General features: G+C 48.9%; 1 protein-coding gene across 1 annotated transcript; it reads right to left on the bottom strand.

Moving 5' to 3' along the window:
• Positions 1 to 29,111: 29,111 nt before the first annotated feature.
• LOC141050031 (erythropoietin-like) lies at positions 29,112 to 104,221 on the bottom strand. Its single transcript, XM_073546866.1, has 5 exons — positions 103,932 to 104,221; positions 63,218 to 63,339; positions 61,940 to 62,014; positions 45,618 to 45,782; positions 29,112 to 29,463 (listed from the first exon to the last, which is right to left on the bottom strand). Exons 1-5 carry the CDS (start codon positions 103,942 to 103,944, stop codon positions 29,320 to 29,322), a joined length of 519 nt encoding a protein of 172 aa, XP_073402967.1. The 5' UTR covers positions 103,945 to 104,221; the 3' UTR covers positions 29,112 to 29,319.
• Positions 104,222 to 144,179: the final 39,958 nt, after the last annotated feature.

Genomic DNA, 144,179 nt, shown 5'->3' with positions numbered 1-144,179 from the left:
CCATACATCGATTGCCCACTGCCACGATTCACCTGAACTGGGGAGTCAGGGATGGCCTTGTTGAGGTCGGCTTGATGGAGGATTTGCCTGCAGACGTTTTGCTGGGAAATGACTTGGGGCCCATGTTGTCTGCATTCTCGGTGGCCCCTCTGGCTGAGACATATCCTGTGACCACCCGGAGACAAGCTCGAGCTGCGGAGGCGGAATCACACTCAGAGGAGGCCCAGGTAAGACATCCCAGCCCTACACGTATTCCCTTAGCCAGACACATTTCTTGTGCCATCCCAGATGAATTTAAGAGGGCGTTACTTGAGGATCCTTCATTAGAGGGATTTCGTGGGAAGGCACAGGAGGGGAGAGGGGTACTGGAAGGGGAACAGTTTGTATGGAAGCAGGGACTCCTCTACCGGATCACAGAGCAGCACCACACAGGGACGAGGCCCACAATAAAACGACAGCTGGTAGTTCCCAAGAAGTATAGGCAGGAGCTACTGCAAATCTCTCATGACATACCCTTAGCTGGGCACTTCGGCGTCAGATGCACCAGGCATCGTCACACACAAAAACTTCTTTTGACCGGGGGTAACCTATGATGTTCGTCAGTACTGCCAGACCTGTGACAGTTGCCAGTGCATTGGCAAGAAGGGGGATCGATGCAAGGCCAAATTACGCCCCCTCCCCATTGTGGAGGAACCATTTAGCCGAGTAGCGGTCTATCTGATAGGGCCGTTAGCCAAAACCAGTCCGTCAGGGAAAAAGTATATATTGACAGTGGTAGATTATGCCACACAGTATCCAGAGGCGGTTGCGTTACCTAACATACTGGCAGAGACGGTGGCGGCCGCCCTGCTCCAGGTGTTCTCACGGGTTGGATTTCCCCGGGAGATTATCTCAGACCAGGGTACCCAGTTTACAGCAGAGGTGACCAACCAACTGTGGAAGCTGTACGGCGTAAAGTCCATTAGAAGCGCCCCGTACCACCCGCAAACCAATGGGTTGTGTGAACGCTTTAACGGGACATTAAAACAGCTCACTGGGACTTTTACCAGGACATACAGGGACTGGGAGAAATTCTTGCCACACCTCCTGTTTGCCTATCGGGAGGTGCCCCAAGAATCCACGGGGTTCTCCCCGTTCGAGCTGGTATATGGGAGACAGGTAAGGGGACCCCTAGACTTAGTGCTGGAACACTGGGAAGGGGAGGGCCTCATAGAAGGGGTACCTATTGTACCCTATGTGCTGGAATTCCGGGACCGCCTACAGGAGCTGACTCAGGCTGTACGTGAGAACATGCAGGCGACCCAGCGGCGCCAGCGCATATGGTACGATTGGAGTGCCAGAGAGCGCACTTTGGAAATAGGACAGAAGGTCCTGGTGTTAGAGCCCACTAAGCAGAATAAGTTTCAAGCTGCATGGCAGGGGCCCTACCAGGTAGTGGGGAAAATAGCCAACACAACCTATAATGTCGCCGATTGTGACGACCCCAGGGTTATCCGCATGTTCCACGTGAATATGCAGAAGCCCTACCGGGAGCGCCCTGAAGAGGTAGTGGCCATCTGTGCAACTGAAGCAGAGGATTTAGTCGGACTTCCCTTGCCGAATGTCTTAGGGGAAAGGACTCAGTCTAAAACATGAGACCAGGTACACTTGGGTGAAGACCTAGGCCCCCGGGAGAGACAGCAGGCGGAGGAGTTGTTGAGGCAGCGACAGAGGATGTTTTCGGGGAGACTAGGGTACACTCGCCTGGCACAACACAAGGTTGAGACCCAGGATCAGACCCCATCCGACAAAACCCCTTCCGCGTCCCTGAGTCTGTATGAGAGGGGATGCGACAAGAGATACAAGAGATGCTGCGTTTAGGGGTCATTGAAGAGTCAGATAGTCCCTGGGCATCCCCCGTAGTGTTACTGCCCAAGAAGGATGGGACTACACGGTTTTGTGTAGACTATCGTAGGCTAAATAAGAAAACAGTGACGGATGCATACCCCATGCCGCGTGTGGATGAGTTGTTAGACCGGCTGGCGGGGGCAAAGTATTTGACCACCATCGATCTATGCAAAGGCTACTGGCAGATTCCCCTTAGTCCTGACGTTATTCCCAAGTCGGCATTTGTCACCCCGTTCGGCTTATTCCAGTTTCGAGTTATGCCATTCGGGATGAAGAATGCCCCGGCGACCTTCCAAAGGCTGGCTGACCGGCTTCTGGATGGTCTCCAGGACTATGCTTGTGCCTACCTGGACGACATCACCATCTACAGTGCGACATGGGAAGAGCATCTAAATCACCTAGAGACAGTATTGGACAGGATCCACCAGGCCGGAATCACCCTGAACCCAAACAAGTGTCAAGTGGGCAAAGCAGAGGTTCAGTATTTAGGGCATTGGGTGGGAAGTGGGAAACAGCAACCAGAACCAGCCAAGATTGAGGCCATAGCCAAGTGGCCCATCCCACGCACTAAAACCCAGGTCATGGCGTTTCTAGGGACAGCGGGGTATTACAGGAAATTCGTTCCCAATTACAGCAGCGTAGCCAAGACCCTCACTGATCTTACCCGTAAGAACCAACCCCGCCAGGTAACCTGGACCTCAGAGTGTGAGGAAGCCTTCCGCCAACTAAAGGACGCCCTCACCAATACCCCTGTATTGGCCGCACCCGATCCAACTAAACATTTCCTTGTTCACACAGACGCTTCTATGTTTGGATTGGGGGCAGTACTGAGCCAAGTCGGGCCGGACGGCCAAGAACACCCGGTAGCTTACCTGAGTCGGAAACTACTGCCTCATGAAGTAAGCTATGCGGCCATCGAGAAGGAATGCCTGGCGGTAGTATGGGCACTCAAGAAGTTGCAACCATATTTGTATGGACGACAGTTTTCCCTCCTAACGGACCATAATCCCCTAGTCTGACTTAATCAGGTCTCCAGAGACAACGCCAGATTGCTGCGGTGGAGTTTAGCCCTACAACCTCTGGACTTTGCCATCCACCACAGACCCGGCAAACAAAACGGTAACGCCGAAGGACTAAGTCGACAAACGGAACTTGTATCAACCCCATAAACTTTGGTCATTCCCAAACCGATCCGTTGAGGATCAGACTGTGTATGCCGATCGCGTCGCTGAAAAGGGGAGCCGTGTTACGTGTTACAGAACCACTCAGCACCCAAAATATGTTGTGCAGTTATATGTATGTATAATAGGTTCCATGTGAGATGCATGTCCCTAATGCATCAGTTCACAGGCTGTGCCCCTGGGCAGAGGGGACACGATATTCTCCTTTTGTCCGCCCTCCCCCCACCTTTGTAATTCCCACAGTAAACATCGGCAGGCTCCGGCCACCTGCGGCTTTTGTAATGCATGTCTGGCCTGCCGCTTTTCTATTGACCTGCCCTCTGTATCTGTGTGATATATTCTGCGTCCTGTGAGTAAAGTGTTGCCAGACTGGAAATACATGGAGAAGCAGTGATCTTTTATATGCACCCATGTAACCAAGGAATTCCAGCCAGCGTCATTCATTCAGACTCCAGCCAACGCAGAGCGGACCTCCGAAAACACGGGGTGGTACTTAAAGAGGTACCCCAGCTTGGTAGACCCCGTTACAGTGGGATAATAGGGGTAGTAGTCCGGTGGCTCTGGCTGACGGGATGATGTGGGATATTACGGGTAGTAGTCTGGTGGCTCTGGCTGACGGGATGATGTGGGATATTAGTGGTAGTAGTGCGGTGGCTCTGGCTGACGGGATGATGTGGGATATTAGGGGTAGTAGTCCGGTGGCTCTGGCTGACGGGATGATGTGGGATATTAGGGGTAGTAGTCTGGTGGCTCTGGATGACGGAATGATGTGGGATATTAGGGGTAGTAGTCCGGTGGCTCTGGCTGAAGGATGATGTGGGATATTAGGGGTAGTAGTCCGGTGGCTCTGGCTGACGGGATGATGTGGGATATTAGGGGTAGTAGTCCGGTAGCTCTGGCTGTCGGGACGATGTGGGATATTAGGGGTAGTAGTCCGGTGGCTCTGGCTGACGGGATGATGTGGGATATTAGGGGTAGTAGTCCGGTGGCTCTGGCTGAAGGATGATGTGGGATATTAGGGGTAGTAGTCCGGTGGCTCTGGCTGACGGGATGATGTGGGATATTAGGGGTAGTAGTCCGGTGGCTCTGGCTGACGGGATGATGTGGGATATTAGGGGTAGTAGTCCGGTGGCTCTGGCTGACGGGATGATGTGGGATATTAGTGGTAGTAGTCCGGTGGCTCTGGCTGACGGGATGATGTGGGATATTATAGTGAATGTGGCTATGCGGCATGGGCGGGGTTATACACTCAGCTTTATATATATATATAGATATAATCATTCTAATTTGTTATAACTAACCGTAGTTAGTTACTACGCCCGGGCAGCGCTGGGCTCTTCAGTTGGTACACTTATAAAGTCTGAGCTGACACAAGGGATACTGATGGAGGACAACGATGGCGTACTAGTGATACTGAATGCTGACCTCCTCCTCTCAGTGTGTTCCTTGAAATACTGGGGATTATTCAGAGGTGCTTACGCCACCCCCAGGCCTTCTCACGCACATTGTCCTCAGCACAGGACCTTGTGCCTCTCGTCCCTGTCCCATAGAGTATGGCCAGTGATATTAATACTGATCTGTTAGTTTTGGCCTGCAGCCAGGCTATGGAAAAGGACAGCAGGTCAGACCCTGGCGCGGTGAGAAGCCAGGTCTTGGCAAACACCTCTCACACTCTGCACGTCTCTGGGAACCCGGACAAGCTCAAAGTGCTTAGACCTCTGACTGCTGCAACCTCTGACTCCCGGAGCAAACAAGACTCCCAGGCTCCACAGCACAAGAACAAACATCACCAGGCCAGTACAGCTGGGCCTTAGTGTGCTCAGTCCAGATAGAGCGAAAACCCAGCACAGGCAAAATATTTGCAGAACTCTGGGTCCTGATGAATTAGTCTCGGACATTTACTATGCAAGACAAACAAAAAATGATAGAAAAGTTTTAGCAGTTAATTCACATTCACACATATGTAAACCCTCCTGGATTACTCAAGAGATTACCCAGATGACTCTGTCACCAAGCTACGACTTGTCTACTTTGGACACATCATACAAAGTGGGTGATCACTGGAGAAGGACATCATGGTCGGTGGAATAGAAAGAACAAGGTGAAGAAGAAAATCAGCAACCCGATGGCTCGATACGATCAAGATAACGGTCCAGAGTACCCTGGTGACCTAGGCTTTCACAAGATCGAACGTCCTACAGAGCATTCATCCATCAAGTCGCCATGACTCGAGACTGAGCTGAAGGCTGTTAGATAATAATAATAGTCACCCAGATATCTGGAAGGGTAAGGAAGTCTATTCAGACGGTGGTCAGTCACTTAAGGCCAGAGGCTTCTTCCTGTGGGCACTGTTACCTCGTTGTAAACTATTGATGCCTGTAAATATGTCGCAGATCAGCTGATGAACCAGAACAACACCTGGTTATCTCCTGATTTGATGATTCACGAGACATTAAAGGTAATAATACAAACACAAGAATTCATACAGGATAAAAACACATGCTGGGCAAAATTATGCTGTAAATAACTGCTGGAGAACCCTAGGTAAGTGATGGTGCAGCGGCTACTACAATTTACAGGGCTGCCGTGTTCCACAATAAAGACGGCCTATATCCGTATAACACCGAAGGAGATAACAGCTGATCGGTGAGGATGTAAAGTGTCAACCCTTCCACCGATGTGATATGGATAGGTCATTAAAGTCCTGGACAACCCCTTTCATGGGCACAGGGAGATGGAGAAAAATAAAGAAATAAGATAGATACCTCTACGACTGGGCTGTCCCCCATCATTCTCAAGGGTCATGACTCATCATCTTAAGGAGATGGAGATGAGTGCTTCATCTGCCACTGATCAGCTGCAGTGTTCACGTGACCATCCTGATCTATTTCTTACGTGACCACTGTAACGGGGTCTACCAAGCTGGAGTACCTCTTTCAGTACCACCCTGTGTTATCGAAGGTCCGCTCTGCGTTGGCTGGAGTCTGAATGAATGACGCTGGCTGGAATTCCTTGGTTACATGGGCGCATATAAAAGATCACTGCTTCTCCACATATTTCCAGTCTGACAACACTTTACTCACAGGACACAGAATATATCACACAGATACAGAGGGCAGGCCAATAGAAAAGTGGCAGGCCAGACATGCATTACAAAAGTCGCAGGTGGCTGGAGCCTGCCGATGTTTACTGTGGGAATTACAAAGGTGGGGGGAGGGTGGACAAAAGGAGAATATCGTGTCCCCTCTGCCCAGGGGCGCAGCCTGTGGGCTGATGCATTAGGGACATGCATCTCACATAGAACCTATTATACATACATATAACTGCACCACATATTCTGGGTGCTGAGTGGTTCTGTAGCACGGCTCCCCCTTTTCAGCGATGCGATCGGCATACACAGTCTGATCCTCAACGGATCGATTTGGGGATGACCGAAGTTTATGGGGTTGGTACAAGTTCCGTTTGTCGACTTTGTCCATCTGCGTTACCGTTTTGTTTGCCGGGTCTGTGGTGGATGGTGAAGTCCAGAGGTAGTAGGGCTAAACTCCACCGCAGCAATCTGGCGTTGTCTCCGGAGACCCGATTAAGCCCGACTAGGGGATTATGGTCCGTTAGGAGGGAAAACTGTCTTCCATACAAATATGGTTGCAACTTCTTGAGTGTCCATACTACCGCCAGGCACTCCTTCTCGATGGCCGCATAGCTTACTTCACAGGGCAGTAGTTTCCGACTCAGGTAAGCTACCGGGTGTTCTTGGCCGTCCGGCCCGACTTGGCTCAGTACTGCCCCCAATCCAAACATAGAAGCGTCTGTGTGAACAAGGAAACGTTTAGTTGGATCGGGTGCGGCCAATACAGGGGTATTGGTGAGGGCATCCTTTAGTTGGCGGAAGGCTTCCTCACACTCTGAGGTCCAGGTTACCTGGCGGGGTTGGTTCTTACTGGTCAAATTAGTGAGGGGCTTGGCTATGCTGCTGTAATTGGGAACGAATTTCCTGTAATACCCCGCTGTCCCTAGAAACGCCATGACCTGGGTTTTAGTGCGTGGGATGGGCCATTTGGCTATGGCCTCAATCTTGGCTGGTTCTGGTCGCTGTTTCCCACTTCCCACCCAATGCCCTAAATACTGAACCTCTGCTTTGCCCACGTGACACTTGTTTGGGTTCAGGGTGATTCCGGCCTGGTGGATCCTGTCCAATACTGTCTCTAGGTGATTTAGATGCTCTTCCCATGTCGCACTGTAGATGGCGATGTCGTCCAGGTAGGCACAAGCATAGTCCTGGAGACTATCCAGAAGCCAGTAAGCCAGCCTTTGTCACTGAATGGAAACATTGATTCCTGAGGATGAACTGACGAGCAAGCAAATCACGAATAAAACACAGCAATATCAATGCAACCGCTCCATGCTGGAAAAAGTCTCTATCTCGTAGAGGCATGGATTCCGCTCTACTTCCATGTGTCCTATAGTCTTTAGTAAGCGGCCATATCCTCACAAGGGACGTCATTGATCGGTGATCACACAGGAGCTACTGGCAACGTCTCCGGACTTGTCTCCATCGAGCACATCAGGTACGTCATTGGTCAATGGTCGGTTATTACACAGTAACTGTCAACAACATTTCCAGACTTGCCTCCATCGAGCTCATCGGGGACATCATTGGTCGGTGAATACATAGGAGCTGCTGGCAGCTGATATGGACTTGATTCGATCAAGCATATCAGGGATGTCACTGGTCAGTGATCACACAGGAGCTGCCAGCAGCGTCTCCGGACTTGTCTCCGTTGAGCACGTCGGGGACGTCATTGGTCAGTGATTAAACAGGAACGACCAGCAAGCACATCTTGATGAGTAAATATGCTATTTAGGATGCTGTGTGCACCTTGAGTGTGGCCAAGAGGCTCAGTGGTGTTCCAAACATCTGCTTCCCCCACTGGTGATTGAGAGCGAATGATACAAAAATAGGGTACCTTCTGGCTTGTCCCCGCTGTAGCAGCACCTCAGGGGCCTTCCTTCTGGCTGTACCCCCCTGTAGCAGCACCTCAGGGGCCCTCCTTCTGTCTGCCCTCCACTGAAGCACAGCACCTTAGGGGCTCATCTTCTGACTGACCCCTCTATAGCAGCACCTCAGGGGCCCTCCTTCTGTCTGCCCTCCACTGAAGCACAGCACCTTAGGGGCTCATCTTCTGACTGACCCCTCTATAGCAGCACCTCAGGGGCCCTCCTGCTGGCTGTCTCCCTCTGTAGCAGCATCTTAGGGGCTCTCCTGGCTTGCCCCCACTGTAGCAGCACCTCAGGGGCTCTCCTTCTGGCTGTCCCCGCTGGAGCAGCACCTTAGGGGCTTTCCTTTTGGCTGACCCCTCTGTAGCATCACCTCAAGGGCTCTCCTTCTGGCTGACCTCAGCGGTAGCAGCACCTTAGGGGCTCTCCTTCGGTTCTTCTGGATGGCCCCTCTTTAGCAGCACTTCAGGAGAGCGCCTTATGGATGGCCCACCCTACAGCAGCATCTCAGGGGCTCTCCTTCTGGCTGCCCCCTGCTATAGCAGCACTTAGGGGCTCTCCTTCTGGCTGACCTCTCTGTAGTATCACCTCAGGGACTCTCCTTCTGGCTGGCCCCTGCTGTACTAGCACCTCAGTGGCTCTCCTTCTAGCTCTCCCCCGCTGTAGCAGCACCTCAGGGGCTCTCCTTCTGGCTGACCTCTCTGTAGTATCACCTGAGTGGCTCACCTTCAGTCTGGCCCCGCTGTATTAACACCTCAGGGACTCTCCTTCTGGCTGGCCCCTGCTGTACTAGCACCTGAGTGGCTCTCCTTCTAGCTCTCCCCCGCTGTAGCAGCACCTCAGGGGCTCTCCTTCTGGCTTGCCCCTGCTTTTGCAGCCCCTCAGGGGTTCTGTGAATGTTATATGGAACAAATACCCAAAAATATAGTCTTTAATTTTCACGGCCAAATCTCAAAGTGCTCACTACACCATGAGATCACTTCCTTTAGGGTTGTACTTTCTAAAATGGGGTCACTTTAGGGATTTTTGACATAACTCCTCCAATAAATGTCACTCTTTCCTTTCTGAGACCTTGTGCAAAAACAGTGATTTTCGGCTACATTTAGGGTTTTCTGTACTCGGGGGAATAATTGGGTAACCAGTTATGTGCAGCTTTATAAACTATTAATTGTTTTTGAATCATTACTAATATATTGAATTCTCTGCGTTCAGTTCCCACAATGAGTTTTTGTCTTTTTGCTATTTAGTGTCTTAGAACTGAAGAGACCGGTGGATGAATCCTCTACGTTTCGCGCCTTCTGTGCTTTTCTTTACGTTGCATAATCTGAATGCGCTGTGTGTATGAAGCCTGCAACCTGTGGATTTCTCTTGCAGGAACGCTGAGCTTCAGTCTGGATTGTCCCCAGGGAATCAAATCTTCATGTGAAAAAATGCACGAGCCTTAGAAGTGATTCTGATGCCGAATGCAGTAAAGACGCTTGTAATTCAGACATGACCTTATCAATAACGTCAAAGCCGAACACCAGGAGTTCAAAGCAGATGATTAAAAACCTGACATCATAAAAAGAGACAAAAACTGCAGCGTCAAAAGCTCGAAAAATAGGAATGTAAAAAATATACCAAATTGGAGAGTCTTTGGTGTTGACGATTCTACGCCCTTAGGCTCGGGCAGCTGTTTGTGGATCTGGGCCCAGTCACAGACCACAATGCTTGGACTTGCCTCCCATTCTGCCATCCAGAGCATGACGGCTTCATACATGACATTTTTATTTTTTTGCTGCTTTCTCTTTGTGGTTTTTTTTACACCTTTTATTACTTGCCAAGTTTTGGTGTCCACCTCCAATAAGCATACAAGGATATATAACAGAGCACATAGTGATGCACCTGCATCATTATAGGCATTGTCAGCGCAGGTGCACAAATCCAGTTTTACCGGAAAATTCAGACGTCAGCGCCGACGGGGACACTGAACATAGGAAAAAGCGCAGTGTGAGACAGCCCAGAAGAATGAGACAGTAGTGCTAAACCTTACCAATGGGTTACAAAAGACACCATCAGACCACTGGGATACATCGAGGCATTCCCAAGTTATTGACAAGCTGGGTTTTAAATGCCAGATTTGACATGCCAGGTTTGACATACCAGCGTGCAGACAATTTTCGCGTCCACTGCGCCCTTTTTCCCAATACGCAGTGCAATGAGCGACACTACACTCTACTCAAGTATTTTGTGCCCCTGCATCTTTCTGTACAACGGGGTAGCCGTCACTCGGGAGCGCTGCTGTGCAGGAATCATGTCCGTACGGGTGCGGAGGTGAAGGTTCCTAATCTCACTGGTTGGAGATCAGCATGGATGACACATCTGCACACAGACTCTCAGGGCCATTGTGCGCTGTCGGCCGTGTCACTAGACAAGATAATTAGCCTGGGCCGTTAATGATCAGAATCGGCCTTTGAACGTCCGACTCAGTCTCCAGGCAGGAAACGCTTGGCTACGACAATGGGAAACCGCCTGGCACAGGTCGGCGTCATCAGGCTTCGTGATCTCCATCGGAGCCGGATTATATCGAGCTGAGTAATGGCTCCGTCTGATTCCTTCATGTCTCACATAAACACTATTATTGTTATTATCGGAGAAGCCAGAGATCAGATTTCATCTTTCGCAGCAGCCGCCTGTTTACAGCCCCCTGATTAAAGCGTTGAAGAGCAGGAAGGAGTTAAAGGAAAGCCATGAATAAAGCCAGATAAGAGGGGTAACATTGTAGAGTAAGGGGCCGTGTACACCGCGGCCCGGGGTCTCACAGCAATCGTGCCCTCTACACAGGCTGGAAACACAAAACGCTCATGGCGATAAGTGATCGATTGTGCTGCAGAAAAAAATTATCGTTCTCGGCAGCACATCACCTGGAGCCGGGCGGCAGGAAGGAGCCAACTAGTTAAAACCAGGTGGCTCCTTCCGGCCCCATATATTGTAGGCTTTTAGTCCAGGAGAGGTGATTTATCAGGACAGGGACCCAACTATAAGGTGCACATTGACAGTGCAGTTGGGCTCGTATACATTGGCCAATCTATGGGCTAAGTACCATTTTTTACTGTAAGTTTTCCTGTAGCAGATTTTGCATTTCCAATTTCTCTAAATTTCACACGTACATAATATATCACTTAACCAATGTTCTATGGCAGCAACGCAGTTCACATTTTCCGGATGTGCAGCTTTATATTTTCTTCCACTTCTGGGACAGGGCCTGGTCGGTGGCCCACGGACCCAGAGTAATAAAAAATCAGAAGTGACCGCTGCATGACTTGAGGCTCAGACTGCGGCCTGATTTCAAAGGGGTGAGGGGGAAGACAGATGCCCATGAGCCGCAGGTGCAAAATCTGCGCTTTCAGCAGGGGACCGGGTGGAAGATAATGCGAAGGGACAGAAGGCAGTCTCAGCCAACCAATCTATCACCTCCTCAAGTTATTCTGACCTCACCATTCATCCAGCGGGACTCGGCCGTACAAAATTACACAGAAGGTCTCGTCGCCTACGTGCAACAGAGGAATGTGTTTCATTTGGGTGCATAGCAGACACAGATCAGCCATGTCCTCTCTCTCCCTGCAGCACCTACACCACCAGCAGCAGCTCCTCCTCCTCATACATCCCTTCCACCTACACCGCCACCAGCAGCTCCTCCTCCTCATACATCTCTTCCACCTACACCGCCACCAGCAGCTCCTCCTCCTCATACATCTCTTCCACCTACACCGCCACCAGCAGCTCCTCCTCCTCATACATCTCTTCCACCTACACCGCCACCAGCAGCTCCTCCTTCTCATACATCTCTTCCACCTACACCACCACAAGCAGCTCCTCCTCCTCATACATCGCTTCCACCTACACCGCCACCAGCAGCTCCTCCTCCTCATACATCTCTTCCACCTACACCACCACCAGCAGCTCCTCCTCCTCATACATCTCTTCCACCTACACCGCCACCAGCAGCTCCTCCTCCTTATACATCTCTTCCACCTACACCGCCACCAGCAGCTCCTCCTCCTCATACATCTCTTCCACCTACACCGCCACCAGCAGCTCCTCCTCCTCATACATCTCTTCCACCTACACCGCCACCAGCAGCTCCTCCTCCACATACATCTCTTCCACCTACACCACCACAAGCAGCTTCTCCTCCTCATACATCGCTTCCACCTACACCGCCACCAGCAGCTCCTCCTCCTCATACATCTCTTCCACCTACACCACCACCAGAAGCTCCTCCTCCTCATACATCTCTTCCACCTACACCACCACCAGCAGCTCCTCCTCCTCATACATCTCTTCCACCTACACCGCCACCAGCATCTCCTCCTCCTCATACATCTCTTCCACCTACACTGCCACCAGCAGCTCCTCCTCCTCATACATCTCTTCCACCTACACCGCCACCAGCAGCTCCTCCTCCTCATACATCTCTTCCACCTACACCGCCACCAGCAGCTCCTCCTCCTCATACATCTTTTCCACCTACACCGCCACCAGCAGCTCCTCCTCCTCATACATCTCTTCCACCTACACCGCCACCAGCAGCTCCTCCTCCTCATACATCTCTTCCACCTACACCACCACCAGCAGCTCTTCCTCCTCATACATCTCTTCCACCTACACCACCACCAGCAGCTCCTCCTCCTCATACATCTCTTCCACCTACACCGCCACCAGCAGCTCCTCCTCCTCATACATCTCTTCCACCTACACCGCCACCAGCAGCTCCTCCTCATACATCATTTCCACCTACACCGCCACCAGCAGCTCCTCCTCCTCATACATCTCTTCCACCTACACCGCCACCAGCAGCTCCTCCTCCTCATACATCTCTTCCACCTACATCGCCACCAGCAGCTCCTCCTCCTTATACATCTCTTCCACCTACACCGCCACCAGCAGCTCCTCCTCCTCATACATCTCTTCCACCTACATCGCCACCAGCAGCTCCTCCTCCTCATACATCTCTTCCACCTACACCGCCACCTCCAACTCTTCCTCCTCGTATGCCTCTTCCACCTTCACCGCCACCTGCTCCTCGTACGCCTCTTCCACCAAAGCATATATGGATATAAGCGGGCACCATCCAAAGAAATAAATAAGCTGGGATCGCCTAGTGCATAACAATATAAGTTAAACGAGAAAAGTATATGCAAAAGACCAGGAATCTCCAAAGAATATACTACATTTTATTGAACAAAGCACAATTCTGTAAAAACACTTAAAAACAGTCCAGCACATGGACTACACGAAAAAGATCCACAATACAGGGTATAATACTCATAGACGGACTGACCCTAAGATTATACATACATAACAATCATGGTGACTGGCATAATCCCAAAGAATGGATAATATGTACCAATCAAAAACGGTCCTACACAATATACGAGAGTGCGCATGCTGTCAGCACAATAGCTGGGATTTTTTACCACATACAAGGAAATGCCTACACATGATAATGCACGTCTGTGTACGAGGTGTACGGAGGGGAGCCGCGTGTGTACGAGGTGTACGGAGCAGAGCCGTGTGTGTACGAGGTGTATGGAGCGGAGCCGTGTGTGTACTAGGTGTACGGAGCGGAGCCATGTGTGTACGAGGTGTACGTAGCGGAGTCGCGTGTGTACGAGGTGTACGGAGCAGAGCCGTGTGTGTACGAGGTGTACGGAGTGGAGCAGTGTGTGTACGAGGTGAACGAAGCGGAGCCGCGTGTGTACGAGGTGTATGGAGCGGAGCCGTGTGTACGAGGTATACGGAGGGGAGCCGTGTGTGTGCTAGGTGAACAGAGCAGAGCCGTGTGTGTACGAGGTGTACGGAGTGGAGCAGTGTATGTACGAGGTGAACGAAGCGGAGCCGCGTGTGTATGAGGTGTATGGAGCGAAGCCGTGTGTGTACGACGTGTACACAGAGCAGCCGTGTGTGTACGAGGTGTACACAGAGGAGCTGCGTGTGTACGAGGTGTACGGAGGGGAGCCATGTGTGTACGAGATATACGGAGGGGAGCCGTGTGTGTACGAGGTGTATGGAGCGGAGCCGTGTGTGTACGAGGTGTAAGTAGCGGAGTCGCGTGTGTACGAGGTATACGGAGGGGAGCCGTGTGTGTACGAGGTGTATGGAGCGGAGCCGTGTGTGTACGACGTGTACACAGAGCAGCCGTGTGTGTACGAGGTGTACACAGAGGAGCTGCGTGTGTACGAGGTGTACGGAGGGGAGCCATGTGTGTACGAGATATACGGAGGGGAGCCGTGTGTGTACGAGGTGTATGGAGCGGAGCCGTGTGTGTACGAGGTGTAAGTAGCGGAGTCGCGTGTGTAGGAGGTGTACGGAGGGGAGCCGTGTGTGTACGAGGTGTATGGAGCGGAGCCGTGTGTGTACTAGGTGTACGGAGCGGAGCCGCGTGTGTACGAGGTATACGGAGGGGAGCCGTGTGTGTACGAGGTGTATGGAGCGGAGCCGTGTGTGTACGAGGTGTACGGAGGGGAGCCATGTGTATACGAGGTATACGGAGGGGAGCCATGTGTGTACGAGGTATACGGAGGGGAGCCGTGTGTGTGCTAGGTGAACAGAGCAGAGCCGTGTGTGTACGAGGTGTACGTAGCGGAGTCGCGTGTGTACGAGGTGTACGGAGGGGAGCCATGTGTATACGAGGTATACGGAGGGGAGCCATGTGTGTACGAGGTATACGGAGGGGAGCCGTGTGTGTGCTAGGTGAACAGAGCAGAGCCGTGTGTGTACGAGGTGTACGGAGCGGAGCCGCGTGTGTACGAGGTGTACGGAGCGGAGCCGCGTGTGTACGAGGTGTACGGAGCGGAGCCGTGTGTGTACGAGGTGTATGGAGCGGAGCCGCGTGTGTATGAGGTGTACGGAGGGGAGCCGCGTGTGTACGAGGTGTACGGAGCGGAGCCACGTGTGTACGAGGTGTACGGAGGGGAGCCGCGTGTGTACGAGGTGTACGGAGCGGAGCCGTGTGTGTACGAGGTGTACGGAGCGGAGCCGTGTGTGTACGGGGCATATGGAGTGGAGCCACGTGTGTACGGGGCATACGGAGCAGAGTTGCGTGTGTACGGAGCGGAGCCGTGCGTGTATGAGGTGTACGGAGTGGAGTCGTGTGTGTACTTGGTGTACAGAGTGGAGCCGCGTATGTATGGGGTATACGGAGCAGTGTGTGTACGGAGTGGAGCCATATGTGTACTGGATGTACAGAGCGGAGCCAAGTGTGTACGAGGCATACAAAGTGGGCTTTTCCCACAGACACAGGAGTACACGGCAGAGCCCCGAGGAGCACTTTAAAACTCACACATGACGTTCCACCAGAAGTGATGTGCTGGAAGCTGACCGGAAATAAGGTATTTTCATGAGGAGATTGTGACGGAACCAGGAATGCTTCAGATCCATCACCATGTCCTCCTCCGACAGCAGGATCGCCTTGGAATCAGGGATGCCGGCCATGTGAGAGGATCATGATATGTCCTGCAACGGGAGGCTCAGGTGGGCATTACAATGAGAGCTGAGCTGCTATGGTATCTTTATAGAATCTTTCTTTCTTTCTCTCTCTCTGTTTCTTTCTCTGTTCTTTCTTTCTCTCTGTTTCTTTCTCATTCTCTGTTCTGTCTTTCCCTCTCTTTTTCTTTCTCTATCTGTTCTTTCTTTCTCTCTCTAATCTTTCATTTTTTTCCTTCTCTCTCTCTGTTCTTTCTTTCCCCTCTTTCTTTCTTTTCCCTCTTTTTTTCTTTCCCCTCTTTCTTTCTTTCCCCTCTTTCTTTCTTTCTTCTTTCCTCTCTTTGTTTCTTTCTTTCTTTCTCTCTGTCCTTTCTTTTTTTCTTTACCTCTTTCTTTCTCTCTCTCTGTTCTGTCTCTGTCTCTCTGTTCTTTCTTTCCCCTCTTTCTTTCTCTCTCTCTGTTCTTTCTTTCCCCTCTTTCTTTCTTTCTTTCTTTCTTTCTTTCTCTCTGTTCTTTCTTTCTTTCATTTTTTTCTCTTTCTCTTTCTTTCTTTCTCTCTCTGTTTTTTCTTTCCCCTCTTTCTTTCTCTCTATCGCTCTGTTCTTTCTTTCACCTCTTTCTTTTTCTCTCTGTTCTTTCTTTCTTTCTTTCTTTTTTCTTTTTCTTTCTCTCTCTCTCTATTCTTTCTTTCCCGTCTTTCTTTACTTCGTTCTCCCTCTGTTTTTTTTCTGTCCCCTCTTTCTTTCTCTCTCTGTTCTTTCTTTCCCCTCTTTCTTTCTCTCTCTTTGTTCTTTCTTTTTTCTTACCCCTCTTTCTTTCTCTCTATTCTTTCTTTCCCCTTTTTTCTGTCTCTTTCTGTTATTTCTTTCTATCTGTTCTCTCTCTGTTCTTTCTTTCCCCTCTTTCCTTCTCTTTCTGCTCTTTCTTTCTCTCTCTCTGTTCTTTTTTTGTCCCCTCTTTCTTTCTCTCTGTGTTCTTTCTTTCTCCTTCTTTCTTTTTCTCTGTTCTTTCTTTATTTCCCCTCTTTATTTTTCTCTGTTCTTTCTTTTTTCCCCTTTTTTTCTCTCTCTCTGTTCTTTCTTTTGCTCTCTTCTTTCTTTCCCCTCTTTCTTTCTCTCTCCCTGTTCTTTCTTTCACTCTCTGTTCTTTATTTCCCCTCGTTTTTTCTCTCTCTGTTCTTTCTTCTCTCAGTTCTTTCTCTCTGTTCTTTCTTTCTCTATCGCAATTCTTTCTTTCTCTTTCTCTCTCTCTCTATTTTCTTTTTTCTCTCTCTTTCTGTTTTCTTTCTTTCTTTTCCGTAGTACCAGTCAGTGTGCCCATAGTACCAGCCACTGTGCCCATAATGCCAGCCACTCTGCCCCCAGTACCAGTCAGTGTGATCAGCAGTGCTAAATGGGTGCAGTTAGGCATGGATATGGGTGTGACTAGTTGCAAAATGTGTGTGGCCTTTGTCCCTCTTTCCCTTCTTCAAAAGTTGGGAGGTATGACTCATCAGATGGCAGACTGCACCCATCAGAAAGTAGTCACCAGCACCCATCAGAAGGCAGGCTGCACCCATCAGAAGAGAGGCTGCGCCCATCAGAAGGCAGTCACCTGACCTGCACCCATCAGAAGGCAGTCACCTGCACCCATCAGAAGGCAGGCTTCACCCATCAGAAGGAAGTCATCTGCACCCATCAGAAGGCAGGCTGTACTGATCAGAAGGGAGGATGCACCCATCAGAAGGTAGTCACCAGCACCCATCAGAAGGCAGGCTTCACCCATCAGAAGACAGGCTGCGCCCATCAGAAGGCAGTCACCTGACCTGCACCCATCAGAAGGCAGTCACCTGCACCCATCACAAGGCAGGCTTCACCCATCAGAAGGACATCGTCTGCACCCATCAGAAGGCAGGCTGTACTGATCAGAAGGGAGGATGCACCCATCAGAAGGTAGTCACCAGTACCCATCAGAAGGCAGGCTGCACCCATCAGAAGACAGGCTGCACCCATCAGAAAACAGGCTGCGCCCATCAGAAGGCAGTCAACTTACCTGCACCCATCAGAAGGCAGTCACCTGCACCCATCAGAAGGCAGGCTTCACCCATCAGTAGGAAGTCATCTGCACCCATCAGAAGGCAGGCTGTACTGATCAGAAGGGAGGATGCACCCATCAGAACTGAGTCAACTCCACCAATCAGAAGGAAGGCAGGATGCATTCATCAGAAAGCAGTCATCTGCACCCATCAGAAGGCAGTCAAAGGCACCCATCAGAAGAAAGTCGCCTCCACCCATCAGATGGCAGAATGCACCCATCAGAAGGCAGGCTGCACCCATCAGAAGGCAAGCTGCACCAATCAGAAGGCAGTGGCCTGCACCCATCAGAAGACAGTCATCTGCAGCCATCAGAAGGCAGGCTGCACCCATCAGAAGGCAAGCTGCACCAATCAGAAGGCAGGCTGCACCCATCAGAAGGCAGACTGCACCAATCAGAAGGCAGGCTGCACCCATCAGAAGGCAGGCTGCAGCCATCAGAAGGTAGTCATCTGCACCCATCATAAGGCAGGCTTCACCCATCAGAAGGCACACTGCACCCATCATAAGACAGGCTGAACCCATCAGATGTCCCCTGAAGTCCTCCAGACTCTTTTACACCGTGGGTTTGTTTCATTATTACACCTTTTTTTAGTTTCTTTTTGGTGTTTTTTTCATTTGTGCCCAATTATTTTAATTTGGTTCCTCTATGTAAAGTCCATGTTATGTGTTCTCCTGTTTTTATTTTAGCTGTGCATTTGTGTTTTCTAGATGTTTTTGACGGATTCCTCAATTATGACTTAAAAAGTCGCAACATTTTAGTGCCAATGTTTTCCCGCCGCACCGTGGGGTGAGATTAGTAACGCTGCGTCTGGGCACAAATTTAGAGCCGTTTTGGCAGAATATGTGACTTTAAAATTTTGAACAAGTTTTTTCAGGCTTATATAGCAGCAAAATGTCCCTGAGAAGACGTAGTTCCCTATGGCTGAGCAATATAACAACCATACTGTACATTTTTGTGTTTAGTTTTTATTAAAGGATTTTTTTACATAAAGGAGGATAAAAAAGAAGGAGAAAGGAAGACAAACTGAAACTGAAGCATGAAGCAAAGACAAAATCTGTAATACAACAAGTCGCCCAAACTGGAAACAAAACAGGAAGGAGGGAAAGGAAAGAGAAGGAGAAGAAAAACAGGAATAAAGAGGAAAAAATAGAATAGAAGAGGAAAAGGATAGAAAGGGAAGGAAGAAGGGACAAAATTGGGGAGTAATGATCGTCTGAAGTTGTTCACCGAAAAAACTGATTAAAAGAAGATAAAAATACAACAAAAATAACTATTATTATTCTAACAACCACAGACTATACAGGAAGGTTTCCTGACCTGGAGGATGAATAACGTCGCGACATGTCATCTAGCAAGGCATCTATGAGGAGAATTATTCCTTATGGGAAAGGCTGATCCGAGCAGATTATGAGAAGACCATTCAGTAACATCGTCAGTAGTTGATGATTTCCATTTTGCTCCGATGAGGAGTCTGACGACAGCAAAAATATGCAAAGGCTAATATCTAAACGTAGAAGGAAAATTCTCCAGAGAGAAAGAAGGGAAATGGTTATCGAAGAACCCAAGAGATTGTTCAAGAAAGTGTTTATTCCGGCCCACACTCTGGCCGAGGACCCTACAACACGCCAGGATCGTCTGGGTGCGTGTTCTTCAGTCTGATGCGGGTGAGGTGCCACCGGGATGAGATTTTAAAGTCATTCTCCTGGATGTCGGCATTTATGTTGGATTGGTATGACGACTCGATGGCAGGAATAGAAAAGATCATCTTTAATTCCATTTCCCATCTTATCTTGGGTTTAGATTTGGTAAACTCTGAATCAGAATGAAATATCATTTGGACGTTTTTAGTTTTCCAGAAAAATATCTGAGGTGGCGTTATCTAACGAGGAAATTATCGCTCTCCGAAGAGACAAGATGATAGGGACTTTGGGGGAATGGATCGGAGAATAGAATGGATTTTCGGAGAACCATCATTTTATAGATGGCAGGAGGATTTATCCGATTTTCCTACGTCAGAATGAACATCTTGTAAGAAGTTGGAGAAGTTCATTTCCAAAATCTGATCTAGTGGTTTGGCAAATACGTAATTATGGCGTGCTCCCGCGATTATGGAAATTCACCTTTTATTAGACGTTGTAGACTATGGTCCAAAAAGAAGCTTAAAATATTCAATTTGTTGTTACTAGTTGGCCCGTGCGAAATTTTCGCACATTGATCGTCGGGTGCGCAGGCAATTACAGAAAAAAAACAAGCAGGTAAAATGTAAATGTATTTCATGAGCTGATGAACACAGACAGGTATTTATATATGTAGATTGGTAATACAATAAATTGGTTTGATAAGCAGAGGCCAAAAAATGTCTTCCAATTGAGGTGCTACCTGCAGGTCATTGTGTCTTTCAGCTGGTTTATGAAAATGAATGTTTAAACTGTATTTAGGGATACAATCGTGAATGTGTGGTTTGTTTGGCTCTTTTCTTGCGGAAGGGGGCAAGTTTACCTTTCAAATGGTGTATCGTGTGTGTGTGGGATGAAGTGATCAGCGAAAAAGCAGTGCATGTGTGGGGAGGAGGACTCCCAGACAGTGACTGGGCCGGTACCCAGGGGACCGCCATCAGGGTTCCTGAGGGAACAATACTGGGAGAACAGTAAAGGGAGAGACATGACCAAAGTTGTCAGGGAAACAGGGGCGGGGCGAGGATAAAAGGAGCAGGGGGCGCGCTGAGTTGGCAGTTGGGAGCGAGTGTGACAGGAGGCAGGAAGCCAGGTGACTGGAGGGGACACCGACAGGAGCCTGAGAGGAGGAGACTGCGCACTCACTGACAAGTGAGATGTGAGAGACTTGTACTGGAGGCCGCTTCCCGCCCACTTTCTCAGAGAACCACGCCCGCCATCCCCCGCCCTTGTGGAAGAGATCCTGTACCTCAGGTCGCGGCTGTGACGACACATAAAACGGCCACAGAGGCCTGGACACTTCCCCCCGGCCTTCTCCCACCGCGGCGACCCCGTCATCACCGGCCTCAGGGGACGCCACTTTGCCTTAGGCGACATTAGAGGCGCATGTCCTGGTTACGGAGGGACCCTTAGCGGAGGACAGCCACCGGCCATTTGGGGGAACTGCATCATTACCCCGCCCCACCAGCATCGTTTCTTCAGGGCCTGTTGCGCCCCACCGGCATCATTTCTTCAGGGCCTGTTGCGCCCCACTGGCATCGCTTTCTTCAGGGCCTGTTGCGCCCCGCCGGCATCACTTCTTCAGGGCCTGTTGCGCCCCACCGGCATCATTTCTTCAGGGCCTGTTGCGCCCCACCGGCATCGTTTCTTCAGGGCCTGTTGCGCCCCACCGGCATCGTTTCTTCAGGGACTGTAGCGCCCCACCGGCATCGTTTCTTCAGAGCCTGTTACGCCCCACCATCATCGTTTCTTCAGGGCCTGTCGAGCCTAAACCTTCCCGGAATATCGAGGCGTCAAGGCTGCCGCATCAACGATCTCTAAGCGGCCGCATCTGCGATCCCGAGTAACGCATGGAGGGATAAGTGGACTATAGCAATAAGTACCATAGTTTGGCCATATTCCGGCCTTCGACACCTGGACTAGCTGGGTTACTCCCAGTTACTTAGAAAAGTATTGTTTATTTTATTGAGTCCCTGCGAGGACAGAACTGTGTTACCCCTTTTTGCCTGTTCAGCATAGCCCTAATGGCTCTAATTTATAAAAGTTTATTATACAAATCATACCCTGTCTCGTGTCTCGTCACTGCATCCTGAGGACCTGCTTGACCCTACACATGTTTACAAATGTGTTGTCACGATCCATTTTTGGATCTGTGTCAGAGTCTGGGCTCTCTTATATAAACCTTTTTCCTTTCTGGCCCTCGGGGGTTAATATGGGTTTTTGCCCAAGGTGGCCGCTGGTGTTACTACAAGTTTAGTGAGTCTGCTGCTGGGTTCCCCCCCCGGTGGCCGCTGGTGTTACTACATGTTAACCAGTCAGCAGGTGTGTCCACTCCCTCCTTCCTATAAAGGGTCATCAGGTGCTGCACTCACTGTTGGTAATATTATTAATTTAGAGACCAACTAAGCTGGACTCAGGAGCAGGCTGTGCTGCAGTGGAGCTCCAGCTATCCCCTTGTTCTGGTGCCTTACTTAGCAGCAGAGAGAAGCTAAGTCTTGCTTTTTAGTTTATTTTACCCTTAGGTGTCTGTCGTATCTTTCCTTGTATGTTATTTGGTGTAGTACACGTTTTCCCTGTCTCACCTCTTGGGGAGGGGGTTGGGGGTTTAGTTCAGGGCTAAACAGGAGATAGGGACAGGTCACGGACTTGGGCCTCACTAAAATCAAGTGTACCCCCAAGTTAAGGAGAGTCAGGGCATCCCCTTAGCCTGAGGGGCAGTTCAGGGGCCCAGGTTCCATGTCTCCTGTTTTCCCCCAACTGCCCCGTGACATGTGTTTGCATATGTGAATCAGCATTTGTGCGTTGAGACAAAGTAATCACCGAAAATCAGTGCATGTTTACAAATGTGTTTGCATATGTGACTCACCTGCAGTGAAGTGTGCAATCCTCCAATGTGCCTGAAATAGGCTGGTCAAGCACTTGGGCAAGCTGAAAAGACCCCAAGGCAAATGTTTGGATTTGTTTGTGATGTCTGTAAGCAGCTTTGTGGTAGTGTGCTTTGGGGTAGTGTGCTGCCACCTGCAGGTCATTTTTCCTTACTGCAGGTTTAGGGAAATTAATGTTTAAACTGTATTTTTTTAATCAAATCGTGGATGTGTGGTTTGTTTGGCTAATCAACGAAAAGGAGTCAGGATAGTGATTACCTATAACTCTAACAGTAGTGGATGAACAAATAGCAGAAGAAGCTCAAATAATCCGACCTTTTAAAGTGGCGAACGTGAAATTCCAGTTCAATCTGTCAAAAGCTTTTTCTGCCTTGAGAGATGGAAGGATAGAAGGCATTTCATTCTTCTCTACAAGTGACGGCAGGTTTAGTAACCTTCTCGCACCGTCTGAGGTTTGTCTATTCTTTACGGAGCCAGTTTCATCAGAAAGAATCAAAAGACGGATTATGATTTTCAGTCTTTGAGATAATAATGTAGTGAAAATGTAAATGTTGACGTTTCCGACGAACAGAATGAGTATTAGGCTTTGGATTATCTGTTGTTTCTGCTCTTCCTGATTTTCTTGACAATTTCTTGAATTGTTTTCCTTTTTTCATCTTCTGATAAAGGGCATTGAATTGAATCAGATGGCCTCTAATGATGGCTTTATGGGCGTTCCACAGGGTAAAAGGAGAATTTTCCTGAAAATATAATTTAATATTCTCTTGCATTTTCATTTTATACTTTCAGTGATTTACAATAAATGAGATGGATTTCCACTCGCTAAAGTTATTACTGAAAAATGTACCGGGGCAGGGTCCGACCAAGTCATGTTTTCCATCCGAATGTTGGAGACTTGTTGAATTGAGGACAAATTAGTAAGGACCAAGTCTATTCTCGAATAAGTTTTGTGGCTTTTCGAGTAAACAGTGACTTCCTTGGATGAAGACGTCAAAAGTTGTTTTCATGTAACTAATTTTTTTAAAGTTAACATGAGACCCCAAGAAGAAGCCGAGGTTTCGATGCTTTTATCTGGGATGATATTGGAGTCGCCCTTGATGATTAGTCCACCTTTTTGCTATTTCTATACTTTTTGACCCTTATAAATAGTAGTCAGTGTATACAGTGTTGTGTCCATTTCACGGATCAGAATATGAAAACGACCTCTTGGGTCGGTGACTTCTGTCATTAACAAAAAGGATTCGGAATCTCGGATGGCAGGAAAGTCTCCAGCCTCTTTATTTTGTGACGATGATGAAAAGTGTACGGGAAGTTCTTATGTTTGAGTTTTGGGGGATTATTCTGTGCGAATCTTGTTTCCTGTAAGGCAATTACATGAGCGCTAGATTTCTTGGCTTCTGACCAAGCGGAAAACCTTATAAAGGGACTAATAAGCCCCTTAGCATTCATTGATAGAATATTTAAAGCCAAAGGAAATAAACAACAAGTCAATAAGAAGAATAGACAGTAATGTCTCCAGTAAAATAATAAAGAAAGTAATAAAAGTCGACCACAAAAAGGCAACATTATCCTACACGAGAATAAGCCTAGAAAGAAAAAGGAACAATAAAATCACAGATCAAATTCACTATTAAATGGTTAAATGGATATCTCCGGAATTAATTGGCAAAATTTCACTGAATGATCCAATTAGATGGGTATATAATAAAGTGCTCCTTCAGCCCTCCTGCTTCCAACACTCAATATGGCTGATTGGCTTGATGTAATAATGGCAGTGAGCTGGCCACCCTCCCTGCATAGGACGGATCCCTGAGCCCTAAGCGTTTCATCATGAATGGTGACTGCCATGGATCATCCGGGGCCAGCAGTCTCCTCGGGTGCTTACTGTATATTTCAAATAGTTATATAGTAATTAGCTCCGATCGTCTTTGGTCAAACATGCTGGCATGGTTGCAGGCCGCGTTCGGTGGCCAAACCATCATGTATTTATAGGGAGGATTGTCCAGCCCATTCCTCCCCTCAGTACAGAGCCAATCACTCGGCAGAGGTGCAGTCTCTATATTTAAACTCTAACCTATCTCCATATGCTGTTTGACAGGGGCTCGTCCTCTTGGACCAATGAGCGTCGAGGTGTGTCCTAAATTCACCTCCCATCGTCTATAACTGCGTGTATCAAGTATCCACCTATGGCGGCATGTCTTACCCTCCCGATGTGGAGACTGACACTGCCCTCCATGAAAACTCCTCACCCTCCTCCAATCAATGTGACCTTCTATGGCTTCGTGGGCCCAATCTCTTCTTAAGGCAGAACTGCCTTAAAAAAAAGAAAAAGGAGGGAAGAAAGGGGGATTTCAGGTGATATTTCTCTGAAGAAGAAAGATTACTTGGGTAATCCATGTCAATCCAGGTCAAATCTTACGTGTCTACCGGCCTAAATGGTTGACATTTCCACAGCAAGCAGCCTGGAAATGTGCCCATTTAGCATTTGGGCCTGTGCATGGGTGGCTGGGAGATTTCTTTTTTGTTCCAAGGTCTGAGGAAGGGACAGCTGAACGCTGTGCTGGGACAAGGATATGGAAGTGGGTCGCCCTCCCAGGGCTGTGGGGTACTGGGTACCGGGCCGGTATCAGCGGGATGTGTCACAGCAGCGGGGACCCGGTCCGTGGCCCTGGGCGCCCAAGTAATGGGGGAATGTAATGGTTTGAATGAATAGTTTGTGACGCCACCTGTGGTGTTCGGCAAGGGAGGTGTTAAGCCGACGCTGCATGCAGATCCGCTGGGATGGTATGGTGCAGCAAAGATGTAAAAGCTCCCCACAGGTGAAGCTATAGTCCCAGGGCAGTGTAGATGTGGTTGGCATGGGGATGTAGCGGTGCCGGAATGGTAGGAAGCAGGCAAAGACACAGCGGGGTGCAATTTCTGTACCTTTACTTGATAAATGCAGTTCAGGGTCCTGATTACAGATGGTACTGGAGCAGGCTAGCCTGGAAGCAACTCAGGGATTCTCTCTCAGCAGATGGGCTGTGCAGTCTCCTTCCTAGCGCTTATTTGAGTGAAGTACTCCTAGTACTGAGTTACACTGAAGTTCCTCTCAATTCTCTTCTATTCTCACTCCTCGTATGGCAGACAGCTGTAGCCGCTATTCCTCTCTTGGCTTACTCTGTGCTGTTGTGCCTCCGAGTCTTAGATGGGGTAGTGCATTTACAGTCTCCTACTCCTCTGGTGTCTGTTGCAGGATCATTAGCATCCATACAACTGTGGAGACCAGGCTCCAGTTCATGCGCTCTCACTGGAGATGAGCCTTTCCTCTCTGCTCAATCTCCGCACTTCTTCCACACGTCTGCATACTTCACCCTCCTCACACCAACTGACCACTCCTTCCTCTTGGCCCTCAGAGAGCACTCCTCCCATTAATTCCAGGTTCAGAGTCCCCCCTGCTGGCCTGGAGTGGAACTGTGTTGCATGTATTGGTTAACTGCGAGAGAGACCCTTCATTGCCTCCAAGCCAGGCGTTCCCTCCCTGGAGGAAGGCAAAGCCACTGTGGCGGCCATACTCCTGGGGGCGCCACAGAAGTGCCTGATGATGCAAAGTCAGAATGTGAAACAAGAGGTGTTGGGCAGGAGGCATCTGCACCAGTGTCATGGGCAGGGGATAGTGAAACACCCAGCACAGAGGAAGATGCAGTGGTGTCACCCGATGGCACCAATCGTGGACCTAGTTATTTGGCCCACCGAGTCCGGTGCTTAGATGACACGTGCCTGATCATGCTGGAAAAGATGTATAAAAAGACAAAGACAAGCGCACAAAATGGCGGCCATAAGTCAATCAAATATTATATATTCTATTCAAAATGCTGGAGTAAAGTGGAAGAGGCACAGCCACAGATGGCTGCTAACATATTATTAGTCTCTTGCCCAAGTAGATGTAACCAACATATGTGTGCACAATTGTAGAAGTGCCTCTTACCTAGGAGTGCCTCTTCTGGACAAAGCAATACATCTAATATGCTAAATGCGCGTCGGGGTATTTCATCCAGCCCTTTTGACAGCCTTTCCCCACAACCTAGGTAAGAGGCACTTCTCCAATTGTGCCCAAACATGTTGGTTAGATCCACTTGGTCAAGAGACTAACAATATGTTAGCAGCCAAGTGGTTGTGCCTCTTCCACTTTACTACAGTATTTTGAATATGATATTTGATTGACTTATGGCCATGATTTTGTTTGCTTGTCTTTGACTCTTTTTATACAGCTTTTGCAGCTGTTACAGCTGTTTTAACATGTGATTCTACTGTTAAAAACTTTTTCATGTAAATTTGCTACTCCGTATTCTCCTGTTTTTACAAATCAAGAAATGTGGTAAGGAGCTCTTCAGAGTGCCCTAATGTGGGATAACTAGTCTCCTGAGACCCAACATGGTGGGAGAAAGGAGGACGAGGGTGAGAATAAAGTGTTCCAGACTCTAGGCTGGTGAGACTGGACCATATGGAAGACTGGGTGGTGCTGCTAAACCTGCTGGAGGCAGCTGTCATGGTGTCATGGTCCAGGTCGGGGTTTGTTTCTGGTCATTTTCTCCCCCGGTCTGGTCATGCGGGGGTTAACTTTCCCTGCCTTGTTTTGGGATCTGTTTGGCTATTTCAGTCTGCTGCTACCTGCAGGCAGTGTCAGTTATAGTTCCTGCCTCCGGCTTGAGCGGCTGACCCCGTTATAACCTGATTTAGCCTCTGCCTGTTTACCTAGGTCCTTTTCCTGCCATCCCCTATGACTTTGCTCGTCTTAGTGCTTGCTTTCCGTGTTGTGACTCCTTGGTATTTGACCCGGCTTGTCCTCTGACCTGTTTGTCTGTCTTCCATCTCTGGTGTTCCTGCTCCCGTTTGGCTCTGACCTTTCTGGCTTGTGTTGACCACGTTTATTGCTCTGTCCTCTGGTACTGCATTTCCTGTTGGTTTCTGACCCGGCCTGTCTGACTACTCTTCTGCCATCTAGTGGCCCCTGTGCTGCGGCACTGTGTTGCTCCACGGTTAGTGCAACCTTTCTACCCCACCAGCACCCCCTGGTGGAGGTTGCGCATCATACCATCTAAGCAGCATTACAGCAGCATCTGCTATCCAACCGACCACCTGTTTGCACCACTCTGGCTTCAGAAGTTGTGTACTGTGCCTCCCTGCAACGTGGGACTAGAACCTATGTGTCATGGATGGGCGTGTTTCTTGTGCTCCAGCTTTAGAGATCACAGAAATGTTCACAGACCACATAACACTCTATGTCTGAGAAATGGAGGCCTACAAACATTTTAAAATCTTTTCTTTAGTTTTAAAGATCACAGAAATATATACTCCACGCTATAGAATAGTGTGTGGGTGAGAAATGTAGGAAAATGTTTCAACAATTTTTGGTAGTGTTATATAACACAAACAAGGACCTCAAAGCACGTAATACTTGATAAATCAAAATATATTCAATTTTTTTCAACTCCCACAAAATAAGCTGCTGCTGTATATTTGCCAATGGCCTTCATAGGCCTAATCCCTGTCTACAGACTGCACAGCCCTAATCCCTGCCTACAGACTGGATTCTGTCCCTGTCCCTGCTCCTGCAACTCTTTCTCCCTACACTAAATGCATATTGTATGTGATACAGACGATTAGCCCTTGGAAGGTCTGTTAGTATGGTGGCTCAGCTTCAGCATCAGTATCTACTCTACAGGCCTCTGATTCATTATTCTGTGCACACACAGAACTGGACAAGCACTCTCTCACTCCAATACGAAGGGTCACAGAGCTGTGTAATGGGGTCAGTGTGCCGAACCGTGTGCCTTCTCTTCTTTTATAACCTTTGATGATGTCACATGGCCTGCCAACCACAGTAATGCCACAACCAAGATGGCTATGGCATTACAGTAACACAGGCAATCACCACATACTTATTGGCTGTGTAACAGGCCGGCACCAAATATTCCATACATTTTCCATACAGTATGGTGGTAGGTATAAGGCACTCTTGAAGAAAAGGATTGGGTGCTCAAGAAGCGCTCCCCCAATGCACATGAAGAAGAGAAGAGATACTTGGCACTCCAAATAGCGTAACAAATCTTTATTCAGGCAACTCAGAGTGAGTCAATGACGTTTCAACCCTATGACATGGGCCTTCATCAGACACGGATTGCAATGAAAGCACCAGGAGGTATAGGGTAAGTTATCCACATTCCAGCCTGGTGCTGGGTGCTCTCGCCAATCCATGAAGCGGATAACTTACTCTTGTAATCTGTGTCTGATGAAGGCCCATATCATAGGGCCGAAAAGTCATGGACTCACTCTGGATTTGTGGTGCTATTCGCAGTGCTAGTATCTCTAATCTTCTTCAAGCCTTTTCTGTACAGTCAACATGTGTGTAGACATTAGGATGAGAGCCGCAGATAATGTTACGCAGATAATGAGACCTTTGAGTCACTCTTCTAAGCAGTTTTCAGGACGCTTTGATCTGAGAATTCTCGACCGGTCACCAGAATGGGTCATGCGTCAGGATAATAGGAAGACTTGCTGCCTGAACTTCTACAGACGTTGTACAGATATTGTCTTGAGCACAATGGCCATTTTTAGCAGTAGTCCTGCCGGTTACTCCACATTTTCTCCCCGCCTCCTGGGAAGTTGTACGCCAGTGATAAAAGATGGCCGATTACAGATGCTTATGACAGGAAAGATCTGTCACAAAGGGAAGTAGCTTGGCGAAGCATGGCGTCATCACTCTGGTCCTCTTTGGAGCCAGAGAATGGCTGGGAATTCTCTACCACCACGACATATTGTCTGTCTCTCAGTTTCCTTGATATTTTGCTTTAAACTACATAAACAAGATGAATGAGAAAGCACAAAGCGAACGTATCCTGTGGTCATCACCGTGACTGGTGTCCTGCCAGGCACCAACATCAAGAACACCAACCGAGCACAAGAAAATAGATTTATTTAAGCCAAAGATAAATATGTCCGACTATTTACAATTTAACTTAATATCAAATATAAACTCTCTTCATCACATTGACCTTTTTCCACTGTAGAATAAACAAACGCTACAAACACATAAGTCGTCCATCAAACACTTGCATCCATCAGTAGTCCCTGTTTTGTGGAGTGGAGCGAAGGTGACCTCTGTCCAGGGCCTCATCTGTGCTGAAGGCTTCTGCACAGAGACACCATCAGAAATTTGTATTTTCCTACTAAAAAGTTTTTGTAAACAGTGTAGAATTGTTTTAAAGTCGATACGTCGAGAGTCCGAACTCCAAGTTCTGGATTGTGTGCTTCACCCTAAAGGAAAATAAAAGGAGACTTATTAATGGAGCATAAATCATCGAATTATACTAGAAAGGGAGATTTCAGCCAAACCAGGATTGTGATTACAGGCTAATTCACACAACTATTGAGCAACCATATCTTACAGACTGTATTTGGCCTCAATTCACAGCTCACATTGATGGAGATTGGAGAATTTGGTAATCTTGAGCTTTATTGTAGGCAGTAAACCCAGACACAAAAGATACAAGTGCATGGAGATACATTGTACGTAGCAGTGTATTTCTATGTCCCTGTTTTCTAGAGGTGAGCAAAAAGTCAGATTGGTTTGTTCCTATAAAACGAATAAAAATAATAAATAACAACTACAATGATGATGCGTGCATGGTGGCCGCGACGGCCCTCAGTGCAGACAAGCAAGATAGCATGCGCACATAGGGGCTTTATTCAAAAGTTTTTTCTGCTCACCATGTTTCACTGCACATGCTGCAGCTCCTTATCAGTTTCCTCTTTATCTCAAGGATCTGGGTAACTCTCAAAATAAATGTTTCTCTGTGCCTGTGTTATGTATTGTGAGGCAGTGACCGGAGTCATATGTGAGGGTCCCTCTGTGTCCCCCAGGAAGCGCTCAGAAGCGTATTAGATCTGCTGGAGTGCCTTGTGGTCACAGCAGCATGTCTGTGAGTCACAAGGCAGACTAAAAGTAAGTTTGAACCTGGTCAAGTTATTTGATCAAGGAGCTTGTTCAGGAAAACCCGGTATGGGCTTTTATTTTTGAAACTGACTGCAGGAAGGTAGTGGGGTCCGGTCCATTTCCTCCAGCCCAGATCTTATAAGTGGCCTATGGCCACAGATAGGAGTGAAGGAAAAAGAAACCCTGCAGGAAGAGTTTGGGTGGGTCAGTTTTGGTTTTGCAAGCAGACAGAGCAGGTGGTCTGCAGAGCACTCCCTGTGTGAGGCAACACAGGGCCAAACGGAGTCAAAACGTCTGGCACCCCCTGCATACATGGCAGTGCGGTCACTCACGGCAACTAACCCAGGACTGTCTCTTTGTTTTCCCGGCTGCGATCCGGAGGATTCAGTGTAGAGTTGTTCATATAGTATGCTACTGTGTATATAGTGTGGAATGTACACTATATACACTGGCACATCTCTACACTTTATAGTATACTAGCTGAAGAGCCCGGCATTGCCCGGGCATAGTAACTAAATGTGGTCAGTTATAACAAACTATAATGATTATATTGCACATAAATTATGGCTGTGTGCCATCTCCTCCTGTATATAGTATATACCAGTGTGCCATCTCCTCCTGTATATAGTATATACCTGTGTCATCTCCTCCTGTATATAGTATATACCTGTATGCCATCTCCCCTGTATATAGTATATACCTGTATGCCATCTCCCCTGTATATAGTATAATAATATAATAATAATAAATTTTATTTTTATAGCGCCGACATATTCCGTAGCACTTTACATTTCAGAGGGGATTTGTACAGACAATAGACATTACAGCATAACAATAATCACATACAGTAGATTATAACAAATAACAAGAGGAGTGAGGGCCCTGCTCGCAAGCTTACAATCTGTGAGGAAAGAGGTAGACACGAAAGGTGGGTGGTAACAGTTGCCCTGATTGTATGGACCAGCCATAATGTTAAGTGTGTAACAGTACAGACACAGAGGGCTAATGGATGCATAAAGCATGTGGGAACATGATGCTGGGAACCTGGTTATGGTAAAACTTTTGGCTCTGCCACACAGGGATAGGTTAGGTTAATGTGTTGAGGCGATAGGCCAGTCTGAATAAATGCGTTTTCAGGACACGCTTAAAATTGTGGGGATTGGGGACTAATCGTATTGACCTGGGAAGTGCATTCCAAAGAATTGGCGCGGCACGTGTAAAGTCTTGGAGACGGGAGTGGGAGGTTCTGACTATTGAGGATACTAACCTCAGGTCATCAGCAGAACGGAGGGCGCGGGTAGGGTGGTATACTGAAACAAGGGAGGAGATGTAGGGTGGTGCTGAGCCATGGAGGGCTTTGTGGGTGAGGGTAATAAGTTTATACTGAATTCTGGAGTGGATGGGTAGCCAGTGTAATGACTGGCACAAGGTAGAGGCATCGGTGTAACGATTGGTGAGGAATATGATCCTGGCTGCAGCATTCAAGACAGATTGGAGAGGGGAGAGTTTGGTAAGAGGGAGACCGATTAGAAGAGAGTTACAATAGTCGAGACGAGAATGAATAAGAGAAACAGTAAGAGTTTTTGCAGAGTCAAAAGTAAGAAAAGGTCGAATTCTAGAAATGTTTTTGAGGTGCAGATGACAAGAGCGAGCCAGTGATCGAATGTGGGGGGCAAAGGAAAGCTCGGAATCAAGTATGACCCCAAGACAGCGGGCATGTTGCTGGGGAGTAATAGTGGAACCACACACAGAAATAGCAATGTCGGGTGTAGGTACATTAGTAGCGGGAGGAAACACCAGGAGTTCAGTCTTTGACAGGTTCAGTTTCAGATATAGTGAGGACATGATATTAGACACAGCGTTTAGACAATCGCCAGTGTTTTCTAGAAAGGCTGGCGTGATGTCAGGAGAAGAAGCGTATAATTGGGTGTCATCAGCATAGAGATGGTACTGGAAACCAAATCTACTGATTGTTTGACCAATAGGGGCAGTGTACAAGGAGAAGAGGAGGGGGCCTAGAACCGATCCTTGAGGAACCCCAACAGTAAGGGGAAGGTGAGAGGAGGAGGAACCGGCAAAAGAAACAGTAAAGGAGCGGTCGGAGAGATAGGAGGAGAACCAGGAGAGAATGGTGTCCTTGAAGCCAATGGAATGGAGCATAGTGAGGAGGAGCTGATGATCCACAGTGTCGAATGCTGCAGAGAGATCCAAGAGAATTAGCATGGAGTAATGACCATTTGATTTAGCTGTTAGCAGATCATTAGAGACTTTAGTGAGGGCAGTTTCAGTGGAGTGTAAAGAGCGGAAACCGGATTGGAGAGGGTCGAGAACAGAGTTTTCTGAGAGATAGCGGATAAGACGGGAGTGGACCAGGCGTTCCAGGAGTTTAGAGATGAAGGGAAGATTAGAGACAGGTTTATAGTTAGCGGCACAGTTTTGGTCGAGGGATGGTTTTTTAAGTAGTGGATGTATGATGGCATGCTTAAATGAGGAGGGAAAAATACCAGAAGAGAGAGAGAGGTTAAATATTTTAGTTAGGTGAGGGGTGACAGCAGGGGAAAGGGACTGGAGGAGATGTGACGGAAATGGGTCACTGGTGCAAGTAGTTTGGCGAGAAGATGCAAGGAGCCTGCTTACTTCTTCTTCTGTGACTGGTTCAAAATCAGAGAGTGAGTTAGATGCAGTGGGGGAGGGAGGACAGTGCATGGTATGAGGGGATTTGGAGATAATTTCCTGTCGGATCTGGTCAATTTTTTCTTTGAAGTAATTGGCCAGATCGTCAGCTCGGAGCTCCGTGGTTGGGGCCTGTACTCTTGGATTGAGTAGAGAATGAAAAGTGTCAAAGAGACGTTTCGGGTTATTGGACAGTGAGGTGATGAGGGTGTTGAAATAGGTTTGTTTGGAGAGGTGAAGGGCAGTGTTGTATGTTCTAAGCATAAACTTAAAATGGATGAAATCTTCGTGTAGATTGGATTTTCTCCACAGACGTTCGGCGCACCTGGAGCACCGCTGCAGGAAACGTGTTTGCACCGTGTGCCAGGGTTGTCACCGTCTGTGTTGTGGTGTTCTATTTATAGGGGGTGCAAATTCATCCAGGGCACTTTGATGTGTTTCATTGTAATGCTTCAATGCAGAATCAGGACATGAGAGGGAGGAGATAGGGGCCAATGAAGACTGCAAGTTCTTCAGAAGTTTCTGGGTGTTAATGGCCTGTATGTTTCTATAAGTCTGGACAGTGGGGGTGACCTGAGCAGCCTGGCAGTTCTTTATAGAGAGTGAAAGAAGATTGTGGTCAGAGAACGGGAGAGGGGAGTTTGCAAAATCATCCACTGCACAAAGCCGAGAGAAGACCAAGTCGAGGGAGTTTCCGTCTTCATGCGTTGGAGAATTAGTAAGCTGCGAAAGGCCAAATGAGGAGGTTAGAGATAAAAGGTGAGTAGCATATGGTGAGAGGGGAAGAGCAATGGGGATGTTGAAATCTCCCATGATGAGGGTAGGGATGTCACAGGAGAGAAAATGTGGAAGCCAAGTGGCAAAATGATCCAGGAACTGATGGGAGGGGCCGGGAGGACGATACACCACCGCCACTTGCATGGAGAAGGGGGTGTAGAGTCTGACGGCATGAACCTCAAAAGAAGGGAAGACATGTGAGGGTACTTGAGGGATAACCTGAAAGGTACATTTTGGTGATAGGAGCAGACCAACGCCTCCACCAGCTCTATTGTCTGATCTTGGGGTATGAGAGAAGTGTAGTCCCCCGTATGAAAGAGCAGCAGCAGCGGTAGTATCTGACTGCTGGATCCAGGTTTCAGTAAGAGCCAGGAGGTTAAGAGAATTAGAAAGGAAGAAGTCATGAATGAAGGAGAGTTTGTTACACACTGAGCGAGAATTCCAAAGTGCACAATTAAGAGAGATAGATGGCAGGCAGGGAATATTAATAAGATTAGAGGGGTTTCTGAGTGTAGCAGTGGGGGGGTTTGACTTTCTATAACATGGGGGACCAGGGTTGGGAGCAATGTCTCCTGCGACTAGGAGAAGGAGGATAGAAAGAGTGAGCAGATGGTTAAGTGATTTGTGAGAGCGTCTCTGGTGTTGAATGGTGGGACTGCCTGGATCTGTGCAATTTAACAATGTGAAAAGAGCGTGAGTGCTATACATAGGAGAGGAAAGAAGCGAGGGGCCAATATGGATGGAATGTAGAGAGTTAATGCCAGGGCGGTGGATGTGTGTGAATGCAGCGGCCAGGATTAAAATTACACAAATGCATATGGTATATATTTGTTGTACTCCAAATGTACAGGGAGTAGATGTATATAAATGTCTTACCTGTCTCCTGCCCTGTCTAACTGCCATGTTATAACTGCCAGTAGTACTTTGATACATGTACTTAGATTACATGTGCATAAATGCCACCCCTGCATAAATGCTCCCCCTAGCTAGGTCTGAATATATAGGAGGTTAAGGCTAAGTTTTTTTTTTGTTTTTTTTTTGGCTCTCTTCTCGTTAATCAATCACACTAAATTGAGACACCAGGACCCAATAAAATGTTGTGGTCAAATAAACACATGTCCAGCACTACATGGATCATAAAGCACTTTGAAAAGTTTCTTGACCTCACAACATAAGGGGACAAGCAGAGTAAGTTGAAAAAAAAACTATATACCTGATATAAGTTTGCAGAGTTGAAAACACATAGATAGCATTCAGGATTAACTGCTTGCTGACATTGAATGGAGACACAGGAGTGGATTCAGAGCAGAGATTGGAAAAGCTGGTTACCAGATATAAGTTTGCAGAGTTGAAAACACATAGATAGCATTCAGGATTAACTGCTTGCTGAGTATATACCTGTGCCATCTCCTCTGTATATAGTATATACCTGTGTGTCATTTCCTCCTGTATATAGTATATACCTGTATGCCATCTCCCCTGTATATAGTATATACCTGTGTGTCATCTTCCCTGTATATAGTATATACCTGTGTCATCTCCTCCTGTATATAGTATATACCTGTGTCATCTCCCCTGTATATAGTATATACCTGTGTGTCATCTCCCCTGTATATAGTATATACCTGTGTGTCATCTTCCCTGTATATAGTATATACCTGTGTCATCTCCTCCTGTATATAGTATATACCTGTGTCATCTCCTCTTGTATATAGTATATACCTGTGTCATCTCCTCCTGTATATAGAATATGCCTGTGTCATCTCCTCCTGAATATAGTATATACCTGTGTATCATCTCCGCCTGTATATAATATATAGCTGTGTCATCTCCTCCAGTATATAGTATATACCTGTGTCATCTCCCCTGTTTATAGTATATACCTGTATGTCATCTCCTCCTGTATATAGTGTATACCTGTATGTCATCTCCTCCTGTATATAATATATACCCGTATGTAAGCCTAGCAGGAAGGACTATGGCGGATCTACACTGAGCCTAGCTGGAAGGACTATAGCGGCTCTGGACTGAGCCTAGCAGGAAGGAGTATGGCGGCTCTGGACTAAGCCTAGCAGGACGGCGTATGGCAGCTCTGGTCTAAGCCTAGAAGGAAGGAGTATGGTGACTCTGGTCTAAGCCTAGCAGGAAAGAGTATGGTGGCTCTGGTCTAAGCCTAGCAGGAAGAAGTATGAATGCTCTGGTTTAATCCTAGCAGAAAGGGATATGGAGGTTCTGGTCTAAGTCGAGGAGGAAGAAGTATGGCGGCACTGATATAAGCTTAGCAGGGAGGAGTATAGCGGCTCTAGTCTAAGCCTAGCAGGAAGTAGTATGGCAGCTCTGGTCTAAGCCTAGCAGGAAGGAATATGAAGGCTCTGGTCTAAGCCTAGCAAGAAGGAGCATGGCAGCTCTTGTCTAAGCCTAGCAGGAAGGAGTATGGCGGCTCTGGTCTGAGCCTAGCAGGAAGGAGTATGGTGGCTCTCGACTGAGCCTAGCAGGAAGGTGTATGGCGGCTCTGGACTAAGCCTAGCAGGAAGGAGTACGGTGGCTCTGGACTGAGCCTAGCAGAAAGGAGTATGGCAGCTCTGGACAGAGCCTAGCAGGAAGGAGTATGGCGGCTCTGGACTAAGCCTAGCAGTTACGGGTATGGAGGCTCTGGATTGAGCCTAGCAGAAAGGAGTATGGCGTCTCTGGATTATACCTAGCAGGAAGGAGTATGGAAGCTCTGGTCTAAGCCTAGCAGGAAGGAATATGAAGGCTCTGGTCTAAGCCTAGCAGGAAGGAGTATGGCAGCTCTGGTCTAAGCCTAGCAGGAATAAGTATGGCAGCTCTGGTGTAAGCCTAGCATGAAGGAGTATGGCGGCTCTGGTTTGAACCTAGCAGGAAGGAGTATGATTGCTCTGGTCTGAGCCTAGCAGGAAGGAGTATGGCGGCTCTGGTCTGAGCCTAGCAGGATAGCAGGAAGGAGTATGGCGGTTCTGGTCTGAGCCTAGCAGGAAGGAGTATGGTGGCTCTGGACTGAGCCTAGCAGGAAGGAATATGAAGGCTCTGGTCTAAGTCTAGCAGGAAGGAGTATGGCAGCTCTTGTCTAAGCCTAGCAGGAAGGAGTATGGCAGCTCTGGTATAAGCCTAGCAGGAAGGAGTATGGCAGCTCTGGTCTGAGCCTAGCAGGAATGAGTATGGCGGCTCTGGACTGAGCCTAGCAGGAAGGCGTCAGGTGGCTCTGGACTAAGCCTAGCAGGAAGGCGTATGCTGGCTCTGGACTGAGCCTAGCAGAAAGGAGTATGGCGGCTCTGGACGGAGCCTAGCAGGAAGGAGTATGGCGGCTTTGGACTAAGCCTAGCAGGAAGGAGTATGGAGGCTCTGGTCTAAGCCTAGAAGGAAGGAGTATGGTGACTCTGGTCTAAGCCTAGCAGGAAAGAGTATGGTGGCTCTGGTCTAAGCCTAGCAGGAAGAAGTATGAAGGCTCTGGTTTAATCCTAGCAAAAAGGGGTATGGCGGTTCTAGTCTAAGTCCAGGAGGAAGAAGTATGGCGGCACTGATATAAGCTTAGCAGGGAGGAGTATAGCGGCTCTGGTCTAAGCCCAGCAGGAAGGAGTATGGTAGCTCTAGTCTAAGCCTAGCAGGAAGTGGTATGGAGGCCCTGGTCTAAGCCTAGCAGGAAGGACTATGGCGGCTCTGGACTGAACCTAGCAGGAAGGAGTATGGAGACTCTGGTCTAAGCCTAGCAGGAAGGAATATGAAGGCTCTGGTCTAAGCCTAGCAGGAAAGAGTATGGTGGCTATGGTCTAAGTGTGGCGCCCCTGAGACTCAGTCGCCACAGAGGTGCTGCACCTTCTCCTAAGGTGTAGTGCCCCACCAACTAGGTAAGTTGGGAACTCCTTTCCACACTCCAACACTCGCATCCCACTCGACAGGGTAGTTCAGCACAACCACATTGAGGTCTCTCTCTCCTCCTAGACATTAGGAGTGCCTTGGTGGTTTCCTGCTTGGAACACTGGATGTGCTGGGAGATGGGTGGAGTTGAGATCCATATAAAAGATGGGGAAGGTTTAGAATTACAGGTCAGATCAGTCTGAGAGTGGAGTCGGGAGGTGAGTCTGATGGGAGGTCAGGCGAGAAAAGAACAGTCAGGAGAGTCTGAAGAAGGGGCCGAGGAGAAGGAGTGCTGCAGCTGCCTCAGTGATCTGAGCCAGCTGGCACGGGAAAGGAACAGAAGGAGAAAGAGTAGAACTGCAACCTAAGCTTCCATAAGAGAGAGAAAGAACAGTGCGGAACGAAGGAGTAGGAAAACAGAGAGGAGACGTGGGTTGGAAGAGGAACCCTGCCTATAGGTTCTCAGCGCAAGGCCGGGGCCCGGTCCCCGAGGTTGTATGGACACTTATGGTTCTGCAGCAGACACCGGTGGAGTAATTGGCTGTAAATGCCCTACTCCCATCTAAGACTTGGGGCACAACAGCAACTGAATAGAGAGCCAGGACTCCGGAGAAGGGAGTCCCCGAGAGAGGCTACAGCTGTCTGCTATACGAGTTGAGTTGTTAGGAGCATCTGACAGGAGGAATTCCAGAGTACCACGGTACTGGAGCTCTTCACACCTTAAGGCGCAATAGAGGAGTCGTTCAGGAAAGGTACATGTTGGCGGAGTGTTGGAGAGGAGAATCCTGACTTGCCCAGGAGATTGATTGAGCTTCTGCCCCGGAGGACACGGCATGGAAGCGGGCACCAGTGTGTACCATGAACTTTGAGTAAAGCGTTGGAACTGCAAGCCCTGGTGTCTTCCATTCATTTGTGCGCTAACACCGTCAGCACCGCTACATCTGGGTACCAGCATTCCTCACACCGCCTGCACCTATTCTCATCTATTGTAATTACACTGCCCTGAGGTTACAGCTTCACCTGTGGGGAGCTACACCATCTATGCTGCAACACACCATCAGCCCCAGAGGATCTGTACGCAGCGTTGGCTTGACATCTTGCTTGCCAAACACCACAGGTGGCGTCACGAACTATCACATAAACTATATCACAAACCACCATTCATTTGGGCGCCCAGGGCCACGGACGGGGTCACCGCTGCTGTGACACATTCCCCTGACACCGGCCTGGGTTCCGAGTACCCCACAGCCCTGGGAGGGCGACCCAATTTTGGCGTCACGAATAGGATGACAATACCCGATACCATCGAGTTCTGTGCGCCTGAATTTTGTGAGACTTTGAACTTTTGAAAATGTGCAGAAGGCCTAATTTAATAGACTGTAAAATGGACATTAGAAATGGCCGCTGGCGCGGAGAAGAAGGGCGTGAAGAGATGGGAGGTCCTAGGAAAAGGCCGCGAAGAGTATTGAGCCTTCCCTGCCTGAATTACTATGTGACAGCGACATGGCCCATCCCCAGAGGGGTTCGTATACTGGCTTGGTATGGAGGTGCTGGAAGAAGACGCCGCCCCCGGAAGGAGGGGCAGAAGAAGCCAGTGGTGGGAAAGGGGCTGAGGCAGGAAGAAGAACGCCATTTTGGAGAGAGAGGGAAGGAGGCCTGCGGAGCGTGGGGAAACGGATCTCCCTGGCGCCATGGTTGAAGGCTCCAACCTGATCTCCGGGATGAACCGCTGGCAGCTGGAAGAAAAAATAGTCGAGCTGACCACCCGGCTGCAGCTGAGACAGGAGGCCTTGGAGAGGCTGAACCGGCAACATGCCCAGGAGGGGTCTACGCCTGCAGTACCCGCTCCACCGGTACCTGCTACCGCTGCACCGGACTGTCCTCAGGCAGCGCTGATCTATACTTCCACCCTGTCCGTGCGGCTGAGTGCCACTTGCCTGAAAAAGTTACCGGAGGGCCAGGGAGCTGAGACCGTGCTCCCGCCCGGACCTGTCACTGCTGCGCAGGTCCCTACCGAAGCCCCCGCGGACCTGGAGCCGCCATCGGCATCACCACCGCCGGAGCAGAGGCCGCACCACCAAGAGGCCCCAGGTATGTCAGATGTCCCTCCACCTGGGAAAGCCCTGGGGTGTACCACGGTTGCAGCGGCTGGCCAGGTCATGCTAGACCTGGTCTGGGACCGGGATGACTGTCCCCAGGGGGAAACATCAGAACCCTCGACGGTGGCGCCGCGGTGTAAGACCAGTTTGGAGTGGTCCCGGAAGGAGCGGGAGGAAGATGAGAACTGGGCTAGTTGTCAGGCTACCATCCGGCAACTGGCAGCTGAATACCGGGAGAGGGAGCAGCAATACTAGGCCCAGATCTAGCCAGAAAGGAGAAGGCCCGTGCTGGTCATTACGGGCCTCGGGATGCACTTGGCTGGGGGCAAGTTTTGAACGTGAACCAGGAGAAGGGTTTCGGGTTCATTGCAGACCCCAAAAGAATAAGTGACCTTTTCTTCAGCCGGCGGGATGTGGAGCCCCATCTGAGGAAGGGGCATCCTGATAGGAATCTGCAACCTGGGGAGTACGTGACATTCAACCGGCATGAAGGACTCAGGGGGTGGTATGCCCTGAATATTCGGCGCATCCCAGGGGAGCTTCTGGAGAGATACAAGCTGAAGCGACCTGCTGCACCTCCACCCCCAGTTGTCACCCAGCCTGTTCAGGTACCTGCTCCCAGGAAATCGGCTGCCCTTGAATCAGCCCCAGCCCGGCAGCCTAAGCCAAAGGTCACCAACTGGACACCTTGGGAAGAGGAATACTTGAAGATGGCCAATGAAAACCTCACGTCTGGTGACAGTTCCCGTTCGGCTTCCAGAACCCCAGGAGGGGACCACAATTAGAAAACGTTCAAAATCTCGTTACCCAGGAGGGTTTGCTTGCACCATTGCACCTGTTTCTATTTTTGTTGTTATCATGTTTTTCTGGTAGCACTTTTGTTGCCTAATTTTTGCAGTGGCAGCGTTCTTCAATTTTGAACTACAGTGATCATGAACTTGGAGTGTATCTCAAACTCTCTTGTAAATAGTTTGCACCTCTTTAGGTGCTCTCTCTTGGTTTTACGTAAAAGACACTTTGTGAAGATAATGTTTTGCATGGACACTTTTCGAAGATGATGTCTACCTCAAATGACACTGCAAGAAATCCCGGCTGGGAGCGGTGTCCAGCACTTACAAGAATCTTTGAAATGTTTTATTGTTGATAATGTGTTTTATAAGAGTATTAGTAACTGAGAAATGGCTTTTATAGAGAATTGAGAATGTTTTGATATAGAATACAGAATAAAGAATTGAAAGTAGACAGGTGACGGACCAGGTACTTGCGGTCAGCGTCTTGCGTCTAGAAGAGACAGTGAAAGTAGAAAATTGATCAAGAAATGTGTACTAGAGAAGGAAAAGCTGAATAATACTGAAGTGATAGTGAGTCACAGATAATGGCACTTACAATGAAAGATTGCACTTTTTGACTTGAAATTTAGATAGTTAAATATGAATTGTTTGTAACGTTCAAGAATAAGTACCTCCTATACTGGGAAGTTTAGTTTGAGAATTGTTTGTGCAGCATTATAGAATTTTGTATGTTCCTGTACTGTCAACTTTGTTGTCTTGCAGCCCGCAGACGTGCTGTGTTTGACAGAGGGGGGTGTGGCGCCCCTGAGGCTCAGTCGCCACAGAGGTGCTGCACCTTCTCCTAAGGTGTAGTGCCCCACCAACTAGGTAAGTTGGGAACTCCTTTCCACACTCCAACATTCGCATCCCACACGACAGGGTAGTTCAGCACAACCACATTGAGGTCTCTCTCTCCTCTAAACATTAGGAGTGCCTTGGCGGTTTCCTGCTTAGAACACTCGATGTGCTGGGAGGTGGGTGGAGTTGAGATCCATATAAAAGATGGGGAAGATTTAGAGTTACAGGTCAGATCAGTCTGAGAGTGGAGTCAGGAGGTGAGTCTGACGGGAGGTCAGACGAGAGAAGGACAGTCAGTCAGGAGAGTCTGAGGACGGGTCCGAGGAGAAGGAGTGCTGCAGTTGCCTCAGTGATCTGAGCCAGCTGGCATGGGAAAGGAACAGAAGGAGAAAGACGTAGAACTGCAACCTAAGCTTCCATAAGAGAGAGAAAGAACAGTGCGGAACGAAGGAGTAGGAAAACAGAGAGGAGACGTGGGTTGGAATAGGAACCCTGCCTATAGGTTCTCAGCGCAAGACCGGGGCCCGGTCCCCAAGGTTGTATGGACACTTATGGTTCTGCAGCAGACACCGGTGGAGTCATTGGCTGTAAATGCCCTACTTCCATCTAAGACTTGGGGCACAACAGCAACTGAATAGAGAGCCAGGACTCGGGAGAAGTGAGTCCCCAAGAGAGGCTACAGCTGTCTGCCATACGAGTAGAGTTGTTAGGAACATCTGACAGGAGGAACTCAGAGTACCACGGTACTGGAGCTCTTCACACCTTAAGGCACAATAGAGGAGTCGTTCAGGAAAGGTACATGTTGGCGGAGTGTTGGAGAGGAGAATCCTGACTTGCCCGGGAGGTTGATTGAGTCTCTGCCCCGGAGGACACGGCATGGAAGCGGGCACCAGTGTGTACCATGAACTGTGAGTAAAGCGTTGGAACTGCAAGCCCTGGTGTCTTCCATTCATTTGTGTGCTAACACCTTCAGCACCGCTACATCTGGGTACCAGCATTCCTCACACCGCCTGCGCCTTTTTTCATCTATTGCAATTACACTGCCCTGGGATTACAGCTTCACCTGTGGGGAGCTACACCATCTATGCTGCAACACACCATCAGCCCCAGAGGATCTGTACGCACCGTTGGCTTAACATCTTGCTTGCCAAACACCACAGGTGGCGTCACGAACTATCACATAAACTATATCACAAATCACCATTGATTTGGGCGCCCAGGGCCACGGACGGGGTCACCGCTGCTGTGACACATTCCCCTGACACTGGCCTGGTACCATGTACCCCACAGCCCTGGGAGGGCGACCCAAGAAGTATGAAGGCTCTGGTCTAATCCTAGCAGAAAGGGGTATGGCGGTTCTGGTCTAAGTCCAGGAGGAAGAAGTATGGCGGCTCTGATATAAGCCTAGCAGGAAGGAGTATAGTGGCTTTGGTCTAAGCCCAGCAGGAAGGAGTATGGAAGCTCAGGTCTAAGCCTAGCATGAAGGAATATGAAGGTTCTGGTCTAAGCCTAGCAGGAAGGAGCATGGCGGCTCTGGTCTATGCCTAGCAGGAAGGAGTATGGTGGCTCTGGACTAAGCCTAGCAGGATGGAGTATGGTGGCTCTGGACTGAGCCTAGCAGAAAGGAGTATGGCGGCTCTGGACGTAGCCTAGCAGGAAGGAGTATGGCGGCTCTGGACTAAGCCTAGCAGGAAAGAGTATGGCGGCTCTGGACTAAGCATAGCAGGAAGGAGTATGGAGGCTCTGGTCTAAGCCTAGCAGGAAGGAATATGAAGGCTCTGGTCTAAGCCTAGCAGGAAAGAGTATGGTGGCTCCGGTCTAAGCCTAGCAGGAAGAAGTATGAAGGCTCTGGTCTAATCCTAGCAGAAAGGGGTATGGCAGTTCTGATCAAAGTCCAGGAGGAAGAAGTATGGTGGCTCTGATATATGCCTAGCAGGAAGGAGTATAGTGGCTCTGGTCTAAGCCCAGCAGAAAGGAGTATGGAAGCTCTGGTCTAAGCCTTGCAGGAAGGAATATGAAGGCTCTGGTCTAAGCCTAGCAGGAAGGAGTATGGCAGCTCTGGTCTAAGCCAACAGGAAGGAGTATGGCGACTCTGGTCTAAGTCTAGCGGGAAGGATTATGGTGGCTCTGGACTGAGCCTAGCAGGAAGGGGTATGGCGGCTCTGGACTAAGCCTAGCAGGAAGGAGTATGGTGGCTCTGGACTGAGCCTAGCAGGAAGGAGTATGACGGCTCTGGACGGAGCCTAGCAGGAAGGAGTATGGCGGCTCTGGACTAAGCATAGCAGGAAGAAGTATGGAGGCTCTGGTCTAAGCCTAGCAGGAAGGAATATGAAGGCTCTGGTCTAAGCCTAGCAGGAAAGAGTATGGTGGCTCCAGTCTAAGCCTAGCAGGAAGAAGTATGAAGGCTCTGGTCTAGTCCTAGCAGAAAGGGGTATGGCAGTTCTGGTCTAAGTCCAGGAGGAAGAAGTATGGTGGCTCTGATATATGCCTAGCAGGAAGGAGTATAGTGGCTCTGGTCTAAGCCCAGCAGAAAGGAGTATGGAAGCTCTGGTCTAAGCCTAGCAGGAAAGAGTATGGAAGCTCTGGTCTAAGCCTAGCAGGAAGGAATATGAAGGCTCTGGTCAAAGCCTAGCAGGAAGGAGTATGGCAGCTCTGGTCTAAGCCTAGCAGGAAAGAGTATGGAAGCTCTGGTCTAAGCCTAGCAGGAAGGAATATGAAGGCTCTGGTCAAAGCCTAGCAGGAAGGAGTAGGGCGGCTCTGATCTAAGCCTAGCAGGAAGGCGTATGTTGACTCTGGACTGAGCGTAGCAGGATGGAGTACGGTGGCTCTGGACTAAGCCTAGCAGGAAGGAGTATGGTGGCTCTGGACTGAGCCTAGCAGAAAGGAGTATGGCGGCTCTGGACGGAGCCTAGCAGGAAGGAGTATGGCGGCTCTGGACTAAGCCTAGCAGGAAGGAGTATGGCGGCTCTGGACTAAGCCTTGCAGGAAGGAGTATGGTGGCTTTGGGGGATTACTCTGCCAGATGAGTATCTCCTGGTATTTCCTGTCGGGGGTCCAGCTGGGCCCTGGTTTTCTCCATGTCGGCGTCTTATCAGAGACACAGATCATATTGTCCTGTCCTTCATACTATAGATACTAAAGATGTTCTGTGCAGTAATCTGTACGTGAAGAACACACTGAAGTCCTCATAGCCACAATCATCACAGACATCTCCTCCGCCGGCTCTCGTCTTTTCATGGACATTCTCTACCATCACATAGACTTTTTTTGTCTTTATTCCAGAATATTAACCAGTTCAGCACTGCGACATTTACCCCTGTTCCAGACACATTTTTTGGGGTTTTTTGTTCTTGGTGTCAATTTTGTTCTAATTCGAATATTCAAAATATTTTTACATCTTCTTGTCGTGATTTAGTGTTTTATTCCCATGTCAGTGCCATACTCTTTGGGGGGTTTTTATATCAGTGGCAAAATAAGGGGAATATGTGTCTGTTGTTCCCTTTTTTTAACTTTTTTTTATGATCACTAAAATAGATTGCAAAACGTATTCTCTTTCCTGTAGCAATAACGTGTATATATCGGACACATTTTGTTTTTTATTTCAACGGAGGTTGAAGTTCTAACAGTGATTTAGATTGACAGTGGCTTTATTTTTTTACCTGCTTTTTATTTATTTATTTTATTTATTCTACACATTGTGACCCCCATAAACTGATAAAAGATAATGATGAGCGAATGTGCTTAGATGTCATCCGATCAGATGTTATCAGACTCGGTGGCTTTTAACATATAAATCCTTTTTCAATCTGATTTTCCCTGTAACTTGGCCTTGTCTGTGAGCCCCAGTTACAGAAGGGCAGATCCTGTCTGGGTAGCAGAGCTGATTGTCTCCCAGTGGCTCCTGCCTACACTGAGCAGCTATACGAGCGCAGGGTGAGGACGAGGCGACATTATCATACTGTACACACTAAAGGCAGAAACGGTAATAAGCGTTCTCTGTGTTCTGTATGGGGCCTGCTTGTCTCAGACAGCTGGATCCTGTGAATCTTAGCGACTACAATCTGTCATATTTTGGACAGTCATTACAGAGCGCAGTGTGGACCACCCTAGCCTTTACAGCACTTAGTTTTTACAACCTTTAATCATGACTTTCTGCCAATTTTCATGTTTTCTCTTTTGTCTTTCCCTCCGCTCCTTCCAAGAGCCACAACTTTCCCAATGACGAGAACTTTATTTGCAGTTTTCAGTGTCACCATATATAATGTACTGAGAAACACGGGAATAAATTCTGTGTGGGCTGTGAAAAGGACAATGCCCGACGCAGAGCGCCTCCGATGATCTCTGAGGGGTTTCGATGCTTATTTGGTGTGTGTGTCCTAGACCATGTCATGGGAATCGGCAGCGCACGCAGCCCGGCAGCCTCACCTTCTTGCCAGCTCTTTGCAGGACGTTGGCCATTGTCCTCACGTTACTGGAGAACCTCTGTAAGGACAGGTTGATCTGGCATTGGGAGATGAACATGGTGACTTTGGGCACAGAGTCGAGGAGCAGAGTAAATCCTCGCTGGATCTCCGCTTCTTGCTGAGACGTCTGTTAGGAAACAAAAGCATCTTTGTAATTCCAGTGTAACGTGCGTTGTACAGATTGTATCATCATTAATGCAGATGGTGGAGAGTAATGCAGGTGGTGGATCTGCCCCGTATATTCCTCCCCATATCAGCACTATGAAGCCACCACTCACTTTCCTACAGATTACGGGACACACTTTGTGCCAGTCTTGGCTCTGATGGTTACATCACTGCCCTTCCTGTCACCATGTCCCTGTCATCAGACAAAGTGCCTGGATAGTGACAATTAGCTTCATTCCAGGTCTGGCAACTTTTGTTTGTTTGCTACGCAATTACTTTTTTCTACTTCTCTAGTAATAATCTGTCATTTCATCCACCACTTGTCAGCACAACATGGCTTCCGGGCACCAGTGTTAGGAGGCCCCCATCAGAGCCATGTTGGTTCTCCTGATAAGTCCTGGGCTGAGTAAATATGTAAGGACAGGTTCACATTTGTTTGGTAATGGATTAGTCTCCACTGCCAGACCGCTCTGACCAATATGCATCTCTCCTGATGAACCCGCAGTAGAGGGAAACGCGTTGAGAGTGTGCGGACTATATCTGAGGAATGATGTTATCATGGACCTTATGGATATCATTATGAAGGAGTATATATATTCACAGATAAGTACTGTTTTTTGGGGGGTTTTTTCTCCCATGAATGGGCTTATTGTTGTCAGTATCTGGTGATTTAAGCTAGGGGTACGATATATATCTGATATCTGGAGTGGCTGTAGCACCCCTACTAATTTACACTGAGACCTGAAAATCTGGTACATTCAGTGGTGTCTTTGTTTGCTTTCATGATTTCTGACAATGTGTTATCAGATAAGCCGTTCCTGTTTACCTGCCATTGAATCATCATTGTGTCTAATGGGCAGTTTTTTATCTGGGTACTTGATATGACAATTTTTATATATACTTCATATACATAACATAGTGGTGTTGGGAAAGGGCATAATTTGCTACAAATTTATATGTAACTGGTTCTACTGTGTGTAAGTGTTATGCCTCTAAACAGACTGTCTGGACTTTCTACCTTTCCTCACATGCATATATGATTGTATAAATCTACTTTACTGCATTCATGAAGATATTCTAAGCACATGGATACAGGCCGTCTGGCCCTCTGTTTCTAATCTGTCGTCTTATAGGATGATATAGGAGATTAGGGATAGCCATCGCATGAGCGGGGGCGCCACTCTCATATTTCTTAGGGTGCCAACCTCCGCACCTAGGTAGGTGTTCAGATAGTCATTTTGTATAGGGCCAAGTCACTCTTTTCTTCACATCGGCTGAGTGAGATTGTTATCAGATGGTAGCACGTATTATCAATTTTTATACATCTTCTTTATGTCCATTTCCCCTTTTTTCCCGTTTTTTGAGGTTTTTGGGCTATAATAGAATTGTGCAGTTTTTAACTGCTATGATTTAGGTTTTTCTGACCACATGATTGGATTGGCAGATTCAGCTGGTTAGATTTGGTTTGACTGTTATACCTTATCTCTTTCCAGCAATACAATAGCCCGTTTTTTACTAGGCTTTATAATAGGGGACATCTGTGCAATTTTATATTGTTATTTTTGTACTTAATAAAAGTTATATTTTAATAGGGTTTTTTTCAGTTAGTCACTTATAGGTAACCCTTGTTCACATTAGACTTGTTAGTTGACACCTAATTAACTGCCTTCGGACCCTTGGTACCATTTCCTCTGTACCTTTACCCGTGCCTCGGTGACTGCGTCCCGCCGAAACGCCGAGATCTGCCCCAGCAACTCTGGGCATACATCCGTATTACATTGCACCCGAACCCGAGCCTCCCGATGCTGTTGTCTAGCAAGAGCTCTATCCATTTTACCCCAACCCCTGGCCACATCCTTAGCCGGTGCCAGAGGGTTCCTCTTGCGTACGTCCCTAGTCGCCTCCGCAACCACACCTTCCTGATTCCTCCAGGCTTTCTTTTTATATGTGCATTTTTTACAACTGCGTCTCTGTGTGGGACCCTGGAACTGAGCTGTCCCGAACTTACCAGGGGACAATTCCATCTCGGGGTTCAGTGAGGTCTCCACGACCTCTCCTGCCATAACCTCTAGGGGAAACCTGTTGGGGGGTTACACTCTGTCCCTAGGTTGGCGACCCCTATGGCAGGTATCTCTGACTTGGGATCTTCGGGTTCTACGCCCGGAACAATATTTACCTTGGAAGGGTTGACCCTGGTCTCCCACAGGGACCAGAAGAGGGGTAAGTCTCTTCCCGATGTAGAAGGGAGGACCGGGCTGCCAGGGCTGCAGAAGTGCCGGGTCCGGAACTACTGAGGCTGCACCTCCTGTTCCTGGGGGAACGAGATTGCAGCCAGAGCGAGCCAGTAACCAGGGTGAAGGGGGCGTGGCCAGTGAGTGTGAGGTAAAATGGGTTGCGTGGCAACTGAAGCGGTCTTCCGCCAGAACGCCGATGAGGTGCAAACCGCAACCACTGTGAAGGGAGCGACAGGCTGCGTCGTGAAGAGAAAGGGTGGCATAGTGAGGGGCTCACCAAAACCAGCGGATGCACAGGGGAGCATGTGATCGACGGAGCATTGCAGTAAGAATGTCCGGGTGCCAGCTGGTATCCAGAGAGGCGCACGCCAGGTAAAACATTGCAGCGCAACCCTTCCAGTCACGTCAACTGCTTAAGGAGGCCCACGCCGAGAGGAATCTTGTGGAGAGCTCTACTCTCTTACTCCACAGATATATGGACTAGGGGCACAGCGGGCAAAACCAGAGACCGCCCGCTGCCGCCAGAAGAAGGACCGTGAGCTAGGTGAGGACACCAGCAGACATTACACCTAACACCACTGTCATTCTGCTAACCATGGGGCCTTCAGAGAGTGACAGGCTGCGGAGTCACGATAAGTGAAACCTTTAACAAGAGACTGGTTAATTGACTTTTATTTAGTTTTACCTTTGTACTCTTTGTTTATCCTGTTATCTCCCTGTGAGGAGTTATCTCACTGTTAAATAATTAAATATAGTTGATCCCTGCTCTGCAGAATTTGTGTTACTGGATCCCAATACCTACTTACTACATTTGGCGTAGTCAGCAGGATGAAGTCTGAGGATACAGATGCTGCAGACCAGTCCACTATGGGTACCCCCAGGTTTAGTTTGCCATTGAGGGCAATGCTCAGTGATCTCCTGAAGTTCACGGGAGACAACATGAGGTTGTGGGACTGGACTGAACGGGTCAGGGTAATGCTGTGAATGCACCCCATGGCCCCTGCGTTACAGGCTGAGATAGCTTTAATGGCACTAGACGGTGAGGCCCGGTATTCTATGATGTTATGCCCTTCACATGAGCAGGATACATTTGAAAGAGTGGTCCAGGTTTTGGAGGAGATGCACGGGGACCCCACTAACATTGGAGAGTTGTAAATGCGTTTATTTGGTCGCGTACAGCGAGAAGGGGAGATGATGACGCAATATATCAACACATTGCAGGAGGTACATGCGCACATGACAAGAAGGAAAAATGTGGGAATCATGGGAGCGGGGCCTCCTGATAGGATATTGAGGGATCAATTTGTGTGGGGTCTTAGGGATGCACTGTTGAAACAGACATTGTGAGAACGCTTGCGCGTTAGCCCACGTACGACCTTCTTAGAAGTTGGGGCAGAGGCGCTCGTAAGAGAGCAAGAGCAAGGGGTGACGGGCCTTGGCAGGGATGGTCGGTAGCCATGAAGTACCTACTCCACCTGCAGCAGAGCTGAAGTGGGACCAAGAGATATGGAAAGAGTTACACAAGATGCGGAGAGAATGAACCAGTTTCAGGAGAGACCCTGTTCCGGCTCAAGAGCCACCGAGGGAAGGTTCCTCAATCCGAGGCAGAAATAATACAGGATCTCGCCTTTCTACCAGGCCTCATCAGGAAGTGAAACCTCTTGGTGCTGAAGGGGGACTGATGTGTTTCAATAGTGGGAAGACTGGACATTACGCTCGAGGTTGTGTGAGCCGGAGACAGCCCCCACCAAGGCAGCCATTAAACTTGTAGGCTCCGCGGCTGAGGGACGCAGCCCGGAGCCAGTAAGACCAAAGAAGGGGGAAGGCAGTCCCAAAAATATAGTTTCTGTGAGCCCTAAAGTCTGGGCTGAAGTGAATGAGTGAGCTGTTCACTGCTTGATCGACACCGAGTCACAAATGACTACTCTGCCGGAAGCCTACTTCACACAACACTTTCCGGAGATCTCGCATCCAGATTGGGGACCAGTAATAAGACTAACAGTGACCAATCAGTTGCCCATTCTGGTCGCAGGAGTGGTCTGGATGGAGATTATGCAGGAAGGATGTAGGCCGCAAGGTGGTCGTGTTGGTTACAAGAGACCCGTAATGACTCTGGGGATGAACGTGCTGAAGCAGATGTTACAACTACTGATTAGTGAGACACATGGACCTTTCTTGAACCAATGGAGCCCATGAACCCCCCAACGGAAGGTGTTTCAGATGCTAATCAGAGCAGCTCAAGCCCAGGAAATTTTGGAAGACTGAAGTCTTGGGAAAGGTGCTGTGTTGGTGGCTGCAAATATTACTTTACTGCCTGGCCAGACAGTGCTCACATTGCCAGTGCAAGCTTGTACTCCTCTGAAGGGAGTGGAGGTGCAGATCGAGCCAGCAGCGATGGACCAAATACCCCCTGGATTGCTCATCGCTCGAACACTAGCAAGACTGCAATGTTGTAGTGTGATGTGTCAACCTGGGGACTGAAAGTATCACCCTTTTACCCAAGAGTGAGATGACCCAAATTCTGGGCATGCCGGAGAAGCTAATGCAACCTTAAGTAGTACAACTGGCCGTTGTGCAAGGGGAACCCTGAACTCTAGCAGTTACAGCCACACTGGAGTCTTTGCCTGGCAACCAGAAAAAAGGTCATAGAATTTTAGAGTGGATATGGGCAGAATTGACAAGACTGTCACCTCAACAAGTGAAGCAAGTTTAGGATGTACTGGAGTGCTATCAGGAAGTTTCTGTCTGCCGTGAAGATGACTTCGGTTGCACTCAGACCATCGCTCATGAAAGTCCTACCGGGAGTGCCGCACCAATCAGATTAAGATATCTCCAAATACCCCCCAAGATGAACAAGTAGGTAAAGGAGATGTTGGCTCATATGCTGCAAAGTGGAGTAATACGAGAGAGACAGAATCCGTTGGCGGCTCCCATTGCGCTAGTGCGAAAAAAAGACGAGACTCTGCGGTTCTGTGTCGATTATAGGCGGCTGAACGCCTGCACTGTGCGGGACTGTTATCTGTTACCCCGAATTAAGGAGTCCCTCTCTGCTCTGGGACGGGCGAAGTATTTTTCCACCCTTGATCTGGCCGGCGGGTACTGGCAGGTGCCAATGGCAGAACATGACCGTTTGAAAGCAGCATTTGTACTGCCCATGGGACTGTTCGAGTTCAATCGCATGCCTTTTGCTCTGACTAATGCTCCAGGGATGTTCCAGCGCTTAATGGAGTGATGTTTGGGAGATTTGAATTTTGAAGCTACCTTGATCTGCCTTGATGACATCATTGTCTACTCGCCCACCTTTGAAGAGCTCCTACAGTGGCTAGAACTAGTGTTGAGCCGGTTACAGAATCATGGCCTGAAGGTGAAGCCACAGAAATGTCATCTTTTCCATAAGAAAATTGAGCATTTGGGGCATATTGTGTCGAGCAAAGGAGTAAGACCTGCATGAGAGAAAGTGGTGTTGGTGCAAGAATGGCCCACCCCTAAAAAGGGTGAAAGATTTATGGACTTTCCTAGGGCTTACTGGCTATTACCGGCAATTTGTGATAAACTTCACCCATATAGCGAATTCCTTGCTGGTACTGCTGAAGGGAGTGTCAGCCGGCTTGAAGAATCGGATCATCCAGTGGGGAAAACCGGCAAGAGGAAGCCTTTTGAGCCTTGAAAATGGCCCTCACTGAGGCCCCCATTCTTGCTTATGCTGATTCTTCACAGCCATTCATCCTTCACACTGACAGAAGTCTACATGGCCTGGAAGCAGTCCTGTCGCAGGTACAAGGAGAAAAAGAACAGGTGATAGCCTACGCGAGCCGGTCCCTGCATGATTCAGAGCGAAATCCAGACAATTATAGCTCTTTCAAGTTGGAGCGGCTGGCTGTGATATAGGCCATGACTGAGAAGTTCGTGGAGTACTTATCTGGATCAGAGGCTATAGTGAGGACGGACAACAAATCCTTAGCCCACCTTGAGAATGCAAAGCTAGGGGCCCTGGAGCAACAATGGGTGACCCGCATGGCGAAGTATCGGTACAAGATTGTCTACTGGGCCAAGGTCGAGAATACTCATGCCGACGCACTCTCCAGGATGACACACGAACACCCTGGTCGTGACCGAGACGAGGAGCTTGAGGCAGAAGAGATTCATGGATTCCGAAACCTGTCTGCCTCGTTGGTGGTGACGCAGGGACAGATCGAGGAGGAGTCTGAGGATCAGGTCCTAGGACAGTCCTGAAATGACTGAATCCAACTCCAATAAAAGGACAAAGAGACTGCCCAGCTGCGACAGTGGGTGGCATTAAAACAACTTGCAAGTCTGAGGGAGAGGAATGCCCTGTCCTCAGGCGCCTTGCTGATTCTGGGACAATGGGAAAGACTCTGCTTGAGAGATGGATTGTTGTATCAGAAAGTACAGCTGTTGTGAGAAGAGGGAGTTACTTGGCGAGTAGTACTCCAGAGAAATCGATCAAGGTTGTGGCTACCGAGGCACATGAGCGCGGGGCTCACTTCGGTGCAAAGAAAATGTTCCGGTGGCTACAGAAATTGGTGTATCACCCACGACTGAGGAATGCGGTGAAGATGCGTGTCAACAAAGCAGAAGCTGTGAGCTGGCTAAACCCCCAGAACAGTGGGCCCCAACACAGACCATTGTGACCTCCGCCCCTTTGGAAGTATTGATGATTGACTACTGGGTCACCCTCACACCCAGGGCAGCGGGGTACTCGGTACCTGGCCGGTGTCAGGGGGAAGGTGTCACAGCAGCAGTGACCCGGTCCATGGCCCTGGGCGACCAATATCAATGGCGGTGATGTTAATGGTGTTAAAGTTTATTTAAATAGTTTGTGACGCCACCCGTGGTGTTTGGCAAGGGAGGTGGTAAGCCAACGCTGCATGCAGATCCGCTGGGACTGATGGTGTGGTGCAGCAAAGATGGTATAGCTCCCCACAGGTGGAGCTGTAGTCCCAGGGCAGTGTAGGATGAGGAGAGGCGCAGAATGGTATAGATGCTGGTACCCAGATGTAGCGGTGCTGAAGGTGTTAACGGCGAATGAATGGAGGACACCAGGGCTTGCAGTTTCAAAGCTTTATTCACAGTTCGTGGTACCCATTGGTGCCTGCCTCCGTGCCGTGTTCTCCGGGGTAGAGACTCAATCAACCTCCCGGGCAAGTCAGGGTTCTCCTCTCCAACACTCCGCCAACATGTGCCTTTCCTGAACGACTCATCTATTGCACCTTTTAGTGTGAAGAGCTCCAGTACCGTAGTTCTCTGGAATTCCTTCTGTCAGATGTTGCTAGAACCTTACTTGTATGACAGACAGCTGTAGCCTCTATCGGTGACTCCCTTCTCGGAAGTCCTGGCTCTCTATCCAGTTGCTGTTGTGTCCCAAGTCTTTGATGGGAGTAGTGCATTTACAGCCAACTACTCCACTGGTGTCTGCTGCAGATCCATAAGTGTCCACACAACCTCGGGGACCGGGCCCCGGCCTTGCGCTGAGAACCTATAGGCAGGGTACTCTCTCAACCCACAACTCCTCTCTGTTCTCCTACTCCTTCGTTCCGCGCTGTTCCTTCTCTCTCTTATGGAAGCTGAGGTTGCAGTTCTACGTCCTTCTCCTTCTCTTCTCTTCCCGTGCCAGCTGGCTCAGATCACTGAGGAAGCTGCAGCACTCTTTCTAAACTGAACTCAAACTGAAATCAAAACTAACTTCAGAACTGAACTTCTCTGGGACTCACCCAAGACTGACATTCTGTCAGACTGACCTACTATTCTCTACTTTCCCTCTCTTTTATACTAACTCCACCCACCTCCCAGCACATCTCGTGTTACGAAGCAGGGTTCCACGAAGGGTGCTCTGCTACCCCCAGCCTGAAGCTGCTAGGCGGACCTACTGAACTATCCTGTGTGTGGGATGCAGGTGCTGGAGTGTGGAAAGGAGTTTCCAACTTACCTAGGCGGTGGGGAACTACCTGACTGTAGGACCAGCGCAACTTGGCTGCCAACATTGTCTGGTGATGACCGACCACTTCACCAAGTTTGTTGTGGGTATAACACAGGATGTAACTCGGGATCAGTAATGTAATGTATGTACACAGTGACTGCACCAGCAGAATAGTGAGTGCAGCTCTGGGGTATAATACAGGATGTAACTCAGGATCAGTAATGTAATGTATGTACACAGTGACTGCACCAGCAGAATAGTGAGCGCAGCTCTGGAGTATAATACAGGAGGTAACTCAGGATCAGTAATGTAATGTATGTACACAGTGACTGCACCAGCAGAATAGTGAGTGCAGCTCTGGAGTATAATACAGGATGTAACTCAGGATCAGTAATGTAATGTATGTACACAGTGACTGCACCAGCAGAATAGTGAGTGCAGCTCTGGAGTATAATACAGGATATAACTCAGGATCAGTAATGTATGTACACAGTGACTGCACCAGCAGAATACTGAGTGCAGCTCTGGGGTATAATACAGGATGTAACTCAGGATCAGTAATGTAATGTATGTACACAGTGACAGCACCAGCAGAATAGTGAGTGCAGATCTGGGGTATAATACAGAAGGTAACTCAGGATCAGTAATGTAATGTATGTACACAGTGACTGCACCAGCAGAATAGTGAGTGCAGCTCTGGAGTGTAATACAGGTTGTAACTCAGGATCAGTAATGTAATATATGCACATGCAGCCTTGGCAGTGGATCTAGAAAGTCCACACATAGCTGTGAAAATGCCAGGTGGGTTTGTCATGTAAGGAAAATTATATCACCCATAATCTGTACAATTCAATTGAAAAACAAACTGAAATATGTTCTGGTGGGGAAAAAATAGTAAAATAATGTGGATGTAAAAATCTGCACACGCTTGCATTATTACTTTATTTCAGTACCCTGTGAATTTCTGGCAACTTTCAGTCTTTTTGTTTTGGAGTCTATGATATTTGCAACTGTCCTTAATTCCCTCCACCTTAACTAAAGCCAAAGCTCCAGCTGCCGATAAGCAGCCGCTAGGCACAATGCTGCTTCCACCATACTTTTCTGTGGGGATGGTGATCTTCTGGTGATGCATAATGATGAGCGAACAGGCTCGCAACTACTCGATACTTCCTCGAGCATCTCACTGCTCGAGATGCTCAGAGCTCGCTGAGAACTTCCGGGGTTGCTCAGTGAGAGCTCGGGTCCCTGCCCTGCATGTTTGGCGCTCTTTAGAGAGCCAATGAATATGCAGGGATTGTGTGCCACATACTGTAATGTCACAGCCATGTTGGTTGTGGCATTACAGTGATTGGCTGGCCGCACAGCATCATCAGGTCTATATCAGACCTGGCACCGCCATGCTCGTCACAGTCACCTCTGGAATCACGCAGTGTAAGGAGAGTTGCTGCTGAGCTAGGGAGAGATTTGTTTGCTTCGTACTTAGTGTGGGTGTACTACATATAATACACATATCCATCCCAACTAACAGTCTTCTGAGGACTAATAAAGCTGCATAGATATCAGTGCTAGGCAGGCAGGCAGTGTATGTGGCAGACTGCAGTGCATATAGCAAGAGGGTCCATTCCAGTTCTGTCTGCTGCTGCTGCTGCTTTGACAGCTATTCCTAGACATAGCCCCAGGTATCAGGGGCCAGGAATAATTTTTTTTTACAGGCCAGCTATTTACAACTGTGATTTGTCCGTCACACGGATCAGAGATGACAAGTGCGCTCAAAATTCTGCCATTTCTGGCCTCCCTCTAAATTTTGTTGCAGTGTGTTAGTGAAGCTATTGACACCAGTTTGCTGTTAAAAGTAGTTACCTACAGACCAGCTATTTAAAACTGTGGTTTTCTGTCACGCAGATCACATATAAGTTTGCTCCAAATTCAGCCATTTGTAGTGAACGTGGAAAATATTTAAAATGGGCAAGGCGCGTGGCAAGGGACGGGGAACTGGACGTGATGGTTCATGCAGAGGCCAAGGCCATGGCCGTGGACAAGCTGAAATTGTGCCACCACAAACACCCACATCTTCTCGCCCAACCTTCCTGTCCGAATTACTAGGAGACCGCAGCAGACCACTACTGAACCCAGAGCAGTGTTAAATGTTTGTTGGTTGGATAGCAAATAATGCTTCCAGTCACTTTGCCACTACCACCAGCACCCTGTCTTCCACACAGTCATGTCTCAGTAGCCATGAATCTGGACCACATATTCCTCACCCTGATCCTCCTTCCTCCCACCATGCCGCGTACCTGGAGACAAATGATCCCACACTTGGACATTCCGAAGAGCTGTTCAGTTTTCCATTTATAGATTCGGGCCTCTCGCCCGTTCCACTTGAATCGGGGCAAGAAGAGATCGCATGTAGCGATGCCCAAATATTTGAGCAGCCACGGTCACACAAAGGAGACTGTGGGAACGTGTCACAACAGGTGGACAATGATGAGACACAATTGCCAGAAAGTCAGGACGAGGACTAGGGTGCGGAAGCGGAGGACGAGGTGGCGGATGATATAGTAAATGACCCAACCTGGCAGGAGGACATGCAGAGCGAGGACAGCAGCACACAGGGGGAGGGAGGCGTAGCACCCCAACAGGCAGGAAGAAGCAGTGTGCTGGCCGCAGACAGAAGGTGGGCAACCGTTCCTCATAACAATAACACAACGGAAGTTGCCAGAACAACTGTTATTTCTTCCCGAGTCTGGTTGCTTTTAAAGACCCCAAAAAGGCCATTTGCACAACCTGCCAGGCCAGCATCAGCACGGGTAGCAAAACTACCACCTGACCATCACCAGCATGATCAGGCACATGGCAGCAAAGCACCCGACTTTGTTAGCCAAACCCCCAGGTCCAGGAATAGTGTTTGCGGTGTGCATGCAAGCCAATCCCCTGTCCATGGTGCATGTGAAGATGCCTCCTGCCCTGCACCTGTCATTTCACACACTCAATTAGCACCATCAGCAAGCACGTCCTTGTCCCAGCGCAATGTTCAGTTGTCCATACCCCAGTCCTTGGAACGCAAGCGCAAATACGTAGCCAACGCCCCACAGGCCACAGTACTAAATTCACACATTTCGCGACTGTTTGCGCTCAAAATGTTGCCTTTTTAGGCTCGAGGAGACGGAAGCTTTCTGCAACCTGATGGCGGCGGCCGTCCCTCAGTACTCGGTCCCCAGCCACCACTATTTCTACTGGTGTGGCATCCCCACATTACACAAGCACGTGTTCCCACAACATTAGCCGTGCCCTCAACAATGCAGTTACTGGGAAAGTCCTCCTAACCACGAACACGTGAACAAGTGCTTGTGGGCAGGGACGGTACATCTCGCTGAGGGCACACTGGGTTAACATAGTGGAAGCTGGGACCCAGTCGGACCTTGAAATGGAACACATCCTCCCGACGCCGAGGATTGTGGGCCGAGGTCAATCAGGGTTGCCCCCACAGTCTACAGCTCCTGCACCTCATCCTCCTCCTTCTCTGCAGCCCTGCCTCAGCAAAGCGGCAACAGGCTGTGCTGAAGCTAATATGCTTAGGTGACAAACCGCACAATGCTGAAGAGTTGTGGACAGCTCTGAAAGAGCAGGCAGATCTGTGGCTGACACCGCTGAACCTACAGCCAGGTATGGTCATGTGGCACAATGGCAGGAACATGGCGAAGCAAAATGAGCTCTGAGGCAAAGCAAGCTCACACACGTACTTTTCCTGGCTCATGTGCTTAAACTCGTGATTCAGCGGTTTCTCAAAACCTACCCGGAGCTGCCGGATCTGCTTGTGAAAGTGTGGCGCCCCTGAGGCTCCGTCGCCACAGAGGTACTGCACCTTTCTCCTAAGGTGTAGTGCCCCACCATCCGGGTAAGGTGGGAACTCCTTTCCACACTCCAACACTCGCACCCCACACAACAGGGTAGTTCTGCACAACCACATTGCGGTTCCTTGCTCAGAGGGTAGCAGAGTACCTTTGGTGGTTCCCTGCTTGGAACACTGGATGTGCTGGGAGGTGGGTGGAGTTAAGATACATAAAAGAGTGAGAAAGTGTAGGAGGACAGGTCAGTCTGACAGAAGGTCAGTCGGGTAGGAAGTCACTCAGACAGAAGTGAGGATCCCTGGAAGAAGGGATGGAAGAAGGAGTGCTGCAGCTGCCTCAGTGATCTGAGCCAGCTGGCACGGGAAAGGAAAAGAAGGAGAAAGACGTAGAACTGAAATCTAAGCTTCCATAAGAAAGCAAGACAAGTACGGAACGAAGGAGTAGAGAGAACAGAGAGGACGTGGGTTAGAAGAGGAACCCTGCCTATAGGTTCTCAGCGCAAGGCCAGGGCCCAGTCCCCGAGGTTGTATGGACACTTATGGTTCTGCAGCAGACATCGGTGGAGTAGTGGGCTGTAAATGCACTACTCCCATCTAAGACTTGGGGCACAACAGCAATTGGATAGAGAGCCGGGACTCAGGAGAAGGGAGTCCCCGAAGCAGGCTACAGCTGTCTGCCATTCAAGTAGATTTCTTGGGAACATCTGACAGGAGGAACTCCAGTGTAACTCAGTACTAGGAGATCTTCACACTTTAAGGCGCTATAGAGGAGTCATTCAGAAAGGTACATGTTGGCGGAGTGTTGGAGGGGAGAATCCTAACTTGCCCGTAGGTTGATTGAGTCTCTGACCCAGAGGACACAGCGCAGAGACAGGCACCTGTGTGTGTGTACAACGGACTGTGAGTAAAGCTTTGGAACTACAGGCCCCGGTGTCCTCCATTCATTCAGCACCGCTATAGCTGGGTACCATTCTCCACACCGCCTGCACCTCTCCTCTTCCATTTCGTCCACGCTGACTTGGGGCTACAGCTTCACCTGTGGGGAGCTACACCATCTAGGCTGCAACACACCGCCAGTCCCAGAGGATCTACATGCAGCGTCGGCATAACATCCTACTTGCCGAACACCACAGGTGGCGTCACGAACTATTCCATTCCATTAACTACATTCCACCATTTACATTCCCCCATTACTTGGGCGCCCAGGGCCACGGACCGGGTCAATGCTGCTGTGACACATTCTCCTGACACCGGCCCGGTACCGAGTACCCCACAGCCCTGGGAGGGCGACCCAACTGTACGCCACCTGTGTGCCTATTTTACGAAGTCAGCTACAGCTTCCGTAGCCCTTGCCGTGCTTCAGCAGCGTTTGCAGCTTCCGGCTCACTGACTGTTGTGTGATGTCCTCACGTGTTTGAACTCTACACTGCATATGTTGGAAAGGATTTGTGAGCAGAAGAGGGCAGTTGTTGACTATCATAGCATCAACAAGGCCATCGGTATTCAGTTCAGACTCCACACATAAGACTTCAGGAGTGGACATGGATGTCAGACATGTGTACCATTCTCCAAAACTTTGAGGACTCCACCAAGATGGTGAGCGGCAATAACACCATAACTAGCGTCACCATCCCACTTCACTGTGTTCTGAAACACTCTATGCTCACAATCAAAGAGGATCCATTGCAGGCGGAGCATGATGAGATGGAGCAAGAAACCATGCAGGGTGATTACACACAGCCCAGCCTCATCTCATCTCAATGTGGATTGGGTGACAATGAGTAAGAGGAGGAGGAATAACAGGAGCTAGTTTCATGCGCTATAGACCGTACTACCTGCACAACTGTCATACCGTCTGTTCAGCGTGGATGGTCTGAGGATAGGGGGAAGGAGGAGGAAAGCATCGTCAGTCGTCCTCTTGGTGAGGACACGGAAGACTTGCCTGTTAGCAGTCTGGCATACATGGATGAGTTTGTTACGCTGCCTTTCTCGTGACCCTCGTGTTCTCAAAATTTTGGGTGACAGTCATTACTGGGTAGTGACACTTCTAGACCCACGCTACAAGGAGAGCTTTCTATCTCTTATTCCCGAGGCGGACAGGTCTACTAAATTGGGGGTGTACCAGAGGGCCCTTGTTGCGTAATTATTTAAAAACATTCCCATCTGGAAACGCTGGCGGCAGAGGTCACAGTTTGTTGGACAACCAAGCAGTACAGGTGAGAAAGACTCAACTCCGATCCAGCAGAGGCAGGGGAACACTGGAAAAGTTCTGGGAGAGTTTTCTCAGACCCTCCTATCGCACTGGCCCTGAGGTGCAGGGTACTTTCACAAGGAGTGCAAAGTTTTGGAAGATGCTGAGGGAGTACCTTGCTGACTGTACCAACGTCCTCCGTGATTCCTCTGTGCCTTATAATTATTGAGTATCCAAGCTGGACACATGGCATGAACTGGCTCTCTAAGCCTTGGAGGTCCTGGCCTGCCCTGCTGCTAGTGTTTTGTCAGAGCGGGTTTTTAGTGCCGCTGGTGGAATTATACCCGATAAGCGCATCCGCCTGTCAACTGAAAATGCAGACAGGCTGACTCTTGTAAAAATGAACAAGGGCTGGATTGGGCAAGACTTCTCAACACCACCAAATGATAGCAGCGTAACATAACCTCCAATACAGTGTCTTTTTTGGGAGGTGTATTCCCATACTCCTGTTCACACCCACACATGGGTATACGCTTCCTGATTTTGGCTATTTGCTATTCTTCTCCTCATCCTCATTATCCACCACCAGATCACCAGGGTGACCTTGGTCCGTGATACAACACCCAGATCATTTAAAGGGTGTGTTTATGATGCCCGTAAAAACAATTTGTTACACAGTATGTTGATGTATACTACCCAGGGGTAAATGTTTGTCAGCCCATACACTTAGTGCATGGGCATTACAAGTATAGGAGACCCGCTCCTTTCTAATAGGAACATTTTTCATGGGGCCCTCCTCAACATCTCTTCAAAGGGGTATTGGGGTGATTCCAAATTTTTGGCAGCCCTTGCATTCACTGCATAGGCAAACAGTATGGGAGACCCACTTCCTAATAATGGGGACATTGTTGTCAGTAGGCCGTTTCTGTACGTCTCGTCAAAGGGGTATTGGGATGCATCCAAATTTTGGGCACCCTGCCACTCACTGCATAGGCAATAACAGTATAGGAGACCCACTGTTTAATAATGGGAACAAAAAAGCATAGCTGGCCCTTTAAGAATAGTAAAAGCTGCCTGATGGCCCAATAAAAATAGGCTTTGTGACTTTTAGAGTCAAGTGGTGGAGGAATATTTTTGTTTTTGGTTATTTATTTGGCCATACATACAAATCATTACTCTGGAAAGGATGTTCCTTAACATATTTCCCAGGAAAATCCATTTTGGTTTCGCTTTTGTATGTTTTTTGGTGAGCCTGTAAAAGTGGGGTGTCCTTCCCCATGCTGGTCCCATGTCATTTGAGCACTTTTCTCATCGATTTCTGCAATTTCTAGTCCCTCTGCAGACCGCTGAGGGGGGCGTCGGAAAAATGCTCGAGTTTCCCATAGACTTACATTGGGCTCGTTGCTCAGGTCGAGTACCCTAGTATTCCAATATGCTCGACCCGAACAAGAAGCACCCGAGCATTTTAGTGCTCGCCCATCACTAGTGATGCAGTGTTGCCTTTGCACCTTTTGGAATTTTTTACCAGAAAGTTTCATCTAAGTTCCATCAGATATAATACGTTGCTCTCAGGTTTTTAGGAGACTTGATGGCGGTTTTGGCAAAATCTAGCTGGGATTGGATGTTTTTCTTTTAAGAAAAGGCTTCCATCTTCACCTCTTCACCCACATATGAAGACAGTTGTCATATGCAGCTCACAATGAGGACAGGTCAGAAAATGCAGTCGATAAAGTGTGGGATTTTACCAGGGGTGTGTAGACTTCTTAGATCCCCTCTACATTCCATAATTAAAGTGTACAATGGAATTTAAGAACTAACATCCAAGGTTGCCCCTTTGCATCAGTCATCGTGTCGATAGCGGCACATAAATACACTGATATCTCATATATGAAGCAGCTTGATCTCTTACCTGCAGCCGACTCCATTCTGCGGTCAGACTTGGTTGTGGCAGGGTGACGTTCTCGGAGAATGAACATGGAACGTTCTGTAGAGGAGAACAAGGATGAGTCTACAACAGGGAATCGGAATCTAGATCTCTATAACGTAACAATAACGCAGGATCCCGGAGCTGAACTCCGAATGCTGCACTCTACTAAAATTTTGCGCTTTTCTCTTGCATTTTTGGTATGTCACTGACTTCTTTACACTAGATGCATACCTTATTACCTTATTCCAGGGGTGGGCAATTAATGTTCCCAAGGGGCCATATGAGAAACTGGCACTGCTGTGGAGGGCCGAGCCAATCAGCTGAACTTAAAGGGACGCTCCGAAACCGAATGTGAATTTGATACTAAATGTACATCTACTTATTGTAATCTAATCTCCTTTTCTAAAACAGTTCAATGAAAAATTCCCTAATCTACCCTCTCTACATTCTCACTTTCTCTCTTCCTTTCTGTTTATTTAAACTTCCAGTGACATTTTGGTTGAGATTCACCAGTGCATGCTGGGATACTGAAATGAGCTGTCATCAGGGGGCAGAGGCATCAGTGATGTCTGTTTCAGGGCTGGGTTAGTCCTGCAGTGCTCACCTGATGAGGTAAATTCTGACATGTGCTTCCTGTGCTAGATCCCTTTGAATGCACAGTGACAGTGCGCTCCCTTGCTGGCTCTAAAGAGAAGTGACAAGCTGGCAAGAGAGTGCACTGTCAGTGCAAATTGTAAGGAGGCAATGCGACGAGCAGGGACTAGTCCAGTCTCTGAAAAAGATGTCGCTGATGATGCTTCATTTCAAGGTGGGGAAAGCAGCTGTGGCAGTGACCCCTGATGATATCCCGTGTGAGTATACAAAAATACCCTGGGATTCTCAAACGAGATTTTTTTCTGCACACCCATAGACTTCAACATGTGAGTTTCCTTGGAAATACAGGATAGACCAGTGAAGAGACTGATGCATGCTGGGATCTATTTCACACAGACATTTTCACACTGTAATCTATATAGCTCCATTTTCTAACATTGATCCTGGCGCTGTCCGTGTCCATAGTGGCTTGTCCTTGCCCCGTTCCCCTTAATACAGCAATCTCGCTCTCTGAGTATATATATATATGGAGGGCCCCAGATGTTAGGGGCTGCTTATAACCTCCATTGTAATGCTGTACTCCAGGTGCCATAAATTCTACTTGCACGCTGTGTGATCGGCACTAGACCTCCACAGATCCATTGTGTTCACATTCCCGCCACTCACCATGGCTTTTTCCTGATCAATAACGGTTCTGATGTAATGATCGAGAACTGATCTGTCGCAGAATGGCAGGCAAGTAACAAGTCTCACATCAATAAGTAACATCTGTAGCAGGATAAGTAAACCTGGAAAACAGAGAGGAGACATGATAAATAATATTTATCAACTGAGCCAGAAACATTATAGGACAAAGGTTCCTACCATGGGCAAACACCTGAACTAGATGGCCAAAATCAATAGTCCACATGGACACTCTTCAGCACCTAATTCCTACAATAAGCATGAAGCCAATAACCACAAGATCCATCCATCCGTCATGACGGTGGCTTAGAGGTTGTCCATTTTTTCCTTGAATCGAGCATTTTCAATGCTGAGACTAGGGAACTGGTGTTGGCTTTGCTGCGATTTGTGCTGACTGTCAGGAAAATATGAGTTATTTCCTAGTATCGTAGGTACCCATCCACATCTGCCTGATGCCCTTCCTTTGTTTGCGAGAGACAAGCTCACAAGTGATTCCCCCTCGCAGCTGCAGACCCCTCTCTCTGCCTCTGTGAAATTCTATCCAATCCTCCCCTTCAGCAGATGGTCATTTTTATTGCATCTGGCCAGTTAAGTGCGGTTTTTCCCACCAAGATTACCTTTGTCTATTTCAGGTCGAATTTAGCAAAACACAATAATCCTAGAGACAGGCAAAATATATTTCCAGAATCAGTATCATTAAGGCTACGCACGGCCACATTTTGCCGCCAGTGCGGCAATCAGATTCTGGGAAAACAGTTTCTGCCCCCAGTAAAGCGCAGGCATGTCATATTTGGTCTCAAAAGAATGGTCAAGTCACAGGGGAAAAGGTAATGCCCCTGTCATCACCCTGTCAGCCCCCAGCCAAAGATATGGAAAGATGGGAGTTTTAATAACTTTTCAAAATAGGAGGTCCTCCCGGGAACAGCCCATATGTGAGTTCAACAAAGGTGGGAGTTCCTAAGTTGATGGGGCAACTATAAAACAAGAACAACCATTTTGAGAGGTGTTCAAACCTAGGGAAGACAGCTACTACTCATGCTGTGGACTGAATCTTTGTCTTTGGGAAGGCTCTCCTCCCCTCATCGACACGTCATACCTGTGACTGAGAGAGAGTAAGTTTCTTATAGAATCATAGAATGTTAGAGTTGGAAGGGACCTCCTGGGCCATCTGGTCCACCCCCGGCTCAAAGCGGGATTCACTAAATCATCCCAGACTTATTTGAATCCCTTTTATTTCTAACTGTCTGTATATACTGTGTTTTGTCTCCCTTTGTAATATCTTTTGTATTTTTGTAAACACTGCCTATATTTTATGGAGTAAACTTATAAATTTACTAGTTTCGTTATTTTTGCTCTGTGATGGAACCGACATGTAATACGTGCCAAATCACGCTACCTGCGGGCAGGTTTCTGACCCAATACAGGCTTTAGTATCAAACGAGGATCTGGTGGCAGCATAGCATCCTGGTGGTATTGGGAAACCATGGCAGTGACTGATCGGAGGTTTATGTGTGTATTCCCGGCCTGGGACTGGTGATGGACACACCGGCCTCACTGTAGAGTGCCCGATAGTCAGTACACGACAAGGCAGCCTTTCCAGCGACTACTTATCCTATGTGCAGTTCCATGACTGACCTGAGGATAAGGGGGTGCCAGAGGGCTGCAAGTTCCTAACTGGAAGTGAAAGTGGAAACAAAATTTTTGGGGTTATATATCTCATGACATCTGGACAGTAAATTCATGAGAGAAGGAGAAAATTAATTATGGATCAAAAACAGCATCTGCAGCCCCCACAACTTTCTTTTGTGCCATCCAGATATGACCATAGGCTCATATTTCCAGGATCAACTGGATTCGCCCATGTTAATGCTGCTGTTTGTGACTGAATGATGGGCTTATTTATGGCATTGCATGGCACCTATACTGTGTCTCCCCCACTTCTCTCTGTACAGTCAATAGGGAATATTCCGCTCAGTTACAAACCATTTTTTGGCCCCTTTGAAGCTCAGGGTCCAGGAGCCGAGGGGCCATGTTTGACACCTCTCAGTGTTCTTCCAGGAGACCCCCGTGGTTCTGAGTTCCTGCAATAAGAGTGGGCAGATGTCATCTCCTTTGTTAGGCGCCAGTATATGGATGCGACCTTAACGAATTATTTTACTGACGTTCTAGATTCCTTTACAATTATAGATTTCCTTCACAGAAAGATTAAAATACTGAAACATTTTATTGCTATAATATCTGTCCAAAGGATCCGTGCTCTTTACTTCAATCCTTTTCAAGATTTTAATCAAGTGTAAGTTATTTTTCTTGCTGCTTAGTACTTAGAATAATCTCTGGAAGATACAGGAGAATAATGTGTTGACTTTGGCCAAGGATGAGAAACGGCGCCACATTACACGGAGCACAGAGTCATCCAGAGCCCCACTGCCTCGGAACATTCATCACCTTCTATTTCTATCTACTTTCTATCTAATTTTAATGTGTTTCTAGAGAAGCGCAGGATCTTATTTCACTCCACAAGTGAGAGATGCGATTAGAGATCTGAATCAGGGGAGTCACTACAATATCTATTGTTTTCTGATGATCAGGCAGATGCTCTCCAGATATTAGGATTCATTCTTTACTTCGCTTTCCATTCCACATTTCTTAGTAAACTGCGAGTCAAATATGTTCTGAGAGTGACATTAGCGTTGTGCCTCTGGGATACGTGCCCTATACTTGTGTGACATTAGCATTGTGCCTCTGTGATACGTGCCCTATACTTGTGTGACATTAGCATTGTGCCTCTGTGATACGTGCCCTACAGTTGTCCAGGGTCCAGATTACAGATGGCACAGGAGCTGGCTAGCTTGGAAGCAACTTAGGAATCTCTCTAGGCAGATGGGTTGTGTAGTCTCCATCCTAGCGCTTAGTTTTAGGTACTTGCAGTACTGTGTTACACTGAAGTTCCACTGGCTTATTCTCTTTAGAACTCCCTCATATGGCAGACAGCTGTAGCCTTCCTCTTCTGGCCCACACGTCCGGTTTCTGTTGCAGGACCATCAGTGTCCGTACAGCCTTGGAGACCGGGCTCCAGATCATGCGCTATAGCTGGGAATGAGCCTGAACTCTCTGCTCAATCTCCCAGCTCTTCTCCTCATGTCCACACACGTTGCCCTCCTCACACAAACTCCTAAATCTTCCTTCCTGGCCCCCAGAGAGTAGCTCCTCCCCAGTTTTGGTTCAGAGCTCCCTCTGCTGGCCTGGAATGAGAACTGTGTTGTGGTTAACTGCTAGAGAGATCCTTTATTGCTTCCAAGCATGACATCACCCTCCCTAGGAGGAAGGCAATGCCACTGTGGCGACCATACTCCTGGGGGCGCCACACTTGTGTGACATTAGTATTGTGCCTCTGTGATACGTGCGCTATACTTGTGCGACATTAGCATGTTGCCTCTGTGATACGTGCGCTTTACTTGTATGATGTGTTTTTCTTGTGTGGCATGAGTTGTGCTTATGTGATATGTGCGCAGTGCTTGTGGGATGTGTGTACTGTGCTCATTTGACGTGTGCGCTGTGCTTCTCTGATGTATCTGACATGTGCGCTGTACTCGTGTGACGTGTGCGCTGTGCTTCTCCAATGTATCTGACGTGTGCGCTGTGCTCGTGTGACATGTGCGCTGTGCTTCTCTGATGTATCTGACGTGTGCTCGTGTGGCGTGTGTGCTGTGCTTTTCCGATGTATCTGATGCGTGCGCTGTTGTCATGTGACGTGTGCGCTGTGCTTCTCTGCTGCCTCTGATGTGTGCGCTGTGCTCGTGTGACATGTGCGCTGTGCTTTTCCGATGTATCTGACGTGTGCTCGTGTGACATGTGCGCTGTGCTTCTCTGATGTATCTGACGTGTGCGCTGTGCTCGTGTGACATGTGCGCTGTGCTTCTCTGATGTATGACGTGTGCGCTGTGCTCATGTGACATGTGTGCTGTGCTTCTCTGATGTATCTGACGTGTGCTCATGTGACATGTGCGCTGTGCTTCTCTGATGTATCTGACGTGTGCTCGTGTGACATGTGTGCTGTGCTTCTCTGATGTATCTGACGTGTGCGCTGTGCTCATGTGACATGTGTGCTGTGCTTCTCTGATGTATCTGACGTGTGCTCATGTGACATGTGCGCTGTGCTTCTCTGATGTATCTGACGTGTGCTCGTGTGACATGTGTGCTGTGCTTCTCTGATGTATCTGACGTGTGCTCGTGTGGCGTGTGTGCTGTGCTTTTCCGATGTATCTGACGTGTGCTCGTGTGGCGTGTGTGCTGTGCTTTTCCGATGTATCTGACGTGTGCTCGTGTGACATGTGCGCTGTGCTTCTCTGATGTATCTGACGTGTGCTCGTGTGGCATGTGTGCTGTGCTTTTCCGATGTATCTGACGTGTGCTCGTGTGACATGTGCGCTGTGCTTCTCCAATGTATCTGACGTGTGCGCTGTGCTCGTGTGACATGTGCGCTGTGCTTCTCTGATGTATCTGACGTGTGCTCGTGTGGCGTGTGTGCTGTGCTTTTCCGATGTATCTGATGCGTGCGCTGTTGTCATGTGACGTGTGCGCTGTGCTTCTCTGCTGCCTCTGATGTGTGCGCTGTGCTCGTGTGACATGTGCGCTGTGCTTTTCCGATGTATCTGACGTGTGCTCGTGTGACATGTGCGCTGTGCTTCTCTGATGTATCTGACGTGTGCGCTGTGCTCGTGTGACATGTGCGCTGTGCTTCTCTGATGTATGACGTGTGCGCTGTGCTCATGTGACATGTGTGCTGTGCTTCTCTGATGTATCTGACGTGTGCTCATGTGACATGTGCGCTGTGCTTCTCTGATGTATCTGACGTGTGCTCGTGTGACATGTGTGCTGTGCTTCTCTGATGTATCTGACGTGTGCGCTGTGCTCATGTGACATGTGTGCTGTGCTTCTCTGATGTATCTGACGTGTGCTCATGTGACATGTGCGCTGTGCTTCTCTGATGTATCTGATGTGTGCTCGTGTGACATGTGCGCTGTGCTTCTCTGATGTATCTGACGTGTGCTCGTGTGACATGTGTGCTGTGCTTCTCTGATGTATCTGACGTGTGCTCGTGTGGCGTGTGTGCTGTGCTTCTCTGATGTATCTGACGTGTGCTCGTGTGACATGTGTGCTGTGCTTCTCTGATGTATCTGACGTGTGCTCGTGTGACATGTGCGCTGTGCTTCTCTGATGTATCTGACGTGTGCGCTGTGCTCGTGTGACATGTGTGCTGTGCTTCTCTGATGTATCTGACGTGTGCTCGTGTGGTGTGTGTGCTGTGCTTCTCTGATGTATCTGACGTGTGCTCGTGTGACATGTGCGCTGTGCTTCTCTGATGTATCTGACGTGTGCGCTGTGCTCGTGTGACATGTGTGCTGTGCTTCTCTGATGTATCTGATGTGTGCTCGTGTGGCGTGTGTGCTGTGCTTCTCTGATGTATCTGATGTGTGCTCGTGTGGCGTGTGTGCTGTGCTTCTCTGATTTATCTGACGTGTGCTCGTGTGGTGTGTGTGCTGTGCTTTTCCAATGTATCTGACGTGTGCTCGTGTGACATGTGTGCTGTGCTTCTCTGATGTATCTGATGTGTGCTCGTGTGGCGTGTGTGCTGTGCTTCTCTGATGTATCTGATGTGTGCTCGTGTGACATGTGCGCTGTGCTTCTCTGATTTATCTGACGTGTGCGCTGTGCTCGTGTGACATGTGCGCTGTGCTTCTCTGATGTATCTGATGTGTGCTCGTGTGGCGTGTGTGCTGTGCTTCTCTGATTTATCTGACGTGTGCTCGTGTGGCGTGTGTGCTGTGCTTCTCTGATTTATCTGACGTGTGCTCGTGTGGTGTGTGTGCTGTGCTTTTCCGATGTATCTGACGTGTGCTCGTGTGGCATGTGCGCTGTGCTTCTCTGATGTATCTGACGTGTGCTCGTGTGGCATGTGTGCTGTGCTTTTCCGATGTATCTGACGTGTGCTCGTGTGACATGTGTGCTGTGCTTTTCCGATGTATCTGACGTGTGCTCGTGTGACATGTGCGCTGTGCTTCTCTGATGTATCTGACGTGTGCTCGTGTGGCATGTGTGCTGTGCTTTTCCGATGTATCTGACGTGTGCTCGTGTGACATGTGCGCTGTGCTTCTCTGATGTATCTGACGTGTGCTCGTGTGGCGTGTGTGCTGTGCTTTTCCGATGTATCTGACGTGTGCTCGTGTGACATGTGCGCTGTGCTTCTCTGATGTATCTGACGTGTGCTCGTGTGGCATGTGTGCTGTGCTTCTCTGATGTATCTGACGTGTGCTCGTGTGACATGTGCGCTGTGCTTCTCTGATGTATCTGACGTGTGCTCGTGTGACATGTGTGCTGTGCTTCTCTGATGTATCTGACGTGTGCTCGTGTGACATGTGCGCTGTGCTTCTCTGATGTATCTGACGTGTGCGCTGTGCTCGTGTGACATGTGTGCTGTGCTTCTCTGATGTATCTGACGTGTGCTCGTGTGGTGTGTGTGCTGTGCTTCTCTGATGTATCTGACGTGTGCTCGTGTGACATGTGCGCTGTGCTTCTCTGATGTATCTGACGTGTGCGCTGTGCTCGTGTGACATGTGTGCTGTGCTTCTCTGATGTATCTGACGTGTGCTCGTGTGGTGTGTGTGCTGTGCTTTTCCAATGTATCTGACGTGTGCTCGTGTGACATGTGTGCTGTGCTTCTCTGATGTATCTGATGTGTGCTCGTGTGACATGTGCGCTGTGCTTCTCTGATTTATCTGACGTGTGCGCTGTGCTCGTGTGACATGTGCGCTGTGCTTCTCTGATGTATCTGACGTGTGCTCGTGTGACATGTGTGCTGTGCTTCTCTGATTTATCTGACGTGTGCTCGTGTGGCGTGTGTGCTGTGCTTCTCTGATGTATCTGATGTGTGCTCGTGTGACATGTGCGCTGTGCTTCTCTGATGTATCTGACGTGTGCGCTGTGCTCGTGTGACATGTGCGCTGTGCTTCTCTGATGTATCTGATGTGTGCTCGTGTGACGTGTGCGCTGTGCTTCTCTGATTTATCTGACGTGTGCGCTGTGCTCGTGTGACATGTGCGCTGTGCTTCTCTGATGTATCTGATGTGTGCGCTGTGCTCGTGTGACATGTGCGCTGTGCTTCTCCAATGTATCTGACGTGTGCGCTGTGCTCGTGTGACATGTGCGCTGTGCTTCTCCAATGTATCTGACGTGTGCGCTGTGCTCGTGTGACATGTGTGCTGTGCTTCTCTGATTTATCTGACGTGTGCTCGTGTGGTGTGTGTGCTGTGCTTCTCTGATGTATCTGACGTGTGCGCTGTGCTCGTGTGGCGTGTGTGCTGTGCTTTTCCGATGTATCTGACGTGTGCTCGTGTGGTGTGTGTGCTGTGCTTTTCCGATGTATCTGACGTGTGCTCGTGTGACATGTGCGCTGTGCTTCTCTGATGTATCTGACGTGTGCGCTGTGCTCGTGTGGCGTGTGTGCTGTGCTTTTCCGATGTATCTGACGTGTGCTCGTGTGGTGTGTGTGCTGTGCTTCTCTGATGTATCTGATGTGTGCTCGTGTGGCGTGTGTGCTGTGCTTTTCCGATGTATCTGACGTGTGCTCGTGTGACATGTGCGCTGTGCTTCTCTGATGTATCTGATGTGTGCTCGTGTGGTGTGTGTGCTGTGCTTTTCCGATGTATCTGACGTGTGCTCGTGTGACATGTGCGCTGTGCTTCTCTGATTTATCTGACGTGTGCGCTGTGCTCGTGTGACATGTGCGCTGTGCTTCTCTGATGTATCTGATGTGTGCTCGTGTGGTGTGTGTGCTGTGCTTCTCTGATGTATCTGACGTGTGCTCGTGTGACATGTGCGCTGTGCTTCTCTGATTTATCTGACGTGTGCGCTGTGCTCGTGTGACATGTGCGCTGTGCTTCTCTGATTTATCTGACGTGTGCTCGTGTGGTGTGTGTGCTGTGCTTCTCTGATTTATCTGACGTGTGCGCTGTGCTCGTGTGACATGTGCGCTGTGCTTCTCTGATTTATCTGACGTGTGCTCGTGTGGTGTGTGTGCTGTGCTTTTCCGATGTATCTGACGTGTGCTCGTGTGACATGTGCGCTGTGCTTCTCTGATTTATCTGACGTGTGCGCTGTGCTCGTGTGACATGTGCGCTGTGCTTCTCTGATTTATCTGACGTGTGCTCGTGTGGTGTGTGTGCTGTGCTTCTCTGATTTATCTGACGTGTGCTGTGTGTGCTGTGCTTTTCCGATGTATCTGACGTGTGCTCGTGTGACATGTGCGCTGTGCTTCTCTGATGTATCTGACGTGTGCGCTGTGCTCGTGTGGCGTGTGTGCTGTGCTTTTCCGATGTATCTGACGTGTGCTCGTGTGACGTGTGCGCTGTGCTTCTCTGATGTATCTGACGTGTGCTCGTGTGACGTGTGCGCTGTGCTTTTCCTATGTATCTGATGCGTGCGCTGTTGTCACGTGACATGTGCACTGTGCTTCTCTGATGTATCTGACGTGTGCTCGTGTGACGTGTGCGCTGTGCTTTTCCTATGTATCTGACGTGTGCGCTGTTGTCACGTGACATGTGCACTGTGCTTCTCTGATGTATCTGACGTGTGCTCGTGTGGCGTGTGTGCTGTGCTTCTCTGATGTATCTGACGTGTGCGCTGTGCTCGTGTGACATGTGCGCTGTGCTTCTCTGATGTATCTGATGTGTGCTCGTGTGACATGTGCGCTGTGCTTCTCTGATTTATCTGACGTGTGCGCTGTGCTCGTGTGACATGTGCGCTGTGCTTCTCTGATGTATCTGACGTGTGCTCGTGTGACGTGTGCGCTGTGCTTCTCTGATTTATCTGACGTGTGCGCTGTGCTCGTGTGACATGTGCGCTGTGCTTCTCTGATGTATCTGACGTGTGCTCGTGTGACGTGTGCGCTGTGCTTTTCCTATGTATCTGACGTGTGCGCTGTTGTCACGTGACATGTGCACTGTGCTTCTCTGATGTATCTGACGTGTGCTCGTGTGACGTGTGCGCTGTGCTTCTCTGATTTATCTGACGTGTGCGCTGTGCTCGTGTGACATGTGCGCTGTGCTTCTCTGATGTATCTGATGTGTGCTCGTGTGACATGTGCGCTGTGCTTCTCTGATTTATCTGACGTGTGCGCTGTGCTCGTGTGACATGTGCGCTGTGCTTCTCTGATGTATCTGATGTGTGCTCGTGTGGCGTGTGTGCTGTGCTTCTCTGATGTATCTGATGTGTGCTCGTGTGACATGTGTGCTGTGCTTCTCTGATTTATCTGACGTGTGCTCGTGTGGTGTGTGTGCTGTGCTTTTCCGATGTATCTGACGTGTGCTCGTGTGACATGTGCGCTGTGCTTCTCTGATGTATCTGACGTGTGCGCTGTGCTCGTGTGACATGTGCGCTGTGCTTCTCTGATTTATCTGACGTGTGCTCGTGTGGTGTGTGTGCTGTGCTTCTCTGATGTATCTGATGTGTGCTCGTGTGGCGTGTGTGCTGTGCTTTTCCGATGTATCTGACGTGTGCTCGTGTGACATGTGCGCTGTGCTTCTCTGATTTATCTGACGTGTGCGCTGTGCTCGTGTGACATGTGCGCTGTGCTTCTCTGATGTATCTGATGTGTGCTCGTGTGGTGTGTGTGCTGTGCTTTTCCGATGTATCTGACGTGTGCGCTGTGCTCGTGTGGTGTGTGTGCTGTGCTTCTCTGATGTATCTGACGTGTGCTCGTGTGACATGTGCGCTGTGCTTCTCTGATTTATCTGACGTGTGCGCTGTGCTCGTGTGACATGTGCGCTGTGCTTCTCTGATGTATCTGATGTGTGCTCGTGTGGCGTGTGTGCTGTGCTTCTCTGATTTATCTGACGTGTGCGCTGTGCTCGTGTGACATGTGCGCTGTGCTTCTCTGATTTATCTGACGTGTGCGCTGTGCTCGTGTGACATGTGCGCTGTGCTTCTCTGATGTATCTGACGTGTGCTCGTGTGGTGTGTGTGCTGTGCTTCTCTGATTTATCTGACGTGTGCGCTGTGCTCGTGTGACATGTGCGCTGTGCTTCTCTGATTTATCTGACGTGTGCTCGTGTGGTGTGTGCGCTGTGCTTCTCTGATTTATCTGACGTGTGCTCGTGTGGTGTGTGTGCTGTGCTTTTCCGATGTATCTGATGTGTGCTCGTGTGGTGTGTGTGCTGTGCTTCTCTGATTTATCTGACGTGTGCTCGTGTGGTGTGTGTGCTGTGCTTTTCCGATGTATCTGACGTGTGCTCGTGTGACATGTGCGCTGTGCTTCTCTGATGTATCTGACGTGTGCGCTGTGCTCGTGTGGCGTGTGTGCTGTGCTTCTCTGATTTATCTGACGTGTGCTCGTGTGGTGTGTGCGCTGTGCTTTTCCGATGTATCTGACGTGTGCTCGTGTGACATGTGCGCTGTGCTTCTCTGATGTATCTGACGTGTGCGCTGTGCTCGTGTGGCGTGTGTGCTGTGCTTTTCCGATGTATCTGACGTGTGCTCGTGTGACGTGTGCGCTGTGCTTCTCTGATTTATCTGACGTGTGCGCTGTGCTCGTGTGACATGTGCGCTGTGCTTCTCTGATTTATCTGACGTGTGCTCGTGTGGTGTGTGTGCTGTGCTTCTCTGATTTATCTGACGTGTGCTCGTGTGGTGTGTGTGCTGTGCTTTTCCGATGTATCTGACGTGTGCTCGTGTGACGTGTGTGCTGTGCTTTTCCTATGTATCTGACGTGTGCTCGTGTGGCGTGTGTGCTGTGCTTTTCCGATGTATCTGACGTGTGCTCGTGTGGTGTGTGTGCTGTGCTTTTCCGATGTATCTGATGTGTGCTCGTGTGGTGTGTGTGCTGTGCTTCTCTGATTTATCTGACGTGTGCTCGTGTGGTGTGTGTGCTGTGCTTTTCCGATGTATCTGACGTGTGCTCGTGTGGTGTGTGTGCTGTGCTTCTCTGATTTATCTGACGTGTGCGCTGTGCTCGTGTGACATGTGCGCTGTGCTTCTCTGATTTATCTGACGTGTGCTCGTGTGGTGTGTGTGCTGTGCTTTTCCGATGTATCTGACGTGTGCTCGTGTGGTGTGTGTGCTGTGCTTCTCTGATTTATCTGACGTGTGCGCTGTGCTCGTGTGACATGTGCGCTGTGCTTCTCTGATTTATCTGACGTGTGCGCTGTGCTCGTGTGACATGTGCGCTGTGCTTCTCTGATGTATCTGACGTGTGCTCGTGTGGTGTGTGTGCTGTGCTTCTCTGATTTATCTGACGTGTGCGCTGTGCTCGTGTGACATGTGCGCTGTGCTTCTCTGATTTATCTGACGTGTGCTCGTGTGGTGTGTGCGCTGTGCTTCTCTGATTTATCTGACGTGTGCTCGTGTGGTGTGTGTGCTGTGCTTTTCCGATGTATCTGATGTGTGCTCGTGTGGTGTGTGTGCTGTGCTTCTCTGATTTATCTGACGTGTGCTCGTGTGGTGTGTGTGCTGTGCTTTTCCGATGTATCTGACGTGTGCTCGTGTGACATGTGCGCTGTGCTTCTCTGATGTATCTGACGTGTGCGCTGTGCTCGTGTGGCGTGTGTGCTGTGCTTCTCTGATTTATCTGACGTGTGCTCGTGTGGTGTGTGCGCTGTGCTTTTCCGATGTATCTGACGTGTGCTCGTGTGACATGTGCGCTGTGCTTCTCTGATGTATCTGACGTGTGCGCTGTGCTCGTGTGGCGTGTGTGCTGTGCTTTTCCGATGTATCTGACGTGTGCTCGTGTGACATGTGCGCTGTGCTTCTCTGATTTATCTGACGTGTGCTCGTGTGGTGTGTGTGCTGTGCTTCTCTGATTTATCTGACGTGTGCTCGTGTGGTGTGTGTGCTGTGCTTCTCTGATGTATCTGACGTGTGCTCGTGTGACATGTGCACTGTGCTTTTCCGATGTATCTGACGTGTGCTCGTGTGACATGTGCGCTGTGCTTCTCTGATGTATCTGACGTGTGCGCTGTGCTCGTGTGGCGTGTGTGCTGTGCTTTTCCGATGTATCTGACGTGTGCTCGTGTGACGTGTGCGCTGTGCTTCTCTGATTTATCTGACGTGTGCGCTGTGCTCGTGTGACATGTGCGCTGTGCTTCTCTGATTTATCTGACGTGTGCTCGTGTGGTGTGTGTGCTGTGCTTCTCTGATTTATCTGACGTGTGCTCGTGTGGTGTGTGTGCTGTGCTTCTCTGATTTATCTGACGTGTGCTCGTGTGGTGTGTGTGCTGTGCTTTTCCGATGTATCTGACGTGTGCTCGTGTGACGTGTGTGCTGTGCTTTTCCGATGTATCTGACGTGTGCTCGTGTGGTGTGTGTGCTGTGCTTTTCCGATGTATCTGACGTGTGCTCGTGTGACGTGTGCGCTGTGCTTTTCCTATGTATCTGATGCGTGCGCTGTTGTCACGTGACATGTGCACTGTGCTTCTCTGATGTATCTGACGTGTGCTCGTGTGACATGTGCGCTGTGCTTCTCTGCTGCATCTGACGTGTGCGCTGTGCTCGTGTGACATGTGCGCTGTGCTTCTCTGATGTATCTGACGTGTGCGCTGTGCTCGTGTGACATGTGCGCTGTGCTTCTCTGATGTATCTGACGTGTGCGCTGTGCTCGTGTGACATGTGCGCTGTGCTTCTCTGATGTATCTGACGTGTGCGCTGTGCTCGTGTGACATGTGCGCTGTGCTTCTCTGATGTATCTGACGTGTGCGCTGTGCTCTTGTGACGTGTGTAAGAGGGTGAACTGTGATCACACGTAGAGAGTGCTAGGGCCCTGTGGTGCTTGCCTGCTGCAGCTAAGAGCAGGTGCTGCGAGTGCACCGAGACTGTTTGTTCTGGGGGTGGGGACGAGTGTCGCTGTCTAGAGCTGGAAGGGAAGCTTCCAGAAGAGAAGAGAGATTGCCCTGACAGACATTGGGTGTTTGTGGAGCAGCTTGTGAGAAGGAAAGAGATTGAATTCTGTAAGAGACTGTTAACTTCAACCCCTTCATCTTGGGAGCCTGAGACCTTGCTGTGGAACAAAGACTGAGAGTTCCTGAGAGCTGTGTGACTGTGGAGCGCTGTGGAGTCTCTGTTGTGGTGAGCTGAGAAGCAATATTGGACAGACATTTTGTACAGAAACAGGCCTATTGCTTCTAGGAGAATTTGTGAGGTCTACAGGTGGAGAGACGGCATCATGAGGCTACAGAACTATAAGTCCCCGGCGTTTGGGCTCGGCACCGACCGACAAGACGAGGAACCTTGTGTTGCTGCAACTGATTAGCTCCGAAGATTTGGGACTGGCTGCAGCCGATGTAATCTATATGCTTGAGAGGAGACTCACCTCAGGTTAAAGGTACCATAGTCACAGATACCCGGGTATCCCTAGTTGAAGCGCTCAAGGAACTTGTATTATATTTATATGTATTGTTATTGTAGGTTTGTGTAGGTTATACTCAGTGCGCCATTCTAGGGGGTCCCTTGATATCACTAAATTCGATCTACACCTGTTCTCCGAGTACCTGAATTGACCTTTCTGATAGGTACATTTATTTCAAATCCCTGTGTAACACACTCTTCAGGGAACCTTGGATTGGCATAGTGATTTCAGCTCCGGCTGAGTGACTACTGTATAAGGGCATTCAATCTGTTTCTTCCATATACTAAATTCTACTTTATCTGCTGTTTGAGTAAAGATTCTTTTTTTGGGATTTCTGCCTCAGTCTCGGTTTGTGACCCACGGGATCTTATTTAGACCTCCGGTCATTACACGTGTGCGCTTTTCTTCTCTGATGGATCTGACATGTGCGCTGTGCTCGTGTGCGCTGTGTTCGTGTGCTCGTGTGTGCTGTGCTTCTCTGATGTATCTGACATGTGCGCTATGCTCGTGTGACATGTGCGCTGTATTCAGGTGACATGTACACTGTGCTTCTCTCATGTATCTGACGTGTGCGCTTTACTAGTGTGATGTGTGCGCTGTGCTTCTCTCGTGTATCTTACGTGTGCACTGTGCTTCTCTCATATATCTGACGTGTGCTCTGTGCTTCTCTCATGTTTCTGATGTGTGCGCTGTGTTTCTCTGATATATCTGACATGTGCCCTGTACTTGTGTGACATGTGCTCTGTGCTTCTCATGTATTTGACGTGATTGCTGTGCTCGTATGACGTGTGTGCTGTTCTCATATGACAGAAGATCAGGGTGACGGAAGGTGAGCATGACAAATAGTGAGCGTGACGGATGGGGAGCGTGATGGAAGGTGAGCGGGATGAATGGGGAGCGTGACGGATGGGGAGCGTGACGGAAGGTGAGCGTGACGGAAGGTGAGCGTGGTGAAAGGAGAGTGTGCCTCCTTCTGTGTTTTTGAAGACAATCCGCCTACAAAGTGCATTTCACTCAGCTTTGGACAACTGCTTGTGGAGTGTGGGGTGTGCAGAAAGAAAATTTACTGCATCTTGCATTGCATTCTACTTTCTTTTCTTGATAGGGAATATTGGATCTGGGTTGGTGATGTTTGGGTGCCAGAACTGCTGTTTAGGCCCAGTCCTGCTCAGTTCCCATTCCATTCGTCCTATTCACCTGTTTTACTAATATAACTGTCACGAGGGTGTCACAGCCCCCTGAAAGACTTGGAGTTAGACCATCACGCCTGGTAATGAATCACAGGTCTTCTTTAGAGATGGTGTGATGACTTGTGTCCCATATTAAATGGATTTAATTTCGTCTGGTGCTGAACAAGTTAACAACCCTTTCTATGCTGGTCATAAACATACAGATCCATTTCAGCTGCTTCTGATCTGGTCATTACCTCTTCCTATAAAATCTACCCAGACCTTTTTGTCCCTGGCAGTGAAAGATTAATCTTCCTGTGCTGCTTCGGCTTCCCCTGTGATTCTTGTATCTGACCGCATCCCTTGTTTTGTATATCCTACTGCCTGATGATTCTGATGATTTGGTTTCTGATCATGACTTCTTGGTGCTTGCCCTGCTTTTGACCATCCTCTGCCATCTCGCTCCCCCGGCCAGCACTTACATATTCTTGCATAAGGATTAAAGGGTGAAGGCCTGTGTTCCACTGGGATCTTCTAAATCCAGTGACTAGCACAAAGTCTGTCCGTGAATGTCCTTTTATCTATATAAAGGTCTTTATAACTACTGTATACACTCACTGGCCACTTTATTAGGTACACCTGTCCAACTGTGTGTTAAGACTTAATTTCTAATCAGCCAATCACATGGCGGCAACTCAGTGCATTTAGGCATGTAGACATGGTCAAGACAATCTCCTGCAGTTCAAACCGAGCATCAGTATGGGGAAGAAAGGTGATTTGAGTGCCTTTGAACGTGGCATGATTGTTGGTGCCAGAAGGGCTGGTCTGAGAATTTCAGAAACTGCTGATCTACTGGGATTTTCACGCACAACCATCTCTAGGGTTTACAGAGAATGGTCCGAAAAAGAAAAAAAATCCAGTGAGCGGCAGTTCTGTGGCCGGAAATGCCATGTTGATGCCAGAGGTCAGAGGAGAATGGGCAGACTGGTTCGAGCTGATAGAAAGGCAACAGTGACTCAAATTGCCACCCGTTACAACCAAGGTAGGCAGAAGAGCATCTCTGAACGCACAGTGCGTCGAACTTTGAGACAGATGGGCTACAGCAGCAGAAGACCACACTGGGTACCACTCCTCTCAGCTAAGAACAGGAAACTGAGGCTACAATTTGCACAAGCTCATCGAAATTGGACAGTAGAAGATTTGAAAAACGTTGCCTGGTCTGATGAGTCTCGATTTCTGCTGCGACATTCGGATGGTAGGGTCAGAATTTGGCGTAAACAACATGAAAGCATGGATCCATCCTGCCTTGTATCAACGGTTCAGGCTGGTGGTGGTGGTGTCATGGTGTGGGGAATTTTTTCTGGGCACTCTTTGGGCCCCTTGGTACCAATTGAGCATCGTTGCAACGCCACAGCCTACCTGAGTATTGTTGTTGACCATGTCCATCCCTTTATGACCACAATGTACCCAACATCTGATGGCTACTTTCAGCAGGATAATGCGCCATGTCATAAAGCTCGAATCATCTCAGATTGGTTTCTTGAACATGACAATGAGTTTACTGTACTCAAATGGCCTCCTCAGTCACCAGATCTCAATCCAATAGAGCATCTTTGGGATGTGGTGGAACGGGAGATTCGCATCAGGGATGTGCAGCCGACAAATCTGCGCCAACTGTGTGATGCCATCATGTCAATATGGTCCAAAATCTCTGAGGAATGCTTCCAGCACCTTGTTGAATCTCTGCCACGAAGAATTGAGGCAGTTCTGAAGGCAAAAGGGGGTCCAACCCGTTACTAGCATGGTGTACCTAATAAAGTGGCCAGTGAGTGTATATAATAGTGCAGAGTTTGGGGGCAACAGCTAATGTGAAGTAACAGTAGAAAGTTCACTGAAGGTCTGCAGAAGAATACTTCTGAACATGAATGAAGACCACAATCACACTACAGTATCATTGCCTAAAGCAAGTGAACCAAGTTCTGTGAAACAACTTACAAATCCAGTAATGAAATCCCACTATAGACATGTCACAGTGACATCCAGAATGGCTAACGCAGTCACATTTAGAGGCAGCGCAGAGATCAGCAATGGACCACGAAGCAAACTCGATCTTCTGGGCATTGATAAGGCACATCTTAAAAAAATTACTGAAAAACCCAATTAAACTTCCACCTGATGCTCAAATGACCAGCGTAATGTTTTCTTGGGCCACATTCCCACGATGAGCTTTTGGTGAGTTTTTGATGTTGCAGATTTTCTGCCCCTATTATTTAAAATAGGTAGTGAAAAAAATCACCAAAAACTGATGGTGGGAACTTGGCCTTACAGTATGTTCTGGGCTATAAAAAGTCTGATTCCCGATATCCAGAAGAGGAAAGGAACTTGTAGAAGTCTTTGGTGGCCCGGGGTTTGGGTCTTGGGTCTCTGTTGGCTCCAGGACTTTAGAAAATAAAGGTTATTTAGCAATATATTCCCAGGACAATGGTGGAATGGAGTTATGCAACTTGAGGAGGACCTCGGCCAAAACACAGATTGAGGAAGCCTAGTTGATGAAACATTGAGTTGACAGCCATGAAGGAGCGCAGAAGAGCAGATACAAGGTCGTCACAAACAAATCCAAGGTTAAACAATCCAGGTCAACTGCAGGACTGGAGGTCAGTAGGGATGCACCCTCCCCCCTAAAAAACTCCATGTTCATGAATGTATCATATCACAGCAAAGATGAGCAGATTCCTACTCCGCACTTATCCTCCACCATTGCACATGAGATAATGCTCTGCCCCGAGGACCGGTGACAGTGTCCTGACGGAGATCGCTGCTAATAATGACACCGATGATTATACATATAATGTCATATGCTGCTACAATGTATAACAGGCTCATACTGTGCTATATCAGTCCCAGGCTGGACCAGTGCCAGATGGCGTCAGTCCAGGCCTCTAATAAGTGCGGCTCATAAATACTATTCCGAGTCTGCAGGCGCTTCCTGTCCTCTGGCATCGTGCCGCATCACTCGTCTGCTCATCCTATTTAAAGGGAAGAACAATCTACTACATCGGCAATCACATGGGGAAACACTGTGTAGCTTCTGCTGTGGAGTGTACTTGAAAATCACAGCATCTTTTAACTGTCCTCTGTCCTCCTCATCCTAGACCTGTCCTCTGCCTTCTACATTACTCTGTCCTCCTCCTCATCCTAGACCTGTCCTCTGTCTTCTACATTACTCTGTCCTCCTCCTCATCCTAGACCTGTCCTCTGTCTTCTACATTACTCTGTCCTCCCGTGGTACCGGCAGGCACGCGGGATGCAGTGACGAGACGCGAGACGACTTTATGCTTTTAGTAATAACTTTTTATAAGTATGGATCAGGTGACTAGTCTAAGCAACCAAACAGGTAACAGGGATTGTCCTTGCAGGGACTCAACACAAGCAAACACAGATATATAGCAACACGACTACCCTGGCAAAGGCTGGTCACTATAGGGCCACGGTATGGCCGACTACGGGTCCTTAGCTATATAATGTCACTTATCAGTCCCGACGTCCTCGGGGTCCTGGGTGATGGTTCTTCGGCGTAGCAGCCGCTGGGCCCATCTGCTGAAGAACTGGCGCAGTCTTCGAGCGTTCCGACGCTCAGTCAAAGCAGGGGCACAACAGGCCCCGGAAGAGTTCCTGGACGGATGGGCCGCAATCTCCGGACTGGGGTAAGTGGTCGCAAAGCGAGGTGGTGACTGGCAAGCCACCGGCGCAGCCAGCGGCTGTAACAGGGGGTCCGCGGTGGGCAACGGACCGACTCTTGCCACGGATTGGAGCAGGGAACTAGTGGCTGCCGTCTGCAATGAACTGGCCACAGCCACAGTCGGAAGCGGGGCGGCTGCGGGGGCGTGGGGCAGGTCGCAGCCGCGGGCTGGAGTGTGGCGGCAACAGCCGCGGGCGACCGCGGGCAGGCCGCGAGTTGAGGCGGAGCAGCGGTTCTCTGACGGCCAAATAGGCGCCGTCCCTCTGCTGTCCGGTGTAAGTGTCCCTCTTGCCTCTACCCTCCTCTGGCCTCTGTATGTTGCTCTGGTTCTCACACACTCCCACGGTCTCCTGCTCCTTCTACCCCATTCTGCTGACTCACTGTGACCCGCGTTCTCCTCCCTATTTATATCGGCTCCTCCCCCAGCCCATCTGTCAGTCTCAACGGTCCGGCCCTGAACTCTGTTCCCCGGAAACAACCTGCCCCGGAACCTAAATGACGGTCCCCTTGGTTCCAGCCCGGACACTTCTCCCACACTCCCCCATCCTGCATGCTCGCCAGTCCCCTGGCGAGGGTCTTAGTTGGCTTGAAGTGGTTTTGACAGTTCTTGTCGCCATACGAACTGGTCCTGTTCGTAACGTTCGGGGGGGTTGCCAGCTGTTGACCGCTCGGAGCATCTGAGTTCAACTGTGGTGGAGCCTTCTGGGGTAGTGGAGGGTGGTGGGCTGGTCGACTCTGGTGGCCTGACTGAGTCTACTGCCATGTCCCTACTTGGAGGGCCCATTGATATGGCTGGGCAGTCCTCTTCGTCATCTAGGTCCCAGACTGTTGGCGGAGGGTCGGGGACCTGAGGGATAGGCTCGGGTCGCGTGGGGTCAGTGGATGCACACGGACATAACATATTACGGTGCATGGTATGAGTGAGAGGTACACCGTCCTTCTCAGATTGTATTTCATACACAGGTCCATCGGAACTTACTCGGCGCAACACTCGATAAGGGTTTTCCTCCCACCGTGGGTCTAACTTGTTTTTGGGACGCTGATCTAGGTCGAGTACTCGATCTCCAGTTGGAAGTCAGTGGGTGGAGGCAGTGCTCCCCCCGGGTGCTCCAGGTCCTGAAGTTTTGTATGGACGATTCGGTGGAGGGTTTGTAGCCGGTGCCGGTGGTTTCGTACCCATGATGATACTCCGGTCCAAGGTTGAGGTTCTTCCGGGTTTAATTCCACTTCCGTGATTCCTTTGCCTTCTCGTCCAAATAGCAGCGAGTAGGGGGTGTACCCGATCACCCGATGCACCCGGTTGTTATAAACCCACACCAGCTCAGGGACATACTCAGGCGAGCGGGCCTTTCGGTCACTCTCCAGGGTGCGCAACATTTGGATTAATGTGCGATTAAATCGCTCGCAGGCTCCGTTTCCCTGCGGATGATAAGGTGTAGTTCTGGACTTGTCGATACCATAGAGTCGATGTAATTCTTCCATGACTTTTCCTAAGAAGCACGCTCCCTGGTCTGAGTGTATTCGTTGAGGGCAGCCGTATACTTGGATGAAGTTTTTACAAATTGCATAGGCGGCCGACTCCGCAGTTTGGTCTCATGTGGGGGTGACTACAGCGAACTTAGTGAAATGGTCCACCATCACGAGACAATGTTCATACCCAAGGTATGCGGGACCTATGGTTAAATAGTCCACCGTAAGGAGCTCAAGGGGAGCTGAAGTCACTATTGTTTGCACCGGGGCTCGTTGTGCGGTTGGTTTGGCGAGCTCACATGGGCGGCAGGTCCGGAAAACTTCTTCCACGGCAGCTTGCAAGCACGGATGGTAAACGATCTGTTGCAACCATTGCAAAGTCTTTTCAGCACCAAAGTGAGCCCCCTTTTCATGGGCTTCCCTAGCCAGTTCGGCTAGTAGGGCTCCGGGCACGACCACCTGCCAAGTTGTAGCAGACGTCGTCCGTGACACTGCTTTACGGTACAATAGCCCTTTTTTGATGACAAATTTTTCCCATTGGCGCAACATCAACAACATGTCCTGAGTCAGAGTCTGTCTCTGTGAATCAGTGGGCAGTTTGCCGGTGGTCACCCAATTTCTCCATCTTCCTGCTGCTGTTGGATCCATTTGTCCCATGGCTGTTCCAGCATCCCCGTGAGGGTCCTGAATGGGATGCCTCCTGCGCGCCCGATGTGATCATGGCGTGGGTGAGGGCGAACGGCATCTCTTCCTCTTCCCCTTTTGTCGTCCCGACTTTTCCCTGGAGTTGTATGCCGAATTCTGGAGAGGGCGTCAGCATGTACATTTTCGGCCCCTCTTTTATAGATGATCTTATAATTGAACTTGGCCATTCGAGCCACCCACCGTTGCTCCAGGGCTCCCAATTTGGCATTTTCCAGATGGGCCAGCGGGTTGTTGTCCGTCCGCACTACTACCTCTGAGCCCGCCAGGTACTCCACGAACCGCTCCGTCATGGCCCACTACTGCGAGGAGCTCGCGCTTAAAGGAGCTGTAATTGTCAGGGTTACGCTCGGAGTCATGCAGCGATCGGCTGCCATAGGCGATCACTTTCTCCCGACCATCCTGAACCTGTGACAACACAGCCCCTAGTCCCTGGAGGCTCCCGTCAGTGTGCAGTATGAATGGTTGCGAGAAATCCGCATACGCTAACACCGGGGCACCTGAGAGTGCAGCCTTAAGATCTTGAAACGCGTCTTCTTGCAGTTGCTGCCATTGAATTTTCCATCCATTCGCCCCAGCAGGAGCCCCCTTTAGCAGGTCCTGCAGGGCTCGGTGTGCAAAATTCTTCACGAACCGACGGTAATGGCCGCGCATCCCCAGGAAGGCCTGCACGTCTTTCACCGTCTCGCCCCTGATTGGCGGCAACCTTTTCCAGGGACGGCCGAACGCCCTCAGCCAAGACTGCGTGCCCCAGATATTCGATCTGGGTGCAAAACAGGTGGCATTTCTGGGGCTTTACCTTCTACCCATACTTCTGCAGCCGGCCAAGCACCTGCCCCAACTGCCGCAGGTCATCCTCAAACGTGGCGGAATAGATGATGATATTATCCAGGTATATTAGCGTGGCTTCGAAGTTGAGATCTCCCAGACACCGCTCCATCAATCGCTGGAAAGTTCCCGGGTCGTTGGCCAGGCCAAACGGCATTCAGTTGAATTCAAACAGTACCATAGGGAGAATAAATGTCATCTTGGCTCTGTCTTCCTCTGACATTGGCACCTGCCAGTACCCACTGGCCAGGTCTAGAGAAGAGAAGTATGTTGCTTTTCCCAAGGCGGACAGCGACTCTTCTATGCAGGGCAGCGGATACGAGTCCTTAATCGTTCAGGCGTTCAGCTTCCGATAGTCCATACAGAACCGGAGGGTACCATCCTTTTTGCGGACCAGCACGATGGGAGCCGCCCAGGGGCTCTGGCTTTCTCGTATGACCCCTTTCCGGAGCATTTTTCGCTAGTAGAGTTTTCACCTCCTGATATAGCTGTGGAGGGATTTGCTGATACCGTTCCCGGATTGGGGCCGTTCCTGCTGTGGGGATTCCATGTGTGATGGCCGTGGTACACCCAAAATCATCCTCGTGGCTAGCGAATACTTCGTAATACTGACCAAGAAGGGTTTTTTCCTGGAGAACCTGGGCTGACGTCAGGCCGGAGAGTTCGGCCCACATTCTTTCCAGGATGGTTTGATCTTTCTCCTGTGTCGAGGATTCGGCAGTCTATATGGTTCGCATCGTTACTGCCCACGCATCCTCAGGTTGCACCATTAACTGGACCGCTGGGGCAGGCAGCACCTCCTCCAAAGGCCTTACTAGCTTGGCCACTTCGGCCCAGGGCTTCAAGACGATATCTTGGTCTTCCAGGTTAACGCAGCGCACCAGGACGGTTCCTCCTCGCACCGTGGCCAGGGAGCGAGCTACCAGTATGCCAGGGTGCAGGCGTTCCGAGAAGCATGGCTCTACCTGCATCTCCACGCCCTCCAATGGTATCGGGGCGCGGATCGGCAGGGCCACCACTGTCTGCCCGGGGGGAAGCACGAGCGGGGAGCCGCAGGCGCGATGACTTTGCCCAGCGCCTCGCCCTCCTGGCAGTCCTGGAGTACTCGCGCCTCCCGCACCAGCTGCTGGAAGACCTGCCTTTGGGCCGTGCGGGTACCCCGCTGGTTCAGGGTCTCTTGCGTGGGGTCATTGAGGAGTAGATTGCCAAACTCCCGCAGTACGTTCATGCCCAGGATAACTGAATGATGGTGGTTAGTTTCTCCTTGGGTCAGGACCACTCCCCGGCGGCCAAGGGATTTACCATACAGCGTCATTTGTAGCCATACCACTCCGGCAACGGGTACTGGAAGTTGGTTAGCGGCTACCAGTCTTATCATGGATCCCACTGGGGCCTTGCTGCTTCAGGGAAATGCTGCTGAAAATAAGTTGCCGGCATGGTCGTCACTTGCAACCCCATGTCCACTAGGCACCGTACGGCATGGCCCTCGACCTCTGCCCATACCACTGGACATTTTGCTACCAGATTTTCGGGACTTCCATCACCCCTTGTTGTGGCTTCTGGCTCCGAGCGGTGTCCCCCCTGCCCGGAGCCCTCTATTTTAATGGCCGTCGGGGTGGGTATCTCCCACGCCGTGAACACTCTTGTGCAAAGTGGCCTGGCTCCCCACACTCATAACACCAGGATTGCGAGGTACGGCCACTCCGAGCATTGAAACCAGGTTGTCCAGTTGTGGACTCGGTTCTCCTTTTCACTTCGGCCAACTCGCCTCTGATGTTCTTCAGCTCTTGCCTCATCTCTCCGATCCACTGGGGTTCTTCAACAGCACTTACGGAAGCCTCCATGCCCCGGACCTTTCCCACGGGGACCGTCATTCCCTGCTCCTGCTCTCATACTCGTGCCTGACTCCCCACCTCAGAGAAGGCTATACGTGGGTTCACCCGGACCTGCTCCCGCAATGCCTGCTTGATTAACGGGTCTCGGAGTCCAGTCACTAACAGGTCACGTAAGATAATGTCGATGGGTCCTACCCCTACACCGTCCTTCCGTTCGATGGCTGTGTATAGCTCTTGGAGGACATTAATATACTGTGTGATGGTCTCCCCTTCTCCCTGCATTCGACTGAACAACCGGGTCCTCAACTCCCCCACATTGGTTGGATCCCCATGGGTCTCTTCCAGAATCCGCAAGACCCTAGCAAAGGCGTTATGGTGTCCCGGGGGCCTCAACATTACTGTATTCCGGACCTCCCCATCTAAGGCCATGAGAGCTACCTCCGCTTCTTAGTCAGGGGTCATTGGATGCATGCGGAAGAGCCCTCGCATGCGCTCGGTCCAGCTCCACAGTATGGTAGTAGAGCCCGAAAACCGTGGCAGGTTGCTTAGCATAGCCCCTAAAGAAATGCTGGACCGGGGGCCTCCATTACCTGCGTCACCTATGGCCCCAACTTGGTCAGGTGTGCCGCTGTCTGCGCTCGGAGACTGCATCCTGCCGACTACGCCAAATGTGGTACCGGCAGGCAAGCGGGATGCAGTGACGAGACGCGAGACGACTTTATGCTTTTGGTAATAACTTTTTATAAGTATGGATCAGGTGACTAGTCTAAGCAACCAAACAGGTAACAGGGATTGTCCTCACAGGGACTCAACACAAGCAAACACAGATATATAGGAAAACGACTACCCCGGCAAAGGCTGGTCACTATAGGGCCGCGGTATGGCCGACTACGGGTCCTTAGCTATATAATGTCACTTATCCGTCCCGAAGTCCTCGGCGTCCTGGGTGATGGTTCAGCTGCTGAAGAACTGGCGCAGTATTCTAGCGTTCCGACACTCAGGCGAAGCAGGGGCACAACAGGCCCCGGAAGAGTTCCTGGACGGATGGGCCGCAATCCCCGGACGGGGGTAAGCGGTCGCGAAGCGAGGTGGAGACTGGCAAGCCACCAGCGCAGCCAGCGGCTGTAACAGGGGGTCCACGGTGGGCAACAGCCCGACTCTTGCCACGGACTGGAGCAGGGAACTAGTGGCTGCCGTCTGCAATGAACTGGCCACAGCCCCGTTTGGAAGCGGGGCGGCTGCGGCGGCGTGGGGTAGGCCGCAGCCACGGGCTGGAGTGAGGCGGTAATGGCCGCGGGTGACCGCGGGCAGGCCGCAGCCGTGGGCTGGAGTGTGGCGGCAACAGCCGTGGGTTGAGGCGGAGCAGCGGTTCTCTGACGGCCGATTCGGCGCCGTCCCTCTGCCGTCCGGTGTAAGTGTCCCTCATGCTTCGGTCCTCCTCTCTGGCCTCTGTACGTCGCTCTGGCTCTCACACACTCCCACAGTCTCCTGCTCCTTCTTCCCCATTCTGCTGACTCACTGTGACTCGCGTTCACCTCCCTTTTTATATCAGCTCCTCCCCCAGCCCATCTGTCAGTCTCAAAGGTCCGGCCCTGAACTCTGTCTCCCCCGGAAACAACCTGCCCCGGAACCTAAGTGACGGTCCACTTGGTTCCGGCCCGGACACTCGATGGGGGCCCCTTCTCCCACACTCCTCATCCTAGACCTGTCCTCTGCCTTCTACATTACTCTGTCCTCCTCCTCATCCTGGACCTGTCCTCTGCCTTCTACATTATTCTGTCCTCCTCCTGGACCTGTCCTCTGCCTTCTACATTACTCTGTCCTCCTCATCCTAGACCTGTCCTCTGCCTTCTACGTTACTCTGTGCTCCTCCTCCTAGACCTGTCCTCTGCCTTCTACATTACTCTGTGCTCCTCCTCATCCTCGACCTGTCCTCTGCCTTCTACATTACTCTGTCCTCCTCATCCTAGACCTGTCCTCTGCCTTCTACATTACTCTGTGCTCCTCATCCTGGACCTGTCCTCTGCCTTCTATATTACTCTGTCCTCCTCATCCTAGACCTGTCCTCTGCCTTCTACGTTACTCTGTCCTCCTCCTCATCCTCGACCTGTCCTCTGCCTTCTACATTACTCTGTCCTCCTCCTGGACCTGTCCTCTGGATATAAGGATATATATAATGGAACTAGAGCGAGTACAATGGAGGGCAACAAAATTAATAAAGGGGATGGAGGAAGTACAATACCCAGAGAGATTAGCAAAATTAGGATTATTTAGTGTAGAATAAAGACGACTGAGGGGCGATCTAATACCCTGTATAAGTATCAGGGGCGCAACTAGAACTGATTGGGCCCCATAGCAAACTTTTAAACAGGGCCCCCTCAAAGACACACCCCCTCAAAGACACCCCCCTTCAAGACACACCCCCTTCTAGACGCACCCCCTTCTAGACGCACCCTCTTACCGATAATGCATACTAGAGTTGGCTGAGTGGCTGGCCTGGCATTAATTAAGCTGAGACAGTGAGGGCTGCCTGCTTTCCTCCGCGCAAACCGACCTCCAGGAACTACATTTCCCAGAGGTCCATGCGGCAGGCAGCTCTACAAAGAGCTAATAGACAGTGAGGGCTCAGGGAAGGGGCGGGACTGAACTAGTCTGAAGCAATACACTGGCTGCAGGCAGGGAGGCGGGCCCAATATGGGCTTCGCTCCGCACAGCAGGCACAGAAATGCAGCGTAGGCTGCGAAATCATAGTGTACATTTTTTTCCACCGGGTTCCCGGATCCCCTACACTACACACACCAGGCCGGCAGGCCCCCAAGACAGTGTTGGCCACAGCACCCACCGGAGAGCCGCAGTAATGTACCGTATATACTCGTGTATAAGCCGACCCGTGTATAAGCCGACCCCCCTAATTTTGTCACAAAAAACTGGGAAAACTTACTGACTCGCGTATAAGCCTAGGGTAGAAAATGCCGAAGCTACTGGTAAATTTCAAAAATAAAATGGGCCCCATAAGATGCTCCATAAAGTTCATGATGGGTTTCATAAGATGCTCCATACAAAAATATGCCTAATAATGCTGCACAGTGAATAATGGTGGCCCTATAACATGCTCCATAATAACATATGCCCCTTATAATGCTGCACAGTGATTGGTGGCCCCTTGTAATGCTGCACAGTGATTAATGGCCCCTTGTAATGCTGCACAGTAATTAGTGGCCCCTTGTAATGCTGCACATTGATTAGTGGCCCCTTGTAATGCTGCACAGTGATTACTGGCCCCTTGTAATGCTGCAGTGATTGGTGGCCCCTGATAATGCTGCACAGTGATTATTGGCCCCTTGTAATGCTGCACAGTGATTAGTGGCCCCTTGTAATGCTGCACAGTGATTGGTGGCCCCTTGTAATGCTGCACAGTGATTACTGGCCCCTTGTAATGCTGCAGTGATTAGTGGCCCCTTGTAATGCTGCACAGTGATTACTGGCCCCTTGTAATGCTGCACAGTGATTGGTGGCCCCTTGTAATGCTGCACAGTGATTAGTGGCCCCTTGTAATGCTGCACAGTGATTAGTGGCCCCTTGTAATGCTGCACAGTGATTATTGGCCCCTTGTAATGCTGCACAGTGATTAGTGGCCCCTTGTAATGCTGCACAGTGATTACTGGCCCCTTGTAATGCTGCACAGTGATTAGTGGCCCCTTGTAATGCTGCACAGTGATTGGTGGCCACTTGTAATGCTGCAGTGATTGGTGGCACCTTGTAATGCTGCACAGTGACTGGTGGCCCCTTGTAATGCTGCACAGTGATTATTGGCCCCTTGTAATGCTGCAGTGATTAGTGGCCCCTTGTAATGCTGCACAGTGATAGGTGGCCCCTTGTAATGCTGCACAGTGATTATTGGCCCCTTGTAATGCTGCAGTGATTAGTGGCCCCTTGTAATGCTGCACAGTGATTAGTGGCCCCTTGTAATGCTGCACAGTGATTGGTGGCCCCTTGTAATGCTGCACAGTGATTATTGGCCCCTTGTAATGCTGCAGTGATTAGTGGCCCCTTGTAATGCTGCACAGTGATTAGTGGCCCCTTGTAATGCTGCACAGTGATTAGCGGCCCCTTGTAATGCTGCACAGTGATTAGTGGCCACTTGTAATGCTGCACAGTGATTAGTGGCCCCTTGTAATGCTGCACAGTGATTACTGGCCCCTTGTAATGCTGCACAGTGATTAGTGGCCCCTTGTAATGCTGCACAGTGATTAGTGGCCCCTTGTAATGCTGCACAGTGATTAGTGGCCACTTGTAATGCTGCACAGTGATTAGTGGCCCCTTGTAATGCTGCACAGTGATTATTGGCCCCTTGTAATGCTGCAGTGATTAGTGGCCCCTTGTAATGCTGCACAGTGATTAGTGGCCCCTTGTAATGCTGCAGTGATTAGTGGCCCCTTGTAATGCTGCACAGTGATTAGTGGCCCCTTGTAATGCTGCACAGTGATTAGTGGCCCCTTGTAATGCTGCACAGGGATTAGTGGCCCCTTGTAATGCTGCACAGTGATTAGTGGCCCCTTGTAATGCTGCACAGTGATTAGTGGCCCCTTGTAATGCTGCACAGTGATTATTGGCCCCTTGTAATGCTGCACAGTGATTAGTGGCCCCTTGTAATGCTGCACAGTGATTATTGGCCCCTTGTAATGCTGCAGTGATTAGTGGCCCCTTGTAATGCTGCACAGTGATTAGTGGCCACTTGTAATGCTGCACAGTGATTACTGGCCCATGGTAATGCTGCACAGTGATTAGTTGCCCCTTACAATGCTGCTGCCGCTGCCTCAATTAAAGAAAAAAAAACCTATATACTCACCTGGTCTCTGCTGCTGCAGCTGCTGCTCTTCAGCGTTGCCGGCTCTGCACAGTGACTGTTCAGGCAGAGGGCGCCTGCTAACTACGTCATGGCGCCCTCTAACCTGAATGTCACTGCCAGAGGAAGCAAGACAGCAGAGCGATGTGCAGCGGTGGAAGGGGGGACAGGTGAATATGGCTCCCTCCGTTATACTCACCTCTCCTGCATGTCTCTTGCAGCCTCCCCCCCATGCTTATTCCATCTCAGCGCTGCTCTTCCTGCTTTCAGTGTCCATGTGGTGCCCCTCAGCCGCTGAAAGCAGGAAGAACAGTGCTGAGAAGATGGAATAAGCGGGGGGGGGGCTGCAAGAGACATGCAGGAGAGGTGAGTATGTACTTAATTGCACTACCCGGGTAGTGCCGATTGGAGCCAGGGACCCGGGCCCCTATACAGGCCAGGCCCCAAAGCAACCGCTTCGGCTGCTACCCCGGTAGTTACGCCAGTGATAAGTATATAAGGGGACAATACAAATAACTCTCCAAGGATTTGTTTATACCAAGGAAGGTGACACTCACAAGGGGGCATTCTCTGTGTCTGGAGGAGAGAAGGTTTCTCCACCAACATAGAACAGGATTCTTTACTGTTAGGGCAGTGAGAATCTGGGATTCCTTGCCTGAGGAGGTAGTGATGGCGAACTCAGTCGAGGGGTTCAAGAGAGGCCTGGATGTCTTCCTGGAGCGTAACAATATTGTATCTTACAGTGATTAGGTTCTTTAGAAGGACGTAGACCTGGGGAATTATTCTGCCGGAATATAGGCAGAACTGGATGGACAAATGTCTTTTTTCAACCATGCTAACTACGTTACTATGTTACTATCATCTTTCCCCCATCTAACTCAACCCCCCAGCGTCCCTATCCATTAAAGTAAACGGCTGCCCACTCTCTCCAGTCCCACAAGCATGCAGCCTTGGTGTAATCCTTGACCCTGATCTTTCCTTCAAACCACATATCCAAGCCCTTTCCACTTCCTGCCGACTCCATCTCATAAATATTTCCCGGATCTGTACATTGCTCAGCCAAGAATCTACAAAAACCACTAGTCCATGCCCTCATCATCTCCTGCCTTGACTACTACAACCTCCTGCTCTGTGGCCTCCCCTCTAACACTCTCGCACCCCTCCAATCTGTTCTAAAATCTGCTGCCCGACTAATCCCTGCCCGCCCACTATTCACCGGCCTCTCCACTCTGGCAATCCCTTCACTGGCTCCCCATTACCCAAAGAATCCAGTTCAAAACCCTAACCATGACATGCAAAGCCATCCACAACCTGTGTCCTCCATACATCTGTGACCTCGTCTCCGGTACCTGCACGCAACCTCCGATCCTCACAAGATCTCCTTCTCTACTCCCCTCTTACCTCCTCTTCCCACAATCGCATACAAGATTTCTCCAGTGCATCCGCCCTAATCTGGAACTGTCTACCCCAACACATCAGACTCTTGCCTACCATGGAAACCTTCAAAAAGAACCTGAAGACCTAGTTCTTCCGACAAGCCAACAACCTGCAGTAACCACCGATCCACCTGCATGACCAGCTCTACCCTCGCCTACTGTATCCTCAACTATCCCTTGTAGATTGTGAGCCCTCGCGAGCAGGGTCCTCTCTCCTCTTGTACCTGTCATGTCTTGTATTGTTTAAGATTGCTGTACTAAATGGTGCTATAATGATAAGTAATAATAACTGCTATATAATGGACGTCCTGTGCTCTGTCCTAGTCGTGGTAACGTGTTCTTCATTACGTTACTGACTTTAGATAAATACATCTGTGAGATGCCTGGTATGCACTGAACATTATATCCCATCCCGTAGCCTTGACGTAAAATATTATGGCCCGTCCATATAAATTTAGAAAGCGAAGACTGCAGGGAGTGTGTGAACTACGTTATGTGGTTTTGTGGTCCCAAAATAAGCTCATTATTACAATTTCATGTGGTGTTTGTACATGACTCCAGGAGCTGTGGAAACATTCATGAAGGCCATCGGCTACGATCTGGAACAGGGTGAAAGGGTCAAAGAGAGGAAGTTAGATGAACACGTTCAGAAACAATTACTCAGCAATAAGGAAAGATCCACACGTGTCGCCCTCGGATGTGTGATATGGCTGCATTCTTGTCTGAGGACCTGTAAAAGCCATCTGGAAATCTACTTAACAAGCTGGAAGAGCAGAAGCACAGGACACAGAGAATGGCAAGAAGGTCGTCACGTGGGTGAAGTCCTAAAGATGGCAAAGATTTTCCCACCAAAAACCTTTTGACATTAAAAGGATGAGTCGGTACAGTCCGATCAGAGAGGTTCCATATAAATCAGAAGACATAATGGAGTATTGCCATGTCTGCCAGGGAGTCCTAGTGGTTGGATTCCCACCCCGTAAAACATTTATAGCATATATGGACATTTGTGGTCCCCATTATGACAGTAGTTTGGACAATTGTGGGTCGCCCTCCCAGGGCTGTGGGATACTCTGTACCGGGTCGGTGTCAGGCGGAAATGTGTCACAGCAGCGGTGACCCGATCCGTGGCCCTGGGTGCCCAAATCAATGGTGGTTTGTGATATAGTTTGTGTGATAGTTCGTGACGCCACCTGTGGTGCTCGGCAAGCAAGGTGCCAAGCCAACGCTGCGTGCAGATCCCCTGGGGCTGATGGTGTGTTGCAGCATAGATGGTGTAGCTCCCCACAGGTGAAGCTGTAACCCCAGGGCAGTGTAATTGCAATAGATGAGAATAGGCGCAGGCGGTGTGAGGAATGCTGGTACCCAGATGTAGCAGTGCTGACGGTGTTAGCGCACAAATGAATGGAAGACACCAGGGCTTGCAGTTCCAACGCTTTACTCACAGTTCGTGGTACACACTGGTGCCCGCTTCCATGCCGTGTCCTCCGGGGCAGAGACTCAATCAACCTCCCGGGCAAGTCAGGATTCTCCTCTCCAACACTCCGCCAACATGTACCTTTCCTGAACGACTCCACTATTGCACCTTAAGGTGTGAAGAGCTCCAGTACCGTGGTACTCTGGAGTTCATCCTGTCAGATGTTCCTAATAACTCTACTCATATGGCAGACAGCTGTAGCCTCTCTCGGGGACTCCCTTCTCCGGAGTCCTGGCTCTCTATTCAGTTGCTGTTGTGCCCCAAGTCTTAGATGGGAGTAGTGCATTTACAGCCAACTACTCCACCGGTGTCTGCTGCAGAACCATAAGTGTCCATACAACCTCGGGGACCGGGCCCCGGCCTTGCGCTGAGAACCTATAGGCAGGGTTCCTCTTCCAACCCACGTCTCCTCTCTGTTCTCCTACTCCTTCATTCCGCACTGTTATTTCTCTCTCTTATGGAAGCTTAGGTTGCAGTTCTACGTCTTTCTCCTTCTGTTCCTTTCCCGTGCCAGCTGGCTCAGATCACTGAGGCAGCTGCAGCACTCCTCCTCTGACCGATCCTCAGACTCTCCTGACTGACTGTCCTTCTCCCGCCTGACCTCCTGTCAGACTGACCTCCCAGACTGGTCTCTCGGACTGATCTGACTGTAATTCTAAACCTTCCCCATCTTTTATATGGATCTCAACTCCACCCACCTCCCAGCACATCCAGTGTTCCAAGCAGGGAACCACCAGAGGTGCTCTGCTACTCTCTAAGCACTGAGCCGCAATGTGGTTGTGCAGAACTACACTGTTGTGTGGGATGCGAGTGTTGGAGTGTGGAAAGGACTTCCCAACTTACCTAGGTGGTGGGGCACTACACCTTAGGAGAAGGTGCAGTACCTCTGTGGCGACTGAGCCTCAGGGGCGCCACAATTGCCAGAGGTCAATGCGACTGAACTAACTGGGGATGATATGGAAAAACCATTTAGAGAAGTCATCCCTCGTAACTTTCAGAAGCATCAGCATGAATCAGCATTAAGTACTTCCATCTCATAAGACTGAGGCCAAAGGTGGGAACAACCAAAATTAAGAAAGTGTCCATTATAGTGTCCCTTATAGAATCCCTTATAGTGTACATTACAGTGTCCCTTGTAGTGACCCTTGAGTTTCTTATAGTGTCCCTTCCTTGTAGTGTCCATTACAGTGTCCCTTATAGTGCTCGTTATAGTGTCCCTTATATGGCCATTGTCCTCAATGATTATGCTGGGCTCCAGAAGTCTTCTACATAGATAACAATGGAGGAAAGGAGATGCAGAAAAACCAAAATGTCTTGCTGTAATAGAATATAATTACAACACGACCATGACTGGAGTATACAGCCTAACAATGCCGCCATGACTGGAAATAATAGCATAAAGCAGCACAATGTCACCTGCTGCACTACAGTGCCCCCGATAGCAGTGTGTATAATGACTGCCATGTTATAATGCCGTCATACCCTGCATACATAATAGCACCAGATACTAGAGACTTACCGTAGCCCTGCTACGCTGTATCTACAAACACCACTATGCCTTACTCAATATTGCCATACGTAGGGCATTGTCACACGAGCGCAGATTGTCTATTCCAAGAGAATAAATTATGGTCCGATCAGACTCCGAATGTTGGCTTGGTGTAACCCAATTCTTCCAGAAGAGAGAATCAGATCACAGGTGCGGAGAAGATGGAGAGCAAAATATCTCCATCTTCTCCATTGTGAGAGTCCACAGAAATCGGACTCCACTCGGCTGTCATTCGATGATTTCCACACACCTAAAGGCGGATCTGCATGGCCCCATGGAATAACACAAAGCATTGTAATGATCATAAATTACACTGTGGTACAGCAACAACGCTCTTCATTAGTCAGGTTTCCTTTAAGTTTGGTAACTTCCTTACATTCAGTCTGAAAGATTAGGAGGAAGCCTTCTCTTCCCCTACGAAAAATGCTCAGTCACATTCCCAACAGCCACGAGCACGTGGACATGTAACGCTGATCCTTGTAGTAGAGTACACCCAAAACTCAGCACTTCTCATGACTATGAAAGCCATTACTGTGGTGGAAGACGAAGGCTGAGAGACACCGGCTAATGGTGGACTAGCTGTGCTAGCATGACCTGAAAACCCATTCACATGTATAGATAAAGCTGATCCTTGTAGTGGAGTACACCCAAAACTCAGCACTTCTCGTGACTGTGAAAGCCATTACTGTGGTGGAAGACGAAGGCTGAGAGACACCAGCTAACGGTGGACCAGGTGTGCTAGCATGACCGGAAAACTCATTCACATGGACATATAATGCTGATCCCTGTAGTAGAGTACGCCCAACACTCAGCACTTCTCGTGACCATGAAAGCCATTACTGTGGTGGAAGATACACCGGCTAACGGTGGACCGGATGTGCTAGCATGACATGAAAACTCATTCACATGATAGTTACCCCTGATCCTTGTAGTAGAGTACACCCAACACTCAGCACTTCTCGTTACTGTGAAAGCCATTACTGTGGTGGAAAACAAAGGCTGAGAGACAGCAGTTAACTGTGGACCGGATGTGGTAGTATGACCTGAAAACACATTCACATGGATAAAGCTGATCCTTGTAGTAGAGAACACCCAACACTCAGCACTTCTTGTGACTGTGAAAGCCATTACTGTGGTGGAAGATGAGGACTGAGAGACACCGGCTAATGGTGGACCGGATGTGCTAGCATGACTTGAAAACTCATTCACATGGATAGATAATGCTGATTCATGTAGTAGAGTACACGCAACACTCAGCACTTCTCGTGACCATGAAAGCCATTACTGTGGTGGAAGACCGAGGGCTGAGAGACATTGGCTAACGGTGGACCGGATGTGCTAGCATGACCTGAAAACTGATTCATGTGGACACTATGATCAGTGGGGTAAAATGATTGATTGTCATCAGCCATATAACTTACTGTACTTAATGGTTGTCCAAGAGGGCAGCACCTGGGATCACCCTTCACGGGCATTGATTAGGGTCACTTTGTAAGAACGATCAGGCAGACTCGAAGCATCCATGTATTGGGTGGACCATTACAGTCAGAATCACCAGGTGATAAATTATATTTTTCTGTGCTCAGACAAGACTTTAACAGAGATAAATTGGCAGTTTCCTGGCGTCTTCTGAACTTTTGTGAAAGTTGCATTGAGGAAACTATGCTGCTTCTCTACTAGTATGGAGGAGGTCCCCATTCTGCAGCAAGGAGCGCCCAAGACTAGTCCTTAGATAACATCCGTTCTACTTGTTCTGTGGTTTATGAAGTCCTCATAGAGAGGCCACATGGAGACATCACAGGTCATTAGTGATGGGACCACTGGACATGTGTGTATCTGCTGCCCGAGCTCATCATAGCTGATCTCTGCCCCCATGTAATAATAATAATAAATTTTATTTCTATAGCGCCGACATATTCCGCAGCACTTTACATATCAGAGGGGATTTGTACAGACAATAGACATTACAGCATAACAATAACCACATAGATCATAACAGATACCAAGAGGAATGAGGGCCCTGCTCGCAAGCTTACACTGTAACTAGGTGTCTGCACAATCTGTCCTCCCAACACACCACCTGTCCATTATAGTGAAACAGATTATCTACCAAACTAACCAATGCGACACCTCATCCCAACGTCGGACAAACATTATGGCCCACGGCTGTTTGCGTCATTACATGGAACGTATTCATATCGGGAATGGGAAGGAGCATCGTCCTGGAGGACATCAGTGGATCTCCTCTGCCCTGCTCAGACTGATTTATTATATGGGATCTAGTATATTCTGCCTTATGTGAGATCTAGTATATACTGCCTTATTATATGGATCTAGTATATACTGCCTTATTATATGGGTCTAGTATATACTGCATTATTATATGGGATCCAACGTATACTGCCTTATTATATGGGATCTAACATATACTGCTTTATTATATAAAATCTAGTATATACTGCCTTATTATATGAGATATAGTATATACTGCCAAATTATATGAAATCCAGTATATACTGCCTTATTATGAGATCTAATATATACTGTCTTATTATATGGGATCCAACGTATACTGCCTTATTATATGGGATCTAACATATACTGCCTTATTATATAAAATCTAGTATATACTGCCTTATTATATGAGATATAGTATATACTGCCTTATTATATGAAATCCAGTATATACTGCCTTATTATATGGGATCTAGTATATACTGCCTTATTATATGAAATCCAGTATATACTGCCTTATTATGAGATCTAATATATACTGTCTTATTATATGGGATCTAACATATGCTGCCTAATTATATAAGATCTAGTATTTACTGCCTTATTATATGAGATATCGTATATACTGCCTTATTATATGAAATCCAGTATATACTGCCTTATTATGAGATCTAATATATACTGTCTTATTACATGGGATCTAACGTATACTGCCTTATTATATGGGATCTAGTATATACTGCCTTATTATATGAGATATAGTATATACTGCCTTATTATGAGATCTAGTATATACTGGCTTCTTATATGAGATATAGTATATACTGCCTTATTATGAGATCTAGTATATACTGCCTTATTATATGAGATATAGTATATACTGCCTTATTATGAGATCTAGTATATACTGGCTTCTTATATGAGATCTAGTATATACAGCCTACTATCTTATATAAGGGATCTAGTATATGCTGTACTATTATATGGGATGTAACGTGTGCTGCTTTATTACATGGGAGGTATTGTATGCTGATTTATTATATAGGGTCTCTTCTGTTCTGCCCTACACCTATAACCAGTGATGAACACAGACTTGTAACCAGGGACCTAGGTTTCCTGACCAAATGCTTCTTCTGTGGTGGCATTCCCTGCTACAGCCACACACCTGGTGGTGACATGGCCGGTGAGGAGATGCCGCTCTGTACCGGCAGTATACAGGTCCTCAGCACAGGGCTCTGCAGCCTCATCAGCACTTCTGCCATAGCAGCATTTAGTTATGGGGGATGAAGTCTCGCTTGTTCCCTCTTGTCACTTAGTTTAGAGCAGTGTTTCCCAGACGTCAGTCCTCACTGCTCCGAGGATCCCATCTTCTGGATAGTCATTATTAGGCATCAGTTATTGCCCGAGGTTCTCACCTGTGCGATGGCGAGGACGTCCAGTGAAGGATCTGCTGGTGGTCGCGGATACCAGGGGTCGAGGGGACCGTGGGTCGCGTGGACCGGGGGCCACCATGGGGACTGGGGCTCATGGGGACCGGGGGTCCCGAAGACTGGGGTCGCGGGGACCGGGGGTCGTGGGGAGTGGTGGTCACGTGGACTGGGGACCGCCGTGGGGTCCGGGGGTCGTGAGGACTGGGGTTGTAGGGACCGGGGGTCACGGGGACTGGGGATCACTGGGATCGGGAGTCGTGGGGACCAGGGGATGCAGGGACTGGGGGTCACAGATGGCCATATACTTTCCAATCTCTTGGTTGTAGCTGTACACTGAGGGACGCTCCATACTGCAGGAACCCTGGTGCATCCATCTCCTGACTGCTACCTGTCAGTCTGTCTCGTGACACCTGTGCTGAGAGATGGATTTAGTAATGGTTATACCTTCTCATAAAGGTTCTTGGACTTTCATGAGTCCGGTGCCACACTACTATAATCGGTCGATAGTGGTGCCAATGGTGGTTTAGGCGCAACTCTGTGACCCCAATAATGCTGCATACACGTGTACTAGACACTATAGGTATATGTGATTGTGACTTTATAGTAGGGTATACTATGTGGGTCTGTCTTTGCAAGGATGTCTTTTTAAGGATAACATCAGAAATGAGCCAGAAGTGACCAGAAGGTACAACTAACCGCTGTGTTTATATGTACTGAATTTCTCTTTCCTCCACACTTACTCTCACCATGCTGACATACGCTTTAACAGTTTTGGCTCCATTACTCCTCACTCTCCTTCGCTATCTGCAAACCCCAACACCCACTAAACAATTAATAATCTCTCCTTCCCTCTTGCCTCCCCACCTGACCTCCTCTGCTGACCTGCTCCTCGACCTCAGATCTCTCCTAATGAAATACAAAACAAGCCACCCACCCTAATTCTCCCACATGCTCTTCCTCTCTCTGCTTCTCCTCACTGCTGGTGACATATCTCCCAACCCTGGACCCCCACAGCTAATACTTCCCATTATTACCCCCTTCTATCATTCCCAAACACCAGAAATCTTTCCCACCTCAAATCCATGCCCTTAACAACCACCACCCTGCTCCCACTGTCTGGATCACTCTGAAATGCCTGATACATCTGCAATAAACTTCATGTGATTCACGACCTCTTTACCGCTCATAATATATCCTTCCTTGGCCTCCCTGAAACATGGCTGACACCCTCCGACACCGCTTCCCTTGTTGCGCTTTGCTACGGCAGCTTCCACTTCACCCACACTCCTCGCCCTGGCAACAGACATGGTGGAGGAGTGGGCCTTCTCCTTTCTTCTAACTGCACCTTCAACCCAATCTCATCTCTACCCTCCCTCACCCACCCCTCTTTTGAAGTCCACTCTGTCTGCATCTACTCCCCCTCCAACCTCCAAGTGGCCGTCATATACTGACCTCCAGGCCCGACCACTGCCTCTATTGACCAATTCTCTACCTGGCTCCTTCACTTTCTCTCTGCTGACATTCCCACCATCATCATGGGTGACTTCAACATCCCCACTGACACCCACCAGTCGGCAGCCTCCAAACTCCTGTCCCTTACTTCATCTTTTGGACTTACTCTGTGGTCCTCCTCAGCCACCTACACAGACGGGCATACATTAGACTTAGTTTCCACCCGTCTCTGCTCCCTATCTAACGTCACAACCTCCCCTCTCCCTCTATCTGACCACCATCTACTCACTTTCTCATCCCTGTCCTCCTCACCTGTCACCCATGTCCAGCAGCATGCGCACCCCCGCAGAAACCTCACACATCTAGACATTCGCACACTTTCTGACTCTATTCTACCACTGTCCTCCATATCTTCACTCCACAACACTGACACTGACACTAGTTTCTATAATGCCACTCTTGCATCAGCCATCGACTCGGTTGCCCCTGTCATGCATAACAGAGTGCGACGAATCAATAGACAACCCTGGCACAATAACACCACTAAAAAGCTTCGGCAAGCATCCAGAATTGCTGAACGGCACTGGAAGAAAACGCATTCCCAGGACGACTTCACTGTACTCAAACAAGCAACACTCGCATTCAAATCTGCCCTCACCTCTGCTAAACAGGACTACTTTACATCCCTTGTATCTTCCTTATCCCACAACCCCAACAGTAGTTCAATACTTTTAACTCCCTCCTCCGCCCACCACTGCCCCCTCCGTCTTCCCTAATCTCTGCCAAGGACTTTGCCGCACACTTCAAAAACAAGATAGACCAAACACGGCAAGTCTTTATTATTCAACCGCCACAGCCCCTTTGTATACCAGACCAATTCCCAAACCCCATAATCTCCTTATCCAATGTCACTGAAGGGGAGCTTGCTCATCTTCACTCCAAATCACACCTCACCAACTGTGCACTTGACCCCATCCCATCCCACCTCCTCCCCAACATCACCACCACTCTTATCCCATCCCTAACCCACCTCTTCAACCTATCACTAACTTCTGGTACCTTCCCTTCTGCTTTCAAACATGCCACAATCACACCTATCTTTAAAAAGCCAACCCTCGACCCAACAGCCACGTCCAGCTATCGCCCAATATCGCTGCTCTCATTCGCTTCTAAACTCCTGGAGCAGCACGTCCACACTGAACTTTCCTCCCACCTCTCATCTAACTTGCTCTTTGACAATCTAAAATCTGGCTTCCGCCCCATCATTCTACTGAGACAGCCCTGACCAAAATTACCAACGACCTACTTACAGCCAAAGCTAACGGACAATACTCTATACCCCTGCTTCTAGACCTGTCCTCTGCTTTCGACACAGTTGACCACTGCCTCCTACTACAGATCCTCTCCTCCTTTGGCATCAAAGACCTTGCCCTATCCTGGATCTCCTCATACCTTTCCAACAGCACATTCAGCGTCAACCAATCCCACCCTACCTACTCATCCCACTCTCTCTCTGTTGGAGTCCCCCAAGGCTCTGTTCTAGGACCCCTACTCTTCTCAATCTATACACTTGGCCTGGTGCAACTCATAAAGTCCCATGGATTCTAGTACCATCTTTATGCCGATGATACTCAGATCTACCTCTATGGCCCAGACGTCACCTCTCTGCTCTCCAGAATCCCGGAATGTCTATCAGCCATATCCTCCTTCTTCTCCTCTCTCTTTCTGAAACTCAATGTGGACAAATCTGAACTGATCATCTTTCCCCCATCTCAGAGATCTTCCTTACCCAACCTATCTATAACAATTGATGACATCACACTTTCCCCTGTACCAGAGGTCCGCTGCCTCGGAGTAACCCTTGACTCTGCCCTGTCCTTCAAAACACACATCCAAGTTCTCTCCACCTTCTGTCGTCTCCAGCTCAAAAATATTTCCAGAATCTGTCCTTTCTTCAACCCTCAATCTACTAAAATGCTTGTGCATGCCCTCATCATCTCCCGTCTCGACTACTGCAACATCCTTTTCTGTGGCCTTCCTGCTAACACTCTCGCACCTCTCCAGTCCATCCTTAATTCTGCTGCCCGACTAATTCATCTCTCTCCTCGCTACTCCTCCGCGTCTCCCCTCTGCAAATCTCTTCACTGGCTCCCATTCCCTCAGCGTATCCAGTTCAAATTACTAATACTGACCTACAAGGCCATCTATAACCTGTCTCCTCCATATATCTCTGAACTAATCTCCCAATATCTTCCCTCACGTAATCTCCAGTCCTCTCAAGACCTCCTTCTCTCCTCCACACTTATTCGCTTCTCACCCAACCACCTCCAAGACTTCTCCCAAATAACCCCCATTCTCTGGAATTCTTTGCCCCAACATGTCCGGCTTTTATCCACACTCGGATCCTTCAGATGGAACCTGAAAACCCATCTCTTCAGGAAAGCCTACAGCCTGCAATGACCCCGCTGCCCCCTCACCACTACTGGAGCTACCGCCTCACCATCACTGGAGCTGCTGCAACCCCCCGACCTACTGTCTCCTTCCCCACCATCCTGTAGCATGTAAGCCCGAAAGGACAGGGTCCTCTCCCCTCTATATCAGTTCAGTCTGTGATTGAAAGCTGTAAGTGATATCTGTACTTTGTATGTAACCCCATGGAACCAATGGTGCTATATAAATAAATAATAATAATAATAATGAGGCACGGCTCAAACTGAGTGAAGGGTGACCATGCTGGGATACGGCGTTATCTGAGCACGCTCGGGTGTTATCTAAGCGCGCTCGGGTGTTATCTGACCGTGCTTGGGTATTATCTGTGCACGCTCGGGTGTTATCTGCGCACTATCAGGTGTTATCTGACCATGCTCCTGTGTTATCTGAGTGACTTCAGCGTGCAGGAAAAATCTGTTTGAGTCCCACGGCTGCATGTCTCGCGTCTGTCTGACAGCCACAACACGTGTTCGTCGGAGAATACATGATAATCTCGTCACTCAGGTCATCTTTCACATTTGCCGTGTATAATATGGATGCAGCCAGACCCCTCCTGTCAATCATGCCCTCCAGAGCCTGGAGCACTCATGCAGGCTGTGCAGATCCCATGCCAAAGCTTTGCACAATCATATTGTAATAATTACCTACCAGTCACACCCATATCCAAATCTTCACAAGTAGGGGGCCCGCATTTTCCATCTCAGTAGATGGTGATTAACTTCCGAGACACAGAGAAGCCAAGATGATATCCTTAAGATTTAAATCCACCGTGGACCAGTGTCCTCCTGACTTGGCCAAAGCTGGACATGAAGAACTTTTAATTCCAGTAAATGGGCTGTGATTTTGCTTGAAGAGATTCTTCTGAAGGTCCAAGTTTCTGGCTTTGACGAGGGAATGAAGCGTGCAGGACAGACAGTCGCGGTTAATATTTCACTAGCAGTGGGAACTGGGAGAAAGGTGCGGAGGGGATGTGATTTCCAAGCCTTTTCCAATTCATATATGTGTCTGTAAGGGAGGATTTCCTGAACAAAGAAAAAACTGAGTATCCAGAAGGAAGTAGGCAATGCAGAAGTCATCACGTCAGCTCCCCCGTGAGACTTATTGCTCTATATATACCCACACATGTGCCGGCATTATGGGGCTATACCTACCACGGACACAATGTCACACAACTGTCAGATCTTCCACATGTTACAAATCTCATCATAAAGTGCATTTTCTATAGGAAAGGACTTTATTAGCAGGCACAATACTGACAAAAGCCGGTGGGATCATATAAAGCAAGGCAACGGTAGCTGTGTAAACAGGTTACTGAGCTTCAACAGCGCAGACAAGAAGGAGACAGCGGGGCGCAACCAACACAGAAGGAAAATATCAGTACATATATGAACCTTCACATGAGCAATCAACATGTGTTACTGTGGGAATCCCACTGTGCAAAAATGTGGACCAGCGGACCTCAACAACCATCAGTCGCCCCATCAATCACATCTGCTGCTTCTTCCTCCTCCTCTGTTACCGTGCCAACTATTGATACGCAGGTCTTTGACCACAGAACCTTCGAGTTCTTTACCCGATCAAGTCACGCTGACTGAGAGGTCGCATTCAGCTGTAATGGAAGAGGACATGCCTGCTGTTTTTGACCGATCTCCGAGAACGATCGCACCACAAGTTTCTTAATCCATAGTAACTTCTCCACCTGCACCTCTCTCATGGTCCAGCAGTTTGTCCAGTTCACCGTACTCCGCCCTCTCTCAGCACTGCAGCCAGACCAAGGTTCCGCAGTTCTGGTCACGTCAAAGATTGTTTCCTCCTACGCATGAAAAAGCTAAGACGTTGAACTCCATCATCTCCAATCTGTTGCCTTTCCGTATGGTACATACAGACAGCTTCTAAAAGCTGATGGCTGTCACAGTTTCCCAGTACCAATTGCTCCACCAGCATGTCGCAGACAACATCATCCATTCCTTGACTAAATCTCTGTCTGCCATTTTGAATTTCACCACAGACACTTGGACGCGTAAGCATGGCCAAGGGCGTTATATCTCGCTGACTGGGCACTGGGTGACTCTGTTGGCTGTGGGGACAGGTGCTGCTCCACAAGTCTTGGAATCCCCAAGGCTTGCAGGCCAAACCTTTACATTTAACACTTCCTTCACTGCTTCTGTCTCCTCTAGGGCCTCCACCTGCACCCTCAACCTCTGCCTTCACGAGGCATGCATTCCAACAGTGCAGAGCGAATCCCCACCACCTCCGTACTGCGCAGTAAGGGTGTTAGGGCTGGTGGAACGCACCAAATAATAAAGATGGTAATAACGTGCGTTCACAGCCCGAGGTGCACCGTAACCTGCTGCTCAGTAATGGCGGATGCTATATGGCGGTATACTATAAAAACACACGCGGGTTATCGTCATCCGGTGTGTATGAGGGGCGGACTCTGTTGCTTCACAGAGCCGCACTACCGCAGAACATAAACGCCGGAGCCTGTATAGCTCACAGAGCTCGGCTAGAAGAGCGCACAGTGTACAGCCACAGAACGCTACCCCAAAGACACGGGGTTAGAGTCCCTCTAGGCCCACGAGCGCGCAGCGTCGCTGCCACGAGCGCCGCTAAAGACGCTGGCAGTGGAGTGTGGAGCACGTGCACTGAGGCGTGCTGGATCACTGGTGAGGACCAATGTCTGACTCAAACCCTGAGCTACCTACACCTAAGCCTGGGCGCTAGCAGGCTAGGCTGCACAACACATGCGTACCAGGGGTAGGGGTTTCATAATGAGTCAGTCACCAGATACATTCATACGTGCATACATCTCTCACACCTTATAGTCTGTAAATACAGTCTATCCTAGTGCATGGGCGAGCGGCCATGCAAACCTTTTATAGCCACGGGTGTCCGGGACCTTCCTGGCTTCTCGGATGGGCCAATCCGAACACGAGCAGGACCTGAGCACGTGACCCTCGATCTCCAATGGGAGATCACTCCACGGGCATGCTCAGTGGCCCGACATGAGGACTTAGTCCCGGAGAATCTCGCTGCTGAGCAGCCTGCATTGTCATAGCTGTGCCAGAGGTGGCAGCAGCAAGCAAACCCACGGAGGTGACCTGGGCAGAGCGCCGGGACCGACGAATCTGCTGAGCAGGCTCCACTGCAGCCGAAGAAGAATGGGAGACCGTTGGGTGCTGTGCAGTGGCAGGAACCCGACGCCTAACATTACCCCCCCTCCTAGGGCCCCCTCCTCTCTGAGCCTCGCTACGCTCAAACGCCGCAATGAGGAGCGGAGCATGGATGATCTCCACTGGCTCCCAGGTCCGAGCCTCTGGACCATGACCCTTCCAATCCACCAAATAAAACTTTTTGCCCCACATCACCTTGCATCCCATGATAGCATTGACCTCAAACTCATCCGAAGACAAGTCTGATGTCTCGGCAGATGACTCGGAGAATCGGGACAAGTGAACAGGCTTAAGGAGGGACACATGGAATGTATCAGAGATACCAAGTGTGGTGGAAGGGCCAGACGGTAGACCACAGAGCTGATATGCTCGAGGACCTTGAAGGGGCCAATGTAGTGCGGTGCGAACTTAGCGGACTCTACCCACAGCCTGATGTTTCGGGCGGAGAGCTACACCAAGTCGCCAGGGGCAAAAGTCAGAGCAGGGTGCCGGTGTTCGTCAGCGGAGGTCCTCATTCTCTCCTTGGAAGCCCGGATAGCATCCTCGGTGCGATCCCAAATGTCACGTGCCTCCACTGCCCAGTCTGCCACCCTGGAGTCGGTGGATGACACGGGCATGGGCACAGGGACGCTCGGATGCTGGCTGTAAATTAGGAGGAATGGGGTCTGACCGGTGGAGTCGGCCACAGCATTGTTCAAAGCGAACTCTGCCCATGGCAGCAAGGATGCCCAATCATCCTGCCTGGCCGAGACAAAATGTCGAAGATATGTGATCAGGGTCTGGTTGGCTCTCTCTACCAACCCGTTCGTATTGGGATGATAGGTCGAGGAGAGATTCAGCTCAATGCAGAGCAGGGAACAAAGCTCTCTCCAAAACCGGGACGCAAACTGAGGACCCCGGTCACTGACAATCTTGTCTGGCATGCCATGCAGGCGGAAAACGTGCTTAATGAACAACACTGCCAGGCCCCGCGCAGAAGGTAACCGGGAGAGAGGTACCAGGTGCACCATCTTAGAGAAATGGTCGGTGACAACGCAAATGACCGTGCTGCCGCTGGACTTGGGTAGCCCCACCACAAAGTCCATACTGACCATCTCCCAGGGCCTGTCTGCTACCGGCAGAGGATAAAGAAGCCCAGCGGGCCGCTGCCGAGAGGACCTATTCTGGGCGCAAGAGACGCACGCCTGAATATAGTCCCTGACGTCACGGGCCATATGTGGCCACCAGTATGTCCTCGCCAGAATCTCAGAGGTCCGTTTTGTCCCGAAATGTCCACCCACCCTGGACGAATGAGCCCAAGAGAGGACCTCCGGTCGCAGACAGGCAGGGACAAATGTCTTGCCCGGAGGTACTGACTGAAGGGCAACCGGAGCCACAGTCCTCAGGCTCTCGGATGGGACGATCAGCCGAGGCTCCTCCTCCTCCTCTTCCTCCGATGACATCACGGAGCAGGAGAGAGCATCGGCCCGGATGTTCTTCTCCCGGGAGAGAAAATGGAGGGTGAAGTGGAACCGGGAAAAGAACAAAGACCATCTGGCCTGGTGAGAATTTAGCCGCTGGGCTGTTTGCAAATACACCAAGTTTTTGTGGTCGGTGAACACCTGGAAAGGGTGGCGAGCCCCCTCTAGGAGGTGTCTCCACTCCGAGAAGGCCAACTTCATCACTAGCAACTCCCTGTCCCCGATGGCATAATTCCTCTCCACCGGTGTGAAGATCTTGGAGAAAAAGAAGCATGGGTGCTTCCGACCTTGAATGTCCTTCTGAAACAGGACCGCTCCAGCACCAAAGGAAGAGGCATCCACTTCCAGAATAAAGGGCTTATCTACATCTGGGCGAAGTAGAATGGGAGCGCTAGCGAAATGGGATTTAATGGAGGAGAAGGCCTTGGAGACTGGTTCCGACCATAACTTGGGATTTGCACCCTTCTTGGTGAGGGCTACCAAGGGTGCTACCAAGGTCGAGAAGTGGGGGATGAATTGGTGATAGTAATTTATGAACCCCATAAAGCGCTGCACCGCTTTGAGAGAATGAGGTTCCTGCCAATCCATCACCGCCTGTAGCTTGGCAGGATCCATGGCCAATCCCCGGGCGGAGATGATATAGCCCAGGAAAGGCAATGACTCCTGCTCAAACACACACTTCTCCAACTTGGCATAGAGGGAGTTTGCCCGCAGGCGATCGAAAACTTTGCAAACATCTCTCCGGTGGGAGTCAATATCTGGAGAGTAGATGAGAATATCATCCAGATAGACTACAACCGAGGTGGTAAGCATATCCCGGAAGATATCGTTCACAAAGTCTTGGAAGACGGCCGGGGCATTACAAAGGCCAAAGGGCATCACCAGGTATTCATAGTGGCCATCCCTGGTGTTAAATGCCGTCTTCCATTCGTCCCCATCACGGATGCAAATCAGGTTGTAAGCCCCCCGCAGATCAAGTTTGGAAAACACCCTCGCTCCCCGTAGCCTATCAAACAGCTCTGATATCAGGGGCCGAGGATACTTATTCTTAACGGTGATGGCGTTAAGACCCCTGTAATCAATGCAAGGACGTAGTTCCCCGCTCTTCTTCTGGACGAAGAAGAATCCCGCCCCCGCTGGTGACACTGACTTCCTAATGAATCCTCTTGCCAGATTCTCCCTGATGTATTGAGTCATGGCCTCTGTCTCCAGGAGAGATAGGGGATAGACTCGACCCCGGGGAGGCTCAGCACCAGGCAAGAGGTCAATAGGACAGTCATAGGGGCGATGCGGTGGAAGGGTCTCCGCCGCCTTTTTGGAGAACACGTCCGCATACTGTTGATAGTGTTTGGGGAGCGAGGAGAGATCAGCGGGAACCTCGGTGGAGGCAACCTGAACGCACTCAGACATCTACCCTCACATGATTTACTGCACCCAATAATCCTCCTTGAGGAACACTCTATATGGGGGGAGTGGTATCGCAACCAGGGGACCCCTAGAAGTACCTGGTCAATACCTTCGGGCATGACAAGGAGGGATATCTTCTCCTGATGAGATGGAGCCACTGAGAGTAACAAGGGGGTGGGCTGGTGGGTAATCTGTGAGGGTAGAGTGGCGCCGTTCACCACTCTGATGGTGACTGATGTAGACATCATAACCAGGGGTATAGCGTGCTGTTGAGCGAAGGCTGACGACATAAAATTGCCCTCTGCCCCGGAATCCACGCAAACCTCCACCGCCAGAGTGGAAGAATCAAACTCAAGTGTCCCCTTTAAGGACAGCTTGGAGGAAAATGCCGCTGATTCTAGTGCGCTGTCTCCTACGGCCACTATTCGCGAGCGTTCTCCCAGCTGCTGTGGGCACCGGTTGGCAAGGTGAACGGACTGCCGGCAAACATGACAGCTCACAGCAGGAGCTCGAGCGGACCGGTGCCTGGATCCCTCACGGGAAGCCCCCTGACGCTCGGACGCCCGATCGGAAGATTCCAGAGGTTTAGCAAAACTAGATACCAACCTAAACCTTTGCCTACACTGGACCCGCTCTAACCTTCGCTCAGCGAAGCGAAAATCAATACGGGTGGAGAGAGTGATAAGCTCCTCCAGTGTAGCGGGAATCTCCCTGGTGGCCAGAGCGTCCTTCAAATGGCCAGCCAAACCTCTCCAGAATGCCGGAATGAGGACCTTATCTGGCCACTCTAACTCTGAGGCCAGCATCTGGAATTGGATGGCAAAGTGGCTGACCATGGACGAGCCCTGTGACAATGCCAGCAGCCGGAGTGCAGTATCATGGGTGACTCGTGGTCCCAGGAAGACCTGCTTCAGAGTGTCCAAGAACCGTGAGACACTCTGCACCACATGATCACCACGCTCCCACAGCGGTGTGGCCCACTCCAGAGCCCTGCCCGACAAGAGGGAAATAATAAATCCCACTTTAGCCCACTCAGAGGGGAATTGTGCGGCCAGCAGCTCCAGCTGTATAGAGCACTGGCTTACGAAACCCCTACAAGAAGCACTATCACCCGAGAACTTCTCGGGCAGCGGGAGGCGGGACAAAGTCGGGGCAGGGATGGCTGTGGTCACACGGGAGACAGCCTCTGTGGCTGCCTGAACAGCGACCGCAGTAACATCCGCAGCTGAGGCTGAACGCTCGAGAACCGCCAACCTGCCCTGCAGCTGCCAGATGTACTGCAGCAGTCGCTGTTCATCCACCATTACTAGCCAGACTCTGGCGCTAGGATAATGTTAGGGCTGGCGGAACGCACCAAATAATAAAGATGGTAATAAGGTGCGTTCACAGCCCGGGGTCCACCGTGCAGGGGTCGTAACCTGCTGCTCAGTAATGGCGGATGCTATATGGCGGTATACTATAAAAACACACGCGGGTTATCGTCATCCGGTGTGTACAGGGGGCGGACTGTTGCTTCACAGAGCCGCACTACCGCAGAACATAAACGCCGGAGCCTGTATAGCTCACAGAGCTCAGCTAGAAGAGCGCACAGTGTACAGCCACAGAACGCTACCCCAAGGACACGGGGTTAGAGTCCCTCTAGGCCCACGAGCGCGCGGCATCGCTGCCACGAGCGCCGCTAAAGACGCTGGCAGTGGAGTGTGGAGCACGTGCACTGAGACGTGCTGGATCACTGGTGAGGACCAATGTCTGACTCAAACCCTGAGCTACCTACATCCAAGCCTGGGCGCTAGCAGGCTAGGCTGCACAACACATGCGTACCAAGGGTAGGGGAGTCAGTCACCAGATACATTCATATGTGCATATGTGGCGCCGCTGAGGCTCAGTCGCCACAGAGGTACTGCACCTCCTCCTGAGGTGTGGTTCCCCACCATCCAGGTAAGATGGAGGCTCCTGACCACGCTCCAACACCTGCATCCCACACAACACGGTAGTTCAGCAAAGCCACATTGCGGCTCCCTGCTTGGAGTGTAGCAGAGCACTATTGGTGGCTCCCTGCTTGGAACAAGAAATGTGCTGGGAGGCGGGTGGAGTTAGAGTACATAAAAGAGGGGGAAGGTTTAGAATTTCAGAAGTTCGAGGTCAGACAGTCACTCAGAGAGGAGTGAGGAAAGAAGATCCCTAGGAGAGGGATGGAGGAAGGAGGTGCTGCAGCAGATCTCAGTGACCTGGGTCTGCTGGCACGGGAAAGGTAAGAAAAAGAAAGACATTGAACAGAAACCTGATCTTCCATAAGAAGGAAAGGCTAGTACGGAACGTAGGAGTAAAAGAGAACAGAGCACGTGGGTTAGAGAAAGAACCCTGCCTAGAAGTTCTAAGCGCAAGGCTGGGGCCCGGTCCCTCAGGTTGTATGGACACTAATGGTTCTACAGCAGACACCGGTGGAGTAGTGGGCTGTAAATGCACTACTCCCATCTAAGACTTGGGGGCGCAACAGCAACATTGATAGTGAGCCGGGACTCAGGAGTAAGGAATCCCAGAAGCAGGCTACAGCTGTCTGCCGTACAAGTAGAGTTCTTGGGAACATCTGTCAGGAGGCACTCCAGTGTAACTCAGTACTGGGAGTACTTCACTAAAATAAGCGCTAGGAAGGAGACTGCACAGCCCATCTGCTGAGAGAGAATCCCTGAGTTGCTTCCAGGCTAGCCTGCTCCAGTACCATCTGTAATCAGGACCCTGGACTGCATTTATCAAGTAAAGGTACAGAAACTGCACCCTGCTGTGTCTTGTCTGCTTCCTACCCTTCCGGCACCGCTACATCCCTGTGCCAACCACATCTATACTGCCCTGGGACTAAAACTTCACCTGTGGGGAGCTTTTACATCTTTGCTGCACCATACCATCAGTCCCAGCGGATCTGCATGCAGCGTTGGCTTAACATCTCCCTTGCCGAGCACCACAGGTGGCGTCACAAACTATTCATTCGAACCATTACATTCCCCCATTACTTGGGCGCCCAGGGCCACGGACCGGGTCCCCGCTGCTATGACACATCCCGCTGATACCGGCCTGGTACCTAGTACCCCACAGCCCTGGGAGGGCGACCCATATACATCTCTCACACCTTATAGTCTGTAAATACAGTCTATCCTAGCACATGGGCGAGCGGCCATGCAAACCTTTTATAGCCACGGGCGTCCGGGACCTTCCTGGCTTCTCGGATGGGCCAATCCGAACACAAGCAGGACCTGAGCACGTGACCCTCGATCTCCAATGGGAGATCACTCCACGGTCATGCTCAGTGGCCCGACATGAGGACTTAGTCCCTGGAGAATCTTGCTGCTGAGCAGCCTGCATTATCATAGCTGTTCCAGAGGTGGCAGCAGCAGCAAGCAAACCCACAGAGTTGACTTGGGCAGAGCACCGGGACCGACGACTCTGCTGAGCAGGCTCCACTGCGGCCGAAGTAGAATGGGAGACCGCTGGGTGCAAGGCTCTGGATTCCTGTTGTGCAGTGGCAGGAACCCGACGCCTAACAAAGGGCTCACCATAATCAGGCAGTCTTAAAACTGATATGCCTTGGAGATCGCAGTCATACAGCTGTAGAGTTGTGGACAGCTCTCCAGGCTGAGTTTGATCACTGACTGTCTCCACTGAACCTGCATCCAGGGAAGGATATATCTGATAACGGTGCGAACCTGGTGGTGGCCCTATGGTGAGGCAAGCTTGCATGGCTCATGTCCTCAACCTGGTGGTACAGAATTTTCTCTGCCAGTATCCTGGCCTGGGTGAGCTGCTACAGAAAGCATGTAAGCTGTGTGCTTATTTCTGCCATTTGAACCCTTCTGGTCCTCAACTTGCATCGATACAGAGGTCTTTGTCCATGCCAGTTAACACATTGATATGCGATGTGCTGACACGGTGGAATTCCACTCTGCACATGTTGCAGTGACTGTGGTAGCAGCAATGAGCCCTGACGCAGTATGTCATGTACTGTATTTTAACCTGGGCCAACACAGTACGGACGTGGCGCGTAACGCATTTACAGAGTGGGCACAGATTAGGGACCTCGGCACAGTTTTGACATTTTTGAAATAGCTCCTAAGATGGTTAGCGCTGATGACGCCATCATCAATATTACTATTACGGTCATTTATATGCTGGAGCAGACCTTGAATAGCCTGCAGGAGGAGATGGTGGTCCCAGAAGAAGAGGAGGAAGCAGAGGAGGATACAGAAGGGATAACATTGTCTCTAAGTTAAAGGCTGTCATCACAAAGGCAAGTGTCAAGGGAGGGTGGATTACTGTGATCGGCGGCTGGTGATAACAGATAAACTGTTATCGAAGGTGCAAGATCCGAGGAACAAATGGAGGAAGAAGAGGTGATGGGCGAGCAACTGTCAGATGAAGAGGACAATCCTCCCCTCTCTGTTGTTCGTGGTTGGTGGGAGGGGACCGAGGAAACGAGCCTCATTCGTACCCAACTACCAACACAACATGGTCTCGAACCTCATGGCAGAGCCCGACATGTGAGTGCCTTCTTGCTGCACTGCTTGCAATATGATCCCCGTATAGTTATGATTAGGAATACTGCTAACTACTGGGTTGCCACTCTGTTAGACCCACGTTATAAAACCAAATTTTGACAGATGAGTCCCGCCTAGAAAGGAACCCAGGAATGATGTAGTATCGAAACACGCTTTAACACACCCTTAAGAGAGCTTTTCCAGAAGACAGCAGTGAAGAATACAGTTTGCATCACAGTTGTAGACTTCCAACCTCCGGCACGTCAATTCGTCAACGCCAAAACATTAGCAGCAGCAGCGGTGGAAGTGGAAGAAGCAATTTCTGTGAGTCCTTTGACAATTTTTTTAGACCAACTTGTGCACCAGCACCACAGAGTCCAAGTCTCACACGTAGTGAACGAATGGAAAGGATGGTGCAGGAGTATCTGGAACTGAATGTAAATACAATCAGGGAGGGTTTGGACCCTTTCACATTTTGGTCATCCAAAATGAATGAGCAGCCTGAGCTCGCCTCACATGCTGTTATGAATGAGTCACCGTAGGAGGCAAAAACAGAAATACTAGCTAAGTCCAGAAAACCAGAGAAGTTGGCAGCTATCGGATTGCAGACCCCTGAACCTATAAACAACTAGCAGTAGCCCTGGGGGGGTGCCTATGGTGCCCTAGACCCCTCGATCACAGCCGGAGAACTACATAGCCTAAAGACAGAAAGGGAAATCTAAACTGCCCCAGAGCAGACCCCAAAGCAATAGGCAGCCCCCAACATATAATGACGGTGAAGCAAGATGAAAAAACACTCACACAGATAGAAAGATAGGCTGAGCAAATGATGGGGCCCAAGCTAACTAAATAGGACAGGATAGAAAAGCTGCTGTCTGCAATCCGCCAAAACCCTATCAAAACAAGAGCCAACAGACTGATAGGGAAAAAAGCCCTGAAGACGCTAGGCTTCAAAAAGACTATATCAGTACTCAGGTATTTTCTGAAGACAGAGCAAAAAGGAATTCAGCTCACCCCAGCAGGGAATGGCAGAAATCAAGGAAAACAATGCAAAACAAAACCAAAACACATATGCAAAAAGTAGAGCAGAAAACTTAGCTTTTGAGGAGCAGGAATCAGACTGGTCTCCTAGAATCCCTCAGAGAGATCACCAGCAAGGCAGAAGGCGTCGGCTGCCTTATATCCAGTCAGTAACTCCCGTCACCCAGTCATCATCATCCTGCCCAGGTGCTTAGTAATCAGCCTCACTACCTTCCTTCACCAGAAGAGGGAGTTCACCAGACCTCAATGGTGAATGGGAAAATGAACTCACAACAACATGCCTTGGAGGTTTTATTGTGCCCGGCAGCCAGCGTTCTCTCAGAACGTGTCTTCAGCGCTGCTGGTGGTGTCCTGACAGATCAGACGGCTGTCCCCTGAACGTGTAGACCACCTAACTTTCATCAAGATGAGCAAGTCACCCCAATCGAAGATTGTACAGACTAGGTGATGTTGCATTTTTTAGTGTCATGCATTAATGTCACGTAACTGCAGTCTGTGATATCTTTAGTGTGGCTTCTGCGGCTGCTGCTGATGTTAACAAAAATTTGTGGAAATGTGAACAGTCATGGTTGGTCTACATCTGCAGGGTTAGCTGTAGTGTAAAACGTGTTGGTCCCAATTATACTATTTCCATTCTCGTAACAGTTATTCCACTTCGGTGGTGTCAGGCACTCGCTTTTTAAAATGTGAAAGCTCCAGGTTGGATCTCCATCTGCTAGATTGGGTGTAGTGGAAGACCTGTCAATCCCTTTTATACTATTTCTACTCTTGTGAAATTGTAGCCACTTTCGTGGTGTCTGCCAGTAATTTTTGGAAATGTGAAAACTAGTTGAATACCTATTGGTCTCTATTATACTATTTCTTACTTTGGTGAAATTGATGCCACTTCTGTAGTGTAAGGCCCTCTGAGACGAGGTCAGCTTACGCTGAGTCGACTTTTTCTTTAGAGTGGACCCTCTGGGTCGTGGCACCCACCCACCTAGGGCGAACTGACCTTGTGAGGAACCACCCCTATACAGGGAGTGTCAGTGGCAAGACCAAGGGGGTGAGCCACCACGACTGCTGGCACCAGACGGCCGGCTCAAGCAGACACTAGGTACGAGTGCAGGAAACAGGACAAGACAAGACGTAAGTTCAAGGTATCTTCATTAAGGCAAATTCAGGATAACATTCAGTGCAAAAACGTGATAAGCAAAACACAGCAAGGTGCGTGCGAGGGCACGCCAAGGTCCATAGCATGGTACGTGCCAGGTGGCACGCCTGGGTACAGGCAAGGGCTCAATGGCATCGGACTCCGGACAACTGGCAACGATCGACAGGAACAGGGCATCCGGCTGCGGACATCAGCTCCGGACATCAGGCCGCAGTGATCAGGCTTACGATCTCTGGCAGCGATCGGCAGGTTCCGGGCATCCGGCAGGCAAACCAGGGTTCAGGCAAGGAGGCACGACAGATCTCCAGACATGGTGCGTGTTAGGGAACACGCTGAGGTCCAAGGCAAGATTCCAGGCAGGGTGCATGCTAGGGGCACACCAGGGTCCAGAGCAAGGTGCGTGTGTAGGGGACACACCAGGGTTCAAAGCAAGGTGCAAGGCAAGATACATGTGTAGGGGACACGCCAGGGTTCAAAGTTCAACATACAAGACAGGGTACATGTGTAGAGACACGCCAAGGCACAAGGTACAAGGCAGAGTCCTGCGCGAGCCAAGAGGCACGCCAGGGTCAAGTTCAAGGCAGAGTCCTGCGCGTGCAGAGGGACACGCCAGGGTCAGGTTCAAAGCAGAGTCCTGCACGTGCAGAGGAGCACGCCAGGGTCAGGGTACAAGGCAGAGTCCTGCGCGTGCAGAGGGCACAACAGGGTCAAGGTTCAAGGCAAAGTCCTGCGCGTGCAGAGAGGCACGCCAGGGTCAGGGTACAGACTAGGACCTGTACGTGCTAGAGTGCACGACATGGTACATGCCTAGACCTGTACGTACTTTTACAGAAGCACAGGAAGGTATGCCACGGGGCAGGCGAGGGCCTGCGCGTGCTAGGAGAAGCACAGAGAGCACAGTGCAGAGACAGCGTGAGTGCAAGGAAGCACAGAGAGCACGGCTGGGGCACTGGCTAGCTCAACGGGCTGCAGCACAAACAGACGGGTAAGACTCCAGCGAACCCGACTGGGGTATAGCAGGCGACACAGCTGTCACTGACCGACAAGCACGGCTGAGGGACAAACCAGGGGAAGAGTCTTGAGGAGATCATTTGCATATTCCCAGTGCCTTCTGGGATAAGTGAAGAGTCTCCGCGAGCTCAACGATCACTGGGTTTTGGCCGTTGCAGCTGAAAAGAGGAAATCGGAAAACCAGGGGAAGAGTCTTGAGGAGATCATTTGCATATTCCCAGTGCCTTCTGGGATAAGTGAAGAGTCTCCGCGAGCTCAACAATCACTGGGTTTTGGCCGTTGCAGCTGAAAAGAGGAAATCGGAAAACCAGGGGAAGAGTCTTGAGGAGATCATTTGCATATTCCCAGTGCCTTCTGGGATAAGTGAAGAGTCTCCGCGAGCTCAACGATCACTGGGTTTTGGCCGTTGCAGCTGAAAAGAGGAAATCGGAAAACCAGGGGAAGAGTCTTGAGGAGATCATTTGCATATTCCCAGTGCCTTCTGGGATAAGTGAAGAGTCTCCGCGAGCTCAACGATCACTGGGTTTTGGCCGTTGCAGCTGAAAAGAGGAAATCGGAAAAACCTGGGCTCATCTTTCATCGTTTTTAAGAAATCTCAAGATGGAAGAGGCCAGGAGCCATTTGGTGAGCTGCATTTCTTGCTACATGTTCACAGACTTACCAGTGGAAAAGCCAAACTTCACATGCCACAAATGCAAGCTTGTGTCCCTGTTGGAGGAAAAGTTGCAAAATCTCGAAGAGAGGTTAGCTACGTTGAAGATCATTAAGCAAGGTGAAGAGTTCTTGGACAGAGCAGAATTATCTCTTCATGTTACAGAAAGAGAAGAAATTCGAAGTGCACCTGAAGAAACAGAGGAATGGAGACATGTGACCCAGAGAAGCAGGAGGATCAGGAGGCAGTCAGCACCCATACTGCTCAGAAACCAGTACCAGGCTCTCACGCAGGAAAACAATGAAGAAATACATCAGGATAAGACTTTGCCAACAAGCAGCAACCTTGTACGCCTTCAGAGTCCTCCTGGATGGAGAAAGAAAAATGTTGTGAAGAAGAAACGGAGAGTGGTGGTCATGGGGGATTCCCTGTTGAGAGGAACTGAGGCCGCTATCTGCAGACCGGATATAACTTCAAGAGAAATGTGCTGTCTTCCAGGTGCAAAAATTAAAGATGTGTCTGACAGGATATCAGGACTCTTCAGACCTACAGATGACTACCCATTCCTGCTACTACATGTGGGGACAAATGACACTGCAAGAAACGACCTGGAAACCATCTGCAGAGACTTTGAAGACTTAGGTAAGAAAGTGAAAGAACTGGGAGCGCAGGTGGTCTTCTCTTCCATCCTCCCAGTGGATGGCCATGGAACAAGGAGGTGGAATAAGATTCTGCAGGTGAACAACTGGCTACGTCGATGGTGCCGTCAGCAACGATTTGGATTTCTGGATCACGGAGTGAACTACTTATACGATGGACTACTTGCTAGAGATGGGGTGCACCTTACGAAGACTGGTAAGCATGTATTTGGAAGTCGCCTTGCTACACTTGTAAGGAGAGCTTTAAACTAGAACAACATGGGAAGGGAAGCAAAAGACCAGAAAAAGCCATACACCTGACAAATGCTATTGAGAACTCTGCTATTAGAAGTGGAAAGGAAGAACAAAGACGAAAGAATCTAATTAATAAAAATATTGGAGAAAGAGAAACCAATCACAAACTAAAATGTTTCTATACTAATGCACAAAGCATGGGCAACAAACAAGGAGAATTGGAACTACTAACACAGGAAAAGAAATATGATGTCATTGGAATCACTGAAACTTGGTGGGACAATACACATGATTGGAATACAAGACTAGAAGGATACAACTTATTTGCAAGAAACAGACTTGATAAACGAGGAGGGGGTGTCGCATTGTATGTTAGAAACGCGTATATCTGCACAGAGATTGAAGCTTCAGAGACTGGGAGTTCTGTGGAAACTGTTTGGGTAAGAATACAAGGACAGAACAATGGAAAGGACACCATTGTAGGCATTTACTACAGGCCGCCTGTGCAAGCTGAAGCTTTGGATGAACTCTTTATGCATCAAATGGCCAAGTTCTCCAAAAAATATGACATAGTTGTCATGGGAGATTTCAACTATCCAGACATTTGTTGGGAATCTCTCTCAGGCAAAACTAACAGGTCAAGGAAATTCTTATCCTCTCTTGCTGACAACTTTATCTTCCAAAAGGTAAGGGAGAAAACAAGGGGAACTGCTACCTTGGATCTAATCCTTATAAACAGGGAGGAAATGGTTGAGGAGGTAAAAGTGGCTGGGACCCTAGGAGGTAGCGACCATGCTATTTTAGAATTTTGGATAACTAGAGGCGGAAGACCTGTGAAGACTCAGACGTCAAGGTTAGATTTCAGAAAGGCAGATTTTAAGGGATTCAGAAAGAGAATTGGAGGGATCCAATGGCTGGATATCCTTAAAGACAAAAATGTCCAGGAAGGATGGGAAATCTTGAAAAATGAAATTCTCAAAGCACAGTTGTTAACAATTCCGAAAAGAGGGAAGAATAGGAAGCAGTTAAGGAAACCAGGATGGATGAACACAGAACTTAAGCACATGCTAAAAAGGAAGAAAAAAATGTTTATAAAATGGAAAGAGGGAGGCATATCTAAAGAAGAATATAATGCTGTCTGCAGAACCTGCAGGGCACAAATCAGATTATCTAAAGCTGAAAATGAATTGAGGCTTGCAAGAGATGTCAAAAGCAATAATAAAGGATTTTGGGGATATGTCAAAAGTAAAAGAAAAGTCAAAGATGCTATAGGATTTTTACAGGATGAAAATGATGAAATGGTAAGACAGGATGTTGAGAAGGCTGAACTTTTAAATTCCTATTTTGCATCTGTTTTCTCTCAGAAAGGAAATGTAACATCAACTGTTATTCACTGTCCTATTAAGGGAATAGAAGAATCCAGGATATCTATAAACAGAAAGATAGTGAGGAAACACTTAGCTAGCCTAAATGAATTCAAGTCTCCAGGTCCAGATGAATTACACCCCAGAGTACTGAAGGAGATAGCAGAAGAAATTTTTGAACCCCTCTCTATAATCTTTGAACATTCTTGGAGAACAGGAGAAGTGCCAGAAGACTGGAGAAGAGCAAATGTTGTTCCTATCTTCAAAAAGGGGAAGAAGGTGGACCCAGGTAACTATAGGCCGGTGAGTCTGACTTCTATACCAGGAAAGATCTTTGAACAAATTATTAAACAACATGTATGTCAATACCTGGATAAGAATGAAGTGATTAAACAGAGTCAGCATGGGTTTGTAACTAATAAGTCATGTCAGACTAACTTAATTTCCTTCTATGACGGTATCACTGATTGGGTGGATCAAGGAAATGCTGTAGATATAGTATATCTTGACTTCAGCAAAGCATTTGACAAAGTCTCTCATACAATCCTTATTGAAAAAATGATTAAGTATGGAATGGACAAGGCAACTGTTAGGTGGATTCATAACTGGCTTAGTGATCGGACGCAAAGAGTGGTCGTAAATGGCTGCACATCCAGTTGGAAGAATGTCTCAAGTGGGGTACCACAGGGCTCTGTCCTGGGCCCTGTATTGTTCAACATCTTTATCAACGATTTAGATGAAGGCATTGAGGGTAAACTGATTAAATTTGCTGATGACACAAAGCTAGGAGGGATAGCTAATACTAGAGAAGAGAGAGAGAGGATTCAAAAAGATTTAAATAAACTGGAGAAGTGGGCAGCAACTAACAGAATGGTTTTTAACAGGGAGAAATACAAAGTACTACATCTGGGCAATAAAAATGGAAAAAGCATATATAGAATGGGAGGAATAGGGCTAAGTGACAGCACATGTGAAAAAGACTTGGGTATACTAATAGATCACAGACTGAATATGAGTCAACAGTGTGATGCAGCAGCAAAAAAGGCAAATGCAATTCTAGGATGTATTAACAGAAGCATACAGTCTAGATCACGTGAAGTCATTATTTCCCTCTACTCCTCTTTGGTCAGACCTCATCTGGAATATTGTGTCCAGTTTTGGGCACCACATTTTAAAAAAGACATCAACAAACTGGAGCAAGTTCAGAAAAGAGCGACCAGAATGGTGACCGGTCTGCAAACCCTGTCTTATGAGGAAAGGTTGCAGGATTTGGGAATGTTTAGTTTGCAAAAGAGAAGACTGAGAGGAGACTTAATAGCTGTCTACAAATATCTAAAGGGCTGTCACATTGTAGAAGGATCAACTTTATTCTCATTTGCACAAGGAAAGACTAGAAGCAATGGGATGAAACTGAATGGGAGGAGACACAGATTAGATATTAGAAAAAACTTTTTGACAGTTAGAGTGATCAATGAGTGGAACAGGCTGCCACGAGAAGTGGTGAGTTCTCCTTCAATGGAAGTCTTCAAACAGAGGCTGGACAGACATCTGACTGGGATGATTTAGCGAATCCTGCTTTGAGCAGGGGGTTGGACCAGATGGCCCAGGAGGTCCCTTCCAACTCTACGATTCTATGATTCTATGATTCTATGATTCTATGACAAGCAGGCGGGCACGGCTAGGGCGGGCACGACTGAGGCACAAGCAGGAGGCTAGGAAGGCCAGGCGCATGCAAAGGGCACACGGAGAAACAAGGCAAGGCAAAGCAAGAAACAAGGCAAAGCTAGGCAGGGTATGGAACAAAGAGCGGAACGTAGGCAAAAACACAGAGCCAGGTCAGAGCAAGAACAGAGCTAGCAGCGGAGCGTAGGCCGAAGCCCAGAGCACGGGTCAAGGGAGAACCTTGAGACTAGCATGGAAATATGCAAGAGAGCACCAGAGGTAAGAGAGGAGGAATGGTGTGTGTACCAGGAGGCACAACAGAGCACAATAGGTAAGAGCAAGGAAGAGCTTAGGCAAGACATAGCGAAACAGGCTAAGGCAGAGAACAGCGGAAGTACTACAAGGCAAAGCAAGGCAAGGACAAACATGGTACAAGAGACAACACAAGACATGGCACGAGTCAAGAGACAGAGTACAAGCACAGAGCGTGTGCAGAGACGCTCTACAGAGCAGAGTGCAGGGGCACAGAATACAAGGAGCGACCGAGCAGACCAAGCAGCCATGCAGGGAAGCAACACGATACTCAGACCCGGCCATAGGAAGGGGCGGTCTGATATAGCACCATAGCACCTGCAGTTCTGGGTCAGGATCAGGGAAGGACTTCCGGTTCAAATCCTCCAGGATCATAGAGAAGGTCACATGATCAGGGCTCCAGGAATACATAGAGCATTGCAGAATCAGACAGTGCTGGAACATAGGAAAGGTCACATGATCAGGGTGTCCAGGAATACATAGAGGATTGCAGAATCAGACAGCGTTGGAACATATTAAAGGTCACATGATCAGGGGCTCCGGAATACAGAGGATTGCAGAATCAGAGCAGAGACGGATGGTTACCTAGCAACGGAGTGCAGCCATGAGGTAAGGCGCACGTGCACACCGCTCCAGGCATCTTGCAGTACGAGACATAAAGGGCATGAGAATTTAGTACACGTGCACACCGCTCCAGGAGTCATGCGGCACACCAGACATGGCGGGCATGATAGTTCGGTGCACCCACTGCTCCAGGTGTCATGCGGCAAAACAGACATGGCGGGCATGACGGACATGACAGGCATAACGGACATGGCGGGCATGACACCCTCATTTGTTTAAATGTGAACACTCCTGGTTAGGTGTCCATCTGGTGGATTGGGTGTAGTGGAAGACCTGTCGGTCCCTTTTATACTATTTCTACTCTCGTGAAATTGATGCCACTTTGGAGATATCTGCGAATAATTTTTGGAAAGGTGAACACTCCTGGTTGAGTCTCCCTCATGTGTGTTGCCTGTAGCAGTAGTCCTCCGAGACCATCAGGCCTCCACGTCCTTGGACTCAACTACCCATTGTCATGGTTACGGATGGGGTTTCACCCCTGCCGTCATGGGGTTAATGTTGTGTGCCTCTTTTTGGATCTGGGAGGGACATATATACCCCTTCCTGGCTAAGACTCTCTGTCAGTTAGGCTAGCATTTGGCAGATATATTCCCACTACAAGGGCCTTAGAAAACATGGCGCTTCCCACCAAATGTATAAACCAAACAGACTAAGGAAGCATATTGCCATAAAATACGCATTGCTTTATTAAAGTACATATAAGACACACATACAAGATAAAAGGAGATGTGTTTACCAGGGTATCACAGATACATGGCATCCAAAAGTGGAAATAATGGGGCTCAAAACACAGTACTATGCCGCCAGAAAGAAAAAATGCAATATGATCATAATGTGGGCGCTGTATTGTAATTTACTAAAGTCATGCGCCCCAATGTATCATAAACTGCTATATTAGTCTACACAGAAAGTCTGAATATGAGCATAGTCCTGATGGTAAATTAGGAGATATGGTACAAACATGTATTTCCCCAGTAAAGTTAACGTAGTAACAGTCCCTCATGGAGGAATATACATGACCTGTGATACCGCGACCCCGACGCGCGTTTCGCCTTAGCTTCGTCCTGGGAGGTGAATGGTAGTGGATCTAAGTTACATGGGGGCATATATAGCTGTGTAATTACCGAAAAATTTCTTGCACCTGGAAAAAACGGCGCCCGGCGTGTGGCGTCATCATGGCGCGCGCCTCCCAGCCCCTCAGCCACTCCCACCGCACACGTCACGATGTGGAGACAGATGATGAGGGCCTGAGACGACGCGCAACCATGGCAACCCACCACGCTGCAAGATGGCGCTGAGGACATACAAGCCACTCCCCCGCCCGACGTGTAAGGAAGGGGAGACGGCCCGCACATCAAACAGACGCCTCTATGCAGAGTGTGCACAGCGCCCCTGGTAGCGTTAAATAGAATAGTATAAAAACCTGATACCAAGGGTTCAATATTATATTACAGATATGCAAAAGGATTGAAATGATATTTTGGAAATTACTTGAGAATACTAAAAAATGAAGTTGTGAACCACATATTGCATAGTGCACGGCGATATACCCAAATCTAATGTAATATTGTGATCTTTGAAAAAGGGGATATAGCATTTCCCACCAAGAACATGCATATATGGAATATATCAAAACTAATATGCACAGAGAGCAATGTCCTGTTCCAACTGCACATATAATAACTAATGCAACATACCTCAAAAAAATGAAGACTTAAACACACATATGCATATACATACTCACACACATATGCACGTACATATGTGCACAAATATGAGCCATGCCAATGAATACAGTTACAGAAATATATAACGTGACGCATCAAGAATTCAAAACTATCTCCATATTATAGTAAAATATGAATAATCAATACACAATATAAAGAGGGTTTTTATATACATAAAATAACCTAATTATTCCATGACAATATGTAGAAGATCCTAGTGTGAGAGATATCCACTAAGCAGCACATAACAGTGTACAAACCAATCCCCAAAATAAATGTATCGTACATATTATGGTCCATAAGATCACATTGGTTAAAGGGTAGGTATGTATTTTTACAGCAACTACTCAAAGTTAGTCCGATTTTCCCCGAATATGGGCCACACATCTTCCGTAATTCTCCAGATGATGATGATATAACAGATCCACCAACACGTTGCTGGAAGACGACATCCCAATCCAATGTTCACAATGCACCTCATGTCCTTCACATCCAAAATACGAAGAGGTAAATACACTAAAATAAAACTGAAAAATAAAAAAATTAAAAACATGTAATCCTTCACCATATCAAAAGCATCCTACAGAAAGGGGGCAAAGCTCAGGACCTCATTAAGTCCTTTCGGTTGAACCGTACCCAATTTGTATATCCATTCAGCTTCTTTCTGAGCTAGTTTCTTCCTCCAGTTGCCACCACGATGGTCAATATGAACTTTATCTATTCCACAGACTTTGAGTAGTTTGGGATCACTCTCATGGCACAGCTTAAAGTGTCTCGGGATTGGTTTTAGCATCATATCATCCTCTATCTTGGAGGCATTCTTAATGTCCCTATGATGTTCTCTCACTCTGACTCTCAGAGGTCTAGAGGTCATCCCAATATAAATCCTTTCACATGGACATACGGCATAATATATTACACCATTAGGGTTACAAGTAATATGTTGTGTGATGTTATACGTGGTTCCACCATCACTAGATGCAAAGGAGGACGCTTGTTTCATGTTAGGGCATGCAATGCATTGTCTGCAAGGAAAAAATCCCCATTTAGGGCCTTTGGAACCAAATGCTTTCTCAGGTCTTGGGCCCCCATAGTAACTGTGCACAAGTTTATCTCGCAAATTACTTGACCTTTTATATGTGATAGAGGGATATTTAGGAATGTATTTTTCCAAAGTCCTATCCGTCATAAGGATAGGCCAAAACTTATTCAGGGCCTGCTTCATCTCATACCATTTATCATTGTATGGAGAGATGAACCTTACTTTTTGTGTCAATGTGGATCTCTGTTTAGGAACAAGTAGATCCACCCGTTTAGCCCGATTAGCTCTCCTCATTCCCCTGAGGATACTGCGTTTAGAGTAGCCTCTAGATGCAAACCTTGATGTCAGATCCTCTGCTTGTCTTAGATAGGTTTCCTCACTGGAGCAGATACGTTTTGCCCGGAGAAATTGACCAGTTGGAATTCCTTCCACCAGTGATTTGGGATGCGAGGATGTAGCGTGTAAGATAGAATTTACCGCAGTTTCCTTTCGGAACATGTCCGTGTGAAGGAAGCCAATAGGTGAACAAATCTCTCATCAATGTGGTGCTATGGCCTGTGGCAGCATATGAGAAAGAAGCATTCAGACAGTTGAGGGATAGCCAATGTTATCAAAAAATGACATACAATCCCACGTCAGTCTACCAGCAAGAGATTAAGGCAATTTTAGATCGTGCCTTTCTCGATGGATTGATTAATCAAGAACTCAGGGATAATCTAGTACCTGAATTCCCCAAGTTAGCAAGTATATACTTTATACCCAAAATCCATAAGAACTGCACTACCCCGCCAGGACGACCCATCGTGTCTGGAAACGGGAGTCTATGTGAGATTGTGTCTAAATATTTAGACTTTTATATGAAACCTCTGGTCCATGATCTCCCATCATATGTAAAAGACACGAGTGATGTCCTCAGAAAAATTGAGGGCATCCCCATTGAGGATGACATGTGGCTAGTTAGTTTTGATGTGGAGTCCCTATACACTTCCATCCAACATTTGGATGGTGTACGGGCTACTCAGACCTATCTTATGATGTCTGACCATGATGAGAGATTTGTTCACCTATTGGTGACATTATTGAGATTTGCCCTTGAACATAACTATTTTATGTTCAAGGAATCCATTTATTTGCAAAAACAAGGTACAGCTATGGGGGCGGCTTTTGCCCCCTCATATGCAAACTTGTTTTTGGGCATGTGGGAAAGAGACATTTTCTTTACCCGGCCTGTTGCCTTTATTGAGAGGGTCCTGTTCTGGGCCCGCTATATTGATGACATCCTCATGATATGGCAGGGAACAGAGCAGGACCTTCTCAGCTTTCTCACTATATTGAACAACAATTCCATCAATGTCAGGCTCACTTGCAAGTATAGCCAGTCTGACATAGATTTCCTGGATGTCAAAATCTTTAAAGGACAAGATGGCTTCCTTCACACGGACATGTTCCGAAAGGAAACTGCGGTAAATTCTATCTTACACACTACATCCTCGCATCCCAAATCACTGATGGAAGGAATTCCAACTGGTCAATTTCTCCGGGCAAAACGTATCTGCTCCAGTGAGGAAACCTATCTAAGACAAGCCGAGGATCTGACATCAAGGTTTGCATCTAGAGGCTACTCTAAACGCAGTATCCTCAGGGGAATGAGGAGAGCTAATCGGGCTAAACGGGTGGATCTACTTGTTCCTAAACAGAGATCCACATTGACACAAAAAGTAAGGTTCATCTCTCCATACAATGATAAATGGTATGAGATGAAGCAGGCCCTGAATAAGTTTTGGCCTATCCTTATGACGGATAGGACTTTGGAAAAATACATTCCTAAATATCCCTCTATCACATATAAAAGGTCAAGTAATTTGCGAGATAAACTTGTGCACAGTTACTATGGGGGCCCAAGACCTGAGAAAGCATTTGGTTCCAAAGGCCCTAAATGGGGATTTTTTCCTTGCAGACAATGCATTGCATGCCCTAACATGAAACAAGCGTCCTCCTTTGTATCTAGTGATGGTGGAACCACGTATAACATCACACAACATATTACTTGTAACACTAATGGTGTAATATATTATGCCGTATGTCCATGTGAAAGGATTTATATTGGGATGACCTCTAGACCTCTGAGAGTCAGAGTGAGAGAACATCATAGGGACATTAAGAATGCCTCCAAGATAGAGGAGGATATGATGCTAAAACCAATCCCGAGACACTTTAAGCTGTGCCATGAGAGTGATCCCAAACTACTCAAAGTCTGTGGAATAGATAAAGTTCATATTGACCATCGTGGTGGCAACTGGAGGAAGAAACTAGCTCAGAAAGAAGCTGAATGGATATACAAATTGGGTACGGTTCAACCCAAAGGACTTAATGAGGTCCTGAGCTTTGCCCCCTTTCTGTAGGATGCTTTTGATATGGTGAAGGATTACATGTTTTTAATTTTTTTATTTTTCAGTTTTATTTTAGTGTATTTACCTCTTCGTATTTTGGATGTGAAGGACATGAGGTGCATTGTGAACATTGGATTGGGATGTCGTCTTCCAGCAACGTGTTGGTGGATCTGTTATATCATCATCATCTGGAGAATTACGGAAGATGTGTGGCCCATATTCGGGGAAAATCGGACTAACTTTGAGTAGTTGCTGTAAAAATACATACCTACCCTTTAACCAATGTGATCTTATGGACCATAATATGTACGATACATTTATTTTGGGGATTGGTTTGTACACTGTTATGTGCTGCTTAGTGGATATCTCTCACACTAGGATCTTCTACATATTGTCATGGAATAATTAGGTTATTTTATGTATATAAAAACCCTCTTTATATTGTGTATTGATTATTCATATTTTACTATAATATGGAGATAGTTTTGAATTCTTGATGCGTCACGTTATATATTTCTGTAACTGTATTCATTGGCATGGCTCATATTTGTGCACATATGTACGTGCATATGTGTGTGAGTATGTATATGCATATGTGTGTTTAAGTCTTCATTTTTTTGAGGTATGTTGCATTAGTTATTATATGTGCAGTTGGAACAGGACATTGCTCTCTGTGCATATTAGTTTTGATATATTCCATATATGCATGTTCTTGGTGGGAAATGCTATATCCCCTTTTTCAAAGATCACAATATTACATTAGATTTGGGTATATCGCCGTGCACTATGCAATATGTGGTTCACAACTTCATTTTTTAGTATTCTCAAGTAATTTCCAAAATATCATTTCAATCCTTTTGCATATCTGTAATATAATATTGAACCCTTGGTATCAGGTTTTTATACTATTCTATTTAACGCTACCAGGGGCGCTGTGCACACTCTGCATAGAGGCGTCTGTTTGATGTGCGGGCCGTCTCCCCTTCCTTACACGTCGGGCGGGGGAGTGGCTTGTATGTCCTCAGCGCCATCTTGCAGCGTGGTGGGTTGCCATGGTTGCGCGTCGTCTCAGGCCCTCATCATCTGTCTCCACATCGTGACGTGTGCGGTGGGAGTGGCTGAGGGGCCGGGAGGCGCGCGCCATGATGACGCCACACGCCGGGCGCCGTTTTTTCCAGGTGCAAGAAATTTTTCGGTAATTACACAGCTATATATGCCCCCATGTAACTTAGATCCACTACCATTCACCTGCCAGGATGAAGCTAAGGCGAAACGCGCGTCGGGGTCGCGGTATCACAGGTCATGTATATTCCTCCATGAGGGACTGTTACTACATTAACTTTTCTGGGGAAATACATGTTTGTACCATATCTCCTAATTTACCGTCAGGACTATGCTCATATTCAGACTTTCTGTGTAGACTAATATAGCAGTTTATGATACATTGGGGCACATGACTTTAGTAAATTACAATACAGCGCCCACATTATGATCATATTGCATTTTTTCTTTCTGGCGGCATAGTACTGTGTTTTGAGCCCCATTATTTCCACTTTTGGATGCCATGTATCTGTGATACCCTGGTAAACACATCTCCTTTTATCTTGTATGTGTGTCTTATATGTACTTTAATAAAGCAATGCGCATTTTATAGCAATATGCTTCCTTAGTCTGTTTGGTTTATAGCATTTGGCAGAGCTGCAGAGGGCTGCATAGTCCCTCTGTTAAGCCCCGCCCTCTGCCACACCTCTTCCTTCAGCTCCACCTACATCGGCATGCGTCCTGCGTACCCTAGCTTTAACATTGGGTACACAGGCCATGCGAATGTATGTGGATGCCTGCGCATGTGTAGGGAAGGTGACCTTGCGGACAGACTTGTCTGTAGGCAGAAGGGATGGTTGGTGCACTGTAGATGGACGTTTATAATAATAGAAGGGATCAACTGGGGGAAAAGGGAATAGGAGTGCAGTACCTAAGTTTGACCACAAGATGGCAGGGCGAGCGTGAGAACAGGACTTTACAGCAGCTTAGGGCTACAAAACCGCTTAGTCTTGGGGGGGCTGGGAGATAGGAACCCAGGAGGTGATTTCACGAGTAGGGAGATAAATAGGACAGGACAGGGTTCCAGATGGTTCCAGTCCCGGGAGGAGCTCAGGAGGAGAAGAGACAGTGAAGGAGAATGGACAGCAGTGGAGAGCTCGACCAGGGGACTGAGGAGAAAAGACAGTCAGGGGGGTGGCCCCGACACGAAGAACCACAGAACAGATGAGGCCCTGGGGATACCAAATGGACGACGACCTCGGACTGGTGAAGAGCTGGCGGCAGATAGGCCTAGGGCAGCTCCAGTGAAAGAGCCGCGAGGAACGTCACTATGACAGAAGGAAGGTGCAGGTACCCGGGCCTGAATACGGAGAGCTGTAAAAGTGCTGCGGTGTATTGCTACGGTCGTCAGGAGGACGGCCAATAAACTCAGACCTGTTGTACCCGAAATCTGCCTCCGTCTTGTGTTTGTGTCGTCTGTTCGCGGTAAGCAGTGGACCACCCCCCAATCTGGGCCCTACTACACATGCATCGTTTTGATGATGCGCCGACTGCAACATCTGTTCTGGCTGTGTGTCTGACCCCCTGGTGTGCTTGCATACTGCATTTCTTGATTTCCTCTCCCGTGTATGACCTGGTCTGTCCGCTCACTCTGTTCTCTGTCTCACGTTTTGGTACTATTGTCTTCTTCGGTTCTGACCTGGCTCGGCTATAGATACTCCGTTACAGTTTGTCACTGTTGTACCACACTGCTCGTTCTGGCTTTTTGACCTCTGGCTTCGACTTGACTACCCCTACATCTCAGTCCATGGTACCTCCCATATCTCTCGGTTTAGACCTCGGCACGCATTGACTAGTCTCTGGTTTTCTTTGTCCCCGCTGGCGTCGGCACCTGGCTCTGCCCCTGACCACTCCCCCGCAGTCATGTGGGACAGGTCCTGTACACAGACTAGTGAGTTCACCGCCGTTCCCTGGCCACTCTCCTAGAGTCACGTGGGAAAGGTCCCGTGCACAGTTTAGTGAGTTCACCTACGTGTCCCAATTACCTCTCCTTTTTCAGTGTGCAGCCCCCTGCGGTGGGTTACGCAGGCGGTCGTAACACCCGTGTTACTATATTTAAATTTTTCTAACAATGGTAGTCTACAAAATTGATATTTCTGTCACCTGATTGTGGCTCAGCATGAAAGCAGGTAGAGGTGTTGCATGTGGTATCAGGGCTCCCAGTACAGGAGGCCTACACCGATTCCTCACCCACCTCATCTTACTTTGACATTCAATTAAAAGCAGTCTTGAGAGTTCACCTACGTGCCCCAGTTACCTCTATTCTGTGTGTAGTCCCCAGCGGTAGGTTGCGCAGCCGTCGTTACATTATAACTGACCATAACGTTTAAATGGGATTTGCACCCTTTTTTTCCCAGGTCATGGATTCACTGCATGCTCTCTTTGAGCAGGTGAATAGCCTAACACAGAAGATCCAGAAGCTGTCTATGGAGCAGCGAGCTTTGTCTCGATCACATCAACAGGTACAAAGAGATGTGGCGGGCGCCCTTCAAGGTTTGGTTCCGTCGGGGGCTTGGGACGAGGACACCAGTGACGTTTCCTTAGTAGCTACGGAACCTCCGGTGAAGTTACCTGACCATTTTTCCGGGGATAAAAAAATATTTAGAACTTTCAAAGAGGGGTGTAAGTTGTTTTTTGAGTTGCGTCCTTGCTCCTCAGGGAATGAAATACAGAGGATGGGGATTGTTATGTCCTTGTTAAGAGGGGCTTTCTCTCTGTCTCCTTCGCTCCTGAACGAATGTCTGTAGATTCGTTATTTGAGGCTCTGGGGCACATTTACGATGAGCCTGATAGAGTGCGTCTGGCTGAGGATATGGTGGAGTGTGGCACAAGGGAAGCACTCAGCAGAATGGTTTTGCTCTGCGTTTAGGCGCTGGGCTGCAGAGATATCATGGAACGACGCCGCCCTAAGAGGATTGTTCCGTAGGGGTCTTTTCAACCATCAACAGGACGCTCTGGCGTTACATCCTCCCCCTGATACCTTGGAGGACGCCATGACTCAGGCAGTTCGCATGGACCGAAGGCTCCGTGCTAGAGGAGTGATGCAGCAGGAGTCCCCTTTATACTCCAACCTGGGCGACACTGTGTCCATACCGGAATCCATGAAGGTTGGTGCTGTCTTATTGAAAGAAAGAGAGAGAAAACACCGCAGAGACAACCTACTATGATTTTACTGTGCAGCCTCTGGACATTGGAAAAGGGACTGCTCTTGTCCTTCATCAGTGAAGAAATAGGGAAATGCCTAAGTCTGAGTAACGGTCGAGGAGGTTACTCAGACTCCCAGGTACTTTTTTTCTCACTTGCTAAAATCTTTCTCCAGGTGGAGTTGGAACTTGCCTGCGGTCCCGTTATGACTACCGCTTTTGTTGACTGTGGTTCTACCATCAATATGATTGAAGCTAGTGTGGTGACACTTAATAAGATAGGGACAGTCAGGCTTGAATCTCCAATTAAAATTGTGGCCATTGACTCCTTTCCTCTCACGCGAGAAGGAATCTGTTTCATGACTGAGTTTTTCTCCCTGAGAGTGGGTTCTGCTCACATGGAAAAGTTGAGTTGTTTTATTTTAAATAATTTGCCTGCAGGTCTGGTGTTAGGGATGCCTTGGCTTCAACACCACAGCCCTAATATTGATTGGGCTACTGGAGAGATAATCCAGTGGGGGTGTAAGGCTAATGGCTTGTGTTGTAATGTGGCGCCATTATTCACCCCTTTATAATCTGTATCAGTGTCGTCTGTCAGTCTGGAGGGTATTCCGGAGTACCTGAAGGACTTTGAAAATGTGTTTTCTGAAAGTGAGACTGAGGCGCTACCACCACATAGAACCTACGATTGTGCCATTGAGTTGATCCCAGGAGCCAAGTTACCTATGGCTCGTCTATTTAATTTGTCCGGGCCTGAGATCCAAGTCATGAAGGAGTATATTACCGAGAGTCTCCGCAAGGGGCATATTCGCCCTTCTGTCATGCCTGTTGCAGTGGGGGGGGTTTTTGTAAAAAAAAAAAAAAATGGTGGTTTGCAGCTGTGCCTCAACTTTCGGGAACTGAACAAAATTACAGTGAAAAACACGTATTCTCTTCCCGTTATTCTGTTTTTATGCAACCAACTTACTGGGGGCCAAATGGTTCTGTAAACTTGATTTACGAGGGGCCTATAACCTCATTTGGCTTTCCTTACGACTGAGGGGCTGTTTGGAAACTTGGTCATGACCTCTGGGCTCACTAACGCTCCTGCTGTCTTCCGGAATTTCATTAATGTCATTTTTTCAGACCTAATTGGGCGTTTTGTGGTTATCAACTTGGATAACATTCTGGTGTATTCCACGGACAGTCAAACTCACTTGCACCATCTGCGTATCATGCTTATGAGACTCAGGGAAAATCATTTGTATGCCAAATTGGAGAAATGTTCGTTCTTTGTACAAGAATTATCCTTTTTGGGTTTGATTGTGTCTGGGGAGGGATTCCGCATGAATTTAAAAAAGGTCCAAGCCATTGTGGATTGTGTGCAACCTCAAGATTTGAAGGGATTGCAACAGCTTTTGGGCTTTGCTAATTATTACAGAAAGTTTATTAAGGGTTTTTCGCAGGTGGTTAAGCCTTTGACTTAAGCCCATACAAGATCGTGGAAATAGTCAATCCAATGGCATACAGGTTACAGCTTTCTGCCTCCTTCAAAATATCTCATGTTTTTCATAGGCACCTCTTAAAACCATTGGTGGTGGTTGAGGAAGATTCCTCGGCCAACATCCCACCGGTATTGGTAGAGGGGCAGCTGGAGTTCGAGGTGGGACGCATCATTGACTACATTGGAAGGGGTATGCCCCAGAGGATCGGTCATGAGTCCCGGCCAGTTCGGTGCATGCAGATCGGCTGGTTCGGGCTTTTCATGCCAGACATCCAGGGAAGCCTGGGGGTCCGGAGGCCCCCCGTTAGGAGGGGGGTACTGTCATGGTTAAGTTTGGGGTTCCACCCCTGCCGTCAGGGGGTTAATGTTGTGTGCCTCTTTTTTGGATCTGGGAGGGACATATATACCCCTTCCGGGCTAAGATTCTCTGTCAGTTATACATTTATTCTGGCTGTGTGTCTGACCCCCTGGTGTGCTTGCATACTGCATTGCTTGATTGCCTCCCGTGTATGACCTGGTATTTCCGCTCACTCTGTTCTCTGCCTCATGTTTTGGTACTATTGTCTTCTTCGGTTCAGCTATTGTTACTCCGTTACAGTATGTCACTGTTGTACCGCACTGCTCGTTCTGGCTTTTTGACCTCTGGCTTCGACTTGACTACCGCTATGTCTTAGTCCACAGTACCTCCCGTATCTCTTGGTTTAGACCTTGGCACGCATTGACTAGTCTCTGGTTTTCTTTGTCCTCGCTGGCCGTTGGCGCCTTGCTCTGCCCCCGACCACTCCCCCGCAGTCACGTGGGACAGGTCCTATACACAGACTAGTGAGTTCACTGCCATTCCCTGGCCACTCTCCTAGAGTCACGTGGGACAGGTCCCGTGCACAGTCTAGAGAGTTCACCTACGTGCCCCAGTTACCTCTCCTATTTCAGTGTGCAGCCCCCTGCGGTAGGTTACGCAGGTGGTCATAACACCCGTGCTACTATATTTACATTTTTCTAACAATGGTACAAAATTGATATTTGTGCACCTGAGTGTGGCTCAGCATGAAAGCAGGTAGAGGTGTTGCATGTGGTATCAGGGCTCCCAGTACAGGAGGCCTACACCGATCTCGCACCCACCTCGTCTTACAAAAAATTGGTGGGATCTATTGTGTGGTTTTTCAGCCACTGTGCTAGGGGATTATTCTATTTAGGAGCCCTATATGGTCCATAATAATTTTTACTCAGGATCCCCATTTGCTTATATGTATTTATGTATATTGTGCTGCATTGTATGATGTTTTAGCCCATTGTAATCAGTTGATCTGGTGTCCCCTGTCATGGCTATCTTGCTGTTATTTCACTTTGTTTTTAGAATTTTTCAATAAAATATATACCTTTTAATTATATATCACAGTGGGATCTCTTCTTGTGCCCTTCATTTTGTTTTCAGGGACTAGTAGTATAGGTTGGTAACTTAGCGGATTGCAGACCCCTAATCCTAACATCACAACTAGCAGTAGCCGTGGGGCGTACCTACGATGCCCTAGATGCCTCGGCACAGCCGGAGAACTAACTAAGCTTAAAGCAAGAAAGGTGAAATCTAAACTGCCCCAGAGTAGAACCCCAAAGAAATAGATAGCCCCCAAACATATATTGTCGGTGAGACAAGATGAGGCAAAAACACAGGCAGAAAATAGACTGAGCAAATGATGGGGCCCAAACTGTCTAGATAGAATAGGAAAGGAAAGACACTGTCTGCAATCATGCAAAAACCCTAAAAAATCCAACACGTCTGATGTACAAAAAACACTGAGGTCTCATGACCTCTCCCCCACTATATCAGCATTCTGATGTGAACTAGCAGCAAAGCAAAAGAGACTAATAAAACAGGGGACAGAACAAACTGGCACAAGCTGTAACATATGGAGCAGGGTCCAGCACTGCCCCAGCAAGGAGCACGCTGAACCCTCACAGCAAAGCAGAAAGAGGCAAAACCAGATCAGATGCAAAGGATTAGAAAATGAACAACTTAACTGAAAAATGCAGGATCAGGCAGGAGACAGCAGACCTCAAAATGCACAGGAAGAAACTAATCACCAGCAGCAACTGAGGGAAGCCTACTCAATTATATCCTCCTAGTCAGTAACCCCTGATTTCCAATCATCGTCATCAGGTGGCAGACTTCTGTCAACCCGGCCAGCTCCACTACCCGCAGTAACCACCAGAGGGAGCCCCGACTCAAAGTCAGATCAAGAGAATTCACAACAGTGAAGGCAGGTATGTGTTGTGAAGGTGGTGAGGGCTGGTATGTGTTGTGAAGGTGATGAGGACTGGTATGTGTTGTGAAGGTGGTGAAGGCTGGTAAGTGTTCTGAAGGTGGTGAAGGCTGGTATGTTTTGTGAAGGTGGTGAGGGCTGGTATGTGTTGTTAAGGTGATGCTGACTGGTATGTGTTGTGACGGTGATGAGGACTGGTATGTGTTGTGAAGGTGGTGAGAGCTGGTAAGAGTTGTGAAGGTGGTAAAAGCTGGCATGTGTTGTAAAGGTGGTGAGGACTGGTATGTGTTGTGAAGGTGGTGAGGGCTGGTATGGGTTGTGAAGGCGGTGAGGACTGGTATGTGTTGTGAAGTTGGTGAGGGCTGGTAGGTGTTGTGAAGGTGGTGAAGGCTGGTAAGTGTTGTGAAGGTGGTGAGGGCTGGTAAGTGTTGTGAAGGTGATGATGACTGGTATGTGTTTTGACGGTGATGAGGACTGGTATGTGTTGTGAAGGTGGTGAGGGCTGGTAAGAGTTGTGAAGGTGGTGAAAGCTGGCATGTGTTGTAAAAGTGGTGAGGACTGCTATGTGTTGTGAAGGTGGTGAGGGCTGGTAGGTGCTGTGAAGGTGGTGAGGGCTGGTAAGTGTTGTGAAGGTGGTGAAGGCTGGTAAGTGTTGTGAAGGTGGTGAGGGCTGGTAAGTGTTGTGAAGGTGGTGAAGGCTGGTAAGTGTTGTGAAGGTGGAGAAGGCTGGTATGTATTGTGAGGGTGGTGAAGGCTGGAAAGAGTTGTGAAGGTGGTGAAGACTGGTATGTGTTGTGAAGGTGATGATGACTGGTATGTGTTGTGAAGATGGTGAAGGCTGGTAATTGTTGTGAAGGTGGTGAGAACTGATATGTGTTGTGAAGGTGGTGAGAACTGATATGTGTTGTGAAGGTGGTGAAGGCTGGTAAGTGTTGTGAAGGTGATGAGGGCTGGTATGTGTTGTGAAGGTGATGATGACTGGTATGTGTTTGGACGGTGATGAGGACTGGTATGTGTAGTGAAGGTGGTGAGGGCTGGTAAGAGTTGTGAAGGTGGTGAAAGCTGGCATGTGTTGTAAAAGTGGTGAGGACTGCTATGTGTTGTGAAGGTGGTGAGGGCTGGTAGGTGCTGTGAAGGTGGTGAGGGCAGGTAAGTGTTGTGAAGGTGGTGAAGGCTGGTAAGTGTTCTGAAGGTGGTGAAGGCTGGTATGTTTTGTGAAGGTGGTGAGGGCTGGTATGTGTTGTTAAGGTGATGCTGACTGGTATGTGTTGTGACGGTGATGAGGACTGGTATGTGTTGTGAAGGTGGTGAGAGCTGGTAAGAGTTGTGAAGGTGGTAAAAGCTGGCATGTGTTGTAAAGGTGGTGAGGACTGGTATGTGTTGTGAAGGTGGTGAGGGCTGGTATGGGTTGTGAAGGCGGTGAGGACTGGTATGTGTTGTGAAGGTGGTGAGGGCTGGTAGGTGCTGTGAAGGTGGTGAGGGCAGGTAAGTGTTGTGAAGGTGGTGAAGGCTGGTAACTGTTGTGAAGATGGTGAGGACTGGTATGTGTTGTGAAGGTGATGATGACTGCTATGTGTTGTGAAGGTGGTGAAGGCTGGTAAGTGTTGTGAAGATGGTGAGGGCTGGTATGTGTTTTGATGGTGATGAGGACTGGTATGTGTTGTGAAGGTGGTCAGGACTGGTATGGGTTGTGAAGGTGGTGAGGGCTGGTATGGGTTGTGAAGGTGGTGAGGACTGGTATGGGTTGTGAAGGTGGTGAAGGCTGGTATGGGTTGTGAAAGTGGTGAGGGCTGGTAGGTGTTGTGAAGGTGATGAGGGCTGGTAGTTGTTGTGAAGGTGGTGAAGGCTGGTAAGTGTGAAGGTGGTGAAGGCTGGTAAGTGTTGTGAAGGTGGTAAAGGCTGGTGAGTTTTGTGAAGGAGGTTTGAAGGCTGGTATGTGTTGTGAAGGCGATGAGGGCTGGTAAGAGTTGTGAAGGTGGTGAAAGCTGAAATGTGTTGCAAAGGTGGTGAGGACTGGTAAGTGTTGTGAAGGTGGTGAGGTATGTGTTGTGAAGGTGGTGAAGGCTGGTAAGTGTTGTGAAGGTGGTGAGAGCTGGTATGTGTTGTGAAGGTGATGATGACTGGTATGTGTTTTGACGGTGATGAGGACTGGTATGTGTTGTGCAGGTGGTGAGGGCTGGTAAGAGTTGTGAAGGTGGTGAAAGCTGGCATGTGTTGTAAAAGTGGTGAGGACTGGTATGTGTTGTGAAGGTGGTGAGGGCTGGTAGGTGTTGTGAAGGTGGTGAGGGCTGGTAAGTGTTGTGAAGGTGGTGAAGGCTGGTAACTGTTGTGAAGGTGGTGAATACTGGTATGTGTTGTGAAGGTGATGATGACTGCTATGTGTTGTGAAGGTGGTGAGGGCTGGTAAGAGTTGTGAAGGTGGTCAGCACTGGTATGGGTTGTGAAGGTGGTGAGGGCTGGTATGGGTTGTGAAGGTGGTGAGGACTGGTATGGGTTGTGAAGATGGTGAGGGCTGGTATGGGTTGTAAAGGTGGTGAGGACTGGTATGGGTTGTGAAGGTGGTGAGGGCTGGTAGGTGTTGTGAAGGTGGTGAGGGCTGATAGGTGTTCTGAAGGTGGTGAAGGCTGGTAAGTGTGAAGATGGTGAAGGCTGGTATGTGTTGTGAAGGTGATGAGGGCTGGTAAGAGTTGTGAAGGTGGTGAAAGCTGGCATGTGTTGCAGAGGTGGTGAGAACTGGTATGGGTTGTGAAGGTGGTGAGGACTGGTATGTGTTGTGAAGGTGGTGAGGGCTGGTATGTGTTGTGAAGGTGGTGAAGGCTGATAAGTGTTGTGAAGGTGATTTGAGGGCTGGTATGTTTTGTGAAGGTGATAAGGGCTGGTAAGTGTTGTGAAGGTGGTGAGGGCTGGTAAGTTTTGTGAAGGTAGTGAAGGCTTGTAGGTGTTGTGAAGGTAGTGAAGGTTAATAAGTGTTGTGAAGGTGGTGAAGGCTTGTAGGTTTTCTGAAGGTGGTGAATGTTAATAGATGTTTTGAAGGTGATGAAAGCTGGTACATGTTTTGAAGGTGGTGAAGGCTGGTATGTTTGAGATCAGTACCTGGGAGATGACACTGGCAAGAGGGTGAAATTGGTTGTTGTAAATGTTAGTTCGGTAAACTCTACCATGACATTGAAGTAGTCACCATAAAGTTTCCCAACAAATAGAAATTTTAGAAGAGATGAAGAAATGTGTTTATGCGTGGTTAAGAAAGTTTATCTTTAAACGAAGACACATTGAAGAAAGTTGTGATGCTAGTCACTTCTCACGGCTAAGCCATGAGTCAGAGTGGTCAGGGAGATTCTGGCAGTGACGGACGGTGTTTATTATGTGTTTCTTACATGCCTGAGACTGAGGACATGCATACCGCCCTCCCTGCAGAGTGCCCAATAGCTAGTACACAACCAGGCAGCCCTTACGGTGACTACTTATCCTAGGTGTAGTTCCCTGACTGACCTGAAGGTAAGGGGGCACCAGAGAGCTGCAAGTTCCAAACCGGAACTGAAAGGTGGGATCGTAAAACAGGATCCCTGACATCAGAGTTTTGGGCCCCTGCGATAAGACTGCCCCCATTCCGATCTCCAAAGCATCTAGGTACCTTCACATTGAACGGTTCTTGGAGATCTGGTTGGATCAGAATGGGTGCAGACATAAAACACTCTTTTAATCTTTCAAAAGCCCTGATAGCAACAGTGACCAAATCTTGAGATTTGCCACCTTACGTGTAAGGTCAGTAAGTGGTTTAGCAATTTGTGGAAACGCCTTGATAAATTTTCTATAATAGTTGGCAAATCCCAAAACGGAAAACGCTGCAAAGCCTTAAGATCACGAGGCTGAACCCAATCAATTATGGCCTGCACCTTCCCAGGGTCCATCTTAAACCCTTCCGATGACAAGATAAACCCCAAGAAAGATTTCCTGAACAGAAAAATTTAGCAGAGAGTTCTCTGTAACACAACACGGACATGTTCCTGGTGAGTGTCCAAATCTGTCGAGAAAATTAAAATGTCATCGAGGTATATTACAGCAAATCTTCCAATGCAATCAGAGAAAATATCATTCACAAAATTCTGAAACACAGCCGATGCATTAGATAATCCAAAAGGCATGACAAGGTTTTTAAACAGACCCTCAGACGTTGAAAAAGCCGTTTTCCCACTCATCACCCTTCCGGATGTGTATCAAATTGTAAGCCCCTCTAAGATCAAGTTTAGAAAACACCTTGGGCCCCAGAAGCTGATTACATAGGTCGGGAATGAGTGGAAGTGGGTACCTGTTTTTAACTGCGAACTTGTTTAGTTCTCAGAAATCAAGGCAAGGCCGGAGACCCCCATCTTTCTTTTTAACAAAGAAAAATCCTGCAGCTACAGGCGAGGAAGAAGGACGGATATGACGCTTCCGTAAACTTTCGTTAACATATTCTTTCATAGCGGTCCATTCAGGCCCCGACAAATTGTAAAGGTGAGCTTTAGGCAATTTGGCATTAGGCATAAGATCAATGGCACAATCATAGGGACGATGGGGAGGTAGTATCTCAGCCTCTTTTTCCGAGAACACATCTCCAAAGTCCTTTAGGTACCCCGGAAGACCCTCCAGACAAGCGGTACATATTTGTACTTTTTTAGACATTTCTTAGAACAGTTGGGGCTCCATTTCACAATCTTTTTCAGACACCAATCAATAACTGGATTGTGAGTCTGCAACCATGGAAGCCCCAGTACCAAGCCAGCAGGTAAATTATCCAACACAAAACAGGAGATATATTCAGAGTGGAGTGCTCCTAATGGAGAGTGAAATCCACCGTTGTTTTCTTGACCATATTGTGTCTTTCTAAACTAGCTGTCCCTAACCCTAACTTCAGAACCAGTCCCGAATCAATAAAGTTAGCAGCAGACGTTCTCTCAATGGTTTGGTGGCTTGAGGACAAGTTGGGCAAGTCTTAAGAAAATGTCCAGAGAGACCACAGTATAGACAGAGTCCGAGATCTTGTCTCTGTCTTCTCACCGCAACATGAATAGTAGAAACTGAAAGAAAAGGGCGCAATAGGGTCTTACCCGAGAAAAATAAAGATATAAGACAATGATTTATACTCACCCTCTGCAGGAGAGTATCAGGCATAAAGGAACAAAGGTCAGCTTGCTGCACATCCAAATGACCACGCCGTGGCCATAAATCTTCAGATTCAAGCAGGGAATTTTTATGGATTAAACGTGCGCTACCAGACCATCACTCCTCACAAGTTGTGTGGTTAATACATTTATTTCCCTACGCGTTTCAAAGTTAAAAACTTCTTCCTCAGGGGATGATAGGTACATATCATCCCCTGAGGAAGAAGTTTTTAACTTTGAAACGCGTAGGGAAATAAATGTATTAACCACACAACTTGTGAGGAGTGATGGTCTGGTAGCGCACGTTTAATCCACCGCAACATGAAGACAGGCAACTCTAACCTCGGGTAAATGGACCTGCTCCTGGGGAGTAGTACATGCAGCCTGCTGTTCACTATGTATCTCATGGATTTTGCGGTCCAATCGTATGTCCTGAGTCATGGTCTCCATCAGAGAACAAGGGGCATCATAGAGGACCAGAGCATCCTTGTGTCACGTGGACCCGTCTTGTGTGACACGACCCGCAGGTCGGTAACTGAAGCACCAAGAAAAGGCACGTGTAACTGTCCTGTGTGACACGACCTGCAGGCCGGTAACTGAAACAGCAAGACATGGGGAAACGGGCAACAGTTACAATGGTGGGCCCTGCGATAGGGAACGGGGACGTGGAGACCTCCTGCACTCCCCTGAGTCAGTGTCCCTCCACTCCTAACGATCCCTAGGCCGGTTCCGCACCGGGTGCCAATCAGGATACCTGTCACCCTAGCACACCCTACACCTATCTCTTGCTAGGGAGCTGGGTGGTGCAGGCACTGGCCCCACCACTGTACTAATACACACCAGGGAAAAATACAAACAGGGGAAACACCAAAAAGACTTATCTTGCTCTGCTGCAGCACCAGGCAGCAGAGTGCATCACCGGATTAACTTTTCGCAGTGGCTCGACATCTCAGAGCCAGCTGCCACCTTCACCATCTCACTCTGCTGCGGACACCGGGCAGCCAGAGTTCAATACCAGTTTCAGCAGTGGCTCCAAGCTTCAAGCCAGCTGCAAACTTCACCAGGTTTCTGCAGTGGCATCACACCTCAGCCAGCTGCTCCCTTCACCGTGGTTGGAATCCCAAAAAGACGCTGTCACCAACACCTGCTCATAGGCCATGTGTGACGTTTTTTGAAAACGGACGTCCGAGAGTGGACCCTCTGGGTCGCGGGTCTGGAGCCCCGGGGGTCGAGCGCTCCAGGTGAAGACCGACCCCTATACAGGGATCGTTTGGGGCAAGACTACCGAGGACAGAACCGCGACAGCCGGTACCAGGAGGGGCGGCTCAAGGACAAGAGGCGCCCGTAGGCAGGAGTACTGGACTGAGAGGTAGAGGACCTTAACAGGATTACAGGATAGGTAGACCGACAGGGAGCAGGTACTAGAGGGGAGAGGACCGGGAGGATGCACACAAGGAGGTACCAGGAGGGAGAACAGGGCGGTCATGCAGGGTGAGAGAACACTGGGAACAAGGAAGCAGAGCCGGGGGCTGGTAGCCACGGGGAAGACAGACAGGACACAGGCGGCACTATAGAAACCGGAAAGGGGCCAAAGCGCAGCGTGGCGAGCACACAGCAACTCTCAGGCGTCCTCTCAATAGAGAGCGCGCCAGAAATACCCTAGGGTCCGGAAGCAGGCGGTACGTGCCGCCCCCGGCGCCAACCCCCGTAGGCAGAAGAGGGGACGCTGGTGCGCGCGCGCGCCCTAAGGAAGGAGCGCGGTGCGGTCACAGGAGGGGAGGCAGAGCGTGGGAGCGCGCCGCGGCGAGGGCACCGGTAGGAGGAGGTGGCGGCGGTTGCCGCTGGAGGAGGGGCGGGAGCGGGTGCAGCCGTGACCGCCGACATGACACCATGTGACCCTATGTAGGAAAAGGGAATGGTCAAATGATCAGGGGCCAAAAACTGCTATAACCCCAGTGACCACCGGGGGCAAAAGGCAAAGCAAAGAAAACATCAAGTGCAATGACTATAACGGCCACCGGGGGGGCAAAACTAGAATTGAAACCACCACAGTGCAGGAAAAAAAAAGGTTACTAGTGCTTTTATCTGTCATGATCCAGCATGGATCATGACACCTTGAGTGCCTCGGAAATGCCTCTTTGGAACTGGTACCTGAGAGCAGCATTGTTCCATAGAACTTCAGTGGACCACTGCCAGAACTCAGTACAGTAGTTCTCAGCTGTGCGACCCCCCCCATGCTAGGTTCATGATCTTAGCCTCAGCAACCTGGATTCTGTCGGGTTCGTCACAGATCAGACCTAGACAAGAAAAAAACACATCAACAGAAAACCGGTCTGGGGCTTGTGGAGACAAAGAAAATGGCCAGGTGTGAGGACTCCCTTGCAGTATGGACATGATTATTCCCACCCGCTGGAACTCTTCCCCTGGTGACCGAGGGCGCAAGGTAAAAAATAACTTACAGCTCTCCATGAATACCCTGAACTGGTCTCTCCTGAAAATTTATCAGGGAGGGATATGACAGGTTTGCGAGAGACCAACGGTACATCAGAGGGTACTGACGTTACAGTCACTGCCGGCAGTGGGGGGCTATATAGGAGGTCTTCATCAAGTTACTTATCTGACCCTGCAACTGATATTGCCAGATCCTGAGTCATCTGCATCAAATTCACCACCTGGTCACAAAGCGTGTGAACAGGATCCATACTAGCAAAAAACAAAAATGTGGCGGCCAGATGTAATGTGACGCTAAGGGCTCATACTCATACTCATTCTCGTGCGAGTCTCTCGCATGTAAACCTGGCACTGTCACTGGTACTCGGACAGGAGCGTGCGGCTACATGTATTTCTATTCAGCCGCACGCTCCGTTCCCATTGCCGGTGGCAGTGCCAGGTTTTCGTGTGAGTCTCTCGCAAGTGAGTATGAGCCCTAAGCCATGAGTAAGAGTGGTCAGGGAGTCCAAGCTCAGAAGCCAGGAGGTACGTCATAAACAGAAGGAAGAGACAAAAGAATAGTCAGGTAACGTTCTGAGGTCAGAGTACCGGGAGGATAACGGATCAGAGCTGAAGGGGTTAAACAGGTGGATGGTCAAAACGAAGTCCAAGGTCAGGCAACAGATCAAGCATATAGAACTCAAGGCACAGGAGAGCAAAGAGTACAAACCTCATAAGATGAATGTACCTCTGGCAGTGGTCTGGAAGAAGCTGCTCAGTTAAGTAGGCATGGCAATTACCGGGATAGTGAACACCTGATACAGTCACAGATTGGCTAGTCGAGCTGTCAATCAACACATTGACAGCTCAGCACGCCCCTGTACCAGATTGGATGGCCGAGCT

Source organism: Dendrobates tinctorius, unplaced genomic scaffold (assembly GCF_039654945.1).
Source record: "Dendrobates tinctorius isolate UK_male_01 unplaced genomic scaffold, ASM3965494v1 ptg000151l, whole genome shotgun sequence".
NCBI classification, from domain to species: Eukaryota; Metazoa; Chordata; class Amphibia; order Anura; family Dendrobatidae; genus Dendrobates; species Dendrobates tinctorius.
This window is presented reverse-complemented; position numbering and strand designations above follow the sequence as displayed.

What these genes read in the sequence shown, in the direction of transcription:
- LOC141050031 (XM_073546866.1), bottom strand. An exon ending in CAGAATGGAGTCGGCTGCAG is followed by an intron (nt 45,783 to 61,939) that starts GTAAGAGATCAA and finishes GTTTCCTAACAG; the next exon opens with ACGTCTCAGCAAGAAGCGGA. An exon ending in TGCAAAGAGCTGGCAAGAAG is followed by an intron (nt 29,464 to 45,617) that starts GTGAGGCTGCCG and finishes ATTTTCCTTTAG; the next exon opens with GGTGAAGCACACAATCCAGA.